The sequence below is a fragment of the Macaca fascicularis genome, chromosome 5 (assembly GCF_037993035.2).
Source record: "Macaca fascicularis isolate 582-1 chromosome 5, T2T-MFA8v1.1".
NCBI lineage: Eukaryota > Metazoa > Chordata > Mammalia > Primates > Cercopithecidae > Macaca > Macaca fascicularis.
Window position 1 is genome coordinate 78,734,532 of NC_088379.1, and position 144,179 is coordinate 78,878,710.

General features: G+C 39.2%; 1 protein-coding gene across 1 annotated transcript; it reads left to right on the top strand.

Annotated features, from left to right (window-relative positions):
- The first annotated feature begins 38,560 nt into the window (after window positions 1-38,560).
- Window positions 38,561-85,671, top strand: KDR (kinase insert domain receptor). Its single transcript, XM_005555270.5, has 30 exons — window positions 38,561-38,926; window positions 43,003-43,096; window positions 45,409-45,605; window positions 48,792-48,922; window positions 49,161-49,329; window positions 49,947-50,086; window positions 50,741-50,918; window positions 53,446-53,560; window positions 53,648-53,811; window positions 56,321-56,477; window positions 57,404-57,527; window positions 58,267-58,375; window positions 59,220-59,561; window positions 61,726-61,872; window positions 62,206-62,337; window positions 65,391-65,497; window positions 65,921-66,056; window positions 66,427-66,531; window positions 67,849-67,962; window positions 68,547-68,635; window positions 69,253-69,406; window positions 71,459-71,556; window positions 74,088-74,210; window positions 74,364-74,475; window positions 74,692-74,791; window positions 75,197-75,302; window positions 76,418-76,569; window positions 81,528-81,627; window positions 82,121-82,206; window positions 83,951-85,671. The coding sequence occupies exons 1-30, from the start codon at window positions 38,860-38,862 to the stop codon at window positions 84,171-84,173; spliced, it is 4,071 nt and encodes a 1,356-aa protein (XP_005555327.3). The 5' UTR covers window positions 38,561-38,859; the 3' UTR covers window positions 84,174-85,671.
- Window positions 85,672-144,179: the final 58,508 nt, after the last annotated feature.

Below are 144,179 nucleotides of genomic sequence, written 5' to 3' on the forward strand. Positions count from 1 at the left end.
GGAGCTCTACAAGGAGAACTACAAACCACTGCTCAACGAAATGAAGAAGGACACAAACAATGGAAGAACATTCCATGCTCATGAATAGGAAGAATCAATATAATGAAAATGGCCATACTGCCCAAGGTAATTTATAGATTCAATGCTTTCCCCATCAGTCTTCTACTGACTTTCCTCACAGAATTGGAAAAAACTACTTTAAAGTTCATATGGAACCAAAATAATCTGCACAGCAAAGACAATCTTAAGCAAAAAGAACAAAGCTGGAGGTATCACACTACCTGACTTCAAACTATACTACAAGGCTACAGTAACCAAAACAGCATGGTACTGCTACCAAAACAGATATATAGACTAATGGAACAGAACAGAACAGAGGCCTCACAAATAACACCACACATCTACAACCATCGTATCTTTGACTAACCTGACAAAAACAAGAAATGGGGAAAGAATTTCCTATTTAATAAATGATGATGGGAAAACTGGCTAGCCATATGTAGAAAGCTGAAACTGGATCCCTTCCTTACACCTTACACAAAAATTAACTCAGGATGGATTAAAGACTTAAATGTAAGACCGAAAACCCTACCATAAAACCCACCATAAAAACCGTAGAAGAAAACCTAGGCAATACCATTCAGGAAATAGGCATGGGCAGAGACGTCATGACTAAAATACCAAAAGCAATGGCAATAAAAGCCAAAATAGAGAAATGGGATCTAATTAAACTAAGGAACTTCTGCACAGCAAAAGAAGCTATCATCAGAGTGAAGAGGCAACCTTCACTCTGGGAGAATAGGAGAAAATCTTTGCAATGTACCCATCTGACAAAGGGCTAATATCCAGACTCTACAAAGAACTTAAACAAATTCACAAGAAAAATACAAACAACCCCATCAAAAAGTGGGCAAAGGATATGAACAAACACTTCTCAAAAGAAGACATTTACGCAGCCAGCAAACATATGAAAAAATGCTCATCACCACTGGTCATCAGAGAAATGCAAATCAAAACCGTAATGGGATACCATCTCACAGCAGTTAGAATGGCGATCATTAAAAAGTCTGGAAACAACAGGTGCTGGAGAGCATGTGGAGAAATAGGAATGCCTTTACACTGTTACTGGGAGTGTAAATTAGTTCAACCATTGTGGAAGACAGTGTGGCGATCCTCAAGGATCTGGAACTAGAAATACCATTTGACCAGAGATCCCATTACTGCATGTGTACCCAAAGGATTATTAATCATGCTTCCATAAAGACACATGCACATGTATGTTTATTGCAGCACTATTCACAATAGCAAAGACTTGGAACCAACCCAAATGTCCATCAATGATAGACTGGATTAAGAAAATGTGGCACATATACACCATGGAATACTATGCAGCCATAAAAAAGATGAGTTCATGTTCTTTCTAGGGACATGGATGAAACTGGAAACCATCATTCTCATCAAACTATCACAAGGACAGAAAACTAAACACCACATATTGTCACTCATAGGTGGGAGTTGAACAATGAGAACACATGGACACAGGGTGGGGAACATCACACACTGTGGCTTGTCAGGGGGTTGGGGGCTGGGGGAGGGATAGCGTTAGGAGAAATACCTAATGTAAATGACAAGTTGATGGGTGCAGCAAACCAACATGGCACATGTACGCCTATGTAACAAACCTGCACGTTGTGCACATGTACCCTGGAACTTAAAGTATAATAAAAAAGAAAAAAAAAGAAAGAAAGAAAAGAAAAGCCAAAACTACAAGCAGATCAATGGTTCCTTGAGAATGGAGGAGGAAATATTCTGCAAAAGGGCACGGATAACTTTTCTTGACCGTGAAAAATTCTTGATCGTGCTGGTTGTAGAATTTACCAAAATTCGTCAAACTCTACACCTAGAGTTGGCGAATATGTAAATTATACCTTGATGAAACAAAAACTTAAGTTAAAAACTTAAGAATTAATATTAAAATGGTTACAAGATTGCTGACATTCAGCAAAGTTTATTATGTACTACTTATTTTTCTAAATACCTTACAAGTATGAACTCATTTTAATCTTCACAATGACCTGTGTGGTAATCACTTTTATCATTTTCTTTTTACAGAGGTAAGAGACTGACACCTTGAGAGGTTAAGTAATTAGCCCAGAATCATACAACATTAATGCAGCCAGGATCCCAACTGAGGTCATTTGGCTCTGTTGTTCACACAGTTTAGCTCCACTGCCCATACAATTGGTTGCCATCACCCACACTCGCAGCCACTGCCATGTGTGGACCACTGTTTAGTCAGCCATTCTAATTTTTCCTTCTTTGCTATTTCAATGCTTAATGAATATCTTTGTACGTGTACCTTTATTTGCTTGGTTTCCTTTCTGAGTAGTTATTTCCTAGAAGTGGGATTGCTAGGTCAAAGAATAGGTGTATTTAAAATTTCAATTAAATTTCCTTTTTTAGTATCTCCTAGGTGTCAGACCTATATTCCTATTTACCATCATATTTAACTTTCATGGCTCCTCAAATATTATCCTAGAAATTAGTTTAACTAAAATTCCTACACATTTATATAGAGAGGATACTCCCGTGAGCATATGTATTGTGATCGTCCTCATAACCTGTGGAGGTTAAGGACCTGTCTTGAATCCCACAGCTAATCAGTACATAAAATCCCAACTCAACCTGACTTCATGTCCTGTGTGAATTCTACTGCATGCTAGCTATTAGTTCTGTAATCACAATGGATTTTCTTTTGTGTGTTTTATTCTTGGGAGTCAGAATTAAGAGTAAACCACCAAGAAAGTCACTACCGTAGAGCTCTCTCTAATCAAAGAGGGATTTATGCTCCTAGGGAAAACAAAACAAAACAAAACCCGAGTATTCCTTGGAGCTCAGTGTTACTAGAATGTCTTGATCCTGAAAAATGATTTCCATAATTTTAATTATTTCTCATGTTTTAGCATGCTTTATGTTAAAGAATACAATCTATATCTTCTCATCAAGCATATGCTTGGTGAATATTCTAAAAAAAGAATCATAGCCTTACTTAAATATAAACACAGTCTGGCCATGTAATAATAGAATAGACAAATGTGTAGATTTCCCAGGTTTCTTCTTTCTTCCCTCCATTTTTTATGACATACTGTTGCTCTGATACTTACTAATGGGTTGACCTTGGGCAAGATACTTTATCATTTTAAGCCAAATTTCCTCATCTGGAAAATGGGGATAATAAAAGTGTCCTATTCTGTGGAATTATTTTTAAAATTAAACCAAATAATTCATGCATGGCGTTTCATACTATACCTGGCACACAGGAGGCCTGGATACACATCAGCAGATAGTGTTGGCAGTGGCACAAGCCACCTTCAAGACTGGACATGTAGCTAGTGATCAAGCTGGGTCCAAGGTGTGGTCCACATGAAGATTTCCAAAGAGCATGGAGCAAGCTTCTAGTGAATAAAAGAAAGTTATTCAGCAGTTGGAGTGGATGGAGTGAGAAGAGTTTAAGATGAAATAAAGCTGACCCCTCAGCAGGATACCACTGGCCAGCTCCTAAGTTGGCATCCATTGTGAAAACCCTCCATGTCTCCCATGGCTTCTCTGATCACTCCTTGTTTTCCTGAGCTGATTCCTTTACCCCTCCTGCCTTCAAGGTTCTATCTTCAACTTTTTCCGTTTCTCATCTACAGTTTCTCCCTGAAGATTTATGCTTAAGTAATTACAGAAACTTGCAGAATAATTAAGAATATAAGAGAAAGAAGAAATTTTATGTTTTGGTGGGGAAGATGGTTGAGGGTCTTCTCTACCTTTTAGATGGGGGTAGGGCAGGAAGGAATTAAGTTGAAAATATCAGCTTTGGATTTGATTTTCACCATTGGCTTTTTGAGTTCTTGGTTAATTAAATCTTCTTGCCAAAATTATAAAAATGCTCCCCTTTTGCATTTGGTATGAGTTGATATGAATTCATTAGACTCTGTGAAGTGAGTTGAGGAGTGTATGACCCACATCCCTATCTGGGTATGTGTGGGAGCCATTTTGCCAGATGTGAAAGTCAAATTAGTCAGTGTTGTTGCTTGCTGCAGCTGGGGTAAAGGTTTATCTGGAAAAGAGTCTGAATCTCTTGGCTAAAACGAGACCTTAGGCTTGATCCATAATTTCCATATTCTGCATCTGCCAATAATTAAGAGTTGGCTCTATGCCAATAATGTGGGAGCCTCAGAATTAATATGTAGGAGTTTGGGTGAATAACATTTTGATGCTTAATATTACCTGGAGATAACTATTGGGTCACTAAGGATAGCCAGGATATTTCATGAAAAGAGTTCCTTTGCTGATATATTGGTTTCTGTTTGATTGTATTTGGTGCAGTGATCCAATGAAAATAATAATTTTTACTCTTCTGGTTTATTTGTGGGTTGGACCCAGAAGTAGAGAAACTCAATACTGAGTCTTTTTCAAAAGGACTAGGAAAAAAATCATTTAATGAAAGCTCCTCCTTCCCTCTGCCTCAAGGTCTGAGTGAAGAATGTTATTGACCATCTGTGGTTTGGCCTGCCCATTGCCCTTCTGCATACAGATTCCCTGCCCCACCCTTTCTCTGTCTTGAAAATCACATCTCTCTGACATTGATATTATGGTTTGGATGAAGATGGCCTTACCCCTTGCCTTTAGTGGGGACTCAGCATCAATCAATGAGAACACCACATCATCACATCCCTCTGGCCACAGTAACGAATTCTGGGGTGAGCCCATGACCAATGCCAGATCAAACAGAGACAGTCCTGGGGATTTTGCTCAAATTCTTCTGAGAGATCATTTCTTTCTGTTGGGATTGATAACCTGGCAGAATGTATATATAGGGCTGCTGGAGGCCATCTTGCCACCACAGGATAGCCTGCCAGAGAATAAAACCAATATATAGGAAAAAAGAGCCAGGAGATGGATACTAACTTGTGGTGACTCCATATTAATATCTGGATGCAGCCACATCTGAAGCTAAATTGGATGTCTCTTGTATTAATAAATAAGCTCATTTTTTTGTTCAAGCCAGTTTGAGCTTTTTAATCTGCAGTAATCTAAAATCTAGTATTCTATACCCAGATGTGTCAGTCCATTCTTATACCGCTTTAAAGAAATATCTGAGTCTGGGTCATTTATAAAGAAAAGAGGTTTAATTAGCTCATGGTTCTGCAGGGTGTACAGGAAGTGTGGTGCCAGTGTCTGCTTCCAGTGAGGCTCAGGAAGCTTAGATTCGTGGTGGAAGGCAAAGGGGAAGTCAGTGCATTGCATGGCAAGAGACAGAGCAAGAGAGCGCGAGAATGGGGATGTCCTAGACCCTTTCAAACAACCAGATCTAGCTTGAGCTAACCGAATGAGAACTCACTTATCACCAAAGAGACAGAGCTAAACCATTCATGAGCAATCCACCCTTATGATCCAATCACCTCCCACCAGGCCCCACCTCCACCACTGGGAATCCCATTTCAACATGAGATGTGGAGGGGACAAAATTCAAACCATATCACCAGAAAAGAAGACTCTATCAATACACAAATTTATAGCCTAGAGAAATAAAATGTTATAATATTTCATTAACTTTCATGGTGTTGAAGAAAGAAAAATATCTCAGCAATGAGACTGTTTCCTTATTGACTGGTCTCCAATATATGTTAGGAAGAGAAATCACATTATTCTTTCTCTTCCTTCCCAAATGTATTTCTGACAACCACGTGGTGTTCAGGTAGCCAGTGTTTCTGTGCAAATCCTCTATCTGTCCAATCTTATTATGTACAGCTGCATCTCTGTTTTGTGAAGACTAGGTGTCCCTTCTGCCTCTTTTGTCGTCATACTACACATCCCATTTCTTATCTGCAGCTCTATGGATGCCAAATTTCTCTTTTCAGAAACTAAAACATGACTCACACTGACTTTGCAGACAGTCCTTAACCCTCCAGGGACCCTCTAGGTCCTGAGGGAAAGAGAAAACTTGAAAGGCTTAGATATGCAGTGGTAATCTACACAGAGAGAAATGAGACTGCTGAGACAGTGAATGGTGAACAGAGGTTGAATTTAGCCCTATGTCAGACAGGTTATTTTCCCCAGCGAGCAGAGCTAGTGTACACATCTGTCACTGGGAGCCATATCATAGACCTTGATGTGGGATTGTAAAATCTAAAGTTGGCCTAAAGCCAGGAGAGCATTAAAATTGGAATCCCCCAACTCCAGATGTCTAGCTTTACACTGTAGGAAACCCCTGCTCAACTGGCATAAATTTATTTCAAAATCTGCACCAGTTTGCAATGATCAGAGGAGATGCAGCACTGGTCTGAACATTTCTGGGACAGGGAGCAAAAACTCAAATGCCTGTGGGGGCCACTGGCACAGTTCGGTGAAGTGGACTGGTTGGGACCTGAGTGCCTGCATGTCTGAAATGGCCCCAGCTGAGGCAATTGTGCCTGCTGGTGCAGCATGGGCCCTGTGCTGCCAGATCTTTAGCGCTTGGCAGAGAGGCTGTAAGCCCAGGAGTAGGAGTCATCAGTTTGCAACCTCTGATTTGATACAGCATCATGATTGTGCCAGGTGACTAAATATGGGGTTGTGTTTAGACCTAATTTAGTTCACTTTGAACAGAACCCAGAGTGTTGTGGTTTAGAGCATAGACTCTGGTGTCAGGTTTACCTGGATTTGTAGCCTAGCTTTGCCATTTACTAATGTCATGACCTTGGCCAAAAAACTTAATGTCTTTAAGTTGCAGTGTTCACATCTGTAAAACGGAGCTGTGGTTTCCATGTCTGCCTCTTGGGTGGGCTGGGAAGGGGTAGAATTTGAGATAAAATGATATAATGCTCTCAAAACTGTTACACAGTGGCGGTATAAAAGGTAATGCTTTAAAAAATGCTGGTAATTCTATGATTGAAATCACAGAAATTTATGTAAGGCATTATTTTCATATTCTCCAGAAACATAAAGTCAGAGAGACAATATTGTGCGGTGGTTAAGAGCACTCATCCTGGAGTCAAATCCTGCTTTGAGAAAACCTGTATAACTCAGTTAACATTCTTACAGCATTTAGAACAGAGCCTGGCACACAGTAAGGACTATGGGGGTGGGTGGAAGGTTATGATACTATTATTGCAATATGTTTTAATAGCTCTTATGACTTTGTCACTTGAGTAGGACTGTATCTAGTAGGGCATGGTGACTCATGCTGGTAATCCCAACACTTTGGGAGGCTGAGGTGGGAGGATCACTTGAGGCCAGGAATTCAAGAATAGCTTGGGCAACATAGTGAGCAAGACCCTATCTCTACAAAAAATTAAAACAACAACAACAACTGTATCCACACCCTGAAACTTGTGGTTTACATTACCTTAACTTTAATAATATCTGATGCAATTAATTTTTACTTTAGAAAGTTGGAAACACTTACCTACTATTTAAAGAACTGCTTTAAATCCATGGTGAAAGGTCTAAAAAATGTAGGATTAAAAAGAGAGATTGCAATTATGTCACATTCTTTAAAAACAGGCTATACAAAACTGACCTAGGTTTACAAGGAAAAAAGCAACAATTTATTGAGAACCTCTTTTGTGCAATGCACATTGCTAGACCAAAAAAAAAAAAAAAAAAAGCTAAAATAATAAATGGCAAAAGTAAGCCCTCTACCTAAGCCAACGTCCATATTCATGTATGCTGCCATATGGTTGTCCTGCAGACACTTTGAGATCTTTTTTTTTTTTTTTTTTTTTTTGTACTCTCAGAGGTTACCCGGGGTGTGCGGGAAATAGACATCAGCACTGGGTTCAAAAGTGATGCAGGTAAGACGTGGAGCCCCAGGGCGGGCCCCAGATATGACACAGATGTCCGCCTGGGTCAAGGACGCAGTGGGGATAGGAAAGGAGATGGGAGGCGAGCGCACTGGCTGGTACTTCTCCCTCAACCAGGGAGTAGTGAATCTTCAGAAGAATGCAGTCTCAGCTTCGCTGGCGTCTGAGAGAAAGCGAGACTGACCTCTTCTGTCCCAGTTGGAGTGTATACTCCAGGAGCTCCAGGAGCGAGCGCAGACCAGAGAGCAGATGGAGGCGGAGTAGCCCCGCCGGCGTGAGGTAGAGAGCCGGGAGCCATCCCAAGCCGGGGTGCAGGAGCGGAGGATCCCAGGCTGCAGGCTCGCTGGGCGTGCAGGAGCCGGGCGGGAGAGGCGCGCGTCCCGGCCTGCAGTGGGACGCTCCGCTGAGGCAAGAGGAGCCGGGGGGCGCTGCGCCTGGGACCCCTCTGTCGAGACCTCCTCCTGGAGGTTACAGCAGCCCGCAGCCCTGACAGCCCAGAGAAGGAGACCGCCACCTGGCCGCCGCGCGCCCCAACTCCAAACCCAGGGCCATCCCAGACTGCTTGTTCTAGGAAGGAAGGGAGCTAACTGAAATTAGATTTTATTAACCAAAAAGTAATGAGAAGTTACAGAATCAGGCTGAGAAGTGATTAAGTGGAGGCTCTTTCTGGATGGAAAGGTGGAGGGAGGCTGTCTACAAAGCAGTTGGTAGCAGTTATTTGAAGGACAAACGTTTCATGTATATGCACTGTGGATCCACTGAGATCCTTCACTCAACCATTACCCATGCAGAATGTGTGAAATCTAAGGGTTGCTTTTGTGACTCACTTAGCCAGAGTTCTTGGTAGTGTCATGACAGCTGGACTCAATTGTTGGGTTACCTCAGATGAGTAGAGTTGTTTAATCTCTTTGGGACACAGTTTCTTCCTCTTTAAAGTGAAGATGCTTATAGAAGAGTACACAGAAAAAAAAAAAAAAAAAAGAAGAAGAAAAGAAAAAAAAATAAAGTAAGGATGACAATAACCCCTTAGCTACCTCCCAGAGGCTTGTTTGGAGGCAAATGAGGCAATTTTTTTTTCTTTCCTTTTTTTTTTTTTTTTTTTTTTGAGACAAGGTCTCACTCTGTCTCCCAGGCTGGAGTGCAATGGTGTGACCTTGGCTCACTGTAATCTCTAATTCCCAGGTTCAAGTGATTCTCCTGCCTCAACTTCCCAAATAGCTGGGTTTACAGGTCTGCACCATCACACCCGGCTAATTTTTGTGTTTTTAGTAGAGATGGAATTTTGCCATATTGGCCAGGGTGGTCTCGAACTCCTGACCTCAGGTGATCCACCCACCTAAGCCTCCCAAAATGTTGGGAATACAGGCGTGAGCCACCTCACCCGGCCAAATGAGGCAATTTTTATGAGTGAAAGTTCTTTATGTATGATCAAATGTGGTATAAACGTTAGCAATTATTAAATGAATTTCAAATTTATTCTTCCACCTGCTCATAATTTATAGTATATCCCAAATGGAGAGTTGAATAATTATTTAGTACAATTTCATTAATAATGTATTGAATGATTCCTATCACAAGGAGTTGTCTATCTGATGTAATCAGTGTAGACAACTGATCTGAATAACATGAACCTCCTATCTAATTTTATCAACAGCTTTGAGAGGTTTGGGGATATATTATTGACACATCTCCAGTGGTTCACTTCGTTTTCTTTGTGATTGCCTGTCAACCTTCCATTTTTTATGATGAAAAAGCCATCTGTGTTACGATGAATTGGCTTTGTTTCCATGTTATGTCCTACACCTAATTCATTATTATTTAGACCTGTAATTAAACATTATTAAACAGTTTAATAGGGTGTCTCATAGTTCAAGGTAAGACTAACTTTATTCAGCAGGGAAAATCTGATTTTATTATTTACTTTATTTGAGGTCAGATTATTTTCAAATAGTTAAAGTTAAATATATTCAATATGTACATAAACTTGAGAACTCTAAAGAGAAAATTCCTCCCCAAACAACTACATCACAGAGCTAAGAGGAGGAAAAAGCCCAGAGTTGTATTTCCAAAAAAACAAAAAAGAAGCATTTAATCAGAGTAATTCATACATTTAAAGAACTGACCCTATAGCTTGAGTTCTACATTATAGTTCATCACAATGAAATTCAAAGAACATTTTCTCACTTACTGGAAATCTAATTGCATGCATGGTCTCTGCATACTTGTAAAAGTGTAATCGTGTATTGCCTCATATTACTTGAATTTATTGCTTGTGTATTATTGTAACCAGAAAGACAGTCATAGAGGGGTGAGGTTGTGGGGCTTATTCTTACACTTCTCCACCCAGTGCCTTTCACAGAACTGAGCCCAAAGTTGTTCGTAATATATGCTTTTGACTTGATGACTTGATTAATTGTTCCATTGCTTTCATTGTAATGTAATTTGCTGCATTTGGGTCAGATACCTAAGTTAGCTAAATACTCCACTGTGGAGTTGTACTTTCTGTGAATTTAAACTTCTTATAAATTACCTTGGGTTGCCAGGCTTCTGTAACAATTTCCAGGGGGTTATCACTTGCCTTTTTTAACCTATGTAAGAGTCAAAGAATAAAGTCTCTTTGAGATCATTCGGTGTGGCATTCATTGTGAGTGACTTTGAAGAAATAAAGATGGACAAATGCCTTGCAATTATGTCTAGCCAATGTATCCACTGTTGTTTGCTTTGGGTTTTGGCTTGAGGCTTCTAGGAAGCTGTATCCTCCAAGGGAGCCATCTTTTGATAATATTTAGCCTCTGATTTCAATCTATGGAAAGGGAGAAAAGTAAGACTGATGCTTCTTTCATCAAGAATCACTTTGGTAACATCAAAAGATTAAGGCAAGTGTTTTTTTTTCTGCGCCTTTCGCCTTCTTTTGTCCCTTCTTCTTCACTCTCCATAAAGCTTATCTTGGAAGCCAGGCACCATCTGCCATGTCACGGTAAGGTGTATGTAATGCATGCTCTGATAGGGTTTGTGTTTATAACACATATATATGGAGTTGTCACTGAGGCAGGAATTGCTTGCTATCAGGAGTAACATCCTGAATAGGATTACCAAGGCTAGCCTGTGGTCAGATTGTCTTCCTGACATAACATTTCTCTCCCCCTTAATATCTATACCTTCATTTATGAGAGCCCCACATTTTTTTTGGTTGCTGTTGTTGTTTGTTTTCTTTTATAATTTCAGTCTTTTGTACATAAACTTGTATTTCATTCTGAGAAAAAAATCTCTTCTAATTTCAAGGGGATAGAGGTGAAAACAAAATGAAACGGAAAGCTGTTCAGATAACCCAGGAGGATTTTAAGACCCCTTTGTTATAACAATCCTTTTATGTTTGAAATATTTATTGGGCTTCTTCCTGGTCACGATCGGAAGGGAAACCTGAATTGGTGCCCTCTAAGCTGCTTGGGCGGACAGAAGAGTACATGTTTACAAGTCAAGATGGTGCTTGATCTTGGAACGACAGGAAATGATTTTGCAAATCCAGATAAACTATTTTATCCTAGAAAGCATATGTGCCAAACACAGTTTAAAGAAAACACACAAGGATCCTTGTGTCGTACCCCATGGGTAGAGTGTAGGAAGAAGCTAACACTTTTCCAGATTAAGAGCAATCTGGTGAAATAGTTGTCTCTAAGTGGCTCGTTTTGCCTGTGTGCCCTCTCACAGTGTAAACTTTTAGATTTTTGTAAGGGAAGAGTGTACTAAGTTTGGCACTTGCTCCCTTTGGACAAGGTGGAGCTGATAATTTATTTCTCTTCCTCCGTCCAAAATTATTTTTCAGTTATTTAAAGTTTATATAGATAAATATTATGGGGTAAGATTATTTTAAAGCTTATATAGATGAGAAATTGCCAAGAAAGTTTTGAAAAAGGATTAGGGAGAGGGATTTCTACCCCTAGATTTTAAAGTGTGCTACAAAGCTAATAATAAAACAGTGTGGTATTCATATATACATCAATGGAACACAATAGAGTCTGGAACAGATCTAGGTACATATGCTAACTTTATATTGCTAAAAGGGACATTACTGATATAAACATTGTTTAATAAATGGTATCAGGATTGGGTTAGCTAACAGCTAGCATTTAATTAGCACTTACTACATGCCAGGTACTATTCTAAGGGCTTTTCATAGAATAGAAGCTTTTCAATCTTCATAGCAGCCCTTTGAGATAGATACTATTATTATTCCTATTTACAAATGAGAACACTGAAACACAGGGAGATTTAGTAACTGGTCCAAAGTTACACAGCTATTAAACAGTAGAGCTAGGATTTGAATCAGGCAATAAAATTAGGTCTTTACCTAGTTTATATGGTATATAAACAAATTCTAGATGAATTAAAAAGTTGCATGCATAAAACAATGTTTTTATAACATCATTACAATATTGGAAGATAATCCAGAAGTACATTTATATAATTTTGAAATCAAAGAAAATTCCTTAAGCAAGACAAGAACCCCAGAAAAATGAAGGTAAATTATTGATCTGACAACATAAATATTCAAAAACTTCTGTTGAGAAGATACCATAACAAAAATAAAAACTTCAATGACCGAAAGGAAATATATTTGGAACTCATTTGTTAGAAGAAGGGTTTGTATCTGTAATGTACAAAAACCTTTTATAAAATGACATAAAAATCAGTCCAATTTAAAGGTGGGAAAAACATACGAACTGGCAATTCACAGGGGATGAAATGCAAATGATCAAGAAATATGTAACAGTGGCAATATGTGCAGTGTTAATAGCGTGTAGAGGAACTTCCAATTTTCCTCAAGACTTCCATCTAAGACCTCAAACTATGAGACTAATAAAAGAAAACACTGGGTAAAACTCTCCAGGACATTGGAATGGGCAAAGATCTCTTGAGCAATGCCCCATGGACACAGACAACCAAAGCAAAAATGAACAAATGGGATCACATCAAGTAAAAAAGCTTCTGCACAGCAAAGGAAACAATCAACAAAGTGATGAGACAACCCATAGAATGGGAGGAAGTATTTGTAAACTACCCATCTGACAAGGAATTAATAACCAGAATATATAAGGAGCTCAAACAACTCTATAGGAAAAAAGTCTAATAATCCAATTTAAAAATGGGCAAAATATCTGAGTAGACATTTCTCAAAAGAAGACATACAAATGGCAGACAGGTATATGAAAAAGTGCTCAACATTACTGATCATCAGAGAAGTGCAAAAGAAAACTACAATGAGATATCATCTCACCCCAATTAAAATGGCTTTTATCCAAAAGACAGGCAATAACAAATGCTGGTAAGGATATGGAGAAAAGGGAATGCTCGTACACTGTTGGTGGGAATGTAAATTAGTACAACTGCTATGGAGAAAAGTTTGGAGGTTCCTCAAAAAAATAGAAAATATAGCTACCATATGATACACCAATTCTACTCCTAGGTATACACCCAAAAGAAAGGAAATCAGTGTATCGAAGAGGTACCTGCACTTCCATGATTATTGCGGTGGTATTCACAATAGCCAAACTTTGGAAGCAACCTAAGTGTCCATCAGCAGTCAAATGAATAAAGGAAATGTGGTACATATACACAATAGAATACTAGTCAGCCATAAAAAAGAATGAGATCTTGTCATTTGCAACAACATGGGTTGATCTAGAGATCATTATGTTAAGTGAAATAAGCCAGGCACAGAAAGACAAACATTGCATGTTTCACTTATCTGTGGGAGCTAAAAATTAAAACAGTTGAAGTCATGGAGATAGAGAGTAGAATGATGATTACCAGAAGCTGGGAAGGGTAGTGTGGTGGGATGGGAGGGAAGGGGGAATGGTTAATGGGTACAAAAAATATTTAGAAAGAATAAATAATGCCCAGTATTTGCTAGCACAACAGGGAAAATATAGTAAAAAATAATTTAATTTTTCATTTAAAAATAACTAAAAGAGTATAATTGGATTGTTTGTAACACAAAAGATAAATGCTTGAAGTGATGGATACTCTACCCTGATATGATTATTATGCTTTGCATACCTGTACCAAAATATTTCATGTAACCCATAAATATATACACCTACTGTGTACCCACAAAAATTAAAAAGAAAAAAGAAATAAGCTAGACACAGAAAAATAAGTAAATAAATGCCAGTGAACATTCTTCACAGAAATAGAATAAAAAATTCTAAAAATTATATGGAACCACACACACACACACAAACAAAATAAGAACAGCCAACGCCAAAACAAAGCATATTAACACAAAACTGGAGGAATTACAATAGCTGACTTCAAATTATACTACAGAGCTATAGTAACCAAAACAGCAATGTAGTGACAAATAAAGCAGATACATAGACCAATGGAAGACAACAAAGAACCCAGAAATAATTTCATATATCTATAGTGAACTCATTTTTGACAAATATGCCAAGAATATACAGAGGGGAAAGGACAGTCTCTTCAGTAAGTGGTGCTGGGAAAATTGGACATCCATAGGTAGAAGAATGAAGCTAAACACCTATCTCCTGCCATATACAAAAATGAAATCAAAATCGTTTGAAGACTTAAGTCTGAGACCAGAAACTATGAAACTACTAAAAACAAACAAACAAACAAACAAACAAACACTGGGCAGACTCTCCAGGATATTGGCCTGGGCAAAGATTTCTTGAGGAATACCCCACAAGCATAGGCAACCAAAGCAAAAATGGACAAATGGGATCACGTCAAGTTAAAAAAGCTCTTGTACAGGAAATGAAACAAACAACAAAGTGAAGAGACAACCCACAGAATGGGAGAAAATATTTGCAAACTACCCTTCTGACAAAGGATTAATAACCAGAAAATACAAGGACCTCAAACAACTTTGTAGGGAAAAAACCTAATAATCTGATTTAAAAATGAGCAAAAGATCTGAATAGACATTTCACAAAAGAAGATGTGCAAAAGGCCAACGGTATGTAAAAAAGTGCTTAACATCCTTCATCAGAGTTAACATCCTTCATCAGTTTTGCACATCAAAACTGCAAAGAAATATCGTCTCACCCCAGTTAAAATGGCTTATATCAAAAAGACAGGCAATAAATGCTGGCAAGGATGTAGAGAAACGGGAACCCTCATACATTGTTGGTGGGAATGTAAATTAGTGTAACCACCATGAAGAACAGTTTGGATGTTCCTCAAAAAGCTAAAAACAGAGCTGCCTTATAATCCAGCAATCCTGCTGCTAGGGATATACCCAAAAGAAAAGAAGTAAGTGTATAGAAGATGTATCTGCACTTCCATGTTTATTGCAACAGTATTCCAAATACCCAAGATTTGGAAGCAAACTAAGTATCCATCAGCAGATGAATGGATTAAAAGAATATTTTAACTCTACAGTCCCTTTTATTTTGTAAAACACAATATGAAGAGCTTCCTGTTAAATATACTTATATTATGTAAGTGGAAAAAAGTATGCAAAGTTATATACAACACTATTATAACATAAGCAAGCATCATAAGCTTCAATGACTGTGGAAACCGGGTAGATATAAATGAAGCAGAGTGGGCATTAATAAAATCTGTGGGAGTAAGAAACAATTATTGTTAGCATTAGGAATCTAAGAAATGGCAGAGAATGGGGCCCAAAGCACAGAAGAGGGGATTATTTTTGGGTCAGAAGAAACAAAAGTAGGACAGAAACAGATGTAGACAGGTTACATGATAGCCCACTGATGGTTGTTCTTTTTTTCCATTGCATTGGGGTACAAGGATAGAGGGAAGTGAAAAAGGCTTGGCGAGGGTTTCCTGGAGAATGGATGAGTGAGACATAGTGTGGTTTCCAGGGTCCAGTTAAGATTGGTGAGCATAAGTTTACAGTGAAAGCATTATATACTTTTTAGATTGGCATGTGCACCAGAAACTATGTCAAAAATGGGTAAAAATTCCTGATAAAGTTGAAGTTAGGATTTTTGCCTTTCGAAGGAGAAAAATTATTATACGGTGAAAACCCGTCTCTACTAAAAATACAAAAAACTAGCCGGGCGAGGTGGCGGGCGCCTGTGGTCCCAGCTACTCGGGAGGCTGAGGCAGGAGAATGGCGGGAACCCGGGAGACGGAGCTTGCAGTGAGCTGAGGTCCGGCCACTGCACTCCAGCCCGGCGACAGAGCGAGACTCCGTCTCAAAAAAAAAAAAAAAAAAAAAAAAAAAAAAAAAAAAAAAATCTCAAGAAATGGAAGGAGTTAGTTGTTCTTTACCATTAGAAAAATTGTTTTCACCCACAGAAGTTTTAAATAGTTTTATGGAGATATAATTCACATATCGTTCAATTCAGCCACCTAAAATGTACAGTTCAGTGGTTTTTAGTATTCACAGATATGTGCAACCATCACCACAATAAATTTTAGAACATTTTCATCTCCCTCAAAAGAAATTCTGCACCTCTTAGCCTCCACCTCATCCCCTAACCTCCTCATCCCTACTCTCGCCTGCCCCAGCCCTAGGCAAGGAACAATCTACTTACTTTATACATAGACTTGCTTAACTTTGGACATTTCATATAAATGGCATCATCCAATTGGTGGTCCTTTGTGACTGGCTTCTTTTACTTAGTAAAATGTTTTCAAGGTTTCCTGTAGCATGGATCAGAACCTAGATTTTGATCTAGTTTAATTTTATCACATTTGTTTTTTTATTTCTTTAACTTTTTTGTATTAAGCATTTAAAATTTGACACATATACTTAATATATATGTTAGTGTCCATTAAATACGATCATAGGCCGGGTGTGGTGGCTCACACCTGTAATCCCAGCACTTTGGGAGGTGGAGGCAGGCGGATCACCTGAGGGCCGGAGCTCGAGACCAGCCTGACCAACATGAAGAAACCCTGTCTCTACTAAAAATACAACATTAGCTGGGTGTGGTGGTGCATGCCTGTAATCCCAGCCACTCGGGAGGCTAAGGCAGGAGAATCACTTGAACCCGGGAGGTGGAGGTTTCAGTGTGCAGAGATTGTGCCACTGCGCTCCAGCGTGGGAAACAAGAGCAATACTCCATCTCAAAAAATATATATATATATATGATTACAACTATGCTATTTTCAGTAAATAAACTTTTGGATTTTTCCCTTCCCTTTTTTTTTTGCTTGTCTTTTTCCTGCTATATTACCTTTATCCCCTCCACAGGTGACTAACAACCTAACTAATATTTTCTCATATTTTCTGTATAATAAAGTCATACACGCAAGCATGCACACACACAAAACTCCCTCCAAATCAACCAATAAACTTTTACTTCATTACCTTAAATCCCTGCATAATACTCAATGATGTGGATATTTGATAATTTCCTGGGCCTCCTGATGAGTATTCACTCATTGTTTTTGTTTTTTAATTTAATTTGTTAATGGACAATACCACAGTTAACAGCCTTGCCAGTCAGGTGTGGTCCATGTACCAGCAGCATTACCATCACCTGGGAGCTTCTTCGATAAGCAGAATCTTAAGTTCTATCCCAGCCTACTGAATTGAATCCCCAGGAAATTCAAACTGACATTGAAGACTGAGTAGTGACCTAGTATATATGCCATTTCATATATTTCATATTAATGTTATCGTTTCTATAGTTAGATTTCAAGGAGTAAAATTCTGGGGCAAAGGGTATTTATACTTTTAATTTTAACAGATGCCTTAACAGGTTGCTTCCGCTAAAGACTGCAGCACAACGGATTTCTACCAGCAGGGTATTAGAATATCCCTTTCTTCATGTTCCCATTAGCACCGAGCGTTGATCATGAGATCGTTAAGGAAATTTGCCATGGTAAGAGCATTTGGATTTTGATTTTCCCCATGTAATTAAGCAAACTGTTCAAACGATAGTATTAGAATAGTTCCAATTTCAAATGTTGGATTTCCAAGTCAAACTATTGAAAGAATGCAAAAGAAATAAATAAAGAGAATAAGGATGTAACTTCTCTAATGGAAAACTTCTCTCTTTTTTTCCAATCTTCTTGGCTCTAACACAAGGAAGGAGATACCCTTCTTCGGCATTGTGCAGTGTCTTGTTCACATTTTTGGCAACATTTTCAGATAAATGTTTGGATTGGGGGAAGGAAAACACAGTAAATGTCTACAAAAAGCCTGGGTCAATTCAATGAATAAATAAATAAATAAATAAATAAATAATTATAAGTTAAAATAAAGTAGCACATTTTGCTCATAAAATTTACAGATTTTAAAATATCAACTGTATTCAATCAGAGTAAAAGTGTGGAAAAACAGACTCATAAATTGTCAATGGGAGTATATAAATTCATAATATCCTTTTAGGAGATAATAGGGCAGGATACATATAAGATATTTCAGTGCACATATGTTATAACTCAGCAAGATAGGAATCAATCTTATAGAAATAGTTACACAGGAGAAAAAAGACATATTAAAGGCTGTCCATTGAAAACTTTGGAAGTACTTAACTGTTCATCAATAGAGGCATGAGTTAGTGTATTTTGGTGTATGAATAATGTCTATACATGACATACAAAGCTCCATACGGCATAGTGCTAAGCAAAATAAAACAATCATCTCAGAACAATATATGATATATAACCCACTTTTGGGAACAGTAACACAAAAAGTGTAAGGGATGTGTGTTTGTGAGTGCATGAGCGTGTGTATATATGTATGTATGTAAGAGAAAACACTAGCAGTGGTTACCTCTGGGTGTGTGTGTGGGGTCGGGGAGATTAGTGGTTGGAGTGATGGTGAAGGGGAGACATATATACTATTTCCTAAATAATAGTAATAACAATAATAATTAATATTTATGGAGTACTTAACTATACATCCAGCACTATGCTGAAAGCTTTACATAAATAATCCTACTTAATCTTGACAACCACCTTATGAGGTAAATATTGTTATCTGAATTTTGTCATTTCCATTAAGGTAACTGAGTCACAAATAGGTGACATAATTTGCTTGAGATGATTCAGTCAGAAAGTTGTAGTACTGTGGTTTGAACTAAGGTAGTCTGACTCTAGAGACCATGCTTAGAAACTTGATTCTGTCTATCTATGTATTCATGTATCCATCCGTCTATTCATCTGTCTATCCATCCATCCATCCATCCATCCATCCATCCATCCATCATCTATTCATCTACCTACCTACCTGTCATTTATGTATTGTCTATCACCTTCCTTCCTTCCTTCCTTCCTTCCTTCCTTCCTTCCTTCCTTCCTTCCTTCCTTCCTTCCTTCCTTCCTTCCTTCTTTCTTTTCCTTTCTCTTCTGCCACACTAAAGTTCTCAGGCTACCATGGGGAAAATTAACCATACAATATAATTTCTGAAAAAAAGCTAAGTTTCTCAGAGAGTAGCAAGCATGACAAGTGATATAATTGGTTCTGATTATTTACTAGAATGAGGGAGTTTGCCTCATTCCAGGACACTTGTGACAGGTGACAAACTGACTGTAGATCTCCAGATGGAGCAGAAAATGCAACTGAGTGTGATTCCTGCCTCCGACTTGCCGCTGATCCACGGAAGCAAAGCATTTCATAACAATAAGACAGCAATCCTCTCCATTATTTTGCTAATGAAGAAACAGGGTCCAGAGTATTTAGTGGCAGAACTGATATAAAAATCAGGTTTTCTAACCCTCAGCTCGGTGCTTTCTCCACTATATCATAATTTGGAGTTGTGTCATTTATGATATACATTTACTTCCTGTAGGGTGTAACCAGAAAACTGGACACACAGAGTTGACCCATTTCTGTCACTAGAGCTCCAAAATTTGTATATATTTTTCTAAAAGGAAAGAAAAGACAGAACAGTTAGTGTTGAGCAGATGTTTTATTATCAGCCTAAAAGATTTGGCCATTATACCCTCCTTAACAGGAATCAGAAAAAAAAAAGAAAAAAAAGGCGGTTCAATTTATTTCTTAAGAGTTGTGTTTTTGTAAATTAGCTAGTTGGTTTTTACTGGGACTCCCTCCAACTTGCCCATTTCAAAGGTCTCCAATCCTATTAAATAAGAAAACCATCTTGGCTGTATGGTTAGGTGATGTTTAGGTCAGACAATGGCTAGACGTAAAGTGAGTTGTCTGCAGAAGACATGGGCAGCCCAATGAACCACAAGGATGGGTACAGGACATAGAGATGGGCAGGATGTCATTGTCAGCTAAGCTCATGTGCAGGTGACTGCCCCTGCACAGAAAAAAAGGTTAAGGGTCAGGAAACATGTGGACCCTGAGGAGGGCAGAGAAAGTACTGAGTCTAAGCCACTTTTCCTGATTTTATTCAAGCCAAGCGGAAGGCAAAGGGCTGCGTCAACTAACTTTCCCTGAACTGGTGCATCAGCAGGATGCTCTGAGCCTCTCCCACTTATCTCCAGATCCCAAACACAGAGTTCATGGTCATCTGGCTGCCTTGCTCAGAGCTCTTCAGGCAAAGGAGAAGAAAGGCCATTTCAGCATCTAGCATTTTTCAATCTTGCTTGAGGCTGGCAGCTGTCACAGAATGCCATCAGCAAACAGATCATCTTAGCAATGTCTTTCCCACTTCTTAAACCATTAGCCTCTCACAATTTATGAGTAGTCCCATGAGCCCTGTTCAGTTTTGAAATTCAAGCTACTGAGGCTTTGAACTACTTATTAATATCAAAAGCCCAAAATGTTTATCATCTATTGCTTGAAGAAAATTTGGTTTTCTGTGAGGCAATGACCCATACCCTTAAATTAAAAAAAACCTGTGCTTACTGGCCATTCCTCTGCTTAATGTTTGACTTTTCTGAACCGTTTGTTGAGTCTGCTTCACGTCTCCAGGTCATTTGTTGGTTAAACAGAAGATCTGAAAATCAAAAATTTAAATATTACATGTATATACATGTATATTAAAGTATTTTTAAAAATTATAAATGTAATATATATTTTAAAATCTTGACCAGCAAAGAAAAAATGAAGTAAAAAAACTAAATGCCAAATGCCAATCCCACAGATATTAGCATTATTAACAATTTCTCATATTGCATCCCAGAATTGGTTTGTGTGTGAGGTACATGCACGGGGTACAGGTATTCTTATTGGTTGTTGTTTTAACGAAATGGAATCATAGACATTGCTGCTTGGCAGCTTGCTTTTTCTCCATGAGCAATATATGTAACTCCTCCCTACTGGTAGGTATTAAGATTGTTTCCATTTTTTTAACCTTTTAATCATCTAATTTTGCAACGAATATCCTCATTACAGGCAACTTGTAGACTTGTGCATGTATATATTCAAGTAATTACATTTGGGTGCATATTACTCAACGCTAGTAAAAGTTTTGAAAACTGGAAATGAAACCTGAAGGCAAAAATAGAGGGTACTATCTATATCCCTAGATTTATTCTTGCCAGTCTCTATCCTCAACTGCAGATAAATTGAATGTTGACTATAGGAAAATAAGAGAAGCAGAAAATAAACATATTTAGCAAACATGGACACAGATTTTCTTGGGTGTTATAGGATTGGGGTCTTAGGACAGTTATGACTTGGTCATTTTCATCCTGGTAATCTTTTAAAAGAAAATGATTTCATTTATCATGACAATGAAATCAGTTACTTTTTTCAAGTTTCATCACCACTGAGGTTCTCCTATCACCCCAGTCCTTGGTTATCGCTCCTTCCAAGGAATGCCTATGATACTTACTGTTTGTCCTGTATATTGGATACACTATCTAGCTTTACATACTTATTTTCTAATGTACCAATTCTGAGTTCCTAATCTTATAAACCTCTTCAAGGCAAGTTTTATGCCTTTCTATATTCTTTGTACCGTCTGTGCAGCAATATGCAATGCCTTAGAAATTATAGTGAATGATTAATCTTTCTATGAATTGGTTTCCCTAGACTTCAAGGTCTAGAGTCCTACCTTATTTTCTAATGAACATGAACAGTTGAATAAGGAAAATATTTTTTTTCCCATAGCCCCTTCTTACGGTAGACCAGTGCTGGGCATTCCAACTGAGTTTCCCAATCTGGGTGGACCAAAACATGACATTTTGATAGACAATAGCCATGAACGTTTGCTTTGTTTCCCTTCACAGGTCAGGTGGCACTATCTGGCACATAAGAAGAAACAGATGTTGAGAAGAGCAAGGAGGTACGTGGTGCCAATGTCTCAGTTCTGGGAAAAGGAAACACTACACAGAAAATAGGTGCCACCTGTAGGGGGTTGCAGTCTGCCAAGTGAAACCAGTTTGGCTAAAGATAGCTAAAAATATTCCCCCAGGGTATAAGGTAATGTTTGTTTATGCATGAGACTGAATGAGGGTGTGTGTGTCTACGTGTGTGAATGTGTGTATACCTTCTGCATCATCCACTCCAACGAAGCCTTTTGACCTATTCATGAATCCGATTGCGGAAAGAACAATTTTTGTTTAATATTTGACCTGTTAAGAAAACTAGAACTGTTAAATAAATTTTTAGTAAGTGCAGAAGAAAGAATTTTAAATTTCCTTATGTTTCAGCTACCTCACTGAGATTTGCTAAGCTACCCAAAAGAGATTTGGTGCTTTGAAGAACTGTACAAAACTCTACACAATGATTCAACATTACTTACACCTCCCTCCTAGCAGAATTTGGTTACATTTGGGGGATTAACTATACCCAAGAAAACTAAATGAAATTGAATTGAAAAGCCATGTCTCTTTGGGCAAATTACTAAACTTCTTGTGCTTCAGTTTCCTCATCTGTAAAATGGATATAATAATTGTACATACTTCAAGAGTTATTGAGAAGAATGAATATTCTAAGAAAGTCACACTATGTAACACATGGAAAGTTATTTATGACTACTATACTACTACTATTATGACTTCTGCCACCCCCACCCCATCCCTTCATCTTTTCCCCCACCTTTTCTTCTTTAATTCACAAAGGTCTTCAACAATTTAATTTAAATGTGAAATTCTACTGAAATTTGTAATATTTTCTAGATATGGGGATCCATAATTTTCTTTGATATTGGAATTTAAGTCATGAGGCCTGATGTCATGGAAAGAGCACAGCATTAGTGATCCTACAACTTGAATTTAGTTCTAGTTCTCTTACTTAGTAGCTCAGTGACCTGGAAAAGTTGCCTTTTCTGAGCCTCTCTTTCCTCAACTGTAAAACGGGAATAAGTGAATGAATGGGATGATTTCTCAGGTCCCTTCTAGGGGACACTTAGGAAGACCTGAATTATGTTATAGAGCAAGACGTAGAAAAAAATCGTAATGTTTTATACTATAAGCTGAAATCAATGGTTAATTTCTTTTAAAGAAGGAAAGTTAAAAATAATCCATTAGAAGTGAAACAGATTAGAATTGAACATAAATATTTTCTAAAATTACTAAACAAGACTGAAGATTAGAACATAAGACTATAAAATCTTTAATGGGAGGGACAGTGCATTAATATGTGGCCTTGAATCTATAGAGATTAACAAGAGCCTTGGTACATAGTCGATGTCAAAGCAAAGTTTGCTAAAATGAATCTAACAGAATTCAGAGTCAATGCAGCTTGTGAACTAAATGCTATTCTATTTGGATTGAAGCCAGAGTTTAAGTTGTGAGAAGGCTTCAAATTTCTGAGATCAGAAGCATTATACTAGAATAGAAGTTCTCAGTGGTTGATGGACCAACATCATAATTATTACCTGGGAACTCATTAGAAAGGCAGAATCGTACACTCCACCTCAAGCTTACTGAATCAGAAACTCTGAAGATGGAGTCCAACAATGTGGTTTTTGTTTTTGTTCTGCTGTTTTAAGTAGACTTTATATTTTGGAGCTGTTTCAGGTTCACAGCAAAATTGAGTGAAAAGTACAGAGTTGGCAGACTCTCCTAGTTCCACACATGCATGGCTTCCCCACTGTCAATATCCTGCACCAAAATGGTGCATTTGTTACAGTCGATAAACCTACATTGACACATCATTATTATCCAAATTCCAAAATTTACACTAGGGTTCACTCTTGGTGTTGTATATGCTATAAGTTTTGATAAGTGTATAATGTGAATCCATTATTGTAATGTCATACAAAAGAGTTTTACTGTCCTAAGCAATGTGTATTTTATTTTATTTTATTTTATTTTATTTTATTTTATTTTTTGAGACAGTCTCGCTCTGTCACCCAGGCTGAAGTGCAGAGGTGCTACCTCAGCTCACTGCAACCTCTTTCTCCTGTGTTCAAGTGATTCTTCTGCCTCAGCCTCCTAAGTAGCTGGGATTGCAGGTGCCCACCACCACATCCAGGTAATTTTTGTATTTTTAATAGAGACAGGGTTTCACCATGTTGACCAGGCTGGTTTTGAACTCCTGACCTCAAGTGATCTGCCCTCCTCGGCCTCCCAATGTGCTGGGATTACAGACGTGAGCTACCGCACCCAGCCAGCAATGTGTAATTCAAAAAGCTCTCCCATGCACCTTAAAGTTTGACAACCATTGCATTATAGGATAGAGTTTTTCAAAACTAAGTTGAAGAAATAGCCAAGAAATTAAGATAGTCTTAAATCCTACTTCTGAATTGAAGCTGTACTCAGTGTATCCTACCCTCCTTTTAATACACATTTGGATGCTAATGTACAGTCATTAAAAGGATTAAGTACAGTCATTAAAAGGATTATGAACTCTGTCTAAATCTCTACTTCTCCCTTTGCTGAACTTTTGAGATGACCTCCTCTACTAGCATACTAATTGGAAAGTAGGATAGAGCTGTGGAAAGGACACTGGTTTATTTTTAAAAGAAAATATTTGGCCAGCCATGGTGGCTTATGCCTGTGCTCCAAATACTTTGGGAGGCCGAGGAGGGTGGATCACTTGAAGTCAGGAGTTTGAGATGAGCCTGGATAACATGGTGAAACCCCATCTCTACTAAAAACATAAAAATTGGCTGAGATCATGCCCACTGTACTCCAGCCTGAGAGACGGGGCAATATTGTGTTTCAAAAAAGGAAAGAAAACATTTTGTTATTGAAAATGTCACATATATACAGAGGTACAGAGAAAAGTGTCATACATCCTTACATAATCATTACTAATCTTCAATAATTATAAACTCCTGATCTATCCTGTATCATGTATATTCACATCCATCCCTCTCTTCGTCCAAAATAATCTGAAGCAAGTCCGAGGGAATATCATTTTACCTGCAAATATATATGGTTCAACAAATAGAAGAGAATACTTCTTACCTAATTTTACGATGCTATCATTGCCAAGATAACAAAACAGAAATAGAAAAAAAAAAACTGAAGACTAATATCCCTCATTAATATAAGTTCAAAAATTTTTAATGAAACATTAGCAAATTGAATCTAGCCATATATTAAAAAAAAGAAAGCACACTATATCTAAGTGGTTATTTTTCCAGGAATGCAAGTTTGGCTCAACATTCAAAAATTGATCAATGCAATTTGACATAGCAGCAGACTAAAAAAGTGCAACCATATTATTATTTCAATAGAGTCAGAAAAAGAATTTAACTAAATTCAACATCTATTCATCATAAATTCTAATAAATTAGAAATAGAAGGGAACTTCCTCAGCCTGAAAAAAAGTATCTATGAAAAACCTATAGCATCATACTTAATGATGTAAAACTATATACTTTCTTCTCAAGCTTGGATATGAGACAAGGATGCACATTCTCATTACCTCTATTTAACATTATATTAGAGATCTTAGTCTATGCGACAAGCCAACAAATAAATAAAAGGCATACAGACTGGAAAGGAAGAACTAAGACTGTCTTTATTAATGGTAACATTATTATCTACATAGAAAATCCCCAAATCTATCAAAACCTACAAGAACTAATATGTGAGATTAGCAAGGGCACAGGTTACAAGGAGAATATAAAAATGAATTGTATTTCTATATAATAGCAAAAAACAATTGGAGATTAAAACTTAAAAATGGTACCATTTACAATGACATCAAAGAATATGAAAGACTTTGGAATACATCTATAAAAATATGGTCAGGATTTGGAGATTGAAAACTATAAAACACTAATGACAGAAATTGTAATAAACTCCAAGAGGGCCCCCAGTGACCCGTGCCCCTGGTATGAAAGTCCTGGAATTACTGTTCTCCCACACTGAAGAGGGCTGAACTGTGAACTAGTAGGTTACTGTGGACATAACGGTATATGTATGACTTCCAGGTCTGGGTCATAGAAGATGTGTGGCTTCCACCTTGCTACCTTGGGTCACTTGCTCTGTGGAAGGCAGCTTCCATGACATAAGGACACTCAAGCAGCCCTGTACAGAGTCCCAATATTCAGTGAAGACCTGAGTCCTCTTGCCAATAGTCGTGGGAGTGAGTTGTACCAGAAATGTATTCTTCAGCCCCAGTCAAGCTTTCATATGACCACATCTCTTACTGACATCTTGACAGCAAGCTCATGAGAGACCCAGAATCAGAACAACCCGGTTTGACTGCCCTCAGTGACCTACAAAAACCGAGATAATAAATTCTCTTTATTTGAAGCCACTAGGTTTTGGAGTCATTTGTTATGCAGTAATGGAAAATGAACACAGGTTTTGGTACCTGGAAGTGAGATGTTGCCATAATAAATATTAAAAACGTGAGAGCACTTCTGTTCACGTTCTCTTACCCACCTGGGCAGATGAGATATTAATAAAGACACTTCCCAATTGGAAAGAATGAGTATGGTCTTTAATGGCTCTTTTAAAATTCAAATTTTTATCATATGTTTATTATTAAACTATCATTTTCAATTACAAATTATTAATAAAAATATTCAATAATATGAAAGAATATAGAGTAATAAATGAGATCCCTTCCATCATTACTACCCCATTCTGTTCCTCAGGAGTAATTAAGTTTCATATGAGCCCTTCAAGACTTTTCTTCTATGCATATACATATAAAAAGTATTATGTGATAGTTGAAGAAAATTTGAGTCTTTCATATTTTTCTCACTGAGGAATAATGGCTGTTAAATTCTGATGGGTATGGTTTTAGTGTGTATTCTGTACACAAGCACACATATACAGATGTTTTAAAACTTTTTGAAACATAAGCTTACAAAGAATTTTTTTTTTTTTTTTTTTTTGGGGGGGGACAAGTCTAGCTCTGTTGCCTAGGCTGGAGTGCAGTGGCGCGATCTCGGCTCACTGCAACCTCCACCTCCCGGGTTCAAGCAATTCTCTACCTCAGCCTCCTGAGTGGCTGGGATTACAGGCGCCTGCCACCATGCCTGGCTAATTTTTTTGTATTTTTAGTAGAGACGGGGTTTCACCATCTTGACCAGGCTGGTCTTGAACTCCTGACCTTGTGATCCACCCACCTCGGCCTCCCAAAATGCTGGGATTACAGGCATGAGCCATGCGCCTGGCCAAGAATTTTAAAGGTGGCTGTACTCTGGGGTCCTTATTCTAGACCCTAAAGAATTCTTTTAACTGGATATGAGTTAGCTCTATATATTTTATTAGCTCTATATATTTTATACTATATAGTTAGCTCTATACAGTTTATTAGAATTTAACTTTTGATTTTAGGAGTCAGGAAGGGCAAAAGATGACACCACGTACTCCATTATGTTCAGCAATGTTTGTAGATCAGATTAACTGATTTAGATGATCTATATTTCTTGAAACTTAATTTTGGTGTTTTCCTCCCACTCAATCCCCCTCAAGCAGTTCTTCTTTCATTCATAGTAGCATTTAACAAAAAGCATAACTCAGAAAAAAAGGAGACAGCTGCCTCAACAAACATAAAAAGCTTATCTTCTGTTTGAAGCTAAGACTTGGAAAGCTGTAATTCTTCCTATCAAAGTGAATTATTAGTACCAGACTGTTGACTTCAGACTTTTTTACTTCTACTTTTTTTCCGAGTGGTAGATAGAAACATTTCATCTAGTCAAATGTTAAATAGCAATTTGAAATACTCAAGAATGCTTTAAGAACTTGTTACAAGTGCCCTTACATGTGGACAACTCACCCTGAATCATGCCAAACACCTTAACATTCATTCACATGAAACAGATATTGTGGGGTAAAATGTATTTAAAAGTATTCTTCATAAGTTTGAGTTTGTTAGGAATAAATTATTTTGCTCTTATGTGTTATGGTTTTCAAATCTCATGTATTTTTGGTGCTCTTTGGAAAGCTCACTGTGGCATTTGTACCCAATGGACGGAATCATCCTGAAGCTATAAAGTTTTTATTTCTAAATTTTGGAAAGATATTTCTGTTCTCATGAACAAGAGTTTAACATGATGTCTCTCTACTTTGGCTGCACAACGGAATCACAGTAGAAAACAAATAAACAACAACAAGAAAATCTATTGATCAAATCTTTCTTCCTAAAGATTTTGATTTATGATGTAGGAAGGTGCCAGGTACCAGGTTTTCAAAACTCCGCAGACTCTGCAGATTCTAATGTGTAGCCAGGGTTGAGAACCACTGATTTAACACTAATAAATCTCAAATAAATAAATAAATAAATAAATAATAAAGTTAAAACTTAAAAATAAAATGATACATATCCATAAATTCTCTAAGAAAAGGAACAACGTATCTAGTGCATGGGTAATACTTTTAAAACATCTAAAATGCTGGTGTTTGCATAGATACGTCATAATTACCTTGCTATTAGAAAGCAAGGTAATGAATTGGTAGAGACTGCTTGAAAATCTGTGATCTGTGCTCAAGGAGCAGGCCTCTGGCACTGCCGCAGGCTACTGGGTACATAGCACTGGGTGAAACCTCATGTCACGCCCCTGTCACAGGCACATGCTAGGGGGAGAAGTTCTGTATTTCCAAGTATGGTTTTGTCTCCACAACCATACTTTTCAATGCCTCTTCAAGATGCTAATAATCAAGATTAATCTTTAATGGTTAATGGATTCCTGACTGAAGAGAAGGCACTGCATTGTATAATCTCTGAAGGGCTCTCACAGTTATATGGGTTCCATCTCAGAGTCAGGACAACATCAAAGAATCAATTACCATGCTGTCCCATAAGACTTGTTGTCACAAGCCACTCTAGATATTTAACTTCGGATGGTCTTATTCTCTTCTGATTATGAGATGAAAGACGTTCCACCTTTATATTGGGGATCAGGTCAGGAAGAAAAGTATTGAGGCTAAGCGTATAGTTTGGGTGGAAATATGAGATGGATTGATTCTTAAATATATTAGTCTAGAATTCTAGCCAAGAGATGGTCAGAATTTGAATGGTCAATTTAATGTAAGAACAAACCATAAAGGACAGATACATTAAAAAAGAATTGGCAAGATTGAGTAGTAGTCTAAATGGGTGGGCTGAAAGATAAATAGCTTTTTAGTGACTGTTTTGCCAACAGGTACATTTTATTGAGATTAATAAATATAACCAGCATAAGAGTCAGCTTCAGAGTGTAGACTTTGTATTCTCATTGCTTTGACTTAAGTCCTGGCTCCCCCATACATAAGCTGCTTAGGATTGGGCAAGTTACTTAACCTCCCTTAGCCATAATTTCTGCATCTATGAAATGTGTAACCTGATGGTGAGAATTAAGGGAGTCAACATACGTAAAATGCTTACAACAGGGCCTGACACATGGTAACTCAATACATGTTAGTCATTATTATGATGATACTGTTGGATGCAGAAAAAACTATTTCAGAAGAAGAATGAAAAGCTTGTCATCAATTATTTGGAAGTTTAGAGAAAATGATTATGTAAACCACATTAAACTTGTCCTTCATCTTACAATATAATGAGAAAGACAGACACACATATTCAAATAAACCTGTTATAAGGCATGATATTCTATATGCTACAACAGATATTCTTGGAGCATGGGGAATATAATGGTCATTGGTTAGTTGTCTCTTTAACATGCATTTCCCCCTGCTTCCTAGAAAAATATTTAGATTTTTTTGAGGAACAGTCCCTTTTCGATTTCAATTATGTAGTTTTGGTGTTATTGAGCCTATTCTTAATTGCAAAGGTGGACTCTGATTGACATAGCCTATTAGATCCTTCCTGCCTCTGGTAATTAGTTTAGGGATAAGGCAATGAGACTTAAGATGTGCTTAGGTCAAAGGATCAAAGGATCTTCCCCTTTATTTCTTAAGAGACACTGTCTTTCTGTGGACAATGTGGAGTGAGAATGTGTAGCCATTTTTTTTTTTTCTATTATGAAGACAGCCTGAAGGCAGAATTGAGAAAATCACAGAGAAAAACAGTAGGATGACACAATGAGACTCTGGACAAAACTGTCTGAAGCCAGACCATAACTTACAACAACATGATCGTATACATTCAAGCCAAATTGAGTTGGTTTTCTTGTTTCTTACAACTTAAGGAATCCTTACTCACGCAGGCATGGAAAGAGTAAGTCAGATGGGGAGATGAGGATGAGTAGGGATTGCAGAGACTTCTTGGGGCCTCTTTTTAAAGAGGGACCAACTGTGTATGGGCAGATATTGGAATAAAGCACATTCAAGGCATAGAGAACACAGTAAGCAAGAGACGTAACACATTTTCTGGAGGTGGCCAGTGAAATCTAGAAAGTTGGACTAATAGTATGTCCATGGCATACTTGGAGGTAAGTTGTATAAATAGGAAGCAGCAAAGAACAGAACCTTTAAACACAGGCTTGGGATGTGGGGCTTTATGCTGTGTACAGTCGTCAACTGTCCAAGGTGAAGGACAGATGAACTTTGTGTTTTAGGAAGATAACTTTGGCAGTAGAGTGATGAGTGGACTGGAATATTCCAAGAAAAAGGCAAACTGGTCATAAGTCAGGGCAGTCTGATGAATGAAAATAGGAGATGGATACAAGGGAAGTAAAGAATGTAGACAAAATTGGATTTGAGAGGAAAATAAAAGGCAGGGGACAGCATGGAATGTAGTATAAGCATCTAGAGGGACTTCGAGCTTGAGAAGGCTGAAGGAGGCAGAATTCGGTTTTGGGCACTTTGAATTTAAGAAATTGGTGGAACATACACAGAGATGTCCAGGAAGAATTAGAGATTAGAAGCTGGGGCTAGGGTAGAAAATCAGAGTTGAAGAGCACAATTTTTCAAGTTTTCTCCATAAGGAAGACAGTCAAAGGCACAGAGGAAATAAAATTCCTGAGAAAGTTATGGAAGAGTACAAGGGATGGTGACCAAGAATGGATTTGGTGATCCTTATGTTTAGGGTTGAGCAAAGGAATGTCAGCCAGTGAAGGGCATTGGCTGGTAGGCAGGAGTATACCTATGAGTATTTCAAGCTTCAGCAAAGACGGAGGTTCAAGAAGAGGGTGGACAATGGGATGGCTGTTGTGGAGATGCTGGGCAGAGTCAAGAGTAAGAAGTTATTGCACGTGAGGAGAGAAGGTGAGGGATGTCATTTTATCTTTCAAGAACTCGTTTGAGGGAAAGGTCAAAGTACTAGACTACTAAGTAGCTTTAGGGAGCAGCAAGGTCAAGTTTTCTTAGGATAACGAAATATAGTGTTTTTGTATATATCCAAAGACCATTTTAATGTGGAATATTTTTGATGTGGTGCTTTGTTACTAGAATCATTTTCTCCACAGCTGGATCTTTTATTTATATTGTGTGATGAGATGCATGAAATGACTCCCTTACAGTCTTTCATCTGCCTATAACCAGCCTGACCAATTATTGGATCATTATCAATTAGATTTTAAGTTGTATTTTTCAGTTTATTTAAAAATTTCTCTCTTTGTGAGGCATTCCTTCGTGAGTTTTCTTTCTTTCTTTCTTTCTTTTTTTTTTTTATTAAGTGAAGCAAGGCAGTGATATATTACAAACGAACATTCAAAAACACTGCTCAAAGAAAAAATTTTTATTTGTGCCTCCAGGAACTTTTCACCAATGTTTTGGAAACTCTGGAGACTACATTTATATACAAAGAACATAAAACTTTTCTGCTGTCGTTATCTTGCTCTCAACACTGGTGAAGTGGCATTACCGGGAAACATTATCTTTAGTCTATAAAAATGTGAACAGTATTGCAAACTAATACAATTAACCTGGAAGTGTACACATTCTTCTTGTAAGGGAATGGTAATCTGTAGCACTTCTCTGGGAACTAAAAGTGTTTTTTTGCACTATTCAGTTCTTCGAAAACTTGATAGGCTTTAAGGAGGAAGATGGTATTAATTCACTGGAAAATGGTTACAAGTCTGCAAATGACACAGATGCAACATTTCAATCACACGTTTCTTGTATAATACATGCAACTCTTATAAATGCTTTATTTCTTTTTCTTCATTGTACTCAAAGTCAAAAACAAAAATCTTCAATCCCTACTGCTTAAAAAATTAAGAACTAACTCTTTCACTCCATTGTGTCTATGTTGACATTGCATAGTTCTCTTTATTCCCACAAATTGCTCTCTGTAAATACATTTGAAATGGATACTCCAGAGGCATGTGATTCTGAAAAAATAAAAAGCAAAGGAGGAACAAAGAGCAGCAGAAATGGAAATGACAAAAATAACTTGGACATCATTAATGTGTCGAGAGGTGAGTATGCACAGGGACTGTGTTAGGCACTGGGAATACAAAATCAATGTGACCTAATTCCTGATTTGAGGGAGAAACATTTGCATAAACATGTGATTATGTTATCAGATGTTGCATAAGTGCTATGTGTGTACAGGAAAAGGAAAATAATTTCTTAGTTCTGTGAATAACAAAATAGTCCACATTAATTTGTCAATGATAAAGTATAAATTCAGTATAACTCTGGATATATTTATTAAATGGATGACTATTATCTAAATGTGAATTTGAGAATAATCATATAAAGTACATTTTACATAGCTAGCACATATAATGTTAACCCCAAAGTATCTTTACAATAGCTTTGCTTAATTAGACATAACACAATAAGTCTATAGGACACAAAATAGATTTTATTAATAGGCACCATCATCATGTCCTTAACCATTTTTATTAGATCTTACCAACTATCCTTCCAAACTTAACTACTTGCTCAAGTAAGATTTGTCTTTGCCTATTTCTCCTAGAAGCGTCTGAATTGAAGCAGACAGCTGAATAAAAAAACAAAACATATCACTTCGGACAGATATTTGCACTGGGTATGGAAGGTATGTCCGGGAGAACAAATGGCAAAAAATTATCGTAGAAAAGAAATGCCCCAAATGCGCAAGTGATTATTTGTATAGAAGCAACTACTCTTTTTTTTGGAAGAGAAGATCTGTGGTTTGGGGGTTGGGTGGAAGGTGAATATTCAATGTGGCTGGGATTCTGCAGGTTGGGAGGGCAAGATCTAATTACCTGCTTTGCATTCTTCCTTGGTCAGCCATCTCAGAGTGCCTCTTCTAAGTCACTTAGCTTTTCATGCATCTAGGAAAATGGAAGCTATTGTTATGGAGAGGCAGAGGAAGTCAGTGGCATCAATTCACTCAGCCTCATGCCTTGAATGAGATTAGTCCTCGAAAAAACAAAAAACCAAAAACAAAAAGCTATTTGTATGTGCTTGGAGGGGTCTGTTTTGGGTGCTTAATACCTCTCTGCTTTTAAGTCCTGATTCCACCACTTACAGTCATGGGACATTGCAAAAGTTACTTAGACTTTCTAAACCTCATTTTCCCATCTCCCTTAAATGGGAATAATTTTAGTATCTTTTCTATTGAGTTATTATGTGCATTAAATAAGATAATCCAAGGAAAATACCTGGCACATAGTAAGTGCTCCACAATCTACCCCTTCTTTTTATTGTTATTGAAAAAAGCAAAGAATGCCCTCCTTTTATCATATTCCTAATTAATGATGAAAAACTTCACTGATTATTTACAAAGAAATATAACAACTTTTTTTTTGGTAAGACTTTTAGGAAGGCAAAGGGACACTTAAATTGAGAATAAATATTTTTTCTCTTTACTTCTTTTCTTTCTAAGGAATACTAATAGTGCTTGCCATCTCATGGGATGTTATAAGGATGAAATGAGAAATAAAGTATTCAGGACAGAGCCTGCTGAAATGATGTGCTCAAAAAGTGTTAGCTCTTATTAGTTTTTAGTACCCTTCTCTGGTGCTGTGTGGGCTTTCAGTTAATTATTTAAATTCTTTGCATCTTTTACACATTTAACAATTACTATATCTATTCTTATGTGACATATTCCAAGAAACTATACGGGAGAGTTTGGGACTGGAACATAGTTATACATATTTATAGTAACTGAGATTTTTTTTCCTTTGCAGGGAGCAAGTAATCAAGTTCTCTTTAATCTCTTTCTCAAAGAAGATGGAGAATTTGCTTTATATTTACTAGAATATAAGGCTTTATAAATAAAATCGAACACTGTTGGACACATTCGAGGCAGGCTTGGCTTTGTGGTGACATGGCCTTTTTTTTCTTGAACATACAAATATATCTTAAGTTAAATGTATAAATCACACAGGAAGTAAAATAAAGTTAGACGTTTAAAGAAGGTAGATAATGAGAAAAAAAGGGTATGCTTATGATCTCCCAAGGCACAATAGTTGTAAGTATGGATGGGCTATGAAACTGAGCCAGCATCTGGTGAGGTAGTCATAGGCTCTGGTAAGTTGAAAATAAATGAACATGGAAAGAAAAATATAGTAAACATGAGAAAGTGTCGATGCAAACATGTAATCAATAAATGGTCATATTTAGAAATACAAAAACCCCTAGAAAAGAGAGCTGATCTCTTTTATAGTATTTTTTATTTGTAAAAGTAATACTTTCTTGGTTTGAAAAAAATTATAGAAATATATGAAGCAAAAAGTACAAGTTCTCATCCCTCTGCCTCTGTGCCTCAACCATTTCCCCGAGGTAGGTATTTTTTTGGTGTGTACCCTTCTAGATATTTTCTGCAAAATTTTCTGTTAATCATGTATGTCTCCATGTATCTCTTCTCTATATTTATATCTTTATCTCAAAGAAATATGGGAAATACTATTTTTTTTTTTTTTTTAGTCAGGGTCTCACTCTGTCACCCAGGGTGGAGTGCAGTGGTGCAATCATAGCTCACTGCAGCCTCAGTCTCCTGGCATCAAGCAGTCCTCCTGCCTCAGCCTCCTAAAGTGCTGGGATTACAGGCATGAGCCACCACACCTGGCCAGAAATATTTTTGAACCGTTGATATTCTTAGGCGATGAAGGTATACATGGAAGACACCTAATTAAAGGCTTTGGTAACAAGTACTTTAAGGAAAAAAAATTAAACATCTATTGAATCCTTATTACCATCATCAGCATTTTACAGTTTATAGAGCACTTTCATGAGATGATCTCATTTGAGTTTCATAGCAGTTCTTAAGGTAGGTAAGAATTATTATTTTCATTGACAAATGATGAAGCCTCTGACTGAAATGATTAAAAGATAATGCTCAAGGACATTCCAAATCCTTATTTTCACCATATCAAGGAAAAGACAATGGAAAATTAGAGGTATATTGGCCTGGGCATCCCTTTGATTACAGTCATTTAAAATCGATTTTTTTTTTTTAAATCATGGAAACGTTCAAACACATAAAAGTAGAGAGAACAGTCAAATGAATCTTTAAGTACCCACTGTTCAACTTCCACAGTTATTAACTTTTGACCAATCTTCATATAACTTGTTAAGACATGGAGTCCAAAATACTGTTGGTAATGTAACCAAATTTGGAGATCATGGAGAGTAATTTATGCAGTGTGCTTTGAATATGAACAATGTATATTCTGTATGTACAAGCCCAGAAAAGTAGCTGGAGACAAGAAGTGCTTAAAGATTAAATTAAATTTGTCTTGGGTGAGGCTGTTACAATGATTCCTCATTGAAGCTCATCTTGCCATTATTTTCACCATCATAACCCCAGTTCCTGGTTCAGAGCCTAACATGTAGTAGGTGCTCAAAAACTGTTGAATGAATGAACCTTCTTTGCAGTTTAGATCTCAGCAGCATGAAGAAGCCCATGCATTGTAGTATAACTAACCTTTGCAGAATGTTTCTTAATGTGTACCTGGTACTTACTATGTCCAAGATCTTGTGCTTACTAGCTGTGTTGGGGCCTATTCCAAGTGCCTTACATGCAGTAACTCCTTTAATTCTTGTAAGAACCCTGTGAAAAAGGTACTATTATAATTTTTTTGTGTGTTTCATAGATAAGTTACCAGTAAGCTGGTAAAGACCACCCAGATAGTAAGTGGTAGATCAGGGAATAAAATCCAGGCAGTGGCCCCAGAGTCTGTGCACTTAGCTACTATTCTGCTGTCGCATCTGAATAGCATCTGTGGAACACTCAACACATTTGGGGCACTTTGCTAGGTGGTTGCAGTACTGTTGGGTTAACTCACAAAAGTCACTCCTTTGCGATGTTGGCTAATGAGAGGGTGCTGCACATATCTTTCTTTTTCCTTTTTTTTTTTTTTTTTTTTTTTAAACACACTTTGCCTTTTGTGTGTGTGTGTGAACCTAAGGCACTTCTAAGTGCTGTGTGGGAGGGAAAGTGGTAGACTGATTTCATTGAGACTCTGCCAAATTCTGGTCTTGCGGCCATCAAAGACGCATCATTTCCTCCAAGACTTCTAAAGGGGGCTATTACCACCGGCCTGCAGGTTCTGGTTTGCATTCAGAGGAGACGCTATCTTCTTAAATGAGACATGGAAGAGGAAGTGTCATGAATTGTAAATAAGGCTGATAGGGAATTGTTTGGTGATGGAGATGGATAAAAACTGCCCTCTCCTTACCAGGTTCCATCTCCCACCACTTTATCCAACACTGCCAGAGTCCATCCTATTTTATTTGCTAAGTTTACTAGCAGGAAGAGAGGAGTTTCTTTAAAGATTCTCTCCCCTCCCCAAATAAATACCTCCCAGATAAATATGAGTACATCTATACAGTAGAGCACCATGCCAACATTGAAAAGATGGAAAGATGAGCTTTGTTCGCAGCCAGCTTGGGCAACATAGTGAGACTCTGCCTCTTTAAAAATAAATAAATAAATAAATAAATGATGGAGCTTTTAAGGTTGACGTAGAATGAATCTCCAATGTATATTATAAAGTGAAGGCTGGGCAGGGTGGCTCATGCCTGTAATCCCAGGACTTTGGGAGGCTGAGGCAGGAGGATGGACTGAGTCCAGGCGTTGGAGACCAGCCTGGGCAACATAATGAGACCTTGTCTCAAATAAATAAATAAAATTTAAAGGGAAAAAAGCAAGGCTCAAACAGCATTTACACCACGCAATTGTGGAAAGAGGAGGGTGACATATCTACATAATTGTGTTTAAGAATCTGCTTGGGAAAAAGAGGAAACATAAAAATTCCTCTGCCGAAAGAAAGTCTTTTCGCTCTAAACCTTTTTGTGTTTTTCCAAAAAAATTTTTTTGCCATATACATTCATTATATTTCAGTGTTAAAATATTTCATCTGTCAACTTGGAAAGGTAGAAGGATGAATACAGTAAATATTTAAAAACAGATGAAGATAAGTGACGGGTTACATTAATTATATACAGTCAATCCAGTTTGAATTAGGTGTAGATATAATAATTCTGTGTGTTTATCTTGGTGAAGAATGGTCCTTTAGGTTGTCATTAAAAAGCTCCTCTGGGAGGTAAGAGACATAGGCATTTGCAAGATTCATATTTAATGAAGTAAAGGGACATTTGATGTCACTCCCCAGGTGTGGGGAGATGTGGACAGAAAACAAGAAGGAACGAATGTGGTCAGGAAGGAATTGGAGTTCCCCTCTGAACAGCTGCCGCAAGAAGTCCACACACGTGGAGACAGTTGTGCAATTTGGTCACAGAGTTTCCTAGGTGCTTTTGCTTCATTGCTCCTCCACTGAAGCCCGCTGGCAGCTGGTCTCCTTCCCCTGGGCCTAAGGATATCTTGGTTGGAAGCTCTGTTCTGAAAAGGGGCCTGGCCAGTTTCACTAGGGCTCTTCGTTGGGGAACACGATGGACAAAACCCTCTCTTACGGAAAGCCTCATGCCAGGGACGGGCCCAGTATACTCCAGTTCCCTGGAGCCCTGCTATAGGTTTTCTGGCGAGAGCCAGGCAGGGGTCCCAAACCAAAATGCCTTCCTGGGGCTAGGCAGGTCACTTCAAACTTGGAGCCCCCAAATATTTTGGGAAATAGCGGGAATGCTGGCGAACAGGGCGAGTGCGTTTTCTGATTAAGAGCAACCAGATTCAGCTTTTTAAACTACAATTATGCTGGCCAAACAAAATACCCTAATATAAAAACCAAAACTACTGACTGGAGCCGCTGCCAGCTTGCGACCCGGCGTATTTGGCTCAGTATCCGCTTCTCCCTTGTGGCTCCAAACTGCTGCAGATTCTCGGCCACTTTAGACGCGCGCGATGGCGAAGAGGGTCCTGCACTTTGACGCGCCTGGTGAGGGCGCGGTGCCTCTCGCTGCGCTCCTGGTGATGCTCCCCAAATTTCCGGGACCCGCAAGCGATTAAGCCTCGGAGTGGCTCAGCGCCTGTTACCGACTACTTTTTATTTACACCAGAAACAAAGCTGTTGCTCCGGGATGTTCTCTCCTGGGCGACTTGAGGCCTGGCGCAGTCCGTGCGTGTGGGGAAATGGGGAGATGTAAACAAGCTTGGGGAGCTCTAGATCGCCGCTGCGCACCCGGGCGAGGGGAGGGGCTGGCCGCATGGGAGAGCCCCTCCTCCGCCCCGGCCCCGCCCCGCATGGCCCCGCCCCCGCGCTCTAGAGTTTCGGCCTCAGCTCCCACCCCGCACTGAGTCCGGGGACCCCGGGAGAGCAGGCGGTGTGTGGTCACTGCGTTTCCTCTGCCTGCGCCGGGCATCACTTGCGCGCCGCAGAGAGCCAGTCTGGCAGCCGGGATATCCTCTCCTACTGGCATCCGCAGACGCCCCTGCAGCCGCGGTCGGCACCCGGGCTCCCAAGCCGTGTGCGCTCAACGGTCCTGCGCTGCGCGGTGGCGCGGATTCCGTCTCCGCGCCTCCTTCTCTAGACAGGCGCTGGGAGAAAGAATCGGCTCCAGAGTTCTGGGCATTTTGCCCAGCTCGAGGTGCAGGATGGCGAGCAAGGTGCTGCTGGCCGTCGCCCTGTGGCTCTGCGTGGAGACCCGGGCCGCCTCTGTGGGTAAGGAGCCCACTCCCGAGGAGGAAGGAGGACAGGTCGGGTGAGGGCGGAGAGGACCTGAAAGCCCGATCTAACTCCAGAATCGTAGAGCTGGAGAGTTGGACGGGACTTGACACTTTGCGATCTTTCATTGACCAGTAGGGAAACTGAGACTCAGAGACTGGCCCGATTATCTAGCGAGTCTGTGGTCTCCTGTGCTCTAGCCCAGTTCCTTTTCCAGGACTCTGGTCTGCGACAGGGACCTCGGCTGGAGCGTGTCCTGAGATGCCGACACACCGTCAGGCTCTTGGCAGGCAGAGGTGGGAAGGTGCCCGGGCTGGCAGGCAGGAGGTGCCTCCGCAGGCGAGAATAGCCGGTGAAAAGTTGTCTGGCTGAGCGCAACATCCTAGTCCGGGCCTAGGGAAGGAAACCTTGCAGGAATCTCAAGCCGGGTCTCCCGGATCGCACCATACACTCGGTTCTGCCTCTTTGCGAGTAGAGCCGCGACCCGGCCCGTTGTTGTCTTTATGCTCGAACACATTTGCACACCCACTGTGTGAAGTGGGGTCTGGAGAGGAGAGAAACCTTTTTTCCTTCTTTGGTGCAGGACGCCACTCTCCTTGCAGAGAGAAGAAGGAGGGGAATAGGGACTTGTCCTGGGGGCTGTGACAGCTTCCCTAAGGGTCTCCAAGTAACAGCCAACTGTCCTGCGTAAAGCATTGCACATCTTCCAAAGCGCCGTGGTCCTTGGAGTAAGCGCATAGTCAGAAGTTCAAGCTCCGAAAACCTTTCCTGTGGTACTTGGTACCTAGCTTTAGTGCCATTCCTTCCTCTCCCTGCCACCTAAAATTTCTGTCTCCTTCAATTAGGAGCACACACGTTCTTGAGGCAATAGCTGTCTGTCTTTTCTTCCTCACTTCCCTTTCTCTCCCCACCTCTTAGATAGTATTTCTTTCCTGCAGCCAGTTTGCTGATGTCCAGATTTCCACCCTTTCCAGGGTGAGAAAGGGGAAAGGGTCACAGAAAGAAAAAACAAGGTCTAATAATTCAGGGAAAAAAATTTCTTACTTCCTAAGACAAGAATCACATGTCTTAAAAGACACTCACACCCACATACAGTACCAAGATCATCTGTCCATGGTTATTGAATTTTCTTTATAATGACTTGGTTCAACGGGGCCAGTCCACCATGGACATTCATTTGTCCCTGACAAACCCTCTCTCTTCCCCTTTATGGAAAGAGAATGAAGGTCTGGAACATGTGGTTTCTCTGTATTCCACAAATAAGTTAGTTGCTTTTAAGCCTGGGGTGTTTCCTAGCGCAGTAGTAACGGCAGTCGGCAGTTGGGTCGCCCTGAATATAATGGTGAACTTGCCCTTTTGGAGTGCATTACTTGCTTAATTGGATTGGGCTGTAATTGGTGCCATCAAATTCTAGAGACAGAGGCACTGTTGTTTTTCCTTCCCGTCTTTGAGCTGGAAGGGTAACAGTGCACAAATTAATTAATATTGGTTATGGGATTTGAACATAGAAGGGCTTTTTATTGAGTAGTAGCATATGTACCTCTTACAGTTATTTCTTTAGAACTTTCTGAAGAGTCCAGCTCAAGCTTGCCAATGAAATGAATGAAGTTAAATGGAGCAAAAAAACCCAAAAAACCCAAACCAAAACCAAACCAAAACAAAACAAAAAAAACTGTTGGTCTACAAATATGAACGTGAAGTTATCGAGAGCCTTGTTGAATAGATTTTTGTCGTAGACTTGTCTCTAGAGTAGTATGGCATTGTCTCAGCTTTCTATGAATGAAGGACATACGTTTTCTTTTTTAAAATATTTGTTACATAGGAAAGTGTGTCTAGAATGTGATTTGTGGCAATAAATGATGAGGGACCTTCAAGAGTTTCTCATTTTGGTAGCCGAGTGGGCACAGCTTATTGAGTTATTTTTACTGCCATTTTTTTCTCACAAGAATGTGCCCAAATAATGGATTCTTTCTCATTTGGATTGTAGTGTGAATTGTACATCACGTTTTCAGCATCTTTCTCAACCTAGTGTTCCCCAGTCAAGTTTGAAATCTGTGTTATCCAAATGAATTGTTTTCATTTTCCTTTTCTTAGACAAAGTGGGATGGTTTCATTTTGCTTTTAAACACTTTGGTTTTTTGTTTGCCTGTGTTGGGGGCAGTCATTCCTTTCATATTAAAAAGTACTGTGCAGGCTGGGTGCAGTGGCTCATTCCTGTAATCCCAGTGCTTAGGGAGGCAGAGGCAGGAGGATCGCTTGAGCCCAGGAGTTCAAGAAGTGCTTGGGCAACATAGTGAGATCCCATTCTCTATTTAAAACATAAATATAACCCCCCTTCCACACACAAAGTACTGTGCAAATTAATTAAACATGACCACCCAGACCAGCAGCAGTCCAAGAGTGGCCCATAGACCATCTGTGCTAGGGTAACTTGAAATGCTTGTTAAAAATGCAGATTTGTAGACCCAGGGATATTCTGACACAGTCTAAAGTCTTAAGAACAAAACTGCCCTAAACATAAGTCAGTACCAACGCCAGTTAATTTCTGAGATATATTGATATAACTTAGTTTCCAGTTATTTTAAAACCACATTATTGATTTAAAGACCATGATATGGACCAGTTATGTCAGTAACTTATTTTGCACATCTGTGCAGTGTGTGAGAACATGTGCAGTCACTTATTCATTTTGCCTGCATTTGTTCACATTGGGGTTCTCAGATTCAATGCATTGGATGTTTGCACTGGATATTTACTTATACTCTCTCTATTTATACCGTCTCATACTTCCTCCTATTTGTTCATACTCTCTTATTTGCCCAGCAAGGTCAATGCCAGTTTAGGCCTAGGGAGTCATTTTTTCTTAGTTGATATGACTTAGAAAGCTTGGGTGCCTGCCCAGCATCAATTACTTTTTTAAAGCTGGTATTTTCTAAGTCTTGATATTTGTTAAGACTCTAGCATAGTGGACAATTTTTCTTTCTCTCATGCTTTTTCAACACCTCATAGCTCTTCACATTTAGTTGACAGAGAATTCAATTATCTTGCTGTAGAGTGACCCGTGGTGAGGAATCTATGCCGTGGTACTTTTCTGGTTCTTATCCCTTTTAGGTAAAGACAAGTTTCTTATGTCTGAAGCTTGATGTCAGGATGAGTTCAGGGCTTTGATGAATAAGTTCAGATCTCTCAATTGTAATTCATTAGCATTACACTTAAAAAAATTTATATGCTTTTTTAAAAAAGGGTAATGCTAATGAATTACAATAGAGAGAAAAGTACATTAGTTTGCACGTATGTGTGAAATTGGGGAAATTTTTCACCAAAAAATCCATATGCTTTTTTAAAAAAGGGTAATGCTAATGAATTACAGTAGAGAGAAAAGTACATTAATTTGCATGTATGTGTGAAATTGGGAAAATTCCACACATATATAAAAGTATATTAACATGCATGTATGTGTGGAATTGGGGAATGTTTTCTCTTCCTCAATTTCTCTCCCATGCTTTTAATGTACAGTCTTTATTGAGCCATTATTTCAGCTGTGGTAGTTTGGTTACCAGAGGAAGCACACTAGAAAATCGATAAAGGAAAATGAGACAAGGTCATAGATTCTCTCACTCCCTTCAGGGTACATAGATGAACTATATAGAAATCCCTCTAAGTGGGATTCATTAATCAGCAATTTAGTCAAATGTGTACATCCTATGTTTTATAAGAAATGTCAGTGGGTCCTTTCCCAAGGGAGTGAGATCATCAGATGAAGGTTCATTTGGTTTCAATGTCCCATATCCTTTTGTAAGACCTTGAAGTTGGCAATGCAGGAAAACAGGAACTCCACCCTAGCTCCATGAATTGCAGAACTGTTGTGTTGGTTTATGACCATCTGCCCATTCTTCCTGTTATGACACAGCTTGTGAACTTTTACTGAGAATGGTAAAAGTAAATTCCCAGTTTTATACAATGAATTGCTGAAGAGGCCTTTTAAAGTATAGAGTATGCATTGTTTATGGAAGGTGTTTCCTATTAGGTCTAACTCAGTGGCAACTACATTCATTTATTTAATTTGTTTCTAGGTTTGCCTAGTGTTTCTCTTGATCTGCCCAGGCTCAGCATACAAAAAGACATACTTACAATTAAGGCTAATACAACTCTTCAAATTACTTGCAGGTAAGGATTCATTCTAGATCTAGATTTCTTGTGTTAAGTAACTGATTGTTTATTGAGTGGAAATAATTTCCAGTAGAGTAGAATTGTAATAGAGCTTGTAGTAATTGTTCATAAGTGGTGAGGTTTCTAAGAACTGATGTAATAATGAAAAATGAGAAGAGTTTTCTCTCAAAAATTCTGTACCATTTTGCTGGTGTTTTTATACTATTCTCTGCTAACATGCATACACACAGACACACATGCACATGAATACACACACACGCCCACATTTCAATAACCAGCACAGCCACCTGGCGTATGTTGGACATACACTCAATAAATGTGAATGAATAAATGAAGTTGAGGGCATACATTTAAGGAACAGAGTTGGAAAAATTGGGGACTATATTTATTATGCTTAGTATGACTCTTGAACATCTTATTATCCCTTTCCAAAAACTTTGCTTTATAATAAATTTATTACTCTAATTTTAATATTTAGGCAGTAATATTTAATAGCAATTTACTATCTAGTGGGTAATATAACTGAGTGCATGATCTGCATAAATAATGGAGCTCAGGCTCTGCCTTGATATTCTGGAATACATCTTTCCCCATTTGCTAGCAAGAAGTCATGCTATTGATTTTTGATAACTGGAGGAATAGACTTCTTTGTCAAGAGGAAGAGGCCTTTACATTTTGCCTTTCAGCCCTTACCCCAGGATGAAAGACAGAAGACCCGTGGGTTTAACATAGTGATCACACATGAAAGGCATGGAGGCTTCTTAGGACCTGTGTGTTTTTGGTAGAGACTGTGAAAAGAGGAGGTGATGTTTCCCTCCTGGAAGAGTGCTGGAGGTCCACAAAGGACCTTGGGTAGCTTACTGCCATTGCTTCATGCTTGTTGAATACTAAGCATTAAACCGAATGACATACATCTATTTTAGACTGCAGTGTAAAGAATACCCTAGCCCCTTACCAATACCCAGCACTTGGGAAAAAATACAGTAGCAGGTGCTGTTTCTCTAGCTTTACTCGTTCAAGACACATTTCCCATTAGATTTTCCTTTTACCAACCCTCGATAACAAAGGCTATTTGAAATCCCCAAGGATCCCACGCTCCCTTTTTAAAACTCTGCATAAACATTTCTTATGTTCTGAAAAAAACCATGGAGTGTGTTAAAAGTAACTTCATTGATTTAGCTGCAACTTCCTGGAAATTTTAAATTCTTTGAATGAAGGGCCAATAATATTACATTCTTCTTGATATTGACTATCGTCTTATCTTCCTTGGGGCCTTGTAGAGAAATGCTGCAGTACAAGCCATCTGTGTTTTAATGTGAGGCCCTGACAAGGTCCTGAGGGACTGTTACTTCCACCGCCTTCCTTCCTAACCTCACTTCTTACTCCACTTTGGCCACTCTTACCTGGCTGGCCTGGCTTCCTGGCTGTTCCCTTAATACTCCAGATATGCACCTGCTCCAGGGCCTTTCCATGTGCTATTTGTGCTCCTGTAATACTGCTCTTCGTGATGTTCCTATGGCTGGCTTTATCAAGACCACCTCCTGCAAAATTCTTTCCCCTTTTCTTTGCATCTTCTATATTTTTCTTCATAGTACTAAACACCATCTTTTATACAATAAATCTTACTTACTTTTTAATTGCCTGTTTTCTCCAGTTAGACTGAGGTTCCATAAAGGCATTGATTTTTGTCTGATTTGTTCACTGTTCTTTCTCTAGTCCTTAACAAGTTTGGCACATAGTAGATGCTTAACAAATATTTGTTGAATGAAAGAATGCATTAATTAGTGGAAAACTCAGGAATGCCAAAAGTGACTTCTGAAGCTGAGTTTATAACTTTTTATCATATGTCAATCTGACTTGTTGGTAGAAGACTTCTTTTTTTTTTTTTTTTTTTTTTTTTTGAGACAGGGTTGCCCTGTTGCCCAGGCTGGAATGCAGTGGCGTGATTTTGGCTCACTGCAACCTCCACCTCCCAGGTTCAAGCAATTCTCATGCCTCAGCCTCCTGAGTAGCTGGGATTACAGGCATGCAACACCACACTGGGCTCATTTTTGTATTTTTAGTAGAGGCAGGGTTTTACCATGTTGCCCAGCCTGGTCTCGAACTCCTGGCCTCAGGTGATCCACCTGCCTCGGCCTCCCAAAGTGCTGGGATTACAGGCATGAGCCACCATGCCTGGCTGGTAGAAGACTTTGACTGTGTCTGTTAAAGAGTTTATTTAAGTTTCAAAACCAAATTTTCTCTTTTCTTAGAAATAGCCTCACAGTCTGGCACTTCATATTAATACCTCCCTGAAATTAATTTTTCAGGGGACAGAGGGACTTGGACTGGCTTTGGCCCAATAATCAGAGTGGCAGTGAGCAAAGGGTGGAGGTGACTGAGTGCAGCGATGGCCTCTTCTGTAAGACGCTCACAATTCCAAAAGTGATCGGAAATGACACTGGAGCCTACAAGTGCTTCTACCGGGAAACTGACTTGGCCTCGGTCATTTATGTCTATGTTCAAGGTAAGTGGTGGAATAAAATTCATTTCCCACGTCTCTTTACCAGTTATAAAAGACAATAGGCTCAAAGAAGAATTGAGTACTACAAAGGGCTTGGTCTAAAGGCTGTTTGCCAAGAGGAATACACAAAATTCTTCTCTCCTGAGGCTTCCTCTGAGAAATAAGACTGATTGATTCTGGAGCTTTGGCTGTGTTATCTCTCTTTTGCCCAATTAGTTTGGGTCTGATCTTTGTTTCTAAGGTAAATCTGTGTTCACTATTGGCCATTGAGACTTATAAAAAGTCTTCTTATGTTTGAGAAGAAAACTGAAAATTCTTGAAATCGAGGAAGATTTTCTGGAGAAATTTCTGTGGAGAGAAAAGTTATCTACAGCAGAGTAGGAGATTTTCCCAAGAATGCATAGGAAAGCATTTTTGCCAAGGGCTCTGGAGTTTTTTGCACACAGGAACTTTTTTCTTACTAATACTTCATAGAAAATAATTCCCATACTCATGTGCAAATAAAGACATTGCTTCAGACTCTTTTCAGGACAATGTTTCTTTCCTTTGCTTGTTTGGTCTGAGATCTTGGATGATATGCTGTATCTTTCTAGGATGTGCAATTTGGGATTGATATTATGAAGGCTGACTTAACGTCCATATAGTATAAAATAAATATCACACATATTCAGCATTTATAATGAGTTATGCATTCTTTTGTTTCAAAAATCTTACACTATCTTATTTTTTCTGTGAAAACCTGACTTAACTAATGAGATCCCTATGATATGAATTTGAGGAATGTAAGGGTTGCATCATAGTTTGCTTGCATGTACCAAATATTTTTCCTTTCAGTGAAGATAAACAGACATTTTATGTTTTATGTATATGCCTCTTTACGTCCCAGAGTATTTGAGACAGGTGAAGATGACTTAGGCTTTTTTCTCAGAAAAAAGCTTTTACAAGGCAAGAATTTCATCAGCTTTGGGAAACACACTTGCATATCTCTGCTTACATTTCAGTAGTGTAATATGGTCAGTGCAATGAAAAAGTGGAGACCATATGAAAATAAACTGTGCCACTGGATTCACGATGTTTGAGAAATATCTTTGCCCAGAGTAAGCATTGTCCAAGATAGAATTCTGTGCCCTCCTCCTTCCCTCCACAGGATTTGAAAGAGACAAGTCTCACATCTTGGAGAATTTCTGGCTCCTTTTGACCTGGCAGTCTTGAGAGATGCAGCTCGGTCAGAAGATTGCAAGGATTTCCTGCTTTCAGCCTGTCTAGAAATACTACAAGCTGAACCTCCCCCATAATATCTCATTATTTACTTCTTCCTAAGTCAGGAAACTTGGAGACATGTGAAAATTCATTTCATGAGTTTCAGTAAATATTTTATTTTGAGAGGCTGAGTGGTTGTTTGGGTTTCTTTTGTTTATTTCCTTTTTTTGAGATACCGAAATAGAACTGATTTACTAAACAGGTTTAGTCTTACGTCAAAGGGTTAATTTAGCTTCCAAAGGCTTGCTCTGTAAGCAAGTTATGTAATATTTCCTAACATGTGGACGAAAGGTAGGCAACATTAAGAAGTGGCAATCCCTAGCACTGTTTATTGGTATACTGCCTGTCTTTGGGTATACCATTAAATTCTGCTTCCTGTCTAAGCCTAAAGTTCTAGGAGTTGGGCTGTCCAAGATTTTGGCCACGAAGTTAAACAATGGGAAAGCAAACACTGAAGTATTCTCTATGGATAGGTGTTTAATGTCCCCTCTGGTCCCCACCTTACTTCCCTAATCTTCTGACCCTATTCTCTTCAGCAATGGATGGAGCCAGGAAGTGAGCCCTGGCCTCATAAGATAATGACTATGGCATGTGGTGGGCTAGATTGGCTGCTTTTCTGTGCTTTCCAGCTGGGAAGGAAATCAAACTTCTGCTGTTGCAGGGAATTAGTTGCCTTTGTCCCCTGTGGTTTAATTAACTCTTTCTTCACTTTGACTGACTATTATGAAGCGCTCTGAAAATGCTTGATCAGATGTGTTGGGCATAGCAATGTGAAATGTTATCTCTCTGAGTTTTCAAGCATGACTCCACACCACATCATCTCTATCTCTGGGGAATGGACTAAGTTTCCAACAGCATATTAACATTGTATGAGTAATGAATGGCTGTGAAATCTTCTTTTTTTTTTTTTTTTTAAGATGGATTTTGCTCTTGTTGCCCAGGCTGAAGTGCAGTGGTGCTATCTCAGCTCACTGCAACTTTTGCCCCCCAGGTTCAAACGAATCTCCTGCCTCAGACTCCAAAATAGCTGGGACTACAGGCGCATGACACCATGCCCTGCTAGTTTTTTGTATTTTTAGTAGAGATGGGGTTTTGCCATGCTGGCCAGGCTGGTCTCAAACTCCTGACCTCAAGTGATCCGCCCGCCTCAGCCTCCCAAAGTGCTGGGATTACAGGCGTGAGCCACTGAATCCAGTCAGAATCTCTTCAGTTTTCTTCTCAGTCTTTGGAACAGTAGCTTTTCAAATGTTTGTCACTGAAGATATCAATGACTGCTAAATGTTAAACTAAATGCAAAAACAATTAAACATGATTTTAGAAAGAATCATATCCCTAGTCTTCGGAATCTTAAAATGCTCCCATAAAAGGTCCTCTTGAATAACCAAATTCAAAAATGTTAGTTGTTTCCTGTTAATCTAAAGATCCTTTGGGATCCATTCATTGATTTTCATGGAATTTACATTATTTACCTAAAGAGAAAGCACATGAGTATTTTAAACATCAGTAAAACTTGTTGGTAAAGTGTATAGATTTAACTTTAAATTTTAAAGTAAATATTATCCTTCTTTTTGAAAAAATATAATGATTAATCTTTTAAAATGTGAAATCTATAAAAATATATTCTACTTGTCAATAAACCTTGTGAAAGGAGTCAATCTCAACTGGGAGTTTTTTTCAAAATTTTTATACACACAAATACATACACGTGCATGTGTGCGCACACACACACACATACACCCCCATCCAAGTGTGGAGCCAGATGTCTTGGAGCCAGATGTCTATCAGTAGAATAAGCTATGGATGCCTTTGCTTGTGTGAGGTGTCACTTCCAGTCATTCACTTGTCTGGTTAGAGTTTAGGAACCTGAAAAATGACCAACTTTTCTAGTAAATACCATTAACTCATTAATAAAACTAAATTTTCTTCTAGATTACAGATCTCCATTTATTGCTTCTGTTAGTGACCAACATGGAGTCGTGTACATTACTGAGAACAAAAACAAAACTGTGGTGATTCCATGTCTCGGGTCCATTTCAAATCTCAACGTGTCACTTTGTGCAGTAAGTTGCATCTCCTCCAATCGTCTCTTAAGTTTTTATATTTTTAAGCGAATAGTAAGACGGGTAGCCTGTTTATAATATTCACAATGAGTTTTCAGGATCCTTTACGAAGGGCGAAATACACTGAATAAAACTAATTAGTATTCTTAAAAATAAGATGAATTCTTCAGTGATCATTGTACATGGCTCTCATTTTTGGTACTGGATTAAATATTTGGTATTTCTTTTTATTACCCAGAGGTACCCAGAAAAGAGATTTGTTCCTGATGGTAACAGAATTTCCTGGGACAGCAAGAAGGGCTTTACTATTCCCAGCTATATGATCAGCTATGCTGGCATGGTCTTCTGTGAAGCAAAAATTAATGATGAAAGTTACCAGTCTATTATGTACATAGTTGTGGTTGTAGGTAAGAGGAAAGTTCCTTTCCATATCATTAATAACAGATAGTAGAGAGTAACTCCTTGTATTAAGATCTTGGAGATAACGATGTACAGTGAAGAAGGATATTGAAAAGTATAGGAACTCAGGATATGGTGTTGGGCAATTCATCTGCTCTTCTCTACCAAATAAACCCATGTGCAATTGAGGTTGTCTCTTTTCTTGCCAAGATCAAGGATGAAAAAGAAATTTTTTTTTAAAAAAGGATGAAAATGAATGGTATTACTGGAGCTCATTTATGCTCAATGTTCGGAGCATTGCTTGCTATCAATTATTTCAATTATACCTATTTTATGGAAACTTCAGCAGTTTGCTAAAGCTGGCCCTACTGGCCTAGGGCTACTGACCACTGAAATTTTGCTACTTTTCTATCCACTGGGTTACAACATCTTTGAGATCTGTGAAGGTAGTGCTTTGTAAATCTCTGTTGGCCATTTTTCTGGGAGCTACCAAGTATTGGTGAGGCCTGCAGGGAAAAACAATGTGGTGTGTTTTAAAGTTGCATTACTTTAAAAAATAAATTTGTGCAAAGTTATAGGCTTATTTTCTCTCTCATGTTCTGTTTTTTCAATTTACTTGCTCTAGGGTATAGGATTTATGATGTGGTTCTGAGTCCGTCTCATGGAGTTGAACTATCTGTTGGAGAGAAGCTTGTCTTAAATTGTACAGCAAGAACTGAACTAAATGTGGGGATTGACTTCAACTGGGAATACCCTTCTTCGAAGGTAACACTAATGATTCAAAGCCAGACCTCCAAATACTTAGATAATAAGACCCAATGAAGTTTGCTTGAGAGATAGGGGCCTCTTTGGCCAGATAAAATTTAAAAGTCTTAGAACACACACACACACACACACACACACACACACACACACACACACACACACACACACAAGTTAAGGGAATTGCAGAACAGATAGCACCCACAAAAAGGTGAAATACCAGGAATTTTGTCCTGTTCTGCAACAGCCAGTCTATGAATATTAGTTTTCTCTAGGTGATTACATCTTTCCACATTATGTCATTTCTCTTTTCTCCAAAGTTTTTGATCTACATTCCTTTTAAGGGAATTTCTCTTTAAGAGGTGGCACGAGATACTCTGCTCCTTAAACAGTGGTCACATTTACTTGTGTTTCTGCAGTTTATATCCATCTCATTTTCGCCATGTGAGGTTTTAAAAATCCTAATTCAGTTGGTTCCATTTATTTCTCCTGAAACCAAATACATCATTGGCTGCATGAGGTTAAAAGTTCTGGTGTCCCTGTTATTAGCATTAAATAATGTTTACCAAAGGCCAAGATTTAATTCTCTGTGTTACTAGAAGTTATTGGGTAATGTTATATGCTGTGCTTTGGAAGTTCAGTCAACTCTTTTTTCAGCATCAGCATAAGAAACTTGTAAACCGAGATCTAAAAACCCAGTCTGGGAGTGAGATGAAGAAATTTTTGAGCACCTTAACTATAGATGGTGTAACCCGGAGTGACCAAGGATTGTACACCTGTGCAGCGTCCAGTGGGCTGATGACCAAGAAGAACAGCACATTTGTCAGGGTCCATGGTAAGTTATGGTCTCCTTGGAAATTATTCTGTGCCTTGACAAGTGAGATAGTTTAAATAAATTTAGGTCACTTAGTGATTCCTAGTTTGTTCATTCAGAAGATACTTCCTAGTTCTTCTTGTTAGGGAGGCCACATGACCTAGAGGTCAAGAGCGTAGCTTTGTAGTCAGGAACTTGAGTTCAAACTTCAACTTTAAAGATGAGATGTGCTGATATATACTAAGAGCTCACTTAGTATTACTTATTATAGTTGTTGCTGCTATTAGGATTATTACTATGATAAATAGTATTAGCTAGGGTAGTTTTTAAATTTTTGTTTTATTATAAGGCTGAGAGGCCTACCTGAATAAGCATGAGCTTTGCAAACTGGGGAAACATTTAGCAATATATAGTTGGACCTGTGAACAATTCAGGGGTTAGGGGAACTGACCCTCCCTCTGCAGTCAAAAATCCATGTATAGGCCTGGCGTGGTGGCTCACACCTGTAATCCCAGAACCCTGGGAGGTGGAGGTGGGTGGATCACCTGAGGTCAGGAGTTCAAAACCGCCTGGTCAAAATGGTGAAACCCCATCTCTACTAAAAATCCAAAAAATTAGCCTGGCGTGGTGGTGGGAGCTTGTAATCCCAGCTACTCAGGAGGCTGAGGCAGAAGAATTGCTTGAACCCAGGAGGCGGAGGTTGCAGTGAGCCGAGATTGTGCCATTGCACCCCAGCCTGGGCAACAAGAGCAAAACGCCTTCTCAAAAAAAAAAAAAAAAAAAAAAAAAATTCAAGGTATAACTTTTGACTTCCACCAAATGTAAATAATGACCTACTGTTGACTGGAAGCCTTACTGCTACATAAACAGTCAATTAACACATATTTCATATGTTATATGTATTATATACCGTATTCTTATAATAAAGCTAGAGAAAAGAAAATGTTATTAAGAAGATCATAAGGAAGAGAAAATATATTTACTGCTCATTAAGTGTAAGTGGATCATCATAAAGGTCTCCATCCTTGTCTTCACATTGAGAAGGCTGAGGAAAAGTGGGAAGAGAAGGGAGTGGTTTTGCTGTCTCAGGGGTGACAGAGGTGGAAGAAAATCTGCTTATAAGTGGACTCATGTAGTTCAAATTTATGTTGTTTAAGGGTCAACTGTAATTGAACTGGAATTAAATTGAACTGGCTTTGAGTAAATCACCTTAATTTTTTGTTAATTCTCTTTCATTTACATAAATGTCTGAGTTTACATGGTAATTTGTGTGGCATCCTACTTATAAGCCTTGGAAAGGATTTTGGATTTTATATCATGAGAATGCATCAATAAAGTGGAATTGTAAAAATACCTTAGATAATACTATTTATTAGAGTTGTAATCACAAAAGTGGCAACAACTACAACAAGTATGATTTAGTGAGCCCTTACTTTATTAGCTCATCTCATCTTAGTAGTTGAGATTGGAACTCAAGTTCCTGACTACAAAGCTATGCTCTTGACCTCTAGGTCATGTGGCATCCCTAGCAAGAACTTGAAAGTTTCTTCTGAATGAACAAAATAGAAATCACTAAGTGTCCTAAATTTATTTAAATTATTTCACTTGCCAAGATGCACTTGCCAAAATACACAGAGAGAGACGTGCTCTGGCTTATGTTTTGATAGAAGTACTCTTGTTCTCCAGGATACTTCAGGGAAATAGGGGCAGAAACAAGGAGGTTAGTTGGGAGGCTAATTACGTTTATCCAGGTGAGAGTTGAGGAGTGGCTTGGACAAGGGTAGTTGAGGTAGAGATAGTGAGAAGTGATCTGCTTCTGGATATATTTCAAAGGTAGAGTCAACAGGGTCTGCTGATCAATTCACTGGTTGTGGAGTATAAGGGAAAAAGAGTGGAAGATGACCCAAGTGTTAGCAGGAGCAACTGAGTAAATGGTGGTGGTATTTACTGAGATGGCAAAGATCGAGGAGGCAGTGAAATTTAGGGAAACAGTGTTAGATATGTTTCTCTGGAGATGCCTATGAAACATCCAAGTGGAAATGTTTAATATATCAACCTGGAACCCAGAGGAGTCAGGGCAGAAGGCACATATTTAGGAGGTATGTGAATGATACTTTAAACTTGAGGCTAGAGGAAGGTGTAAATAAAGAGGACGTCTGAAGACTGAGTCCTCGGGCCTATTAACACATGGTGGAAGAGGTGTGTGGAGTGTGTCTTGGGAGCAGAGGAGAAGGAGCACCCAAGCATCTCTGGGGGACTTAGAGAAAGCTGCACAGAGGAGCAAGTGTTTGAGTTGAGACTTGAGCAATCACTAGGCTTATGGGAGTGCACTAGTGGGGAGAGAAAAGCAAATGCAAGCACAGGAGGTGTGGGAGAAACACGGGAGGTGTGGGAGAAGCTGAAATGTGACCCACTAAAAGGTAGTACATGGAATCTTGGAACTGCAGCTACTCAGACCCTCAATGTTTTTGATGTTTCACTTGAAATGAAAAACTAAACCAAACGACCATTTACAATAAGCTGACATTTAAAAAAAAATTTCTTGCAGAAAAACCTTTTGTTGCTTTTGGAAGTGGCATGGAATCTCTGGTGGAAGCCACGGTGGGGGAGCGTGTCAGAATCCCTGTGAAGTACCTTGGTTACCCGCCCCCAGAAATAAAATGGTAACTACTAGAAATAAACACAAAGCATCATTTCATGTGAGAGCAAATCCTTCGACTGTACTAATTCCTGAGAATTCTTTTTCATAGGTATAAAAATGGAATACCCCTTGAGTCCAATCACACAGTTAAAGTGGGGCATGTACTGACGATCATGGAAGTGAGTGAAAGAGACACAGGAAATTACACTGTCATCCTTACCAATCCCATTTCAAAGGAGAAGCAGAGTCACGTGGTCTCTCTGGTTGTGTATGGTGAGTCCATTCAATTTTCCTCTCTGCCCAAGATTTATTATGATACATTGTCTTCCTAATCAGCCAGGCCACCATTCCTCTGCCTCCAGCTGCTTCACTCACATCATGGCCGGGCCTATGTACAAAAGTCATCTGGGGTGGTGAAGCTGAAGTGAAATGTAGGACTGTGTGCTCTGGCCATGTTTGTTTAAGAGGCCATGTAAATGAGCTTTGTGGTGGTCAAATGCAAGATTAAAGTAGTGATACCCTCCATAGTTTAAATGTTGTGAAAAAATAATGCCCACAGGGACAGTTGTCAAGTTAAGTTATACTACAATGTTCCCCTCTCATGGAATTGCCCACCTGGCACACAGATGTGTAAGACCCTTCTCCTTAGATTTTGTGCAAAGCTTCTAGTTTGATATTATAGTTGATGTATCAGTGAGGTACAGGCAGATTCCAACTCTGAAGGCTTTTGAAGTTGGCATTGTTGGCTTGGTTGGGGGCTTTTTTTTTCCTTTTTGACTGGAGTTCAGGGTCTGATTTTGAGTCTGTAAAGGCAAAATAGTACGTTTTTGATTTAAAGATGATTTGAACTTTGTTTTCTGAAACTGAAAGGTACAAATAAGTGTTTGGAATGGAATGGTGAGAAGGGTGCCATGGTCAAGTGAGTGTGAGAGGTGCTAAGGTGATGTGTAGATGTGTAACAGGTTTCTTTATTACAGGGACTTCTCAGAACCTTTTATATACTAATGTATATTGGTATTCTCTAGGGGGAGAGACATAGAGTATTCAAGGTTTAACAAACCTATTTGACTGGAGCATCGTTTTTCCCCTGAGCAAATTCATTAATCTCTCACTCCAAACAGTTTGAGAAATGCTTCTCTGTTGTAATTCTTTGTTCCCCCTTCTGGTATGGCATATTAAAACTTCAGGATATTTTCCCATGGCATTAAGGTGCTTCCCTATGTGTCCTAATACTCTTCTGTAGGCTGCTGAACTTGGCGTTATTTTTTTTTTTCAGGGAATATTTTAAAGATAGGTTGGGCATGGTGGTTCGCATTCGTAATCCCAGCACTTTGGGAGGCCGAGGCGGATGGATCACCTGAGGTCAGAAGTTCGAGATCAGCCTGGCCAACATGATGAAATCCCGTCTCTACTAAAAATGCAAAAATTAGCCAGGCATGATGGTGGGCGCCTGTAATCCCAGCTACTTGGGAGGCTGAGGCAGGAGAATCACTTGAACCCAGGAGGTGGAGGTTGCAGTGAGCCGAGATTGTACTCCAGCCTGGGTGACAAGACCAAAACTCCGTCTCAAAAAAAAAAAAAAAAACAAGATAACAGGTTCCACAGAGGTTCTTCAGAAGCAGCATAGGTGTAGGGGACTGGGGAGAGGAGAAACTGGAAAGTGTATAAGTAGGATGGGAGGAGAAAATGAACGGGAAATAAAAACAAAACATGGATAGCAAATAGCCCATTTCATCAGTTCATGAAGCCACTAAATCTTCTATTCACTTTAGCATATACTCTGCTATGTGAAATAAACATAAAAAAGAAGTCAAGTCTTGAAAGCATAACCTGAGGCTTTAAGTTGACAGTAGTAACGAAATAGTTTTGACTTTGGAGTCAAAAAAGAAAGAAAGGAAAAAGGGAGAGAAGAAAGAAGGAAGTGAGAGAAGGGAGAAGGAAGAAAGGGGAAGAGGGAAAGGGAGTGGAGAGGGAGGGAGGGAGGAAGAGGGAGAGGGAATGAAAGACTCAGATGGTGGTGGCAGTAATGCATTCTCTAAAGATTTATGCCTTCCTTTAACATGAGGTGGTTTACGTGTTTGGGTTCAGAAGTCAGAGTGTCTAGGTTTGTTCCAGGTTTTGCCGTTTGTTAACGGAGTGACCTTGGGCAAGTCATTTTTTTCTGTATTTCATTTTTTCTCGTGTATAAAGCTGAGGATAGTAATAGTGGTTGTGAGGATTAAGTGAATGAATTCATGCAAAGCACTTCAAACAATGCTTGGCACATAATAAATATATTTACTGTGCTATTTCAGCTATTTTCTGTAGCCTTCCCCTGATCTCGTGAACTTGAGAGGGCAGAGAGAACTATCTCTGTAATGCAGATGAGAGGCACAGGATTCCAACACTTGCATAAAGTCATTCAGCTTGTTAGTTTATTAGCTTATTGCCATTTTTATTTTATTTTGTTATTTTATTCAATTTCTTTTTTTTTTTTTGGTAGAGGTGGGGTCTCACCATGTGGCCCAGGCTGGTCTTGATCTCCTGGGATTAAGTGATCCACCTACCTTGCCCTCCCAAAATACTGAGATTACAGGCATGAGCCCCCATGCCTGGCTAGTTGTTATTTTTATGAGTATCACTAGAACTCAGGTCTCTTGTTTCCACATCTAAGTGTTCTTCAAAAAAGGAAGTGGAAGCAAAATCATATGCTTAAAGAAAGTCAGCTTTAGTTGCTGAAATCCTCTATTTCCCATTCTTCAAAGCTGATTGACAATTCAAAGGTCGTTTTTCCTATCTTCAGTCCCACCCCAGATTGGTGAGAAATCTCTGATCTCTCCTGTGGATTCCTACCAGTACGGCACCACTCAAACGCTGACGTGTACGGTCTACGCTATTCCTCCCCCGCATCACATCCACTGGTATTGGCAGTTGGAGGAAGAGTGCCCCAACGAGCCCAGGTGAGTAAGGCCACACGCTCTTTGCTTTCCTGCCGTCTTGCATTTCTTACAGCTGAACTATGATATGACTCCATCCTAAATGGAGAAGCCTAAACCGAAGAAAGTTTTCTCTCAAGAGGTAGCCTGAATCTCCATCCATCTTTCTCTATGTCTTACATTTTAAGGGATGTCTTTGCTTGGAGTATCCTACTTTGGGATAAGCTAAGCTCAGCCTTGTTAGGTTATCCCTGAGGTACACTTCTCCAAACACAGGCTATTTGCTCAGTTTGCTAATTGCCAGTCTTTGGTTTTTTTCCCAATACCAATCAACTGGTGAATATCACATCGCTCCTTCTTGTCTGTGTGAAGATCCATCTCTCAGAGGAAATGCTGATAGATGAGAGGCAGTGATAGACCCAGCCCCAGTCCTCAGGGTCTCAGGCCCAGCTTATCATGCTCTGACACATGTCCAGACATCCTTAGGGAAAAACACAACAGCAGCAGCCAACCCACTACCACCCTAAGCAGTCCACTTCCTGTTGTTGTTTTTGAAATGGCCACTACGAGCTTCTTCCTCAGCTGCTGATCATTTCCTTCACAGAGACTATGGTCCCAGAGAAATTACTTTAAGGAGCCCAGTGGTTTCTAAGTTTCCTTGCCTTCCTTTGAACTAAATTAACTTGAATTGTCTTGTCGATCCAATTTATGAATGAAGGTTTGTTCCCAGAATAGCTGCTTCCCTCCCGTATCCTGAATGAATCTACCTAGAGCCTTTTCCTTCGTAGTCAATGCCTATTTTTAATTGGCGCCAAGTCTTGTACCGTGGTAGGCTGCATTGGAAGTTATTTCTAAGAACAGAATAACCAAAGTCTGAATCTTTTCCTTACTCTTGACTAGAATTAAAGAAAAATTAAATCATAATATGCTCTGTTATCTCTTTCTTATAGCCAAGCTGTCTCAGTGACAAACCCATACCCTTGTGAAGAATGGAGAAGTGTGGAGGACTTCCAGGGAGGAAATAAAATTGAAGTCAATAAAAATCAATTTGCTCTAATTGAAGGAAAAAACAAAGTGAGTTTGAAGTTTTAAAATTTGAAAATCTCTCTTTAACGGAAGGATGCTACAATAATATGTGAAGTATATTGGAGATTAATAATCAAATAGTCTAGGTGATAAAATAATAGCATATTAAGTCACTTTGAAAATACCATAGACTTTTAGCCATACCATTAACTTATTAATAGCTTATTAGAGAAAAATAAAAAGTCTATGACATTAAATCTATGCATCTGTGTAGGGTGATTCTAATTTTATAAGCATGAGAATGAAAAAATGTGTATCATATATTAAAACACATCAATAGTTTCATGGTTTCCAAAGCCCTTTTTATATAATGTGTAAGCTGCACAGCAGCATAATTATACAAATTGAGTAAGTATCCCAAACCTGAAAACCCCAAATCCAAAATGCTTCAAATTCTGAACCTTTTGAGTGCCGACCTGATGCTCAAAGGAAATGCTTGTTTGGATTTTGGATTTTGGATTTTCAGATTAGAGATGCTCAACTGTTAAGTATACAATGCAAATATTCCAAAATCAAGAAAAATCCAAAATCCAAAACACTTTTGGTCCCAAGCATTTTGAATAAGGGATACTCAACCTGTAATTGCATAAATTCAAAAGTGTCCAATCACTGCGGAAGTGGGAATGGCATAGGCAGGTTGGAGTGATTGTGGAGACTGCTGGACTGAGTACTTGTGCACAAACAAGCTGCACTGTTTATGGCCTGAGATTTGTTTTTCCCCCTACAGACTGTAAGTACCCTTGTTATCCAAGCGGCAAATGTGTCAGCTTTGTACAAATGTGAAGCGGTCAACAAAGTCGGGAGAGGAGAGAGGGTGATCTCCTTCCATGTTACCAGTAAGTACTCTTCTCTGGAGGGTTGGGTTGGATCACTCACACAGTGGGTACTAAGCTGTGTAATTCCTGTTGTTTTTGCCATTCATGTGAGTGGCATGGCATTGAGGAAAGAGGATTTGGATTGATCATTGATGCTTTCATTCATAAATTAAAACTCCTCAGGTATCTCCTGGGCTTAAGTCAGTGCTTCTAACTTCACCGCAGAGAGAATGGTTTCACAGATGCTTTAAACCACAAGCTCTGTGTCATTATTTACATCTCAGTCTTCAGAGTCTAGCACAGTGCATGGCTTATTGAGCTTCAGTACATATTGGTGGGCTTGCTGTGGAGCAGTTGATAAGGGTGGGCTTTCTGGAGGCAATCAGAATGACATCGGAGCAGTGCCCTCCCAATGCTGCTGATTCTGCCTGTGCATCTTAGTTTGATGGATAAGCTTTAGCTGATTGTGCTGAATGGAATATTATAGTCAGGGCTAATTCATTGGCATAAATGTAGCTGTCATATCATTGAGTGTTAGTGTTAATGAAGACCTAATTTTTAAAATTCTGTTAGGATTAGAGATTTTGCTTTGGATTTTTAAAATATTAAACATTGCGTAGAGTTCACAGTGGAGATGTGGTAAATATCTGAGGAATTCATTTACATTTTCAAGTAATATGTTTTAGCCAAATAAGATATTTTGGAACCTGAATTGTCTAGTTTGTTTGTCAAGTTGTAGTACATCACCTGGAACTGATAGAGCTTCATTTCTTTTGGTACTTTGTAGTAGTCTGAAAGCAGCAAGATGATAGTGAGCTATACCAAGTTAAATCACCATTCAGTAACAATGGTCTTTACATTTTAGGGGGTCCTGAAATTACTTTGCAACCTGACTTGCAGCCCACTGAACAGGAGAGCGTGTCTTTGTGGTGCACTGCAGACAAATCTACATTTGAGAACCTCACATGGTACAAGCTTGGCCCACAGCCTCTGCCAGTCCACGTGGGAGAGTTGCCCACACCTGTTTGCAAGAACTTGGATACTCTTTGGAAATTGAATGCCACTATATTCTCTAATAGCACAAATGACATTTTGATCATGGAGCTTAAGAATGCATCCTTGCAGGACCAAGGAGACTATGTCTGCGTTGCTCAAGACAGGAAGACCAAGAAAAGACATTGCGTGGTCAGGCAGCTCACAGTCCTCGGTAGGGAGACAATTCTGGATCATTGTGTAGGGGCAGTTGGAATGCCTTAAATGTAGTGCAATTCAGGTGCTATGCGAAGATTACTGTTCTCTAGGAGATCGTGTTGTAAACTGGTGCGCACTTCTTCACTGAAAGTCCCTGAGGCAGAAAGAAGCTACTAATAATGAAATGATGTATTGAAAAGAGAAAATAACAAAACCTGATGATGGAGTAATTCACTAGTATATGCAAGGGATTAGCTTGAACCAGGGAAACTTCTGCCTTATCTTGGGCATCTATTTATTTAAACAGATGCATATTTGTGGAATGCCTGTTATGAGCTAGGAGAGTGTCAGAAATTCACAGTGGTAAACATGAGGGAAAGGAGGGGAACATAGGCAATCACTGGGAAGTCACAGCACAGTGAGGTCTCTGTGTCCGTGAGGATAGGAATTGTTCTCTGTTTTGCTCCCTGCTGTAGCTCTAGTCATACAGCATAGCAGCATACACTAAGTGCTCAAAAGGGCACCTGCTTCATGAAGAGTGGGATGATGGACTGAGTTTAAGACCTAGAAGATTCCATGGGAAGAAAGCTACATTCTCTCTGTACCTCTGGGTCTGTCTGTACCTCTGGGTGAACCTACATGGTCCAGCATGGTCCAAGGTCAATGGGACGATCACTTCAGTGAGCAGATAGCTCTGTAAATTCCTCCATAGGGGCACTCTCTACCCCTTGTCTAACCTCATGCCTTGTGCAAAAACTGGGCAGCCATGGCTCTGTCTGTGGGAAAATCAGGCAAATTTGGGGAGCGTCTCTTTGCGCCACTTCTCTCTATTTTCTCCTCTTTTGGTGTCTCTTTCAATTCCTAGGATATATGTGCCCTCTGTTTTTTTTTTATCATTAGAAAGGAAATTGCCCAAGTAAATTCATCTATACCACGGTTTGAGGGTAATGTCTTCATCAGAGGCCTTGACGTATTTGAAGAGGCAGCTTCTGACAGACACTAGCATAAAGTTCGCTAGTTTTAAGACTCAGGTGTCATAAGAAGAGATACTTTGGGGTCAAGTCATCCCCAGGACCCTTCAAGTCACACCACATAGTTCACCATGGATTTTCTGTTGGCTGGTCTGGCTTCAAGGTTATGGAAGAATTGAGAAAGAGATGTGAAGTAGGCTCCTGGCCTAGCTTTGCCCAGAAAAATATGTGCTCACAGTTAGCTGGTTTGCTTCCTTAAGGACTCCTAACTTGTTTTCCTAAAATCTATTCTTAGAAATAGGCTAGAATCCAGTACATTTGCTTAGACTTCAATGTAGTACGCTGTTGAGGTAATCTCATTTTGCTAAGTGTTGAAGTGGATTTTTTCAGCATGATTCCTTTTGATGTTCAGTTGGTTGGGACAAGATATTTCCACAGCACTTTGATGATCTGAAGAAAGAATAAATCTAAAGTTTTCTTGTACATTTAAACAAATACTCATGGGCTTCATTTTCTTTAAATCCATGACTTCCCTTAGGGTATTGTTGTTTTGCTTGTGTTTTAGTGGAAATAGCACTGAACTGGTCTTTTAGCCTCACCAGATTCAGTAAACAGTTCAAGTGTTTACTTAGTTGTAGGGACATGGACAAGTAGTTTAATGTCACTGAACATCATTTATTTCATCTGTGAGATAACACTAACAGTCCTATTCTGCTCATTACGTAAGATCAATAGTGAGGAACACAAATTGTATAAACAAACTTTATAAGAATTGCCAAATAAATGTAAGGCATTATTTGTTGAATGATACTAAAATTTGGCACTTCCAAGAGAAATTTGAAGGGATTCTAGGGTGTCATTGACTAGAACCTTCACAGGAGGGAAGTTTTCAGCTGGGGAGGCTGTGCCTGATTACGGGAAAAATCCATAGAGGTGACCCTGAACCTTTCTTTTGTGATGGGATGACCAGCTAGTATCACTAATATGAATGTTAAAAGCCGTTAATCTGTTTGCAGTGTCCTGACTGACTTGTTTCATTTAACTTTACCCAGTGACCAATGGTGCCGTTATTAACTTCTGTGTATGTTCAACCTAATAAATCAACAAGTTTCTTTTTACTAAATTTAAACTGTTTAAAAGTTTGGTGATACTAGAGCCATTTCAAAAGTTTTAATTCCATGTTCTGTGATTTTCTTTGTGTGTGTCTAGAGCGCGTGGCACCCATGATCACAGGAAACCTGGAGAATCAGACGACGAGTATTGGGGAAACCATTGAAGTCTCATGCACGGCATCTGGGAATCCCCCTCCACAGATCATGTGGTTTAAAGATAATGAGACCCTTGTAGAAGACTCAGGTAAATAGAACTTGGCTATTACTCTTGGGTTGCAGAACTTTCCCAGGGATATGACATAAAAAGCTATGTTATTTCTTGATATAATGTAGAAAAAAAGCAGTATTGGTGTCCATGGCCTGGCTGATTTCATACACTTGGAATTGGAGTATGGGGCCTTGCTGAATTTTCATGAAAGCCATATAGGAGATTAGTCAGCAGTAGATCCCATGTGACTCTACGAAGTTAGACAATGGAACAAGATGAAGGGCAGCATTTATAGTTTCTAAATTTCCCTAAAAAACTTCACAGACCACATCATCATAAATGAGAATGATCATTTTCTTCCTCTCTTAGGCATTGTATTGAAGGATGGGAACCGGAACCTCACTATCCGCAGAGTGAGGAAGGAGGACGAAGGCCTCTACACCTGCCAGGCATGCAGTGTTCTTGGCTGTGCAAAAGTGGAGGCATTTTTCATAATAGAAGGTCAGTGGGATAAAAAAAATGTGGTACATATACACCATGGAATGCTATGCAGCTGTAAAAAGGAATCTGATCATGTCCTTTGCAGCTGCATGGATGGAGCTGGAAGCCGTTATCCTCAGCAAACTAACACAGGAACAGAAAACCAAACACCACACATTCTCACTTATAAGTGGGAGCTGAACAATGTGAACACATAGACACAGGGAAGGGAATAACACACACTGGGGCCTATTGTGGGGTGGGGAGAAGGAGAGCATCAGGAAAAATAGCTAATGCATGCTGGGCTTAATACCTAGACGATGGATTAATAGGTACAGCAAATCACGATGGCACATGTTTACCTGTGTAACAAACCTGAGCATTTTGCACATGTATCCCGGAACTTAAAAGAAAAAAAGAAGGTCAGTGGGAAGTCATAGATACATCCTGTGGTTTTTTAAAAGATTAGATTGTATCTTATAGACACACATTCACTTTAAGTAGGGCAACTACAGATGATTTTTAATATTCTTTGAACTTTGTAAATTTTCTCAGTAAGTATGTGTTCTTTTAAACAGTGAACATAATTAATATTGTTATAATTCTGCTTGCATCACATTTCCTATTCCTGCAGTTCTTATTTGGAAAAATTCTTAACCAGGCAGGATGAATAGCCTCCTCTCCCTGATTCTGTCTTTGTTTGAATGGCTTGATTAACTTATAGAAATGATGCCTTTATATTTATTTGGAAAAACTTTAGAATTGCTGCCTAATCATGGCAGTCAATGCTATCCAGATAGTCACAAGGATTCTGAGTTTTAATTGGACTAGAAATAATTAAGATTCCCTTCTGAACAATAGACCATTGCTCTTCTGAAATGGAAAATTTTTGGTTTTTATCTCAATATGTGTGTATGCAGGAGTGATGTGAAATCTGTCATTTTCTTAGCTAGGAAAAGTAATTTGTGGCAGAATATTTTATCTTAAGAAGTACATCCCTATGACTTTTTCTGTAGCCCACAGGGGAAGAATAAAACTGTGTTGTGTGGGTAAAAGTACGGTATGCAAGGGTAAGAAAGAAGTACGGTGATAGAAGGGATCGATAGATTTCTATGAACTCATCCTAACGTGTCTCTCAAAGTCTAGATTTTGGTCCCTTTACTCTGTCAAATCTATGATGCCAAGTATTGCATCGAGATAGGTTGACATATTTTCAAATGTATAAGCTTATTAGTGTTTCATAAACTACACTTGCAAATAAAGACTTCAAAGACCTTGGCAGTTTTGTCATTTCCAAAGTGATTCATGTTTTAGGGCAAATCCACAGAATGACTTCTGGATTGTCTCCGGTGCTCTGCATTACCTCTTGTTGGAGGTCCGCAGCTAGTTACAGATGCCTAACTAGGTAACACCGGCACAGAGATTATAGTTACTTCTTACCTGGAGTGAATGCTAAGAAAGGCAGAGCTAGATATTTAATACTCCTGCTAGTTTCCCAAATGTTATGTGAGAATATTAATATAAAAATACATAGAAAATAGACTCTTTGAACTTTTTATCCTCTATGTACAACTGGACTTTTAAATCTGTGTGTATAAATAGAGAATTACTTCCCTAGGACCACCAGAGAAACAAAATTTACTCCAAGCATAATTGTGCTTGTCTCTCAATGGTTAACTTAACTTTTATTTTGCAAACCAATGTATTACTTATTTTGCAAACCAGTTTATTACTTGTCTTCTGCTCTCTTGAGGCTGTAATGGGCCATCCGCACAGTTTGTGGCCCGGTTTGATTCTCCTTGCACTCTTCTGATGGGAGGCCCCAAGTGATGACTGCTTCCTTATCATCTCTTTGCTAATCACTCTTAGTGGAAAGCCTGCTTCTGCATTTTGTTTCTTCCACTCAGAGCTGTCCTCTGAAGCCCTGGTCATCTGCAGCTTTGCTTGCTGACCTCTAGTTTCCGCTTCTCTTTCCTTTCATGAGTGGTTTGAAACTCCCATTACCAGGCCATGCATGATGTGCTCATCTTGACTCTTCCTTTTCTCCTCACTCAGGCTTCTGCCACAAGGGACGGGGTAGTGCATGTAGTGGTTAGTTCATGTTGGACAGGCCTCTTTATCTCTTGACTGAACCACTGACTAGCTATGTGCCCTCAGTCAAGTAGCTTAAGCTCTTTGATCATCTGTTTCTTCATTTGAAAACTGAGAGTTGTTGAGGAGATTAAGTGGAATGGCATGTTTAAAGTGATAACCACATAGTAGATACGTGGTCATTAGTAGCTCTCAGGTCAAAAAACTTTATTTCCCTACTTGGTTTCTAATATGATCCTTTTGCAAACTCTGCACAGATGAATATATTGACTATCAGTTTAAAAGAAGACTTTTGTTTTCCTCAAATAGAAATATTTTTTTTTCTCTGTAAAGAATGATCTGTTTTCTTTCCATCAAAGACTGCTCTTCCTCTAAACACTTTCTATGTTTGACTTTTAAGGCATTACTATTTCTATGCTTAATTACTTTAGAATTTTATTGTTGGAAGTTTACATGAGCAGTGTTTTGCAAGCTTTACATTTTCCATTAACAATTCTGTAGGCCAGGTATGGTGGCTTATGCCTGTAATCCCTGCACTTTGGGAGGCCAAGGCCAGGGGATGGCTTGAGGCCAGGAGTTCGAGACTAGCCTGGGCAATGTAATGAGACCCTGTCTCTACAGAAAATAAAAGAAAAATTAGCTGGGCTTGGTGGTATGCACCTGTGGTCCCAGCTACTTGGGAGGCTGAGGTGGGAGAATTGCTTGAGCCTAGGAGTTGGAGGCTGCAAGGAGCTATGATTGTGTCATGGGACTCTAGCCTGGAGCATAGAAAGAAACCCTGTCTCTAAAAATAAATAAATAAATAAAAATTAAGTTAAAAAAAAGAATTCTGTAGACTCCATTCAAGTTAGGGGTGTGTGACTACTGTCCTCTAGGCTTTTTCCAAGTTGGTAAGCTTGGGATCTTGCTTTAGTGCTAAAATTTGTCATCTTACAAAAATATAAGTTTCCAACTGTTGATACAATTTAATTGTGTCTTTCCAGGTGCCCAGGAAAAGACGAACTTGGAAATCATTATTCTAGTAGGCACAGCAGTGATTGCCATGTTCTTCTGGCTACTTCTTGTCATCATTCTACGGACCGTTAAGCGGGTAACAAAATAATTTCCCTTCTGCCCATGCACATTGGTTTTCATGATTAATGAAAACTGATTGGGGTTCTTTGAGTTGTTTCTTCCCATTGTTATTGGCTCAATGGGCACATTTTATTTCAATACAATAACATTCTTGCCCACTTTCTTTTGGCTGGCTCTCAGGGATTTAATTGATAGAAGCCACTAGAGAGGAAAAGGGCTTGAACTGTCTAGTGTAATTAAACTTTAAAACCTTAATTCTGAGCTCCTTTGGGGGACAAGGGAAACTAGAAGCAGGGTTATAATAGGACCACTCTCAAACTCCATGAGTTTTGTTGGAAAATGAGACAGGAAAGAGGCTCCAATAAACAGCAATAACAAGCACACAAAACAACAGCCAAGCGACAGTGTGTATATGACTGGAAGGATTGATGCTTTCCAGGCCAATGGAGGGGAACTGAAGACAGGCTACTTGTCCATCGTCATGGATCCTGATGAACTCCCATTGGACGAACACTGTGAACGACTGCCTTATGATGCCAGCAAATGGGAATTCCCCAGAGACCGGCTGAAGCTAGGTGCATTTTCAATTGCTATTAATTTGATATTGTATTTACCAGGCCGTCTCTTCCTCCATTAGAACGATGACAAATGTGGTGTATTCAGATGTTGGATTCTGGTTTAGAAATATTAATTCCATCTCTTGAATTTGGATAGTCATTCATTTAGCCACTTAGAGGTAGGGTCCCTATGTAATCATCCAAAGCAGGACATTTGGAGAGTGAAGGGGGAGTTATTAAATAATTAAGCCAGGACAAAGGAGTAAACTGGACTATCCATGTTAAATTGGGATGTGTGGTCACCCTATCTAGTTGACATCTCTGCATATCACTTTGGTTGTATAGTAATCCAAGTCCGTTTTCTTGTTGCTATTGTTGTTGACTCTAGGTAAGCCGCTTGGCCGTGGTGCCTTTGGCCAAGTGATTGAAGCAGATGCCTTTGGAATTGACAAGACAGCAACTTGCAGGACAGTAGCAGTCAAAATGTTGAAAGGTAAAAGCAAAATTATGTGGTGATCTTTCTGTTTTATCTAGTCTTTAAACATGTTGCAAGGCTTGTATCAGTAGCTTTATGCTTAGGTGGGCCTACTAGCCACACATGCAGCCAGCCTAAATAATGTCCTTGTGCAAATTGGAAAAAGGATCCTCCTTTGTAGCTTTATGCCAGGGTGCACGGTCTGGCAAGTAAAGTTGGGGATGGGTTTCACCTTCTTGCCTGGTTATCCTTGTGCAGGGCTCAGCCAACACAGTTGTACTTAGTGGTTCTGGTTACAGGAAAACAGGACTGTGGTTATATTAAAATTGTTTCTTAATATATTGTGGAATCAGATAATTATAGACCATCTACAGACATGGAAAGGAAAATAGTGGAATGCAAAAATAGCATGTTCTCTAGAATTGGAATATGTAAAAGATGTTCATATGTAAAAGATAATTTGCAAAACAAGAATGGTTGTGTTAGAATAAAATATAATGGGTTATATTTTTTAAATGAAAAGCTTTATAAATAATTGTTATTTCTAATAGTAATGGAATTCTGGTCTGGCCATTTTCATTTCAAGAGGATAGACAATAAAGCTTCTTTCTCCAATTGTGATGTTCTTTCATTGATGAAGGCAGTGCCACTAACCCTTTGCCAATAGGTTTTGTGCGTTTCAAAGCTATCTTTCTCCATTTGCCTTTTTTCTCTGGTGGCCAAGGGAGTATGTAATTTTGAGGTGGCTCATCAGGGCCTTAGATGTGGGCCATGCCTGTGAATTAGAGGGAAATGTAGCCGTCCAAACGGGATCAAACACATAGTCTTAGTGCCATCAGCCTCATGTGTCAACTGGTCTTTCCAGCTGGCCTTAATTTGCCTGCACAGATTGGCACAGATTGGCTGGAACCTTCGGTATAGCCCCTAACACATGAAGATATTTAATACATGGTGTCGCTTCCTTATGAGGAAGCACTGAAATGATCAGACCCTCAGAATCGTAGTGAACCTGAAATGCAAAAATACAGTTTTGTAAAAGAAGAGAATCTGGGCATTATTCCATTGCAGATGTATTCTCCACTTTGCAAAAGATTTCACAGTGGATTCCTTTAAATATCAAACATTCTGGCTCAGTTAAAATATGAATTTTATTTCAGATTAGAAAATAGAATTTACACTTGACTTTTGGGGAAATGCATGTGATCTGTAAACTAGGTCACAGCTGTGTTACCCCTGGAGGGTAAGTTGTATAGTGGCATGCAGGGAAGGAGGGACCCCAGTTATCCGAAGGAAATGTCCACACCTAAGATTTCCCTCCTTGTACTGTATTTTTAGAAGGAGCAACACACAGTGAGCATCGAGCCCTCATGTCTGAACTCAAGATCCTCATTCATATTGGTCACCATCTCAATGTGGTCAACCTTCTAGGTGCCTGTACCAAGCCAGGAGGTGAGTAACTGTGGATGGTTTTGGTCACCCAATTTTAACATGCCTCTCTGATAGTGTTTGAGGGAAAGCAGTCAACTCCCATGGACTTGATTTTCTTAGCTTAAAATACTTTGCGGATTCCTAGGAATAAATATATTTCACTGTGGTTTAATTGGCACTAGAATTAAATTATTATAAAACTTTCTCAGAATTAAGAAATGTCATGCCACTATGATTCAGTTTGCTACTTGTGTAACAGATGTCCAGATGAGAAGAGTAAACTTCCCTAAAACTTGAAAGCTTAAGGGTAGTTACCCCCAAAATGGAATGATATCAAGTGATTGCATTGAAAAGCAAGTAGATGGGTGGGTTTTCTTTTGAAATTTTGGTTAATCTTGTGAAAATGTCTTCTGGAAAAAAGAAAAGCTATATATAATATAAACAAGTTTATATAAGGGGATTGGGACCAGCTGATTTCTACACTCCTGTCCCAATGAAAGGTTGTAGCCTTCTTCTAAGGTGTTTTTGGGTTCATCACTGTATTAAACACTTAGTGAGGAACACGAGTGAATATCCATTTTCCTTCCTGGACATGCTGCCTGCAGGGCCACTCATGGTGATTGTGGAATTCTGCAAGTTTGGAAACCTATCCACTTACCTGAGGAGCAAGAGAAATGAATTTGTCCCCTACAAGGTATGTCATTTCCTAATCCTGCTCTGGCCACATTATAAAATGAAGGGAAACTAGAAATGGTACAGGTTAATTTTTTAGTTGAAATTTTGTGAAGAACTTGTAAGGAGTCTTCTCATATTACCTATTGGCTGTTATAACTTCCTCTTTTACCTTCTGGGGGCCATATGTTTCTGTTCTATTTTTGTGATTTTAATCTACTGACCCATTATAGAGTGTGGACATGGGGGAGAAGGCAGGTATGATCGAGGAAAGGGGAGGGCGGAGGGTAGGACAGCTCTGGGTTATTCTGTCTCTCCCCTAGCTATATTTGGCCCCTGGAGTGTAAATCCCTCTGTGAAGAGCACCCTAATGCTGAGAGTGTGTCTGAATGCAACTCAAAGTGGCATTTGTCTCTTTAAGCTAAAGAAGGAGTTAGGCTTTGTGGAAGAAATCCTATTATGCACAAAACTTGCCCCAAATTTCAGTTCAGAGATTGCATAATCCTGAAATTGATGTCCTCCTTGTCTGCTTTTTAGTAGTTTCTATTATTTCCACCGTTATCACATTTTAAAGGTTCTAAACTTTTAAAGACTTATTTTGTGTTCAAGGAGTTTGTTTTTTCCTTTGCTTTTTTATAGACCAAAGGGGCACGATTCCGTCAAGGGAAAGACTATGTTGGAGCAATCCCTGTGGATCTGAAACGGCGCTTGGACAGCATCACCAGTAGCCAGAGCTCAGCCAGCTCTGGATTTGTGGAGGAGAAGTCCCTCAGTGATGTAGAAGAAGAGGAAGGTACCAGCCAGTGCTTCCTGCAGGCTATGGCATACTCTCGTCGGAGCAGACAGGGTGATAGGGTGTTACAAGGAATTTGATCATGGGAAGAGTCCAATACTACCTCATAATTTGAAAGAGACCTGAATTTCTATAATAGACTGCCTCCATTCTGTCTCCCCAAAAGTGAAGTGTGGAAGCCCTAGACCGGGAGGCAAAGCAAGGCTAGCCTGAGAAATCTAGGTGGTCCAAGTGGGATAAGCAGTCAGTTACAACCACAGCAGTGTTCCTAAAATACTGGTTCGGCATTTATTAGCGGGAGAGGCTACAAGTTTTCTGGTAGTTGAGTAGCTTCTCCATTGCACTGGATGTGCAAAAGTCTTTCTTTTCATTATACCTAACCATCCCAAAGGCAGTTTAGGAGCCATCTGTTGTTTCTACCCTAGGCCAAGTGGCTTATCAAGTCTTCCTTCCAACCATTATTCCTCAGGGGAGTCTTGATAAATATCCTGGCCTTTAAGTTATGTTTCCAGTGATATTTTATTTATTTGCTTTTATTTTTATTTTTTTGAGGTGGAGTCTCATGCTGTTGCCCAGGCTGGAGTGCAACGGTGCAATCTTGGCTCACTGCAACCTTTGCCTTTTGGGTTCAAGTGATTCTTGTGCCCCAGCCTTCTGAGTAGCTGGGATTACAGGTGCCTGCCACCACACCCAGCTAATTTTTTTTTTTTTTTTTTTTTTTGTATTTTTAGTAGAGATGGAGCGTCACCTTGTTGGCCAGGCTAGTCTCGAACTCCTGAACTCAGGTGATCTGCCTGCCTCAGCCTCCCAAAGTGCTGGGATTATAGGCATGAGCCACCGCACCCGGCCTCAGTGATATTTTAGTGCTCTTTATGGGTCGAGCTGTGGTCCCAAGCCTAACTTCCAGGACTTCAGCTGGCTCCAGGACACACTGTATTTCTACCTCCTTCAGAAGGAGCAGAGATAGCGTCGTGGATGTAGAGATGGGTGACAGGCTGGCTCCCCTTGAGGCATAAGTCTAGAGGAATAGTGAAAGAAGCCCACTCTGTTTCCCTTGACATGAGGCTATAGAGAGAATTTGCATTTAACTCCTTTTCCTTAGTAGCTGAGAAGGTAGTGTGAAGCTGGGACTTGGTCTAGAAGCACATGGGGAGGTGATCTAGGCTTCATTTAGCTGGGCCCACATCGAGTGGTGCTGCCTCTACCCTGCTCTTTCTCTTTCAAGAAATAGTGGCCAGTGAGCCAGAAACCTAAGAGATTGAGTTGTTGAGAAAAAGGCTCACAGCCTTTTAAGTACTTATGAGGTTATTACTACAACTGAGTTTTTGTTTACTCTGGTCTTTGTCTCCAGGAAAGAAGCCATAAGTCTTATCTGACCAAAGAGATGATTTTGAAACACCCATTTAATATCTTAGTGTTTATTTGTACCAGTTGCACTGAAGTAAATACACCAATTTACGTAAATGTGTCTTTCCATGTTTCTGTTATCTCTCAGGAAAAAACATCCTCCCAGGCCAGATTTAATGTATTTACAGCACTTTTAAAGTTTGCAAATGAATTAAATATATTTCTAGTATTTTTAGTTATCTATTGCAGATTATAGTTTGACTTTTGGCCTTTGTCCCAGGACAAATCCTGGAGAGAAGCAATTCAATGACCCTGAATATTGTTGTCTTATTTTTAGAGTTCTTGATATTAAACTATTGTTTATCCCTCTGGGTACATGACAAAAAACAGTGTAAGTGGCAAATTTGGAAATGTCCTCTTTCTTTCCCAGATTATCTAGGTCAATATTACCTTATTCTACCTCCTGGATTTACTGGTTCAATTTGCTAAAATGGAAAAACCAGTATTGTTCCTAAAGGATGTGATAGAAGCTAATGATATTGGGATTCAGGAGATTTATAGAAGATAGAAGCATTGACTCTCTGTTTCTATTTCCTGAAAATTTAACTCCCAAGTCTTAAAAAGATTATTACTCTAGCAAACTTAGAAACAAATCACACCAATTCATGAAAATACTAATCTCCAACTTCCTGCCTCTTCGGACAGCTCCTGAAGACCTGTATAAGGACTTCCTGACCTTGGAGCATCTCATCTGTTACAGCTTCCAAGTGGCTAAGGGCATGGAGTTCTTGGCATCACGAAAGGTAAGACAGGTTGAGGGGAAATCAGCTATCTTTTCAGATCACAGGTTTGGAATAGGATGTCCAGTGTCAGCCATTGGTGCTTTTTTGGGATTGTAATTCATTCACCACTTCTGCGGCTCTGTTTCTGCTAAGTAAGAGTGGTTAAGGAGTTCATGAAATTAAGCTGTATAATAAAGGCTTGTCAAGCATCTACTAAGTGTTAGGCAGTCTTCTGAGCACTGAGGATACTGGGGTGAACAATCAGGCAAAGCTCTTCACCTTCCTGGAGTTTATAGTTCTAGTGGGTAGAGCAAACAATAAGCAATATAAACAAGTAAAACATGTTGTAGGTTAGATGGGAGTAAATGTTATGGGGAAATAAAGCAAGAAAGGGTTATAGAATATACAGGAGCAATGCACTTGTGTATGTTTATGCTTCTCTCTGTGTGTGTACATCCATTTTAAACAAGGTAGACGAGGAAGGCTTTACTAAGAACTTGACATTTGAGCAATGACCTGGAAAGGGGAGGGGCTGAGCCCTACAGATATCTTGGCATGAGAATCATTTTTAATTTATTTTACATTCATCAACATCCATCAAAAAGTATTTGTTAGGAGTATAATTAGAAACGAGGAAGGACAGGCTTCAGATGAGAGCGATTAAAAGAGCTAAAATTAGAAAAGTAGGCCAAACAAAGGCTGAGGTGGGGACGTGACAAGTTACAACTATTCCAAAGGTTGTAAACACCAAGCGGGGAGCAAGGCTGGTGGCAGTGACTCCCCTGGAAAGGGTAAAATGTGTAATTTTTTATTAAGTAGTAGTACTTCAAATTAAAGATCAGGAAGAACTATCAGTTGACAGAATGTATTCGTGCAGCTTAATGAAGAAAGAAAGACTTAAAAGTTGTATATATATATTTTGTGTTTCCTAAATTAGAATGAAATCTTCCGCCCATGTTTTCCCCTGAGGTTTAAAGCTTCTCATAGCATTCAAGGCCTCAGGCTCTTTGATGTTTCTGCTAGGTAGCTCTTGTGTTCTCTCTCCCAAGGGGAAGGAGGAGAACTGGGGCCTTATAGGGTTTTCCCAAAGAGAAAGGCCCTTTACACTGCTTGGAGATTATGATTTATTATTACTATTTTTTTATGGCTGGAATTTGCCACTTACTCAGGGTTCCTTTTGGGGACTAGGAAGAGACTGGACATGAATGTGGGAATCCTTTAACTTGTTTTATATCTACCAGATGACTTCTTGAATCTACTTGGTTGTTGGGTTAAAAAAGGAAACTTTTTGTTTGGGGGGAAAAGTAAAAAATACTGTCTGTTTTTTGGAATTCCCAGTGTTGCTCAATTGTGTTAGACAATGTGCTTCTGAATATGCCTTGTTCAGAGGAGACTGCCATACAGATTTGAGGTGTGGGAAGGTCAGCAATGCCTGGCTTACACGATCACTCCTCCAATGAGTTAAGAATTCTCCCCTTGGCCGGGAATGTTGGCTCATGCCTGTAATTCCAGCACTTTGGGAGGCCAAGGTGAGTGGATCACCTGAGGTCAGGAGTTTGAGACCAGCCTGGACACCATGGTGAAACCCTTTCTCTACTAAAAAACCAAAAATTAGCTGGGTGTGGTGGCACACCTGTGGTCCCAGCTACTTGGGAGGCAGAGGCAGGAGAATCACTTGAACCTGGGAGGTGGAGGTTGCTGTGAGCTGAGATTGCACCACCACACTCCAGTCTAGGTGACAGAGCGAGATTCCTTCTCAAAAAGAAAAAAAAGAAAAAAGTTTTCTTCTAAGCCATTGATTCATTTCTTGTGCTCCCCAAGACTCATTTTCTCACCAAATATCACATGGAGCTAAAGCTGCTGAGTAGTAGGAAGTTAGGTGAAGTTTGGAGGATACAGAGAAAGGAGAAACTAAGAAGCTAAAAGGAAGAGAAAGAAAGTCAAGATTAATCTCATTATATTATTAATGCACCAGAGAACTAACCTGACTTGTGATAGGCTGAAATTGCCTTAATAGACATTTATGATAGCCCAGCACTTTGAAATCAGGGGAAGCCCCACTGGGAATTGTTTATCAGAGCCAGTCTGGCTTCAGCCTCATACGCAAGGGGGAAACCAACAAAGAGCACTAAACCAATGAGAGCCCCTTGTTTCTGATTTCCGTGCATTCATTCAAAAAACAAATCCCATTCTGGGACCTCCCTAGAATAACACGTTTTTAACCAAATATGGGGCCAGGCAAAAGGGATGTGTGGATGTGACCAGAAACACACTTTCAATTGTGTCCTAGAGGAGCCTATTTATGATTCCATCATCATATTATAACTTAATTATTTAACTCCAAAGGCTGGGGCTGTTTATGGAATGAGCAGATGTGTGTCTCAGCAAAGCTCACAGAGTTTTTTCCTGAAGTGTTGTTAAAAGATACTAACCCAGTCCTTATTAATCAGTTGGCTTTCTGATGTGGGATTTTTTTTGATGCATGAGGTCACAACAGATGTGAAAGAGATCAGCTGTGCCGAGACCTAATGCACACACGATTCTCTTTGCAGTGTATCCACAGGGACCTGGCGGCACGAAATATCCTCTTATCGGAGAAGAACGTGGTTAAAATCTGTGACTTTGGCTTGGCCCGGGATATTTATAAAGATCCAGATTATGTCAGAAAAGGAGATGTAAGTTTCAAACATGAATCCAGTGCTTGGTTAAGTAACAGAATTAAAACTCCTCATAGAGAGCTTCAGGACCTGTGTTCAGGAACAAAGGAAGTTTTTTTCTTCAGATATTTGCTAATTTGGGTTCTGAATCCTTGTCTTCTACCCATGTAGGCTCGCCTCCCTTTGAAATGGATGGCCCCAGAAACAATTTTTGACAGAGTGTACACAATCCAGAGTGACGTCTGGTCTTTTGGCGTGTTGCTGTGGGAAATATTTTCCTTGGGTAAGTCATTTCTCTTTGTCCTTCCATCCAGACTCCAAAGAGGAAGACAAAAGTTGTCTTTTCCTCTCTTGTACTTCACGTCTATCAGGCGAAACTTCTAGGAAGCTTTGGAAAAAAAAAAGATACGTAGGTGATGAGGATATGCAAGATTCAGGCGCAGGGTTTTCTATAAGAGAAAATCAAATTAAAGAATGTCTCCTCCCTGTTTTATTCTAGGTGCTTCTCCATATCCTGGGGTAAAGATTGATGAAGAATTTTGTAGGCGATTGAAAGAAGGAACTAGAATGAGGGCCCCCGATTATACTACACCAGAAATGTAAGACTTTAAGAAGTGTTCCTCTGTTCTCTTTCTTTGCTCGCAAATTCTCCTTGCCTGGAAGACTTTCCATTATATAGACTTTCTTCATTGCCCAGTTAGTGTCCTGCTTTTACTTTGGGGCCTTTCTTGATAATTTCAAGCATGGAGTTACCACTTTTTGAAAAGATAGTACTTTATTATTCAAAGCAACCAGTTAGTTTTTATTAGATGTTGCTTTAAGTGTTTTGTTTTTTATACACATTGAGCCTCGGGAGTATGGGACTCTGTGTCTTACACAGTTTTGTATCCCTATTTAGCATCTCGACTCGTGGGCTCTTTATAAATGTGTACTCATTTAAGTGCTTATTTTCATCATTCAGGAAGAAAGAGGCATTTAATGAAATCAGTGTTTTGCCTCTCTAGGTACCAGACCATGCTGGACTGCTGGCACGGGGAGCCCAGTCAGAGACCCACGTTTTCAGAGTTGGTGGAACATTTGGGAAATCTCTTGCAAGCTAATGCTCAGCAGGTTTGTCACCTCCATCCAAGAAGCGCCTACAAAGAGTACTTAGATGTCAAGGACTTCCCTACTGCCTGAACTGTCTCATGGCTACCATGCCATCCTCTCAGCCATTGAATAATCTACTGTATTCTTCTACATCTGAGCAATAATGCTTTTCTAAAAGCTGCAATTACCCTTTTAGGCAGATAAGATTCTAATTTATGACCTGGGAGCAGACACTCTGATTTCTACCTACTTATCTTTTTGTTATATCTTCAAATGCTCTTCTAAAGCTAAAACAAACAAACAAAAAATCTGGTTGATCCACAGAAGATCAACAATGGAAGAAATTTCAAGAAATTTTTAGTAAATTCTGCAGGCAAAAATACATCTAAGCTATGCAAAAGAGATGGTTTCTGTCTTGGTATCATCCCAGGTTCTTATAACTTCCACTGGAAGATTTTAGAGTTGTAGTCTTTACTGTTAGAATGTTATTTAATCTCCAGTCAATGCTTCTTACTACAATGGAAGCGAATTTCCTCTTTCTTTTCTTTTGAACAGCTGGGGGACAATAGGTCAGCTCTATTTTTATCAATAAACCTTCCAAACATTTACAGATATCAAATAGTCATTTATTTCTTTTTCTTGATGCAATAATATTAAGTTGTGCAACCTTTTCTCAAAAGACCCATTTTCGTATCCATTTATTGCTTTTCTTTAGACTGTCATCAGTTTTTCCATTGCCTTGAAATGTGGTAGCTAAAACGGGATGCCATGCCCTTTGAAGGGCTTGGCTCGTGCGGTTAGGGCTCTGTGAAGGAGTGATTTTTTTTTGTTCTATGTAGCTCCGTGTGTTCTGTTGTTACCTCTCTGACCACAGCCTGCTTTCTCTTCTTTGTAACTGCACTTCCCTGTGGGCTCCTTACCCATCTCGTTTTTAGTTCTCTCCTTTAATATACCTTCCATTTCAACGGCTTTTTGTTTCTGACACATGATTTGTAATGTTGTCTTAAAGTTCTGTGTTCAGATATGAAAGCCACATGCCCTAGGTAGCCAAGAAGCCCCTGTGCCCTTTGTTTTTAATGAAAAGGCACTTGAAGAACTGAAGCCATAACAACAGTCTTCTGTGTTTATTGTTTCAGGACGGCAAAGACTATATTGTTCTTCCGATATCAGAGACTTTGAGCATGGAAGAGGATTCTGGACTCTCTCTGCCTACCTCACCTGTTTCCTGTATGGAGGAGGAGGAAGTATGTGACCCCAAATTCCATTATGACAACACAGCAGGAATCAGGTACAGTATATGGCCTAACATCCCCTGGGGGAGGGTAACTTCAAGGCCATCTCGGGGAGGGGGATTGGAAGTGGAAGGAAGACCATGTCTAAGGCTGCTGCATCCTACTTCCACATAACCTTAGCCCTGAGGTTAACATCATGGGGAATGCTCCTAGAAGAGGGCCTGGGTAGGTGTGCTTCCTCCCATCTGTAGCCCACGCTGCTGCCACAGCATTGCCTTTAAGAATTCCAAGCCCTGCAGCTGCAATAGCTGGAATGCCACAGTTTGCTAATCTCCGGAATAAAGAGACCAGTTTTACAAAGACATCTGCATTTAAATTATCCCCATGTATGCTTTTATTAATGTGAATTAAATGGCTTAGGAGAGATTCAGAAAGGAAGAGTTCTGTGCATGCATGAGAACACACTTATGGCTCTCTGGCAAGGATACAGAATGCCATGGGTCTGTGTCCTGAATTAGACTGGATGCTGCATCTCAGGAGCCCCTCCCACGTCTGATTTTCAGTATTTTATTTGCATAGCGGGAAGTCTGGGCTTATGTAAAACACATGCACTGCGGTCCTTTCCTGGTTTGCAGAGGGGTTCTGAAGGCAGCTTTCTTTTTTCTCTCTCCCAGCACCTGTGCATAAGGAAAGAGTTGGTGTGGTTCTCTACAATATGATATTAAAATTGCCCTTTACCAAGGCTGGGACTACTTCACTTTGCTTTGTTTCTTTCCCAACCCCTTTGGATGTTTTCCTGCTTTAATGGAATCCCTGACAGCATGGGTCCAGCCTGCCAGCCAGAGTGTGCCCGGGCTGCAGGGAGGGGCAGGGAGCTCTCTCATGTCCAGAGCATGGCCAGGTTGCCACATGGCGGGGATGCTAAGGAGAAACTGGTGGACAGTTTGCCTCCTAGAGTTGTGCAGGGCAGCAGAAACACTGATTGGAAGGAAGAAAGCTTAGAAGCCAGCAAGTGAGCTGACTGTTCCACCGAAGTCAAAAGCGTTAGGCATATTTTTAAAGAACTTTGCCGTATATTATCAGATGTTGCCAACATCATAACACTCAGAGTCAGGCAAGGTAGAAACAATAATCTTTTTTTTTTTATGTATTATTGAATGCAAGGCTCAGTTCTGTTACCTGAGGGCAGTACAAACTTGTGGTTAAAGATCAGGTATTAGAGTCAGATAAAACTGAGTGGGACCCCCAAGTCTGCCTTGTAGCAACTGTGAAACTTGGGGCAAATCATCTACCCTCTGCCTCAGTTTCTTTATCTGTGAAATGAGACAAGGTCAGTGGTGCTGTTGGAAAATGGCTGTTTTGAGAGTTGTAAGATATAATCTATTTCCAAGCACCTGACCCTTGAAAGCACTCAGTAAAAGATACCTATTAAGTGAGCTGCTTAAAATCACATCCTTGAGATGAATCCAGTTCCTCTGACACCTGAGTCCATGTTGTTTCCTCCCATGCCAAGGAGGGCCCTCAGAGAGAAACAGTAATGAAATGAGACTACAGTTCCACTCCTGTGTTTACACATTTCCAGTTCAAGTTCAGCCAGCCTTTTAGTGTGACAATTGTTCCCCACACACCATTATTGCCTCCCCCTTTATCGGAAAGCCATTTGATCATGAACTATATTCCCTGTGTTTTCTGTGACCAAGTAGAGTGATGATCCGAGTTAGCAGCCTCCTGGCTCACCGGGTGCTTTGCATATGGTGCTGAGAAGGAGAAGAAATCATGTTTGTGTAATGGAAGCACCAAATACGATGTTGGATATATAAAAGGGCTGCTAACATTTATCCCCAGAAGCGTGGACAAATGTGACACCACTCTCCCAGCACAGGCCTGGCTCCTATTTTCTGTCTGTGATTTTTGAATTGGTTTTTCCAGTCCAGTTTCTCTTTTATCCTACCATAATTTAAAAAATAAAATGAAAATTGGAGTCTTTTGTCTGCATCTCCTCTCAACCTCCTCCACCTTTTTTCCTTTTTATAAAATAAAACTCATGGTCACATTTTAGTCATCTGGTTTCGAAGAGAAGCAGATAGAGGCATTTGCACATGGCATGCTTCATTCTGTTGCTCTCCTGGGGTTCTGTTTCTCTGGGGAGAATGAGTTGAGGCTGGGGTACTTCTCAGGGGGCTTGTTCCATCCTCTTATGCATTTCTGGCCAAGTACAAAAGCTGAGCAGTCTTTCTCCTTCTAATTTTCAATCCTATTGCATTATAAATAGAGCTGGACAGAGACGTCACTGTGGGAGCTAGCCTCATGATTTGTGGCCCCTTTAAACCATTTGAAAAATATTTACTTAGCATTTATTTAGAGAGGGACCACTCATGTCTAGACTTAGCTTTGTCTCTAATTTCCCCTGTGGGTCAGTTCTGGCCTCAAGTTTGCATGCTTCCTGCAAGAAAGCACATACTCACTGGACTCATCTTTCTTTGAGGGCAGTTTTGGGACCATCTGCAATCGCTGTCATTTTCTCTGGGAGTTTCACCTCCCACATCAAGCAGCTTATCAAAAAATTTCTTTGTAGTACTTTCTTAGAGAAAGGTTTTGGTGCATACTATTTTCTTCATTTTGGTTAATTGTTAGTGATGATTAAATGGCTCTTGTAGATTGATGCTTGGGATAGCCTGCTAGCTAGGTATTCCTGAATTTGGCTCCACCATTAGGCTGCTTGAAGTGGGACTGTCCTTTCTGCACTTTTTGTCTGTTTCATATCCCATACTTACACCCCTGACCCTGCTACTGCGTGATCAGTGCATGCATGACAGGAGAACAGCGCCGTTCACATACTGGGTGCCTAATAACGGCTTGAACAATTGTGTCTGCTGTTTTCTTATTTCTTTTCCCTCCTGATACTCTTCCAAGGGAGTCTGTATGGAGTAGAGTAAAACAAAAACAAAAACTTCACATGGGCTTTGGTGTCTGAAGGCCTAAGTTTGAGTCCCAGTTCTACCCTTTATTAGCCATTTTCTCCCTAATCCTTGGCTCCCTCATCTCTAAAGGGGAAATAATTAAAAGACCTATTTCTCCGTTTTAGGAGGAACAGATGCACCATGGTCTGTGGAAATGCTTTGTCAATCATGAAAGGATCATGCCATTTAAAAAATTACTGGATTAAGAATTTAAGGAGCTGTCCTTTCTAAGGCAGCTAAATTATTTTCCAAACTTGCCAACCCTAGTTGATTCTATCCCCTAGATATCTCTAGAATGAACCCATGTCTCCAAACCTCATGGGCATTCCATTTTTCTAGCCAAGCTGCCTTTCTTTCTCCTGAAGAAGTGCAGTATTTTTCTCATGGTTCTTATGCCTCTAGTCTTATTCTTTTCAATCCACAGTCAGTTCTCTAAAGGGCATATCTGATCTTGTCAATTCCATGCTTAAAATCCTTCAGTGGCTCCCCATTGCCCTCAAAATAATAATCCAAACATTCCAGTTATGTGATTTTGGATAAGTTCCTTGACCTTCCTATACCTTGGTTTCCTTATCTGAAAAGCTGGGATAGTAATACTCACTCCTAGAGTGGTACCGTGGTGAACACGTCATGAAATGCTGCTTAGACAGCATCTGGCACAGTGCCAGGCATGTGGCAGATTATCAGTGAGGGCTTCCTGAACAAGTGAATGCAGGAATGATTGACTATGGTACCAGTAGCTTTTGACAACCATTACTTTTAGGGGTTGGACTTACAAGAAAGTAGCCTTCGATCGCACCCTGTGTATCATATCCTCTAACTTGTGGAGTTTCCTGAGTGAGGGTGTCACCTGTAAATCTCATTCTCTCCTCTCTGTACAGGGAGGAACCAGCCTCTTGGGGTAGGGGAGAGAGATTTAATTTCCATTCTTCTCCTGTGGCCCAAGGTCTATGCAGCATGTTCCAGAAGGCTGCTTGTAGCGGGAAGTAGGCTGGTATAGGAATGAAGAGTGTATTTTCTGTCTCGTTGGGTCCTCCCAGTGAGTAGGACTTCCCTTCCCTCACTTGGGCTGTAAGTGATTTTGATAGCATCAACTAGACTCACCCAAAGCCACATGGCCGGGAAGGAGCCTTCCCAAGAAGGAGAGGATCTGTTGTTCGAAAAGTCTTATTATTTGGACTCCTGAAGGAAGCTTTGGAAGTCAAAGGAGAAAAATGAGCTTTGTTTGAGAGAGCATTATTCTTCCTAAGAACAATAAGCCCAACATTCTCCATGTCATTCATTTTTCCAACATCTCCGTGAGCTAGGGAGGGAGTGCTACTGCCAACACATCTTTCAGATGGGAAAAGAGGGTCACGGAAATATTCATGACTTTCTCAAGTTTCTGCAGTCAGTGGTAGATTCTGAAATAGGCAAAATATCTTGTTACTCTCAAACCACTGCTCTTTCCTGAGACAGCAACTCTGGGGGCAAAAATGAGGGGACAGTGAGACTCAGTCCACCTTCCCTTTGCACACTAAGCCTCTGTTACACAGAAAAGGAAGAGGTTGTCTTCAAATCACTGCTGGGTTCAGTATCCTTTAAGGAGACCTTCAGATGATTCCTCTGCCTATCTTTCATTGAATGGTTGCTCTGTGAGCATTATCCAGAAAAAATTTCCCGGGAGATGGCCAGACAGATGTGAAACACTCAGTAATATATCCAGAGCTCGATGGAGGAATCCCATGCAATCAGGAAGCCAAGTAGAAGGCACTTGATAACTCCCTCTGCTATTGTTGTCTTTAGTCCAGGACTGGACCTCAGAAGTAGGGTTCAAAAGAACAGGCTCATCGAGACTCCTCAGTTATATTATACTTTTAAATGGACTTTCTCAGGAAATTAAGCCTTCCATGTGTGCTAGCAGAGAAAGATTTTTATTTTGTTTTGTTTTTCTAAAGGATGTTTTGAAGGTTGCTATTAAGTTTGTGGTTGAAAGATAATGAACTTAGGTATCACTTGTGGTATCTGCAGTCAAATATACCACCAATAAAATATAAATATTTGTTCTTTTGCAGTCAGTATCTGCAGAACAGTAAGCGAAAGAGCCGGCCTGTGAGTGTAAAAACATTTGAAGACATCCCATTAGAAGAACCAGAAGTAAAAGTAATCCCAGATGTAAGTACATCTTTTAAAAATAGTCTTAGAAATAATACAAAGGATGAAACACTAGTTAGATAAATATTAGCCTAAGCATTAAAGTCTTGGAGCCTCATTAGAAGGCTGCCCTCGAGTGTGTGTATCATGGGGTCATTATGGAGATGGAACTCTGTGTTTTACATAAGTAAAGTCCTTGGTCCAAGGTTCAAGACAGTGTAGCTTTCTGACCAATTTCACTAAAGTGCAAGTAGTGTCATGGTGAAGAAAGCAATGGTAACAGGCATTCTCAGCTGCTGATGTGAAAATTTTCTCTTCTCCCTGGCCTGTGTCTACTCATAGGAAGCAGTTGCTTCCTTTTGTAGCTTGGACAATTTGTGGCTATTATACCTTTATGTTCTTCCACAGGACCTTATTTGATAGTCATGATAGATGGGTGAGAAATCACCTTAATTAAATAGTTGGTCATTTTATATGCTCAATTAACTGTGCCATCTCATTGTCTCTGAAAAAGGACAACCAGACGGACAGTGGTATGGTTCTTGCCTCAGAAGAGCTGAAAACTTTGGAAGACAGAACCAAATTAGCTCCATCTTTTAGGTAAGACTCAGCCACATTAAAAAGACAAATTTCAATAGGAATTTTTGGAAGCAACTTAGGACTTTCAATATAAGTGCAGACTTTTCCCTATGGGGTCTTTGTTGTTTGGAGAAATTAACATCAATTTAACAAATAAAGAAGGAAACAAACCACATGATAAAATTAAGTGACAAATCTAAAAATAATCTGAAATAAATTAGAGAATTTGGTCAATTTTTATGAGAATTCATGAATACTAGGGAATTTCTGAGTATAGTTACTGTAGTCAGTAATGGCTAAATGAAAAAGTGATTGGATGTGATCCCTAAAGCTGTCAATATGATTGCAATCTTTGTGGACTCTGAAGAATTTTTAAGTCTGTATACAAATGGGTGCCTTTGTGCTTAAGAAGTATGATATATAAATAAGCCAATATCTATTTGTTTGAGACATTTAAATATTATTGTCTGAATTCGTAAGTATTTCGTTGTGGGAAAAGTATTAAAATGAGTTTTAAATATGATCTCCACTCTGTGGTTCAGTAGGAATTTGTAGTTGTCTTGAATACGTGTATGTTCTCTTAACATAACAAATAAATGAAAATCTATATTTATAAGAATAATAGGATAAGTGTAGTTACGTATTTGCTGGAGTTTATTTGCTAGAGTATTCTTACCTAAAGGTAAGAATAGAGGAGGTTTTGATCTGCTTATTATCTAACTTTTATATAAAATGGGAATACTCATGGGTTTTTGAATAATGCTCATACCAAAAAGAAAACAAACAAAAGAAACCCCACCACATTAAAAGGTGTCATTGTGCTATTTTATTGTTTTCTTTAAGGCCCAAGGTAAAAAGTTGTGAAAGTCAATGGTATGTTTCATTCATTAATTAAAAAAATGTTTATTTGGCAAGTATCATGTGCAGCACGCCATGCCATTGCTTAAGACACCTACATTAGTTTTGTTGGGGTTGAATTGAAAGAAAAAATTGTATTTCTCATTATTTGAAGTAACTTTTAAACTATGTATAAACATGAGTTACTAAAATTCCTTTTTGCAGTTTTAACATGAAGAAATTGGGTAAAACACCTATTACCGGGAAAAAACACCTTAGAATGGTTTGTGAAAATGTAAATCCTGAAATTTTAGATCAACACAGCCTACATTTCTAGGCTTTGACATGATTACCATCTGTCAGGATTCCATGCCATTGAAAACATTTTCTAGTTGCTGCTGAGTGACTGGGGTCCTCAGTCCTTCCAAGGAATGTGGTTTTGATGAGTAAAAAGCAGCGTTTGACATATCTGGCTTGACTGCACACACGCTTCAAGTTAATAAAGTTTAAAGTTGCTCAAGAACTTTATTACCACCATACACATGCCCCGTAGTTCCCAAATTGCCACTTGGAAAAAGCACAAGTGAAATTTCAGAACATCCCAGTTTCCTTGAATATCATGCAAGTGGCCCTTTGCGCCTGTCATTGTATACAAACTTGTCAATCTGCAAGGCCATAAACATGTTCCATCGGTTGGGGCCTTTGCATAACTCAGGAGAACTGCCTTTCATCTCATTTGAGGCTTGAAAGACTTGGACCTGAATAAGAGGATTTATCTGCAACTACTAATTCATGCGAGTACCTGAAAATAGACCTTGTCCCTGTAAACCTGATATGCTGATTAACAACTGGGAGAGACAGGGGGCTGGGGTCAGCAAAAGAACTGTTTTCTCTCTGCCAACTCATTTGCTTGCCATTTCTTCCACAGTGGAATGGTGTCCAGCAAAAGCAGGGAGTCTGTGGCATCTGAGGGCTCAAACCAGACAAGTGGCTACCAGTCCGGATATCACTCCGACGACACAGACACCACTGTGTACTCCAGTGAGGAAGCAGAACTTTTAAAGCTGATAGAGATCGGAGTGCAAACCGGCAGCACAGCCCAGATTCTCCAGCCTGACTCGGGGACCACATTGAGCTCCCCTCCTGTTTAAAAGGAAGCACCCACGCCCCCAACTCCTGGACATCACATAAGAGGTGCTGCTCAGATTTTCAAGTGTTGTTCTTTCCACCAGCAGGAAGTAGCCGCATTTGATTTTCATTTCAACAACAAAAAAAGGACCTCGGACTGCAGGGAGCTAGTCTTCTACGCATATCCTGGAAGAGGCTTGTGACCCAAGAATGTGTCCGTGTATTCTCCCAGTGTTAACCTGATCCTCTTTTTCATTCATTTAAAAAGCATTTATCATGCTGCCTACTGCGGGTCTCACCATGGGTTAGAACAAAGACATTCAAGAAATGGCCCCATCCTCAAAGAAGTAGCAGTACCTGGGGAGTTGACACTTCTGTAAAACTAGAAGATAAACCAGGCAATGTAAGTGTTTGGGGTGTTGCAGATGGGAAGGATTTGCAGGGCTCAGTCTATCCAAGAGGCTTTGTTTAGGACGTCGGTCCCAAGCCAAGCCTTAAGTGTGGAATTCAGATTGACAGAAAGGAAGACTAACATTAGCTTGCTCTGAGAGAGTACTGGAGCCTGCAAATGCATTGTGTTGGCTCCGGTGGAGGTGGGCATGGGGTCTGTTCTGAAATGTAAAGGCTTCAGATGGGGTTTCTGGTTTTAGAAGGTTGCGTGTTCTTCGCAGTTGGGCTGAAGGAGAGTTCCTTGTGCTGTTTCCGACTCCTAATGAGAGTTCCTTCCAGACCCTTACGTGTCTCCTGGCCAAGCCCCAGGAAGGAAATTATGCAGCTCTGGCTCCTTGTCTCTCAGGCTGATCCTTTATTCAGAACACCACAAAGTAAGGACATTCAGCTCGAGGCTCCCTGCCGTGTTGAAGAGTTCTGACTGCACAAACCAGCTTCTGGTTTCTTCTGGATGAATACCCTCATCTCTATCCTGATGTGATATGTCTGAGACTGAAGGCGGGAGGTTCAATGTCAAGCTGTGTGTAGTGTCAAAGCTTCAGGAAGGATTTTACCCTTTTGTTCTTCCCCCCGTCCCCAACCCACTCTCACCCCACAACCCATCAGGATTTTAGTTATTTGGCCTCTACACTCCAGTAAACCTCTACACTCCAGTAAACAAACTCCAGAGAGTTTGTTCACTCTCTGAATGATTATTAGCCAGACTTCAAAATTACTTTATAGCCCAAATTATAACATCTATTGTATTGTTTAGACTTTTAACATATAGAGCTATTTCTACTGATTTTTGCCCTTCTTCTGTCCTTTTTTTCAAAAAAGAAAATGTGTTTTTTGTTTGGTACCATAGTGTGAAATGCTGGGAACAATGACTATAAGACATGCTATGGCACATATATTTATAGTCTGTTTATGTAGAAACAAATGTAATATATTAAAGCCTTATATTATATATAATGAACTTTGTACTATTCACATTTTGTATCAGTATTATGTAGCATAACAAAGGTCATAATGCTTTCAGCAATCGATGTCATTTTATTAAAAAACATTGAAAAACTTGAAGGTTGAACATTGAAACCCTTTGCAAGGTTGCATTACCGTACCCATCATTTCTAAACTGGAGGAGGGGTGGCCGGGCACAGTGGCTCATACCTAAAAACCCAACACTTTGGGAGGCCAAGGTGGGAGGATCGCTTGAGCCCAGGAGTTCAAGACCAGTCTGGTCAACATGGTCAGATTCCATCTTAAAGAAAAAAGGTAAAAATAAAATAAAATGGAGAAGAAGCAATCAGACATATTTTCCATGCGGTTGTTTTACATTTTTACTGGTTTTCTTACTCTTCTTATAAGGGATATTTTCATAACCTGGTTATATATTTTACAAACCAGTAAATGTATTTGTAGTACAAAGTATGAGGGTATAATATCACCACAACTATTTTGAGGATAAGTATGTCTGGTTTAAAGTTTAACTGCTCCTTCCTTCTTCTTCATCACAAATAATTCACACACATGCACACACACACAGACACACCCACCGCCCAAGCATACACCCCCCAACACCCACACCTCTCCCCAGGACCCTCACACACCCACACATCTAACTCCCCCATACTCACACCCACACCCCCCTCACACTCACCCCCATCCCCACACACCTACACACCCACCAACACACACATACCCACACACACCAACACACACACCCACATACACCCTCCACACACATACCCATACACACCCACCAACACACACCCACACCCACCCACATACACACACCCCCTACACACATACCCCCCCACATACCCACCCACCCACACCCTCCATACATACACCCACACATCCAACCCCCCACACTCACACCCACACCCCACACACTCACACCCACACCCCACACCCCACACACACACCCACACAATCCACCCTCCCACAGTCACACCCCCCCACACGCATTGCCACACACACACCCCACACACCCACCCCACAGACATTCCCACACACATCCACCACACTCCACCCCCACACACTCACACACCACCCCCACACACCCCCACACCCACACTCCCACACACACCCCTACACACACACACTCCCACACTTTTTCATTTTATATTCTGAGCACTTTTGAGATTGTTAAAACAGAGATATGTGCACTTCATATCTGTTAGAATAGCCAGTCATGAAACTCAGGGTGAAAGACCCAGAGACAGGTGATCAGACCCATGGCAGTGCAGGGAGGCATGGACCAGATTTACAGTCTCTAACAATATTCTACACTGCACTCACAGAGTTAGAACATAAGATCCATTATTGCCATTTTGAATGAATGACTATTACCCGAATTCAGTAGGAGGAGTTATTTAATAAATTATTGGCCCAAATAAGTGACCTTATTTTTGTGATTCTTTTTTTTTTTTTTTTTTAGACGGAGTCTCACTCTGTCATCCAGGCTGGAGTGCAGTGGCGCTATCGCGGCTCATTGCAAGCTCCACCTCCCGATTCACGCCATTCTCCTGCCTCAGCCTCTGGAGTAGCTGGGACTACAGGCATTTGCCACCGTGCCCGGCTAATATTTTGTATTTTTAGTAGAGACGGGGTTTCCCTATATTGGCCAGGATGGTCTCGATCTCCTGACCTCGTGATCCTCCTGCCTTGGCCTCTCAAAGTGCTGGGATTACAGGCGTGAGCCACCGCGCCTGACCGAATTTTTGTGATTTTTTTAATACAAGATTTTGAAATGTTTGTCTAATCAAATATGCCTCTCTCTCTTTTTAAAAAATGGCTCCTAGGTTTAAAAAAATTTTATTAAGGAAGGTCTTCCCAATTCCAAAATAACCTCCAATTCTAAATTTTCTTCTTTTATTGCATTTAAATCCATTTGGGATTATTTTCATATATGGAGCAAAGGGAAATAGCAGTCTAACTTTATTCTTTTTTTCAAGCAGATTTTCAATCATGGCAGCACCGTTTATTAAATATCTCTGTTTTCCCCATGGTTGGCAACAACTCTATTGTATCATGGTTCAAAACGATCATGTTACTGAGATGTTCTGCACAGCTATGTTACGAAGGGTGGAGCTGTTGCTGTTGTGTGTTCTTGGGGATGGCACTTCCAGATCGAGGATGAGAACATTAGGGTCTCCTGAAGGACATCGGTAAACTGTGGGTCAGGCTGTCCTTGCAGAGAGTTCCTCATCTGTTACTGTTGTTACAGTCTCTTTCAGTAAATGAGTGGAAGAGTCTAGGTTATTTGGGATGGAGAAGATCTTGTACGAAAACACAGGATTTTCTTCACTTTAAGAAAAAGAGAAGATTTTCTTTTTCATAAGTGGCTCCTGGCATTGCTTCCAATGCCAGAAATTTGGATTTAGCTGAAACTTCACACTTTATTAAGAAATGCTTTCAGCACCTCAGGCAGAATGATTAGGAGGTGAGGTTTGGCCTTCTTCCTCTCTTTTCTGTCTTCCATGCCTCTTGTTCTTAGCATTTTTTTTTCTCCTCATTTGCCCCTGTATTGAAGAAAAAATCTGTGGTTTCTGAAAGTGCTTCCTGCAGGGTCTTATTTTCAAAGCTTTCCCTGGAGGCTTTTGATGTGTTTTAGGTGAGGCTACTGTTTCTCCCTCTGGCTCCTGCCCTCTCTCCTTCACTCCCTTGATCCACTTCTGTCCTTCTCCCTCCCTTCAAACCCTCTTGTCTCCTCACCTTCCATTTCTCTCTCCACTCACCTTCTTCTCTGCACCCCCAACCCCAGCAGGAGAGGTGAGAGCTAAACCCCAGATTAGGTTTTCCTATCAATGAACATTCCTTTGCCCTCTTCAGTAAAAGGAAGGAAGAAAAGCAAAAAACCACAACCCACAACTTTCTAGTTGCTGACTTAACCCAATTTTCCTGTACCCCCAGCATGTCTGTCTTTCTACCTTTGACTCAGATATTTATTAGCAGATGATAAAATGCAGGCAAACCCAGAAAGCTAAAATCTTTGAAAAAAATAGCTGTTCATATACATCTTTCCTCATTTGCATGGGCCTTTGCCTTAAGGGCACTGGGCAAGTCCATGTATTCTTGGGTATGCAGTGAACACAGCTCAGAGGGGTTCTAACACATTTTTATAAGATTGCATTTTCTAAATGAATCTCTTCCATTTAAGGGTTTAGGCATAAGTAAAAATCTGTAGTGTTTTTGTCAAAGCAAATTTAAGTTTAACTCTCGGAAAAGTTACAGACTGCTCTTAGGTGTTAAAGAAATTAAAATGGTAAAATACGGTTTACTCTGTCTTTTGATTGAAATGGAGAAAAGTGGCAGAATCTGGGAGGAGTAACCCAGAGAGAAATTAACAGTCAAGTTGACCTGAAGTTCTGGTAGTAGAACACACTGGCTCCAGGAGAGGTCTAACTCAGAGATAAGGAGGGAATTATCTGAGTTAGGAAAAAGTATTCTAATGAAGACTACTGATAAGACAAGGTTTACAGTAAACTGTGGTTGATATCAAGTGAATGTTACTGAGAAGACACCAAATTGCACCGTAGATTTTATTTGCTTTATAACACACATATGACTTTCCTGTAATTACTTAATGCCTCCAAGATATTAAATTCAGCACTTTATTGAATTTTTTTTGTTTAAAAATAAAAAAATGAAAAGAAAATATGTGGCTTAATTTTTTACTTTATACTCACCTGTTGTTCACGCCAAGCACTTTAGAACATATAATCAGTGTACTTACCAAAAACTGGTGATGGAGGACCCTCATACCTTAATTGTTTGAAGCTGTCAACTTTTAGACATTGCAGTAGAAAAACAATAAGAAAATGGTTTTTGCTCCAACTTTGTTTCCTTTATTGCTCTGTTTATCTTTTCCTTTCTTCACAAAATAATATTTTGAGGGAATAAATTCAGGAAAGACAGCGATTCAAAAAAAATTTCATTATATATTTACTGTTCAGTGTAAATGTATACAAAAGCTTTGATTATCTCTAAAGAAAATTAATGGGCAGGGACATGAACAGCTAGACACTTGTGGCCACATTTCCTTTTAGCTATATCTCTGGAAATCAACCCGTCATTTTCCTTTAGCACAATAAGAACAAAGAAATGCACGCCATCAAGGCTCACTGACTCATAAAATTATCCTTTCTTAATCACATGATGCAGGACCTATACTTGCAATAATGCCAAACTAGCTTGTTTCCTACATTTTTCATGATTTCAGATTTTAGTTAGAAAACACATGTATTTGTAGAAAGATCATTTTGTGGGTTGAGTTCTTCCAGTTAAAGATACTTTCACAATGTCTGACTCTGGGTCTATGTGCGGCTCACAGGATCCAGGCATGGAATGACTCACCAGGAGCCCTCTGAACAAACGTTACCAGGAGAGGTTTAACGCGATTCTGGTGCTTTGCGTGGGAGATCTCTTTAAGCTGAAATAACTTATCCTGACAAAGGGGATTGAAAACATTCCATTCATTGCCACAGAGAGAACATAACTGGAATGAAAACCCAGATAGAAGGCAGAGAACTCAAGCCAGACAGAAGTGAACAGCAATATCTCACAGTCACTCCCCAGGTTAACAAGAAAACTGGCAGACATCCCAAAACGCATAGTGGGGAAAAGCAAGGCCTTCCATAGAAACCAAGTGTCACGTCCAGATTCAGCCCTTAATACTAAACTTTAAGTGAGTAATATTTAATGTATATATATTTATTCGCTTATATTTAATTGCATCTATAACATGATTAAATGTGTCAGACATTCTTTTACAAAACTGGTTAATATGAACTCATTTAAGTAATTGAGACCCCAAGCAAGATGTAGGTATCACAGTGCAGACCAGGTGGGTAGGCCAGAGTAGGATGCACAAAAAGAGTCTCATTAATGATTTCCACAAGTGTTTGTCAAGGATTTACTATGTGCCAGACAACCTATTAGGCAGTGGTCAAACTTATTTCCTTAGGTTCATGGGTTAAGGGTTATCAGCAAAACCACAGAGAGGAGGAGGGCCACTCTTATTCCAGAACAGTCTACGTATCTTTATGGTCTTACTTTGATGAATCGAGCATAGTTCTCACTATTGGCTCAGTTATTCTTTATTTAGTCATTCTTACGTAAAGATCTGAGTTCAGGAACCTCTTTAGGTATTGGAATGCATAGATTTACCATGGAGGCACCTAAGCTGACTTTAGAGTCAGAGAGCTCATGGGAAAAACCCAGGTAAGAACCCTCTTACAGAAGGCTGAGGAAATTAAGCTTATTGTCTGGTTCACCTCATGTTGCAAAATTTGCATTTCACTTGTAAAGCAAGATGAGATTGTGTTGTTGCTCTGGAAGAACTCTATGTTGGCAGGGACTGAATGGAAACATGGAAGGAATCTTTGGTGTAATCGTTAAGTAGTGCTGCATTGTCCTTTATACTACTGTTCTGCATTTTAATTTACTTTTTTTTTTTTCTCTGAGACAGGGTCTCACTGTGTTACCTGGGCTGGAGTGCAGCAGTGTGATCTCAGCTCACTGCAACCTCCGCCCCCCAGATTCAAGCAATTCTCCTGCCTCAGCCTCCTGAGTAGTTGGGATTATAGGTGTGTGCCACTACACCCAGCTAATTTTTGTATTTTTAGTAGAAGCAGGGTTTCGTCAATTTGGCTAGGCTGGTCTTGAACTCCTGACCTCTAGTGATCCGTCCGCCTTGCCCTCCAAAGTGCTGGGATTACTGACTTGAGCCACCGTGCTCGTGCTGCATTTTACTTTTCTAATGGATGAACATACAGAGTACAGAAAGAATACATTCTATCATCTCATTAGTTTTACCAGGAATTATTCAGTAGGGATTGTTTCATATAATGATTTTTTTCCTGGGGATTTCAAAAACATTATCAAGGAACACACAACACTTCACAAATACACCTGTTTCACCAAGCAAATTGTACTCCTGTATAAATCACCTTCAGAATCTTTTCAACAGCCTGTACTTGGGTCAACAGAAATGAATTTTCTCTCAATTCAATCATTGTGGATAGACCATGATGTATTGCTCTGCCATTCCCCTGTTCCTCTGTCTAATATGGTTGGCAAATTACCTTGAGGATCTGTCATGAAAAGAGAAAAAAGCATCCTCATTCTTCTCTTATCATCTTATTCATCAGTGAATTTCAGAGTTTGGTCCAGCTTTTTTTCCTGTGACCTTTTGTACTAGAGGAAGGCTTATTGCTTCTTTGACAAACGAGCAAGATGTTATGCCAGAATCCATTCCTAAGTTGGCTCTTACAAAATTAGTTAATTAGTTAATAATGCTCACTTAAAAAAATACCAGTGAGCATTAATTTTGGACAACAGATATGCTGGAGCAAGTTTAATCACAGCATAATAGAATTTAAAAACAAATATATATAATGAACTTAATTTGCATTATTTTTCTCTATTTCATGGTGATAGGCATCTAAGTAGCTCTGCAGTCACTCAGGCGTGAGCAGCTGGAAGTGTGGAGAACTGCTATTGATCATCTGCCACACGCTAAGCATTGAGCCTCATATATTTTCTCATTAAATCCTTGCAAAGGCCCTTGCATTAGGTGCCGTTATCACCATGTTACAAGTGAAGATGGGCAGTTAAGGCTTGAAGCCTCAGTATGAAAGGTCACACATACCAGGATTGAATCCAGTCTACTGCAGACATGGGGCACATGTTCTTACTTGAGATAAAAGCCAGGATGAGATCTCTCTTGATGGCATGCAGTGAGCAGATGCATCCTGTAATAAATCAACCAGCCAAATGACAGGTACGTATTAAGGTGACCCGGACCTTAAACTGTCTTAGTCAATATGTCTTGGCTTCAATATTCCCATCTTTAGGGTAGCTTTACCTATGAGATAATTCCACTAAAAAATGACTGAACACAAAAGCTCAGCGTTGTAATAAACATCTAACTTCTAGAGGAAAAAGTGTGTTACTCACTAGCTGTGTGGTTTTGGGCAAGTTACTTAACCTATGTGTGCCTTATGTTCCTCATCTGGATGAAGATTAAATGAGATGTGTGTAAAGCAGGTAGTACACTACTTCATATGTGGCAAGCATTCAAGAAAGCTTAGCTACTTTTATATTCTTGTGATGATGCTAGCAGTAGCGAAGTGTGGTAGACATATCCTGTTGAACAACAGTTTTCAAAGATTGTCAGTTAACCTACCCTCAACAAACTGCATGGAGGCCTTCAAAGAAATATACTGCTCTTCTTGCTTCCTTTGGTTAAAAGACCTGCACAAAGACTTTCATAGCATGAAGAACAAATTGCTGGGTGACAGGTGCCAGGGGAGGCTGAAGTATAATAGTCAAGACTCAGAAAGAGCTCACTAGTCAAGATTCAAAGGCTGCATCAAATAAATTTATTTGATATTTCTGCAACAATTTTGGAGTGGGACACAAGGCATAGAAACAGATTTAAGTTGATTAGTTTGCTGATTAGTTATGTCAGTTTGCCAAAAATCAATTAGCCAATGATCAATTTACTAAAGATCAGGTTGTCAAATGAACAATTTGCCTAATGACTAACTCAACAAATTAAACTGATCAATAAACCAAAATTCTTCAAAATTATTTATAAAGTTTATAGCAACTTGAATTGAAGAGTTCTATGAAGTTTTTATGGACTGATTTTCACTCTGCCTTCATAGCAGGATTTATGGAAGTTTCATTTTCCAAAAGTTGAGGAATGTAGGCTTAAACCTTTCATAAATATATTTTATCATTTTCAATGACTCATTCAAATTTATCAATTTTCATATAAAATTATGTTACATATTTTCCATTAATATGAAAATTCCATAGAAGGACTCAAACTGATCACATCAATTGAAGTGCTGAATTTTTCTCACATTGGTAGAGATGCAAAATTAAGTCTTATTTGCCAGTTGAGGCATCATTGAAAGAATGGTAAAAACGTGCAAATATTGAAAAAATTTAAAATGATATTCCAAAGGAGTCAGAAAAACTCAAAAGTGGCTAGAGAAATTCTAGAAAGTTTTGTCTAATGTGTTGACTGCTTTATGCCCAGGACCTAGAACAGTGCCTAACAATAGTAGGCCCTCAATAAATAGCTGTGGAATGCAATGATAAAATTGGTCATTTGGTGAACTGAATTTTAGCTAGTTGACCCTCAGCAAATTGATTTTTAGTACCTTTAAGCTGCTCTCCTTGACACCAGCAAGAACAAAAATACTTATGGACTTTTGGTGAATGTGTTTTCAGAATATGATTGGGTTTCCAAAGAAGCAAAGGAAATTTTCAACTGTATAACTAGATAAACAAGTAGAGACAAGAAAGTGAATTATCCTATTTGTCTACAAGCTGGTCAGACCCCCTTGGATTCTGATACTCAATGCTCGCACTCACATTTAAGAAGTTAACTTGACAAGCTGCAGCATACCCGGTAGAGGTTGACCGGGGTGGTCTTACAGAAAGAATGGTTGGGAAGCTGGAAGTAGAAAGGGGAAGATTTGAGGGCAAGGGCTCTCTTTCAATATATGAAGAGGTTTTCAAGGAAAGCATTCCGGCTTTTTTTGGTCTTCCCAAAGGGCAAAGTTAGACAATGGATAGAAACCATGAGAATGGTAGACCCTGGATCATGTGATTCCCAATCACATGCCCTTTCCTTTATGTCTCTCAGGTTCTTCCCCTCCTGGAGTAAGAGGAGGTTGCTCTGCAAGGCTGCTGGAAAGGAGTTAAGAAGTTGCCAGGAGTTAAGGAGTCAGGGAGGCATTTGGACCAAGGGGCCTCCAAGTTCAAGTTCCCTTTTACATTAGCATATTGGACACCAAGCAACTGGGCTCTCAAGTGAGACAGACCTGTGTTTGAATGCACCATTTAGTGGCTATGTGGTCATGTGCAACTTACTCAACCTCTCAGAGCATCAGTTTCCTCATTAATAAAGTGGAGATAATAATATACACACCTTATAAGGCTGTTGTGAGGATTCAATAAAATACTATATGTAAAGCACTTAGGACAGTGCCTGGCACATAACAAGCAATAAATGCCTTACCTTTTTTTTTTTTTGTAGAGATGGGATCATGCTATGTTGCCCAGGCCTCAAGTGATCCTCCTTGGCCTCTCAAAGTGCCGGGATTATAGGCGTGAGCCAATTTTTGCCCAGCCAAAATCACTGTGGTGAAGATGTCAATTCTGCTATAATTCTATGAGGAAAATGTGTTCTCTCCACTTTGCTGATGAGAGAACTAGGGCACACAAGTAGGGAATCAAATCCAGGGCCATTTGGCTCTAGAGTGGAGCAATTATCCACCAGGCCAACCCGAGAGGCCGCCTTACCTATTATTACAGATCAATGAAAATGAATGCAGGGTGTCTACCTCTCTTTTTCCAATGAGTGATAACCAAAGTTTCTGTCTCAAATGGTTAAATGAAACACTTCTAAGAGCTCACCAAATTCTTCTGAGGGCAGGAAAGTTATTTTTTGTTTTCAAAATAGCTGCTTCCACAGATGACGCCCAAATATATACACAACACTTCAGTCTTTGCTGTGGACTCCAGACTTCTGCTTTGTTCAGGGGTCTGGGCGGAATGGAGACAGGAAGAGGAGCTGAGACACAGTGGCCGAGGAGCCGAGTCCAGGATGGGGGAAGCAGGGAAGTGACTCTGTGAGTCACAGGCTGGAAAGCGACAGCCTGCCCCTCTGCTCCAGGCTCTTCACACAGGGAGACATTTCCTGCCCTTTGCACTCCGCATCACCTCCCGGCATGAGTTTCTTAAGACAAGGTCTTTAGCTGAATTGTTATAAGCCAAGGGAAGGAGTGTTTTTAGTGTCTGCCAAGCCTGGGAATCTCCCAAGCCTTGAGAAAATAGTATGTGAGGCAAATTTGCTTCCCTGTGGGGACCTCCCTTGCCATGATGGCAAAAGGAAGCCAGCAGCATTGACTTGTTTCCTTGGGGGTTGGAAGGGTTTAGCTAGCTTGTGTTAAAAAGCCAAAGACTTTTATCCTTTAAACACAAGTGTTACTATTGTAATAGTCCTCCCACAGCATTTTTGGGAAAGAGAAATACTTCACTTTGACTTTGGCTAAAGATGTCCCATGATCCCCTGGGACTTGAGCACCCAAGCTCCACATTGCATGAAGGTTGACGTCGGACGTGCTGGTCACTTTGTGAGTAGAACTGACGTGTGGTCATCTGGGCCTGGACCCTCGACCTTTGACTGGTTTATGGAGGATAGAAGGCAGGAAGGAATCTTCCCCCTTGGCTTTGGCCTGCTGGTTTCTAGTTCAGGATAGGACCCTGTTCAGGCCTGTCCTTCGGCCTGTAGACTAATTAGACCCCAGAAGACTTTCCTGGGATCATTTGGAAACTGCACAGGCCCTCAAACATATGGCACTGATAAGGATCACAGCCTTAGAGATAAGGAACTATTTAAGGGAATCTGAGGAAGCCCAGGGTTTGTTTTCATAACGCTGGACAATGTAAAGTGTAATCCCTACACAGATATAATTAGCTGTTAAGCGTATTAAGTCCGTGAGGAGAGGGCACTCTGGCTGGTTCATAAATTACTGTGAGAACACCCCAGGGAAATCGAGTCAATGGCAGGTATCTTTTCCTGATAGATCATTAGAATGGCAGCTAGTGATGGATCAGGAGGGTGAATTTACGGGGTCCTAAGGAAACAGGACATGGAGGAGCCACAGACATGAATGACCAAGGGCCCTCAGGACTTTTATTTCCATAATAAAGTCAGCTTTGAAGAAGTCACAGTATGGCAGCCATTCAGTGTTTTCTGCTAATTCCAGGGTTTGGCACTGTGATGTTAGGTTGCATGGAAGTGCTAGGGGATCCTGGTGAAGGTTGCTTCCCCTGCAGAACAGCCAATGGATGCCGGGCAAGCCCATTAAAGCTGTAGCTTTGCATGGGGTTAACAGTCTGGAGGCTCTAGGTCTCATTTCTAGCCAAGCAGTTACTAAATGGCTTTCACCTCATGAGCCAATGTCATTTCCACTGATTTAATATTAATAATAATACCAGAAATGATAATAACCTAAGATTATTGAGCTAATTCCACTAGGCAGAGTAATACACAGTTACATACCTGTTATCTAATATATTTCTCACAACAACCCTATGAGCTAGCCACTGATATTATCACCACTTTTCAGATGAAGAAACTGAGGTTTAGACACGTTAACTTAATGTGTCCGAACTTACATAGTTAGTAAGTAGTAGATCTGGGTTTTAACTCTAGAAACTGATTTCAGAATTTATGATGGTAACAAATAATTTGGGGCTCATTAGTAACATTTCTCAGTGCCTTGTGGAAAAATCTGCCATTCTTCAGATTCCAATTGATATCAAGACTAACCAAAAATAAGTGACAAAGATGTATTGACAGAGCTTATAACAATATGTTCTTTTATATATTCTCTCTTTGCCTGGTCTAGTCTGATCTTTGGAAATTCACTGGGGCTTTTACGTCATAATTAACTTTACATTGTTTGGGAAACTTTTTGAGATGGTGAAAGCACAGAGCAGTTGTGAAAAGCACTTGCTATCACATCTTTGGATTTCTTCAATATTTTATAGAAATGAGACTTCTCAAACAAATAACCAACAGTTGGGATGGGATGCTGGGGAGATTATCACAAGTTAAAATTCAGGATTTTAAAGTAAAATCTGGCTGGGAACAGTGGCTCACACCTGTAATCCCAGCAGTTTGGGAGGCTGAGGCGGGCAGATCACGTGAGGTCAGTAGTTTGAGACCAGCCTGGCCAACATCATGAAACCCTATCTCTACTGATACAAATATTAGCCAGTTATGGTGGTGGGCACCTGCAATCCCAGCTGCTCAGGAGGTTGAGGCAGGAGAATCACTTGCAGCTGGGAGGCAGAGGTTGCAGTGAGCCGAGATCATGATATTACACTCCAGCCTGGGCGACAAGAGTGAAACTCCATCTCAGAAAAAATAAAAGAAAGAAAGAAAAAGAAAAAAGAAGTAAAATCTTGAGAAAGGTTCTTTCCTTTGAATTGGCCAGTTAGCCCTCCAGTAGAAGGCTCTCTGGAGAGTGTGGGAGCCTGGGCAGCAGCAGTTGCTTCTGGGGAGATGGTTGTTACACAGATACGAACTTTTCGCAAGTTGACATTCTCTTTCTCTTCTGGTCTTCTCCATGCATCTTTCATTCAGAAATATTTGACTACTGAAAATATCTGCTTTGCAAATACAATTTACATTCACGCGAGGCAAACTGTGATGTCACTGCTTTCTTTAAGATGCTATCTGAATTTTCAATCCACTGACATGTGATGAAAAAAAATGCCTAGGGGCAGAATCACTTTAAGTGGAAGCTTAAATGATTTCTCTTAAACAACAAAAGATTCTCCCACCAGACACTCAATTAAAAGTTAGTCCCAGGCTACTCCTGGCCTCTACAACCTGCTGGGTTCTTAGTCTGCAAGAACTAAGCTCTGTATTGTAAAACACTGAGTCCATACGTGGAGACAGTATGACAGTCCTGAACATTTTACACACCAGGTGAGAGATACACATAGGATGGCAAGACAGTAAGTGGCCTTTGCGGCTAAGCAAGGACCAGGTAGGTCTGGAGCAGGGAGTGCCCAGGTCAGCCAGGCTCTGCTGGGAAGAAAATATAGCTTACTCTATATCTTATCAATTGCCATTTTCTGTGATTTAAGACAGCACCGTATTCAATTTTTTAAAAGTGTGTTGGGGGTGGGGTGGGGCAGGCATGGATGGAAATCTTCTAAATGCCATGGTGCTCATTTCCAGAGCCTTCAGGAGATAACGTCCCACCAGGAGCTGTGTGGGGACACTTAAGGATAGCTTTGCCCTAAGGCAAAATAATAATCACAAAGCAATCTTTACTTTTTCTGATAAAGCTCTCCCTCTTGCCTACTGGCAGAAGCTGGTGAACATTACATTTGAGTTAAGCACTAAAAGCAGCAGGGAGCATTGAGATAAATTGCTGCAATTATTAACTTACTTGCTGTTTAATGGCACAAACACCATCCGTAGTGTGGTGGGCTTGACCGGGTTCCCACAGTAATCGTGAGGTTTTTGGATCTGGCTTATTATGTTTTATTGGTAGCACACAGCTTGTGCTGATGGTACAGCCGTGACTGGGAAGTGTCAGTGCCTGAAAGGTGCATGGTTGTCTCCTCAGGCAAGTGTACTCCCGGGGCCAGGGCAGAGAGAGTGGCGGACCAGTTTGGAGTTGTCATTCTCATTTGGGATTCTCTGCTTTTTTTCACTATTTATCTCAAGAGACAGCTTTGTTACGCCGTTGCACCCACCAACTGTTTAGATATGGTACTTTCAATGGTGTGTAATAAGCAGTGATGCTGCAGTAGATATCCGAGAGCTTGTTGAATCCTCTTTTAAACAGGTACTATTTATAATAGCCTTCTGCTAAACATGATTTTAAGGATGTACTTGCATAAAAAAAAACTTTTTGAAGCTTGTTGGAAATTTATAGAAACCCAAGGTATGAAGATTGTAAAGGCCTGTACTTTTCACAATGTACCAACCAAAACCATGAGATATTTAAATACTGTATTCATTTGACAGTCCTACCCAAACTCAATATTTGCTAAAAATACAGTAAAAAGGTAACTCTTTACAAAGTATTTCTGGAAAACATAAAATATATACTTTTATTAAATGACTGAGCAGGTTCTTTCACATCTTTAATCCTTAATGTGTCACAAATATCCAAAGTCACCTGGAATTGGCTTTGGATGGGTTTTGTTATAAAGGCCCGGGAAACAGAAGAAATCAATAATGCTGCATTTTAGAAGCCAAGGTCTCAGTTCCAGGAGGAACCTAGGTGTGAAAATCTCAAAGCAAATCTCTGCTTTGAAGGTTTAAAAAAAAAAAACAAACCCAAAACAACAATAATAACAACAACAAAAATGGTGGAGATATCCTCAAAGGTGTCTATATCAGTCAAGATGCTTTCTGATGTCACTAACAGAAAACCCTGATTCAGAGTGCTTGGCCTCTGAAGACCCTGACTTTACATTAGGAAAACTTGGGGATCAGTGTTATTTAAATCCCCGTAGGGATTCTGAGTCATAGCAAAAGTTGGGAAACACTGGTTTTAACAATAAGAAAACTTATCACCTCACAAAGCAGGAAGTCTGGAGGTAGAGCGGGCTTCAGTCTTACTGAAATCAGCAGCTCTGTGAAACCTTCAAGGACCCAGGCTTTCTGATCTCTTGTTTTTCTGCCTTCAGTGGCAGTTTCAGCATCACACAGGGAGCAAAATGGCTGCATTTGGTCAAAACACATAAATTTGGAGGAAGAAGAGATACCATCTCATCCTGAGCCTTCTCTCAGAAGCAAGCAAATGATCCCCAGAAGCTCTCACCCCTACCTCAGACCTCACCTCACAGTTCACTGGTCAGAGGTGGTCCATTGCTAACTCTGCCACTAGCAAGGAGAATGGGATTATCCTTAGACCAATCAGGGTTTCTCTTGGAACTTGGGGTGGGATGGCCAAAGCCTAAAGCTTCACCATGAAGCCCTTGACTGTGTGCCTAAACAAATTGGGGTTCCTTGTGAAGGAAAAGGAAGTACAGATGAGATTAGGCAACCCAGTGCTCACCAGGGTATCGTTTCTATGAGGATGAGTTGAACTAGAGTGAAATGTTCGGTTTCATTTTTCTTTTCACTGCTTTGTTTTCGGGCCACAAAAGTACTATATGTGAGAAAAAAAAATCAAGATATTATAATCGCTTACTACTTTTTACCTTGAGATAACATTATTAATATTTGGCATCTAACCATATATATCATTATACTATGCATATAGCTATTTAATATTTATATGTTTATATATGATTATATATATCTTTATATAAATACACACGTAGATATACATATACACACATACATACATATATACACATATATGTATAAATATCATGAGATAATAATATATATGATGTTTTATAAATCTACTTTCTCACTAAAGATACAATGTAAACATTAAATACTCTTCTAAATTCTGATTTTTTTTTTTTTAAAGAGATGGAGGTCTCACTATGCTGCCCAGGCTGGAGTGCAGTGGCTATTCACAGGTGTGATCCTACTACTGATCAGCATGAGAATTTTGACCTGCTTGGTTTGTGACCTGGGTTGGTTCACCCCTTCTTAGGCAACCTGGTGGTCCTTGCTCCATATTAATGCTGAACTTGGTGCAGATAGATGATCATACGGTGTATTACAGCCCAGAGCTCCCGGGCTCAAGTAACCCTCCCAGCTCAAGTCTGCCTCACCAGTAGCTGGGACTACAGGCACATGCCACTGTGCAATGGTCACACAGGATTCCATTGTGAAATGTGCAGTAATAACCTATCTTTTGTTGTTTGACATTTATTTCTTGTCTAGGTTTTCTTTATTATAAATAGTGATTTGATAAACATTCACTGTGTCAATTTTTTTTCTTTTGGAGATCTATTCCTGGAGGCAGAATTAAGGTTAAGAACATTTCTAAATCCTTAACAACTATTGCTAATTTATCAGCAAGTGGTACAATACCTTAGGAAAGCCCCTTAGGTGGAGCATGGATTTGTCCAGCTGTATTGAAAACCTTAAAAATATTTATGTGTACGAATTCCTATTCCTAGGAATTTATACTGAGGAATTAAACTGAATTAAACAAAAGTAGGGAGAAGGCTGTCTGTATGAAAATTTTATTAGTAGCATTATTAAAATAGTAAACATTTGGAAACAATCTAAATGTATTTCTCTCTCTCTTTTTTTTTTTTTTTTTTTTGAGGCAGGGTCCTGCTCTGTCACCCAGGCTGGAGTGCAGTGGCATTATCATAGCTCACTGTAGCCTCAAACTCCTGGGCTCAAGCAATCCTCCTGCCCTCCTGCCTCAGGCTTCCAAGTAACTGCGACCACAGGTGCATGCCACCATGCTTGGCTAATTTTTAAATTACATTTTGTAGACATGGGGTCTTGCTGTGTTGCCAGGGCTGGCCTTGAACTCCTGGCCTCAAGCAATTCTCCCTCCTTGGCCTCCCAAAGTACTGGGGTTACAGACATGAGCCACTGTGCCTGGCCCCAGAATAAGTTAACATTAAACTATCTCCTTATCCATTTTCCATGTGTATTAGTCCATTCTCACACTGCCGGTAAAGACATACCCAAGACTGGGTAATTTATAAAGGAAAAAGGTTTAATTGACTCACAGCTCAGCATGGCTGAGGAGGCCTCAGGAAACTTACGATCATAGCGGAAGGGGAAACAAACCTGTCTTTCTTCACATGGGGGCAGGAAGGAGAAATGCCAAGCAAAACGGGGAAAAGCCCTTTATAAAACCATCAGATGTCATGAGAACTTACTACTATCACGAGAACAGCATGAAGGTAACCAACTCCATGATTCAATTACTCCCCACCAGGTCCCTCCCATGACATGTGAGAATTATGGGAACTACAATTCGAGATAAGATTTGGATGGAAACACAGCCAAACCATATCCCCTTTTTAACTAGAATTTAAATTATCTAGGCTGGGCATGGTGGCTCATGCTTGTAATCACAGCACTTTGGGAGGCAAAGGTGGGTGGATCACTTGAGGTCAGGAGTTTGAGACCAGCCTGGCCAACATTGTGAAACCCCAGGTCTACTAAAAATACAAAAATTAGCTGGGTGTGGTGGCACGTGCCTGCAGTCCCAGCTACCCAGAAGGTTGAGGCAGGAGAATTACTTGAACCTGAAAGACAGAGGTTTCAGTGAGCCGAGATCAAGCCAGTGCACTCCAGACTGGTCAACAGAGTGAGACTCTGTCTAAAAAAAAAAAAAAAAAAAATCTAAAATTAGTTTTGTTTTTGAAAAATTAATTTTTATTTAAACTTAACAACAATTACCATGTTTTCTTTGTTCCCCATTACTTATACATTACATTTCTTCTGGTTTCAATTTCTTTTTGGATACATTCTTTTCTATGAGGATTTACACATAAAAAAATTCCTTAACCTTTGTTAATCTAATAATGTTTTTATTTCACTTTTACTCTTAAGTGATAGTCTAGCCTGTTACACAATTCTTTGTTAAAAATTTTCTTTCATAATGTAAACTATCATTCCATTGTCTTCTGGTACCTATTATTGCTAATGAAGAGTTTGCTGCCTATCTAATTGCTCTTTCTTTGGAGATAGTTGGTTTTCCTTTAACTGTTAACTGCAACTTCATGATTTTTCTTTTTGAGTTTAATATTTATAATTCTACTGCAATGAACCTAGTTGTAAATTTGTTTTTATTTATGTTATTTAGGACATAGTGTTCTCCTTCAACCTGAGGTCTTATTTCTTTATTTTCAGAAAAAATTTCGCCTGTAATCTCTTTGAATATTGCCTCTCTTCTATTCTCTCTGGAATTTCTATTAGATGTATGGGATGCTGGAGATTTTCATTTTATTTTTGAGGTTTTCTTGATTTAATTTCCTCATCTGTGACTTGTAGATCAAATAGTTCTCACATACCAAGGGTTTATGGAAAAGTTAAATGGGTTGTGGTAGGCAGCCTACAAGATGGCCTCCAGTAACCTACCTCTTGGTGTTCATACCCTTGTGTATTCCCCTTCCCTTGAGTGTGGTCTGGACCTAGTGACTTGCTTCTAATAAATAGAATATGATAGGAGGGATGGGATGTCACTTCTTAAATTAGGTTACAAATTGACTGTGATTTCCATTTTGCTTGCTGTCCTTAATTCTCTTGCTTACTTGCTCTGAGGGAGGCCTGCTGTTATGTTGTGAGCTGCCCTATGGATGGGCCCAAAATGTGTTAAGGAACTGAGAAAATCCTCTGGCCAATATCTAGCAAGATACTGAGGCTCTCTGTCCAATAGCCCACAAGAGACTGAATCTGCCAATAACCATGAGTAAGCCTGGAAATGTATTCTTTCCCAATTGAGCCTTTAGATGAGACTGCAGCCCCAGCCAACATCTTAATTGTAGACTTGTGAGAGACTTGAAGCAGAGGCACCCAGTTAAGCCACACTGAATTTCTGACTCAAAGAAACTGTGGGATAATTATAGTTGTTGCTTTAAGTATTTAAGTTATGAGGTGATTTTTTTATGCAGCAATAGGTAACTAATACATGAATTGTTGTACATAAATCACTTAGAATAATGACTGAATCTTCCAAAAAGCTAGTTATTAATATTCTTACTAGTAGTAATTCTAATGCTATTACATTCTACTTTGATACATCTTCTAAATCATAAATTCTGTCTTCAGCTGATTGCTACCTAACCCAATCATTAAGCTTTTGACTATGTTTCTAGAATTCCTATCTCATTCCTATTCAAATCTGTTATTTTTCCTTAGCAGTCTCCTTATACTTATCTTGTTGTATAATATAGATAAGTAGATATCAATGTGTTTATTTTGGAAGAGGTCTCCGTCTTAGTCTGTTTGGGCTGCTATAACTACTATAGACTGTGTGACTTACAAACAACAAAGCTTTATTTCTTATAGTTACAGAGGCTGGGAAGTTCAAGATCGAGATGAGCAGATTCAGTGTCTGGCGAGGGCTCTCTTCTTGATTCAGAGATGGCACTTTCTCATTGGCCTCTTTTATAAGGGCACTAAAACTATTCATGAGGTCTCCACCCCATGACCTAATTACCTTCCAAAGGCCCCACCTCCTGATATCATCACCTCAGGGGTTAGGATTTCAACATATGAATTTAGGGAGATCACATCAGACTGTGGCAGTCTTATTCAGATTATTCTTCAGATTATTCCATTATTTTTTTTCTGTTTTTTAGGTGTGATTTCTCCCATTTGCTCCATTTGCTGAATTATTCTTGTATAAGTAATTTTATTTTCTGTGAACCTATCTTCACTAGTGGTTTGTTTGTCTTGTGGTTTTTGTTCAAGTCTAAGATTGCTGTAGAGGAGTCTTATATGATGGTTTCACATATGCCTCTGACAGCTTTTTATAGATATTCTAGACCAGGACCATTTTTATCAGTTTCTTAGCTTGAAATTCCTGTAGTACTCATAGCAGATTTAGGTTCTAATTTCTCACAAGTGATTTCTTTCTTTTCACTTCTTTTCACTCATAACTAGATGACCAGCTTACTCTATTGGTGTTCCCAAGCACCAAGATAACCTTTCCTGTCCCCTAACTTCATGAGGGAGCCCAGGTCTTCCTCCTTGACATGTGAGTACTTTATCTCCTATGCTTGTTAGGCATTCACATTCCAGGCTCTAAAGACCTTCAGGTCAGAAATACCTGTGATCTATTAAGCTTTAGTTACTTGTCAGGGTACTGGCACTTAAAGATTTTCTTGCTTTCTTTGAGATATCTTCTGTGGATCCCATATTTTCTAACTCATCATTTCCATGTGTTTGAGAGGTGGAGGAGGCTATCTATATCTACGTGGCATATTACATTGACCTACAACTGTGTCTTATTGCAGAAAAATGTTTCCATCTTTGAGGGAAACTTGAATGTTAAATAGAAAGGATTGTTTTAAGATTACATATTTTTCACTATGGAAAAGACTGAAACTGAAATACCTGTGACAGGTTTCAGGTGAGGTGTATCCAGTCAATCCCCAAACCTCTTGATGGCTGCCTGAAAGTGGAAATGAAATAACTATTGATAAGTCTGTTGGCATTAAATTAATGCGGTCAACAGAGATGAGAATGCATGGCCTTGTCTGTGAGATGTACAACTTTGATTGTTTCTATGCATGATCACAACAGTGAATTCAAACAGTTTCATACTAAGAGAAGATTAAGTAAAGGTATTATTTCTCTTTTACCAGTGGCAAAGTATCAAAGGAAGAAGTTATCATCCTGAGCAAAATGCATTAAGGAACTGACACATGTGGTTTGATAAGTTCAGGGAGGCAAACTTAGGCATTGTATAGTCTGCTTGGGCCACCATAACAGAAACTTATTATTTTCACTTCTCTGGAGGACAGAAGTCCAAGATTAAGGTTCTGGACACTTCAATTGCTTGTGAGGGCTCTCTTCTTAGCTTGTAGATGTCTGTCTTCTTGTTGTATCTTCACACAGAATTTCCTCATTGCATTCATGAGCAAAGATGGAGAGAGAGAGAGCGAGCTCTGATGTCTCTTCTTACAAGGACACTAGTCCCATTGAATCAGAATCCCACTCTTATGACCTCATTTCACCTCAATTACTTCCTTACTCCAAGTACAGCCACACTGGAGGTTAAGGCTTTAATATATAGTTCTTTTTTTGAGATAGAGTCTGGCTTTGTCACCCAGGCTGGATAAAATAAAAATAAAATAAAATAAAATGAACCAAGAGTGTCTACTTGTAATAGCTTGGCATTTTGACAGTGGCCTCATAATGCTTGTCCTAATTCAGGCCCATGTATTAATAGACTCTAGCTGGATAGGAAAGTTTCCAACATGGAGAAGAGGGGCACTAGTGAAAGAGTGGTAGATTGCACTGAAGACATATTTTAAGTACTTCTCAATTCCGTGCAGGATGAGTTTCTTCCCCAGGTCTATGGTCTCTTGTCCCCACATGGGTGCTATTCTTGTGCTCTTGTTTAGGAATGGTCATGATCAGGACAGGAGCATTCATACACATTCAGTGCTTAGATAGAGTTTCTGTGAGAAGGGGAACTACGTTCTGGGGTGTCCATTAAGGGCACGGAGAAACAACAAACCCCAGGAGGAGTCCTCTCCTGAGAACAAGTATCCAAAAAATACACAACTGTGCTGGGTGGAGAATAATAACTCTGGAGCCACTAATTCTACTAGAGACAGAAAGAGCTTTCTGGTTTAGATGGGCTTGTGTTGACCAGGGAGTGAGGAAAAGAGAGGCTAAAGGCCAGGAAGGATGTGCTTCCTTCCTCCTTCTAATTGTTTAGGCAGTTACTACACACACACACACCATGGTCTACAGTAGGTGTTTGCCAAGACTGAACTGTCCACATATGCACATGGGGAAAAGCAATGTAGATATAGTAGCCTTTCTACATTTATTTATGTATTATATTGTACAGAACACGCATACCATATGCTATGCTAGATGTTTGTAGCAAATAAGATTTAGAGATAGGCAGCTTATATTTGAATGCTTTGAGTCTTACTAGCAGTATATCATTCGGTGAATTAATATCTTGGCTAAGCGCTGCTTTTCTCATCTCATATGTACCTTTCAGCATTATTGTAAGAACTGGCAACAAGGTAAGCAGCTTAACACAGTTACTAGTTTTAGAGTACTTGCTCAATATATGGTAATAGCAGTAAGAATTGTTGTTTTGGTTGTTCTCTCATTGGGAAGACATACTAACCATTTAGACAAAGATATAAAATTCTGTATTTGATCAAGACCCTGCTGGCTGGGAAGTTGTTTCTACTGGTTCAGAGTAGAGAACAGTTGAAATGTGATCACTTATTTTAAAAGTTACCACACGATTTCCAATAGGAGGGATCATCATTCATTTATTATTTTGGCAAATATTTAATAGTTTTCTTTGTGCTAGACACTGTACTAAGTATGGGGATAAAATGGTGAGCAAGGTAGATATGTTTCTGCCTTCATGGAGTTTATATTACAGGAGACTTCCCCCACCCCACATCTTGTATCCTTTTTAGGGCTATATAGGAAACATTCTTTGGATTATATTAGAACAACAAGATCCTTTGAGATGTCCATTTATAGACCTTATACTCCAAACAGGTCTCTCGATCTGAGTGTTTTTGGAAGCAAATGCTTGTTGCATTTGGGAATTCTAGTTAATCCCAAACAGACCACAGGCCATGAACACACCATGGCAAATTCAGGCAAGGAAATCTCCTACAACTTCAGGAACCTGGGCATTTCCGACATATTCTGGAAGGATTTGAAAACCACTTAATATAGATATCCTGTAAAATTCCACTCTACTGGGTTCTTTGTTTACTCAGTTTTTATAGAAGCATTTTCTTCTATCTATAAAGCAAGAGTCACAGCCAAGAAAAAGGAGCAGCTCCCTAGCTACTCACCCCCTGTCCTCTACTCCTTTCCTAAATAATTTTTGGCTTTTTTTTTTTTTTTAAGTTTTTAGCATTTTACTATGAAAAAGCTGAAGCTACAGCATAGGTGAAAGAATTGTAAACACCTGTATACCCTCCCCCTCAAGTCTACTAACATTGAACTGTGTTTGCTTTATCATTAATCTATCTATCTATTTATCCCTCTATTAATTCATCTTTTCTTTATTGTATTGCAAAGTAAATTGCAGACATCAGTATGCTTTCTTTTAAATATTTCAGCATGCATAACATTGAGTTTTGTATTTACTGTAGTTTCTTCTTTTAATGTAAAATTTAGTAACAAGAATATGCATAAATCTTAAGTGTATATTTGCTGATTTTGACAACTCATTCAGCCTTATAACCCAATCCACTTTAAGAGTATAAGATAGTACCATCAAGACCAGCAAGTTATTTTATGCCCTTCACAATCAGTCATTGCCAACTCCCTCCCTCACCAAAGGCAACCACAGTTCTGATTTTTTTCTACCTTATATTAGCTTTCCCAGTTTTTGAACTGTGTATAAATGAAACCATATAGCATATACTGTTTGTATGTGAGGCTTTAAAAAACTCAGCATAATGTTTTTAAGATTCATCTGTACTGTATATGTCAATAATTTGTTTTTATTACTGAGTAGTATTCCACCTTACAAATATGCCACAGTTTGTTTCTCCGTTTTCTTCTTGGTTGATAATGCTAGTCAAATATCCTGTATCTTTACTTATATTGATTTGTTCTATCAAGTACTAAGGAATAACTGTTAAAATTTCCACCTATAATTGTGATTTTATTTCTTCCTTTAATTTTACCAATTTTTGCTGTATTGTAAAACTGTTACTAGACACATAGGCATTTAAGATTTCTCTTGTCTTCTTGATGGAGTGACCATTTTATTGTTATGAAGTATCTTTCTTTACATCTAATAATACTCCTTATCTTGAAGTGTACTTTGCCTCATATTAATATATTCACACTATCTTTATGATTAATGTTTATACATTTTTCTTTTTCATTAACTTATGAATATTATTTTATTCAAAGAGTTTCTCTTGTAAAGAGTATATAGTTGGGCCTAATTTAAATCCATCTGATAGTCTCTGCCTTTATTTGAAGGGTTTAGTTAATTCATGTTTAATATAATTATTGATATGGTTAGTGTTCTGGTTATCTATTTCTTCATAAAAAATTATTCCAAAGGCTAATGGTGTATCAGGAATAGATCAGGAATTCAGACAGGGCACAGTGGCAATGGCTGCTCTTTGCTCCATGGTTGCTTCCAAGTGTTGGCATTCTGAAAAAAATTAGGTAAATATCTGTGTGCAGACTTTTGTGTGGATATAAAATTTCAATACATTTGGATAAATACAAATAAATGCAATTGCTGGATCATATGGTTAGAGTATGTTTACCTATGTAAGAAAGTGCCAAACTGTCTTCCAAAGTGTCTGTACCATTTTACATTTCCACCAGCAATAAATGAGAGTTCCTGTTGCTCTACATTCTCACTAGTATTTGGTGGTGTTAGTAGATTTTGGCCAGTCTCATAGGTATGTAATAATATCTCATTGGTGTTCCTAGTGACATATGATGTTGAACATCTTTTTATTTGCCTTCTTGTCATCTGTATATCTTCTTTGGTGAGGTGTTTGTTCGGGCCTTTTGTCCATTTTAAAATAGGTTTCTTTTTCTTTTTGTTAAGTCTTAAGAGTTCTTTGTGTATTTTGGATAACAATCCTTTATCCGATGTGTCTTTTGCAAAGATTTTCTTCCATTCTATGGATTGTCTGTTCACTTTCTTAACAGTGTCTTTTGTAGAACAAAAGCTTTACATTTTATAGAAGTCCAACTTATCAATTATTTCTTTCATAGATAATGCCTTTGGTGTTGAATTTAAAAAGTCATCACTGTACCCAAGGACATACAGATTTTCTCTTGTGTAATCTTCTAGGAGTTTTATAGCTTTGCATTTTATATTTAAGTCTGTGATCCATTTTGAATTTTTTTATGATAAAGGTTATCTTTGCTCCATTTGCCTTTGTTCCTTTGTCAAAGATCAGTTGACTATATTTATGTGGATCTCTTTATGAGCTTTCTATTCTGTTCCATTGTTCTACTTGTCTATTCTTTCACCGATACCACACTGCCTTGACTATTGCAGCTTTATAGTAAATCTTGATGTCAGGTAATGTCAGTCCTCCAACATAGTTTTCTCCTGTAATATTGAGTTGGTTTTTCTGGGTCTTCTGCTCCTCCACATACACTTTACAATCAGTTTGTCAATATCTACAAAATAACTTGCTGGGATTTTGATTGTGACTATATTAGATTTACAGATCAAGTTGGAAATAACTGACATCATGGTAATATTGAGTATTCCTATTCATTTGCATGGAATAGCTCTCCATTTATTTAGTTTTTTGATATATTTCATTAGAGTTTTCCTCATATAAATGTTGAACACATTTTATAATATTTGTACCTAAGTATATTTTTTAATGATAATGTAAATGGTGATGTGTTCTTAATTTCAAATTCCACATGTTTATTGCTGATATATATTGAATTTTTGTATATTAGCTTTGTATCCTACAACTTCTTCTAATTGCCTACTAATTCTAAGATTTTGCTGATTCTTCTGGATTTTGTGTATACACAATCATGTCATTTGTGAATAAAGACAATTTTATTTCTTCCTTCCCATGCTATATAAGTTTTATTTCTTTTCTTGTTTTATTGCATTAGCTAGGAGTTCCAGTATAATGTTGAAAAGCAGAGATGGAGGGGAGAGGACATCCTTGGCTTGTTCCTGATCTTAGCAGGAAAGCTACAAGTTTCTTACCATTAAGTATAATGTTAGCTGTAGGTTTTTTAAGATGTTCTTTATCAAGTTAAGAAAAGAAAATTTTCCTCCATTATTGGTTTGCTGAGAATACTTTATCATGAATGGGAATTGGATTTTTCAAATGCTTTTTTTCTGTATCTATTTATATGATCAATCATGCAACTTTTCTTCTTTGGCTGGTTGATGTGATGGATTACATTAATTAATTTTCAAATGTTAAGCCAGCCTTGCATTCCTGGGACAAATCCCACTTGATCATGATGTATACTTCTTTTTATACCTGATTGGATTTGACTTGCTAATATTTTGTTGAGGATTTTTGCATTTATGTTCATGAGCAATATTGGTCTGCAGAGTTTTTTTTTCTTGTAATGTCTTTGTCTGGTTTTGGTATTACGGTAATGATAAAACCTCAGCAAGTTAGTCTCTGGTAAAATAATTTCTCCTGAGGGCAAGCCTTGTTATGAAGAATAGAATGTTCTGACATCTTACAAAATAACTCCTTTTCCCCTCCCTGCTGCCAGAGCACAGGGGATTTTTTTCCCCAATATTCATTGTTTTTCCCCAATATTCAATATTCACTTGTATGAGTTTGACTTCCAGGAGATCTACTTAGGAGGAGTAGATCCCCTCTCTATTCAAGTAGATCTCCTGGAGATCAAACTCACAAAAGTGTGGGAGCCTTCCTGTGACTGGTTTTAAACTCTCAGAGTTGTTTTGCACTGAGTTTCCAGCAATTGATTGATTACAGTTTAGGTTTTTCTACTTCAGTACTTGTACCCAAGGTGGTTTCTGCTCAAGAATTTTTGCTTTAATAAGCTGTGGTTCTCTGTATTTGCCTGTTTCTTCAATTTTGAGGGCATTGATTTGCCTTGTGACTTCATTTCTCTGATGGATCTAAGAAAGGTTGTTTACTTAACAGTTTGTCCAGCTTTTTACTTGTTAGGACAGAATGGTGACGTCAAAGTTCCTCACATAATTCACAGGAAACTGGAAGTTCATTAATCATTTTTCTCTTTTTTTTTTTCTTTCTGTATGCCCAAGTTTCTATCTGGTATTATTTATTTTTAGTCTAAACATTTTTCTTAAACATTTGTGGCAGTGTAGGTCAGTTCGTAGTAAATTCTCTCAGCCTTTCATTTGAAAATGTTTTTATTTTACCTCGATTTTTGAAGAATTTTTCTTAGGTGGATATAGAATTTTATGGCAACAGTTTTATTTCCTTTAAATACTATTCCACTGTCTTCCGATATGTTTTCTGTCTTGCATGGATTCTAATAAGAAATTAGCCATCACTGGACTGGGAGTGGTGGCTCATGCCTATAATCTCAGCACTTCGGGAGGCCAAGGCAGGTGGGTCATTTGAAGTCAGGAGCTTGAGACCAGCCTGACCAACATGGTGAAACCCCATCTCTACTAAAAATACACAAAATTAGCAGGGTGTGGTGGTGCAGGACTGTAATCTCAGCTACTCTGGAGGTTTAGCAAGAGAATCGCTTGAACCCGTGATTGCACCATTGCACTCCAGCCTGGGTGACAGAGTGGGACTCCAAAAAAAAAAAAAAAAAAAAAAAAAAGAAAGAAAGAAAGAAAGAAATAAATAAAAAGAAATTAGCCACCATTCGTATCATTGTTCTTGCTATATATGTTTTTATTTTTTTGGCTGCTTTTAAGATGTTCTCTTTCTGTTTATGTTTGATCAATTTGGCTGTCATTTGTCTAGGAGTGGCTTTCTCTGTATTTATCTTGCATGAGACTTGTTGAACTTCTTAGAGCCATGTGTTCATGTTTTCATCCAATTTGTAAAGTTCCAGTCATTATTTTTTGAAGCATTGTTTTTGCCCGATTCTCTCTCTCTCTTTCCCTTCTAAGACTGTAATTACATGTATGTTACAAACTTGATATTAAAAGAAAGAAGAAAACTATATTGTAGTAAGGTTGGTTTCTTTCAGCTGGATCCAATCTGCTTTGCAAAATTCCTGCAAGCAAGAACAGCATCTTGCTCACACTGATCTATAGGACACCTCAAGGTATACTCCTTGTGAAAGAAAACTGCTTTCTGGAGGTGTCCTCTATGCTGGTGGAGGGTAGAGCCTGGGAAACATGGAAAAAGCAAAGAAGTTGACAACGTCAAGGATAAAACAGTGCCTCAGACATTTTCTCAGGTCAGTAGCAGCCACTTTCCATATTCAGCCTAGAAGAGCGGCTATGTGAGGAAGGTGAATTTGGAATATAAATGCAAAGAAGTTATATATATATACACACACACACACGATATATATATATATACACACACACACACAAGTTATATATATATACACACACACATACATTTTTTTCAGAGGGTCACACGAAAATTCAAGAACGACATTGTTCTTCTGAAAGTGATTTCAGGGTTCCATGCATCTTATTGGCATTTGGATACGCAGTTAAGCAGTAGTGTGCTGGTAAGAGGGTCCTTTGGGGGAAAATTTGTGGCACTTGCTGACTTTCATGATGCAAATAGTGCCACCATGGCCAATTACAAGCTCCACCATGACATCACTGAGCATGGCTGGAAACAGCCATGAAGAGTCAGTTCTCTTGAGCCAGTGCAAGCTGACTGCAGCACACACTGAGCTGCAGGATTGTGTTTAGGGCTAATAGCTATTGGCAAATTCAACACTTGTTGAAAATAGACATCATCGAGTTCTAGAATCCACTGCCTGTTGCTCTATGGCCTTCATTTTGGTCATTGTTTCTCCAGCTTTTTGAAGCGGCTCAGTACATCTCACCACTGTGGACCCCAGACCCTTTGACTTAATGAAGACTGATGTCTTCATTAGATTTTGAAAAGGAATGCTTGAACATTTTATTACCTGGTTGCTGGTGTCTAGTACTCTCTGTTCCATTGCCTATCTCCCCCACCTCCTGTGACACATTCCTGAAAGTGCTCCAGGAAAAAAAATGTTACAGACTTGGCAGATCAGCCTTTTTCTGATTGTGCAATGTCCTTCCTGAGAAACCCCATTCTCCAAAGACAGTCATTCTGAAACTACAGCTATAAATGGGGGTCCAGGCCACCCCCTGGGATGGCAGAATAAGAAGCCAGGTGGTAGTGGACTGGGACAGACCAAATCTGTAGGAAATGGCATCCATGTGTGTCTCACCAGTTTTATGGATGCAGAATAACTGTCAAAGAGTTCATTGGAAGGAAGAAAGGGACAAAATACTTCACTTTCATTTAGATTATATTTTGCCCCTTACAAAGCGACTTCATAAACATTATCTTATTTGCTCATCACAAGATACTGATGAGACACACTAATATTGTGAATATAATAAATCTAATAATGTAACATATGATTATTGTGTATTAAGAATTATAAGTATTTAATATATTGTATAAAATAATATATATTAATATGTGATTATACATGTGACTATATATATGTAAATATATGTGATATATAGTATATGTAAGATAACACAATAAATGTTAACAATATAATAAATATTAATATTTATTTTCTGTCTACAGATGAAGACACTGAGACTTGGGGAAAATAAGTGATTTGGTTAGGGTAACATGTGTTAATGGCAGGGGAGGAACTTGAAGTCTATCTGATTCTAGTCTAAAGCCCTCTCCATATCAGACTGATGCATGTGTGGGTGTATGTGGGGATTCAAGAGGGTTTCAATCAGTCCTGATTATTTAATTACACTAGGTGGATTAAAAACTACCAAAACTTTCGAACAAGGTGGAAATTATGCTACTCTTAAGAAGCTTCAGGGGGGTGTGCCCAAATTGACCGAATAGGAACAGCACCAGCCTCCAGCTCCCAGCGTGAGTGACACAGAAATTGGGTGCTTTCTGCATTTTCAACTGAGGTACTGGGTTCATCTCACTGGGGCATGTCAGACAGTTGATGCTGGTCCACAGGTGCAGCCCAACCAGCGAGAGCTGAAGTAGGGCGAGGCATCACCTCACCTGCGAAGTGCAAGGGGGAAGGGAATTCCTTTTCCTAGCCAAAGGAAATTGAGACACACAACACCTGGAAAATAAGGTAACTCCCACCCTAATACTGTGCTTTACCAAGGGTCTTGGCAAACAGCACATATTCCACACCTGGCCCAGAGGGTTCCATGCCCATGGAGCCTTCTTCATTGCTAGCACAGCAGTCTGAGATCTAACTGCAAGGCGGCAGTGAGGCTTGGGGAGGGGTGCCCACCATTGCTGAGGCTTAAGTAGGTAAACAAAGCTGCCTGGAAGCTTGAATTGGGTGGATCCCACCACAGCTCAAGGAGGCTGGCCTGCCTCTGTAGACTGCTCCTCTGAGGACAGGGCATAGCTAAACAAAAAGCAGCAGAAACCTCGGCAGAGGTAAATGCCCCCATCTGACAGCTTTGAAGAGAGCAGTGGATCTCCCAGCACAGAGGTTGAGATCTGAGAACGGACAGACTGCCTGCTCAGTGGGTCCCTGACCCCTGAGTAGCCTAACTGGGAGACATCTCCCACTAGGTGTAGACCGACACCTCACACCTCACATGGCAGGGTACACCCCTGAGATGAAGCTTCCAGAGCAAGAATCAGACAGCAACACTCGCTGTGCAACAATATTCTATCTTCTGCAGCCTCCGTTGCTGATACCCAGGCAAACAGGGTCTGGAGTGGAGCTCAAGAAAACTCCAACAGACCTACAGCTGAGGGTCCTGACTGTTAGAAGGAAAACTAACAAACAGAAAGGACACCCACACCAAAACCCCATCAGTATGTCACCATCATCAAAGATCAAAAGTAGATAAAACCACAAAGATGGGGAAAAAGCAGTGCAGAAAATCTGGAAATTAAAAAAATCAGAGCACATCTCACCCTCCAAAGGAATGCAGCTCAAGGCCAGAAACAGAACAAAGCTGGACAGAGAATGACTTTGATGAGTTGAGAGAAGAAGGCATCAGTCAATCAAACTTCTCAGAGCTAAAGGAGGAACTACGTACCCAGCGCAAAGAAACTAAAAACCTTGAAAAAAAGAATAGATGAATGGATAATTAGAATAATCAATGCAGAGAAGACCTTAAAAGAACTGATAGAGATGAAAACCATAACACGAGAACTATGTGACAAATGCACAAGCTTCAGTAACCAACTCGATCAACTGGAAGAAAGAGTATCAGCGATTGAAGATCAAATGAATGAAAAGAAGTGAGAAGAGAAGTGTAGAGAAAAAAGAGTGAAAAGAAATGAACAAAGCCTCCAAGAAATACAGGATTATGTGAAAAGACCAAATCTACGTCTGATTGGTGTGCCTGAAAGTGACAGGGAAAATGGAACCAAGTTGGAAAACACTCTGAAGGATATCATCCAGGAGAACTTCCCCAACCTAGTAAGGCAGGCCAACATTCAAATTCAGGAAATACAGAGAACACCACAAAGATACTCCTCAAGAAGAGCAACTCCAAGACAAATAACTGTCAGATTCACCAAAGTTGAAATGAAGGAAAAAATGTTAAGGGCAGCCAGTGAGAAAGGTCAGGTTACCCACAAAGGGAAGCCCATTAGACTAATAGCAGATCTCTCAGCAGAAACTCTCTAGCCAGAAGAGAGTGGGGGCCAATATTCAACATTCTTAAAGAAAAGAATTTTCATCCCAGAATTTCATATCCAGCCAAACTAAGTTTCATAAGTGAAGGAGAAATAAAATCCTTTACAGACAAGCAAATGCTTAGAGATTTTGTCACCACCAGGCCTGCCCTACAAGAGATCATGAAGGAAGCACTAAACATGGAAAGGAACAACAGGTACCAGCCATTGCAAAAACATGTCAAAATGTATGGACCATCGATGCTAGGAAGAAATTGCATCAACTAGCAAGCAAAATAATGAGCTAATATAATGACAGAATCAAGTTCACACATAACAATATTAACCTTAAATGTAAATGGACTAAATGGTCCAATTAAAAGACACAGACTGGCAAATTGGATAAAGAGTCAAGACCCATCAGTTTGCTGTATTCAGGAGACCCATCTCACATGCAGAGACACACATAGGCTCAAAATAAAGGGATGGAGGAAGAGCTACCAAGCAAATGGAAAGCAAAAAAAAGCAGGGGCTGCAATCCTAGTCTCTGATAAAACAGACTTTAAACCATCAAAGATCAAAAGAGACAAAGAAGGCCATTACATAATGGTAAAGGGATCGATTCATCAGGAAGAGCTAACTATCCTAAATATATATGCACCCAATCCAGGAGCACCCAGATTCATAAAACAAGTCCTTAGAGACTTACAAAGAGACTTAGACTACCACATAATAATAATGGGAGACTTTAACACCCCACTGTCAACATTATACAGATCAACGAGACAGAAAATTAACAAGGATATCCAGGAATTGAACTCAACTCTGCACCAAGCAGACCTACTAGACATCTACAGAACTCTCCACCCCAAATCAATAGAATACACATTCTTCTCAGCACCACATCACACTTATTCCAAAATTGACCACATAGTTGGAAGTAAAGCACACCTCAGCAAATGTACAAGAACAGAAATTATAACAAACTGTCTCTCAGACCACAGTGCAATCAAACTAGAACTTGGGATGAAGAAACTCAATCAAAACCACTCAACTACATGGAAACTGAACAACCTGCTCCTGAATGACTACTGGGTACATAACGAAATGAAGGCAGAAATAAAGATGTTCTCTGAAACCAATGAGAACAAAGACACAACACACCAGAATCTCTGGGACACATTTTAAGCAGTGTGTAGAGGGAAATTTATAGCACTAAATGCCCACAAGAGAAAGCAGGAAAGATCTAAAATTGACACCCTAACATCACAATTAAAATAACTAGAGAAGCAAGAGTAAACACATTCAAAAGCTAGCAGAAGGCAAGAAATAACTAAGATCAGAGTAGAACTGAAGGAGATAGAGGCATAAAAAACCCTCCAAAAAATAAATGAATTCAGGAGCATGTTTTCTGAAAAGAGCAAGAAAATTGATAGACCGCTAGCAAGACTAATAAAAAATGAAAGAGAGAAGAATCAAATAGATGCAATAAAAATTGATAAAGGGGATATCACCACCGACCCCACAGAAATACAAACTACCATCAGAGAATACTATAAACACCTCTATGCAGATAAACTAGAAAACTTAGAAGAAATGGATAATTTCCTGGACACTTACACTCTCCCAAGACTAAACCAGGAAGAAGTTGAATCCCTGAATAGACCAATAGTAGGCTCTGAAATTGAGGCAATAATTAATAGCTTACCAACCAAAAAAAGTCCAGGACCAGACAGATTCACAGCCGAATTCTACCACAGGTACAAGGAGGAGTTGGTACCATTCCTTCTGAAACTATTCCAATCAATAGAAAAAAAGGGAATCCTCCCTAACTCATTTTATGAGGCCAACATCATCCTGATACCAAAGCCTGGCAGAGACACAACAAAAAAAGAGAATTTTAGACCAATATCCCTGATGAACATTGACACAAAAATCCTCAATAAAATACTGGCAAACCGAATCTAGCAGCACATCAAAAAGCTTATCCACCATGATCAAGTATCAAGGGGGCTTCATCCCTGGGATGCAAGGCTCGTTCAACATATGCAAATCAATAAATGTAATCCAGCATATAAACAGAACCAAAGACAATAACCACTTGATTATCTCAATAGATGCAGAAAAGACCTTTGACAAAATTCAACAGCCCTTCATGCTAAAAACTCTCAATAAATTCGGTATTGATGGAACGTATCTCAAAATCATAAGAGCTATTTATGACAAACCCACAGCCAATATCATACTGAATGGGCAAAAACTGGAAGCATTCCCTTTGAAAACTGGCACAAGACAGGGATGCCCTCTCTCACCACTCCTATTCAACATAGTGTTGGAAGTTCTGGCTAGGGCAGTCAAGCAAGAGAAAGAAATAAGGGATATTCAGTTAGGAAAAGAAGAAGTCAAATTGTCCCTGTTTGCAGATGGCATGATTGTATATTTAGAAAACCTCATCGTTTCAGCCCCAAATCTCCTTAAGCTGATAAGCAACTTCAGCAAAGTCTCAGGATACAAAATCAATGTGCAAAAATCACAAGCATTCTTATACACCAGTAACAGACAAACAGAGAGCCAAATCATGAATGAACTCCCATTCACAATAGCTTCGAAGAGAATAAAATACCTAGGAATCCAACTTACAAGGGATGTAAAGGACCTCTTCAAGGAAAACTACAAACCACTGCTCAGTGAAATAAAAGAAGACACAAACAAGTGGAAGAACATACCACGCTCATGGATAGGAAGAATCAATATTGTGAAAATGGCCATACTGCCCAAAGTAATTTATAGATTCAATGCCATCCCCATTAAGTTACCAATGACTTGCTTCGCAGAATTGGAAAAAACTGCTTTAAAGTTCATATGGAACCAAAAAAGAGCCCGCATTGCCAAGACAATCCTAAGCCAAAAGAACAAAGCTGGAGGCATCAAGCTACCTGACTTCAGACTATACTACAAAGCTACAGTAACCAAAACAGCATGGTACTGGTACCAAAACAGAGATATAGACCAATGGAACAGAACAGAGCCCTCAGAAATAATACCACACATCTACAGCCTTCTGATCTTTGACAAACTTGAGAGAAACAAGAAATGGGGAAAGGATTCCCTATTTAATAAATGGTGCTGGGAAAATTGGCTAGCCATAAGTAGAAAGCTGAAACTGGATCCTTTCCTTACTCCTTATACAAAAATTATTTCAAGATGGATTAGAGACTTAAATGTTAGACCTAAAACCATAAAAACCCTAGAAGAAAACCTAAGTAATACCATTCAGGACATAGGCATGGGAAAGGACTTCATGTCTAAAACACCAAAAGCAACAGCAACAAAAGCCAAAATTGACAAATGGGATCTAATTAAACTAAAGAGCTTCTATACAGCAAAAGAAACTACCATCAGAGTGAACAGGCAACCTACAGAATGGGAGACAATTTTTGCAATCTACTCATCTGACAAAGGGCTCATATCCAGAACTTACAAAGAACTCAATCAAATTTACAAGAAAAAAACAATCCCATCAAAAAGTGGGCAAAGGATATGAACAGACACTTCTCAAAAGAAGACATTCATACAGCCAACAGACACATGAAAAAATGCTCATCATCACTCGCCATCAGAGATATGCAAATCAAAACCACAATGAGAAACCATCTCACACCTGTTAGCATGGCAATCATTAAAAAATCAGGAAAAAACAGGTGCTGGAGAAGATGTAAAGAAGTAGGAACACTTTTACACTGTTGGAGGGACTGTAAACTAGTTCAACCATTGTGGAAAACAGTGTGGCAATTCTTCAAGGATCTAGAACTAGAAATACCATTTGACCCAGCCATCCCATTACTGGGTATATACCCAAAGGATTGTAAGTCATGCTGCTATAAAGACACATGCACATGTATGTTTATTGCGGCACTATTCACAATAGCAAAGACTTGGAGTCAACCCAAATGTCCATCAATGACAGACTGGATTAAGAAAATGTGGCACATATATACCATGGAATACTATGCAGCCATAAAAAAGGATGAGTTTGTGTCCTTTGTAGGGACATGGATGCAGCTGGAAACCATCATTCTCAGCAAACTATTGCAAGAACAGAAAACCAAATACCACATGTTCTCACTCATAGGTCGATATTGAACAATGAGATCACTTGGACACAGGAAGGGGATCATCACACACTGGGTCCTATTGTGGTGGAGGGGAGGGATGGCATTAGGAGATATACTTAATGTAAATGACGATTTAATGGGTGCAGCACACAAACATGGCACATGTATACATATGTAACAAACCTGCACGTTGTGCACATGTACCCTAGAACTTAAGGTATAATAATAAGAAAAAAAAAAGAGAGAAGCTTCAGTGGGATCCTGGGTCTCAGAAGTTCTCAAAGATATAGATCAGTAATGCCTCATTTATCCAGGCTGGCAGAGAAGGAGATATACTGCAACAATAAAATGTCTATGTGATTGTTTGCATACCTAAAACTTCCAAAGTTTTTATTTTTATTTTTTGTGGAGACAGAGTCTCACTATGTTGTTCAAACTGGTCTTGAACTCCTGTCCTCAAGCAAACCTCCAGCCTTGGCCTCCCACAGTGCTGGAATTACAAACATGAGCCACTGAGCCTGGCTAAAGTTTCTGACTTTTAAATGACATCACTTAAAATTATGTTGCACATCACCTTGTATTCTTAAGCATAGAATGCCAAATCTAGCTTATTTAACATTTTCTTCTTAGTGCATCATTGTAAATCTCAATTTTTTTAGTCTTTTCTTAATTCACAACCCTCTGGAGCTCTACACTACAAGGTTCCAGTCTGCTGTGCTTTTTGGAGTTCCTGTTTCTTAGTTGCTTCTATTGGTGCACTTACCTTTAAGAATTTCTGCTCCCTCTTCTATCTTGTTGGTTCGAATTTGTTAAAAAGTGAGGAACCAGCTCAGATAACCCAGGTTGGTTAGACATGTTGATCAAGCAGGAGCAGACAGGTTTTAAATAAAGGCTGGATGACCTTCTGGAGTAAACACTTTCTATCATCTTCGTTAGTTTTAGGGGTTGATAGGGGCTGTTGCAGTGCTGCTCATATCTGTTTACCAGATGAGCTCTCTTGTCACTCAACTCTGTGGGTGTTGGTGATCAATGGCTTGCAGCTGCACCTTTCACCGAAGCCTTGCCCTTAGCCTACAGGAGCTGATCCACCCAGAAATACCTGAGAGGTTGTTCCCTAACCTCTGGGTATGGCTTGCAGTCAATCACTAATACAGGGGTATAAAACCCCAGCCCCCTTGCCTCAAGTTGGGACAATTCTGTGAAGCCATCCTTGTTCCAGTGCTATATGTGGGACCAGACAGAGACTGAACTGCAGCTCAACACATATCCTCACTTTGCTTCTTCCCTGCCCTCTCTTGCTTCCCTCACTGCCTTACAAGCACTTGCATGTGCTTGCAGAAGACCCCCAACTCTGCCATTGCAGCGTCTGATGTTAGGGATCTTAACCTAAGACAGGAGACTTCCTGTCCCTGCCTGTTTTATATTTTCACCTATATTCTGGAGAGGTACGATAACAAAAATCCCTAGTCTCCTCCCTCTCTTCCAACTCAGCATTAAGAGACAAGAGAAGCCTAGTCATGAAAGAATGTAGAATGAGAAAAAAATCATTTTGCAAAAGATACCTTAGAATTTCATTCATTTGTCAAATTTTGCTTTAAAGTCTATGATATGAGTCACTGTACTAGTTCTGAGGAAACAAAAATAACAGACACAATCTCCCCTCCCCTCACCCTTTTGAGAACCTCACAGTCTGATGAGGAAACCAGTAAGAAAATAGGACAATTCCCATACCTCTCGATAAATGCTATTATTGAAGTTAGAACTTCCTCATTTAAGAAGTATTTCTAAGCATCCACTATGTGCTAAATATTTGAGGTATAAACTGCAGAATCCAAAGGCTGGAGAAGACATGAAAACTTTTACTTTGGAAATGATACCGGAGGAGGTTCTAGTAGAGGAGGAGGAGTTTATCAGTGAAGAATGTTACAGATAGTGTTCAGATTGAAGGACAATGTTTTGAAAAGATACAGTGTTCGGCGGGGGGACTGGAACTGAGGAGGAGTTTATCGTTTCAGGAGATGAGGAGAGGAAGGCAGGGATGGATAGGAAGAGCTTTCTCTGCCAGGCTAGAAAATTGGGGTTTTATCCTGTAGGTAACTTGGAGCCAAGATAGCCTTATGAAACTAAAAATGTGGGCAAGACCATTTCAGTGGGACCATGACTGTCACCCATAGGACAAATTGGGAATGAAGCAGGGTGGATGCCCATAGCCCCATCAGTACACAGCTTGACAAGCAGATGTCTACATCAGGCCTTTGTGTGCAGTGCACAAACAATGCAACAGTATGTAACAGCCCTAATGACCTGTGATATCATGGCTTACTTATGACATTTGTTTTCTTCTATTAGAAAAATGAAGAATTCCTTAAGTTCTCACTTGAAAATTTGATTTGTAAGGGAACTGGAAGTTTTCCTGCTGAGTGCTCCATCTATAAGAGGTGAGCAACTACCCATAGATCAAGAAATAACCAAGGGAATCTCTGCCCTTGACCCCATATGCTATCACCATCACCTGAGAGGCCTCCATGGCAGTCCTGTTTCCCCTGACTCACCAGGCTGTCAATCCAGCCTGGGAGATGAGATTTTAACTTTGGGTGGAAGGGTGGAAAGGGAGTGGGGAGGGGAGAACTGAGAAGAGACAATGTGAGGTCACTGTGGCACCATGGGGAAACGGAAGTAGTGGGGATGGGGAGGAGTGTGGAAAGAAGGCAAGAGGCAAGAAATCAGAGCTGGAAGGAGGTCATTAATATACACATTCTTTCCTTCACAATACTGCAGTGGGCAGGCTCTTTCTGCTCAAATTCCATGTTATGTTCCCTGCAACAGTTCCTATGAGCCCTAATGACCTGTGGCATCATGGCTTATAGCATCTCATCTAGCCTAGGAGATGGGGTTTTAAATAATAGTACCAAGTATTTTGGTTATTTTATTATTGTAAGGAAAATAGATTTTCCCATGCACAGACTAAGTAATTCCTGCCTTTGTTCATGTTTTCCCTAATAATAATATAAACAACAATAATATACAACATTGTTTGAACAGTTACTCCACGCTTGGCATTGTGCTAAGAGCTTTGCCTGTATTTATCTCACTCAATTATCCCCCTGAGCCTATGATGGAGTTATTGTTGTTAGTTATTTATTATGAAAGAGGAAAGTGAAGCTTGGAGAGGTAACACAGCTTGCTCAGAATCACACAGTTGGTGAGTGGCATACTCAGGCCAATCTGTCTTGTTTCACAATCAACACTTAAACTACTGTGCTCCATACCTTCTGCAGCTGCTGGCTCCTTCCTCCACCATTTCAAATGCTTTTCATCCACTTCAAGTTTCCTTCATTGACTTAACTAATATTATTGAGAACCTTCTACATGTATTGGTGCTTTTGTATGGACCTTTCCTACACTGATTTCTACACTCTTTAAACACTTTCAAGCCTTCAAGGTAGACAGTAAATTTTATTACAGGTTTGTATAGTTCTCTAAATGTTTTCAGTGGCTTTATTTTGTTTTCTTTCCCAAAATATTTTTCAGTCATTGTCGGGTCAGGGTCAAGTCTTCAAGGTCCTGATCTCCTCACCAGCACCCAACACTGTGTTGGGCTGAAAGCAGGAAGCCCCTGGCTCTTAGCCCCTGACATCAGTGAGGTGAGCCCTGTCCAGTGGCTGCATTTTAAGGAAGAAGAAATGCATGTGTGGATCTGATAAGGTCTGGGTGATATCTGGAGAAGAAGATGCCCTATTAGTGAGGATCAGTTATGTTTACCATTTAAATCCACAGAAGCAAGCCAAGATAACAGTCAGAGTCTGTGAACAGAAGTTCATGAAGATCATTGCTTGACAGGGCAGGGTAAAGGTCTCTTTCTTTCAAAATATGTGAAGAGGCAGGAAACGTGTGCACCAGGTGTTTCGTCTTCATGGCTGCCTGGGAAAGATAATTCTGTCTACTCGATAAGAACATTGTGCTCCACACATCAGGTTGTTTTTCCAACAGCTATTTTCTGCTTACAAAAATGAGCATTGCTGGCTCCTGACTTCTTTTTGGAAATCCCTTGGGCCACACACAATAACAAAAGGTATCTTATATTTATACAAAGCTGTCCTCAGAAAAGCTCAAGGACCCGAACAAAGCTTGTTTTCATGTATAAGTGTTCTTATATAATCCCCGAGGGGAAAAGAGCGGAGGGTGACAATTGAGTTAGGAATGTTTTCGCTCCCAGCTAACAAAACAGAAAAGTGAGGCCTCAAGGTGTGACACACTGATGGTCATGACCTGGACAGGAAGTCCATCTTCCCTACTTCCTGTCCAGAGCGCTGCACCCCGGGAACACTGCCTTGTCAGAAACCCTGGAGGATTTGAAAACCTAGAGGAGATGACTGGATGGGGAGAGACTGGGAGAGAAAACCCAGCCACGTGGGAAGGTACACTGCAGTCTCACTGCCTTCAGTGACTGGTCCTCACTGGTAAGATTTTGCAACTGTGAAGTGAGAGCTCCTTTTGTCCTCCGTGGAACTGATCCTGGGGAGAATTTTAAAAAAAACCTACCCGAGATAGTACTTCGATAGGGAGAATTGAATCACCCTCTTTAGGAGTTACAGCTAAATCATAGGAGAGTTGAAAAGCCTGAATGACTTGGAAAAGAAGAGCCATCTGAGCAAAGGGCATACTGTAAATATTTATTCCACACTGGATACAACAGTGAGTAAGGCATAAGCCCGGCATCATGTAGCAGGGGAGATAAGCACCGGATAGAGGGACCTGTGAATGCTGGAGAGATACAAGAGAAGGGCAGTTACTTTTGTCTGTTGCTTTAAGTCAGGACTCCCTGGGGTCCAGAAGGCAGCCTTGCAGCTGAGGCTTGAAAGTTTGGTGAGAACAGTTTTATGAGGTGTCTTCTACACTGCACTGAGATGGTAGCTCTGCTTTAAAATCAGCTGGGGATCCTTAGAAAACACTCCACCTCTAAATAATCCAATTAAATTGATGAATGTAGCTCAGGCATTGGTATTGTTGATGAGTTCCTAGGTGGTTTTACGGAGCAACCGGGCTAGACAACCACAAAAAGAGTGGGCTTTGGAATTAGACAGTTCTGTGGTAGTATCCTGTGCCCTTGGGCAAGGCCCATGGTGGGCACTGTGAGTCTTCCATGACGTCACTGTTTCTTCCCACTTCTGCCCACCCCTGTGAAGAAACTCTTCCACGAGAGAATCCCTCCTCTTTGACAAACTTTCCTTGATTGAGAAACCCTAAATTGGGAATTGGGAAACCTGGATTCCATCCCAGCTCTGCCAGTGAGGTACTACACAGGCTTGCTGTGTCACACAGGGAGATAAAGCAAAGACACTCAGGATTGTTATGTGCCAGGCACTGCTCCAGGTATCCAACACATCCTGGAGCCTCCATTTCCCCATCCATTGATGTTTAGAGATCAGTATTTGCAAGCTGTAAAGTCCACTTAATAGGCTATGGCCAGATTTTTTTTTTTTTAAAAACAGAAAATGTAATAGAAAAATGTAGTGTACTGCATGGAAGAAGTGCAAGGATTATAAAGTAGAACTTCATTTTGGTTATAGATGGATGTGTCTATGGAGTCATGATGTAAAATGTGTTTCATGTTGGGAGTTGCAAGTTAAAAAGTTTGGGAGCGCTCATTTTGGCAGCATATATCCTAAAACTGCAACAATATAGGGAAGATTCCATGGCCCCTGTGCAAAGATGCACAGTTGTCTTGCTGTATCTTCACAAACTTGTGAAGCATCCCATCTTTTGTTTTATATTATGTTTTTCTTAACCAGAATAAGAAAAAAAAGTTTGAGAACTATGGGATTATGTGCTTTCTAGGACTCCTTTCCTTCTACTCTATAGCCCAGGGCTATCCAGCCTACATGAACTTCCCTTTCTGTGACCTCCTTTTAGTTAATGCCATGTAATTCTGACCAATCATTTATGTTTTCAAGAGGGAGGCAGGACGCTGTACTGGTTGAAAGCACCATTTCGAGTTAGCTAAGTCAATGCTTGATTGAATTTTTTCACTTATTAATTGAATGACCCAGAAAATATACATAACCTCCATCAGTTTTAGGTTTCTTGCATGAGATGATAACACCCAGGACACATGATGGCTATAAGGTTAAATGAAATACTGTAGGAAAAACTCTTAGCACAAACCACCTTGCTCATAGAAGTGCTCAGTGTGTGGTAGCAATTATTACCTGACTTCCCACCTCACCCGGATTTTAAGGTACAGTCTGTAATTTAGTGCCTGGCATATTTGAAGTAATAAATTGTAAAAAAGGATTCCAGCCTGAAGTAGACTCTCATGTTGAAGAAAAGCTGTTCTCTGTTGGCAGGCTCCGTTGACATAAAGGTCTTGGGAGGGAGAGTCAGAGCACTCTGCAAGTGTCCTCTACCTACACATCCCCTCCAGGCTTTTCCTCTGGCATGGCCAGTGAGCCCTGGGAAGTCAAAGGCAGAAGGAGGTGGGTCCTGGCTACAGTTCGCTCCAAGGATCAAAATGACCCTATTTCAGCGCTATCAAAATCAACAGACAGATAGATACTGGGGATCAGCTGTGTCACAAACTGGGCAACTGGCTGAAAAGGTTTCAGAAAGAAGCACAAACAAAGAAATGAGAAAGAGCTGGTGGCCAGAACATTAAGAAACTGGGTGTGAGATTCAGACATTAGACCAGAAATAAATGGCTGTCATCAAACTGTAAACAAATAAGCAACTCAGTAGGTCCTAATTGCCTCAGAAATAGGCTGAGAACCAAGGCATCACCTTATAAATGATTCATTTCAGGAAATACCCACTAATCAATTACTAGGGCTTCTGTGTAATAGTTTCCCCAGATTTATAGGTGGTGAACGTGTGAGTTGGATCATTGATTCTAGAATGAGATAAGCAGCAGTACTGGTAACCTAATCTACTTAATCCAACTAGCTACAGAGACATTAGCTGCCCTTAGTGGAAGCCAGCCAATTACCGAAGAGTGAAAAGAAATCCATTCATCATGGCAGAGCCTCACCAACCCAATCTCCCTAGGGCATTCAGTTATGCTGAGAAGATGTTGATGGAGAAGAGGATAATGACCCATAAACAGATATATGGGAAAGGGGGGAGGGGGTGGCGGGGGAGGGGGAGGAAGCCTCCTGAAGTTGCACTGGAAAAAAATGGGCCTTAAAATGATAAAAACAATTAAAAGAAACATACAAATAGTATTACAAAGAGGACTGTTGAAAGTAGCATTAGCTGCAAGTGTATATGCATATTTCTAAAAAGAAAACTTGGTTTGAAATGATATAGTAAAAAACAAAATGTATGTGAATAGTGTTGCCACACCTAGAACTATGTTGCTAACACAATGGTTTTTCAGGAAAGAAAAGGCAAGGATGCCTGGAAATAGCTGCATCTACTCAGCCCCCATCCCAAGCAATCAGATGAAGTCCAGGAAATTCCATATATAACTAGAAGAATAGACATCCTGGAGCATTTTTGCCACAGTTAAGATTAGCGGAAACAGACCCCCATGGAAGCTAGTAACAAAGAAGAACTAAAGGTGAACGAACTGTGGTGGGTCCCTCTGCCTCTCTCCTGAAAAGGTGGTAGCCACGCAGGCCGGATGGATGCAACTAGGGCATGGGCAGTTGCCTTGGCTGTGCTAACAGTCTTTTGTTGTGAGCCCACCCCATTCAACAGCAACACAGGGCAACCTACTTCTCCAAGGAAATAATGAAAATAAAGGTGGCCAGAGCTCAGCGTATCCTCCTGATTCATCCTCACAATCCTTAGAAGTGTTTGTTAAATAGCAAAGGTTTATGATGAGTACTTTTGGGATCTGGTTTGAGAAATCCTTCCCTCTCCAGAGTTCATAAAGATATTCCCCTATATTTTTTTCTAAAGTAAAATTCTTCCTTCTCTATGGAATTAAAAGACACAAAGAGCACAAACCAAGAGGAAGAGATTAGTACATTTCATGCCATTAAAATACAGAACTTCTGTTTACCAAAAATACCACAAGGAGAGGAAAATGGTCAGCCTCAAAGTGCAAGAAAACCTTTACACTACATCTAACTGACAAAGAAGGGACTAGGACCTGGAATATATAAAGAATGACTATAACCCATTGAAAGTGCGCCCAAAACATGATTAGGTAATTCACAAAAGAAATATAAATGACTATTCAGCATATTTAAAGTCCCTCAACTTCATTAGTAAGCAGAGAAATGCAGATTTGCAAATTAAAATTTTAATAAGATATCATTTTATACCCACTAGATGTACAAAAAATTATGAAGTCTGACAATATTAAGTATTAATGAGGATGTGGAAAAACAGAATCTTATGTACTGCTGTTGAGACTGTAAATTAGTACATTTTCTTTGGAAAACAATTTGGCATTATCAATCACAGGTAAAGATGACATTCCTATGACCCAGCAATTTCACTCCTAGGTATGTACCCTAGAGAAACTCTTGCACATGTGCACCGGGAGATACATATCAGACTGTTAATGGGAGTGTATTAGCTACAAAAATTAGCCAGGCATCATGGTCATGGCGCTTGCCTGTACTCCCAGCTACTCAGGAGCCTGAGGCAGGAGAATTGCTTGAACCTGGGAGGCAGAGGTTGCAGTGAGCCGAGATCGCACCACTGCACTTGAGCCTGGGGGACAGAGCAAGACTCCATCTCAAAAAAAAAAAGAAAAAAAAAGTGTATTAACAAACACACAAGCAAAGCTAAACAAATGCTGTCAGGGAATACTTACATTGTAGTCAACTAATTTTTAAAAGCAAGGGTATGATGAACACAAAATTCAGGGTGGCAGTTATGTCTGAGGGGAGGAGGATGGGAGTTGGGTGAGCTTCAATTGTATGGTTAATGTGGGACTTCTTTAGTCGGCTGGCGGGTCAGAGTGAGTTCATACTTTTGCACATATTCTGTTGTAGGCACAGACTGTTTCATAATAAATTATTCTCGAACTCCTGGCCTCAAGCAATCCTCCTGCCTCAGCCTTCCAAAGTACTGGGAATACAGGCGTGAGCAACTAAGCCCAGCAAACACTTTGAATTTTAAATTGTTATTAAAAGACCCAGTGCTTGGAGTCTTGGCATCTTTAGATTTTATAATCACTCATATAGCTACAACTCCTTTTAAAATGGCTATTTCTATCTTTTGTATCTTTGGGTTTTACCCATCCTCCCAAAAGGATTTTATAGTTAACCAGATGGCAGGACTTTGAAGGCAGTAACTCTGTTTTATTCATCTCTGTGTGCCTAAGACTTGGAAAAAAGATGTGCTTTATAAGTTTTTAAAAATCTTTTCATTTTGAAATAATTATAAATTCACAGAAAGTTGTAAAAATAATACAGAGAGGTTCCACTTACATTTCGCTCAGTTTCTCTCAATGATTATAGCTTATACAACTATAAAGCAATATTAAAACCAGGAATCTACCATTGGTACAATGCCTGTGCATAGTTCATACTGTTTTATCGTTTTATCTGTATGTAGATTCACATAAGCATCACTGAAGTCAAGACACAGAACTGTTCCATCACCACAAATATCCTCTTAGACTATCCCTTTGTAATCATATCCAGCCCCCTCCCCCATCATCCCTAGCCCCTGGCAGCCACTACTCCGCTTTCCACTTCTGTAATTTTGTCATTTTGACAATGTAATGCAAATGGAATTATATGGTATATGACTTCTTTTTTATTTTTGATACAGGGTCTCATTCTGTCACCCAAGCATGCACCCAGTGCATGATCATGGCTCACTGCAGCCTTGACCTCCTGGGCTTAAGTGATCCTCTCACCTCAGCCTCTAGCTGGGACTATACATGCACACGCCACCGCACTATTTTTTTTTTTTTTTTTTTTAATTTGTAGAGATAGTAATCTCACTATGTTGCTCAGGCTGTTCTTGAACTCCTGGCCTGAAGTAATCCTTCTACCTCAGCCTCCCAAAGCACTGGGATTACAGGTATGAGACACTGCGCCTGGCTGGTATATGACTTTTTGAGGTTGGCTTTTTTCACTGACAAAAATGCCCTTGAGCACTGAGTTGGGTCATTAAAAAAAAAAAAAAAAAAAAAACTGTTCTGCCAACCTCTGCCTTTTAATTGGTGCATTCAGATCATTTATGATAATGTAATTAATAATGTTAGGGCTTAAGTATGTGATTTTATGTTTTCAGTTTATTTTCTCTTTGTTCTTCAGATTGGGTAATTTCTATTGTTCTACTTTCCTGTTCATTGATTCTTCCCTCTCACCTCTCTATTGTGTTGTTGAACCCATCCAATGAATATTTTATTTCAGTTATTGTGGTTTTTAGTTCAGGTTTCAATTTGGTTCTTTGTTGTATCTTTTATTTCTTTGCTGAGACATTCTGTTTTTTTCATTTATCTTAAGTATGCTTGTAATTACACATTAAAATATTTTTATGATAGCTGCTTTAAAATCTTTGTCAGATAAATTCAACATTTATGTCATATCTTTTTTAACATTTTTAATGTTTTTATTGCATGTAGTTTTTTATGATTTCAAAAAATTACTGTAACATATAGCCTTATAGATCATAGCAATAATTTTCTTTTTCCTTTTTTTTTTTTTAATGTTCAGGGGGTACATGTGCAAGATGTGTAGGTTTGTTGCATAGGTAAATGTGTGCCATGATGGTTTGCTGCACAGATCATCCCATCACCCCGATATTAAGCCCAGCATCCATTAGCTATTTTTCCTGATACTCTCCCTCCTGATGCTCCTCCCCCACCACCCTCCCACAGGCCCCACTGTGTGCTGTATCCCATCATGTGTCCACGTGAACTCATCATTCAGTTCCTATTTGTAAGTGAGATCATGCGATATTTGGACTTCTACTCCTGCATTAGTTTGCTGAGGATAACAGCCTTCAACTCCATCCATGTCCTTGCAAAGGACATGATCTCATACTGTTCATGGCTGCATAGTATTCCATGGTATATATGTACCACATTTCTTTATCCAGTCTATCATTGATGGGAATTTAGGTTGATTCCATGCCTTTGTTATTGTGAATAGTGCTGCAATGAACATACTTTTCTCCAACCAGAGATTAAAATAGCTACATCTTACTTGTTTTGTTTGTTTCTTTAAACCATCTACTACAAGGAAAGGATCAACAGAAGCTGGGTCTCTGCGAGAAATCCCATGTCATTATAATTCCTGATCCTGTATATTAAAATGATACACTTCACAAAAAGCTCGATATTTGTTATTGTCATTGGGGATATAGCATTAAGCATAGCTTGGTGTTTTGATGTTTGCAATAATGCAATGTGGTGGGGTCTTCATTTATATATTCATTCATTATAATGAATATTCAGTGGGCTTTTTCAATTTGGAAACTTGTTTCTGTGGTTCTAGGAAATTTCCTTATTTTATTTCTTTCATAATATTTTCCCCACCATTCTTGGTGTTTGCTGTTTTGGAACTTCTATCTGTAGGATATAGTAGACTGTTTCTTTCAATTCTCTAGTAATAACTTTTATATTCTCTTTGGTTTTCTGATTGAAATGCTTGTTCCCTGGTGTCGTAAAGAAAAAGCACTTGAACATTAATTTACTCAGCAAGGCCATTTTTACTTCCTGCAGAAAGGGTACACTTGCCAGCAATTTTGCCATGAGAGTATACCACCGAATAAAGGAGACAGGGTCATTTATAACCTGACACGTCCACCCTACTGCTGTGTCCAGTTTCCATTGGCTGGAACGGAACCTAACATTCTGTATTTGTCTTGATTGGCTAGCAACTTAGAACTTTTTAAAAGAGGCAAAGGTAGAGGAGAATAAAGGAAGGAGGAAGTAACTTGTGGAATGCTGAGAAAGGCAGAAACACCTTTAAATAAGGAAGAGGAACAGGTTATGACCTAATGCTTGCTTGGACCAGTATAAGCATGAATATGTAGGCTAAATTGTGGGAGCTAAGAACATAAAGACATTGATTTCTTTATTACAGCTAGCAGATATTTAGGAATGTTAGCACGGGTCTTTGAATACATTTTGCTTCTAAGAGAAGTTATTATTTATTTCTAATTAAATGGAGAGGAAAGTCTTTGAAGAGGAACCTCTACTTTACTATTTACATTCTCTAATCTTTTCTAACATTATTTTTCACATTTTATACCTTTATGTCTTTTGAAAATTTTTCTTAATTTTATTTTTCAAACATTTTATTAAATTTTCATTCCTGCTTTCCTACTTTTAATATTTAAGATTTATTTCCTGACTGCTTTTGGTATGAAGGTTATACTAGCCTCATGAAACCTCATGAAATGAGGTGGGTGGATTTTTTCTTTTCTTTTTTTTCTCTTCCTGAGAGAGTTGTGTAAGATTAGCATCACAAGTTCAGTATTCCTAATATGATGCTGGACAGTGAGGGATTGCCCTAGTATTCAAAATCCAAAATCTGAGAATCTCCAAATCCAAACTTTTTAGTGTTGACATGATATGCAAAGGAAATGCTCATTGGAGAATTTCAGATTTAGGATTTTCAGATTTGGGATGCTCAACTGGTATAATGCAAATATTCTGAAACTCCCCCCACCTCCACCTCAAAAAATCAAAATTTGAAACTTTTCTGGCCCCAAACATTGTATTTAAAAAATATATATATTTATTTATTTATTTTGAGACAGAGTCTCACTCTGTTGCCCAGGCTGGAGTACAGTGGTGTGATCTCGGCTCACTGCAATCTCTGCCTCCCGGGTTCAAGCGATTCTCCTGCCTCAGCTTCCTGAGTAGCTGGGATTACAGGCATGCACCACCACATTTTTTTTAAGTAGAGATGGAGTTTCAGCATGTTGGCCAGGCTGATCTCGAACTTCTGACCTCAGGTGATGCAACCACCTCCGCCTCCCAAAGTGCTGGGATTATAGGTGTAAGGCACTGCCCCCAGCCACCAAACATTTTAAATAAGGGATACTCAACCGGTATCTGTTCTCTGAGTGTTTGGTAGAACTCACTGGTAAAATGTTCAAGAATTAGTTTCACTTTGCAAAAATATTTAAAATTATTGATTTTATTTATTTAGTAAATGTAGGATTATTCAGATTTTCTGTCTTCCTGAATTAGTTTTCTCATTTTTTCCCTGAGATGTGTTTATATATCTTCGTTTTCAAATTTACTTGTTACTAATGTTCACTTGTTATCCTGTCACTCTTCTGCATTGGTAATTCAGTTCGATTAATTCTTTCAAATATTGTTTATTTTTTCCTTTTCATTTCTTCACAATATCTTCAGAGGTTTGTTAATTTATTAGTTTTTTCAAAGAACTCACATTTGCTTTGATGATATCTCTAGTTAATCTGTTTACTATTTCATTAGCTTTAGCTTTATATTTACTACTTTTTCCACTTTAGTTTTTATATTTATTATTTTTCTACTGTATATATATATTCTGTTACTAACTTCTTAAGTTATATATTTGGCTTGCTGATTTGTTAGTCTTTCTTTCTAGAAAAGTATTTTCCCCCAAATTTTGCCCTAAGCATTGGTTTTGCTGTATCACGTATGTTTTTATTCTCTTTTCATACTAAAAATTAAAAATAATTGTTAAATGATTTATTTTTTGACTGGAGTTATTCAGAAGCATGTGCTTAATTTTTTTAAAAAAATAGTCTGGTTGTTTCATTATTGATTTCTGATATAATTGCATTTTAGTCAGATAACTTTTGTGTAAATTCTGATTTCTTGAAATTCTTTGAGATTTATTTAATGGCCTTACACATATTCAATTTTCATATATGTTCTGTGTAAGTTTGAAAAAAATGCCAATTTACCAAATTTTAGATACATTCTTTCATATATCGTCATTATATCAAATCTGTTAATTAATTATATTAGTCAAGTTCATATTCTTGCTGGTTTCTTTGTCTACCTGATCACTCAGTTACCAGTGGAGATATATTAAAATCTCTTACTATAATGATGGATGTATCAATTTTATATTTGTTACACCTTGTTAGCAACTTTAACTTTTAAAAAACTGTGTAGTGATTTATTACCTTAAACAATGTTTTGCTCCTTTAAGTTGATTTTGTCTGATGTCAATTTAGAAATTATTTAGTATATGCATGATAATATTCATCCTTTTAGTCTCAGTCTATTTATGTCCCTAGTTTTTAATTGGCAGTCTTGTAAGTAACATACTGGTGAATGTTTTTTCAAATCCGGTCTGACAGCCTTTGGTTTTTAACTGGAGCATTTAAGAATTTACATTTATTGTGATTACAGCTATATTTAGATTTATTTTACTTTTTATATTGTGTTTTCTATTTGTCTTTATTTCTATTTATATTTCATATGTCTTTTCCTCTTCTTAAATACTTTTTTTGAATTGAGTTTGTTTTTCCATTTCATTTTTCTCTTCAATTAATTAAAAACTGTATCTTTATTTTCATTGTTTAAATGATTCGCTAGAAATTTAGAATGTATTTTAATTTAGCAAAGGCTAAAGTTGATTCATTCGCTTATTCTTTTCCCAAATAATATAAACAACTTACGACACCCTTAATTCTGTTCACTCCATCCTAACTTATGAGTAACTGCTATTATTATCCAGAATTTTAGTTCTTGTAGTCTTTAAGCCCCCAAATTACAAGGTTGCTTTAGATTAATCCACTCACTTAACATTTTGTTTGCTCACTATTTCTTCTTACATCTCAGGCTTCCCTGGGGGCTCATTTTCCCTCTTTCTGGAGTAACTCTTTTAGACATTCCTTTAAAAAGAATCTCTCAATTTTTATTTTCTAAAAAATATTTTTATTTTGCTATTGTTCTTGAAAGATCATTTCTGTAACAATACCATTCTAGGTTGATGGTTTTTTCCTCTCTGCTTAAGAAAAATCCATTATTTTCTGATTTTTCTTGTGACTATTGCGAATAGGCCCTACTTTCTCTATTGAGCAGTTAGATGTCAATCAAATTTGTACCTCTACCGGCAATCTGACTTGTTCTGCGGCTGCTTCTGTGATTTTCTTTCTTTTTTTCATTAAAAAAATTATATTCCCTTCTCTTTTCCTCCCTCCCTATTTGCCTCCCTTTTTCTTTGTTTCTTTGTTTTGATATTCTGCAGTATCTTACAATGTATCTAGTGTCTAGCCTTGAATCTCTTTTTATTTATTCTGCTTTATTTGGTTTTCTATGTCTTAGGATTTCTTCCTCATAAATTTGGGAAAATTCTTGGTCACCATCTCTTTGAATATTGCCTTCTTCTACATTTTCTCTACTACCTCTTTCTTATACTCTGATACGATAGATGGTACATCTCTTAATTGTAGTCTCCATGTCTGTTTTCCCCCAAATATACATGTTCATTTTTATTTTATTTTATTTTATTTAAAAAAAATCAGCACCTGGAAATCACATTTTATTTTTTTTAAAAGGATTGATAGCTTAAAACTTGCAGGGTTCTGTTAGTTTTATAAAAATGTATGTTCAAAATATTTTAATTAAGAACATTTTAATCACAAGGCCAGCATATGTTACTGTGAATCCAGTTGAAATCTAGACCAGTAAAGACTTGGTTATCCAGCTTGTGATCTTTTCTAGAATTGAAACATCCATCACACAGGAAAAAGTCTTGTCTGGTACAGTTGCTTATAATTGCACTTTCCTCTCCATTGCTCAAGTCCTTATTTCAGGAGCTCTAATCCAATTTTCTCAGACCCCATCTCCCTACTGACCAACAAAGGTTTCATGCTGGGTCTTGCAAAATTAAGCTATAAGCTTTTCTTCCACCAAAAGTTTGAATCTGAGCACAGATGTCAGAGTTAATCCAGTCACCCCAGGCCTTCTTAAACCCATAGAAAACTAGATTTGTCTTACTGCCTTTTTAATGGTGTGGAATTTTCCTCTTCTCAGCAGCCCTCCTCACTTTGTTGGTTATACCTAATTGGGTTTATCTTTTTGTGAACCAACATCACGGGAAGACCTTTCGGCAAGTGGACTGTATTTCTTTCTAGGGCTTAAAATGTGGGTCATAGACATCTCTAGAGACTAAATATCCCCTGGGAATCCTTATCCCACTCTACTTGTTTGTTCTGAAAACAAAACTGTCATCAGTCTCCCTGGAAAACAGAACCTGGGGTCTTAAGGATGTTGTAGCAGTTACATGATATTACAGCTAAACTGAGTATGCCCAGTGGTGTTAATTGGGGTCAACTTCCGACATGCTTTTGAGGTCTATGATGCTACCACTACAACCCAAGTCTCTTAAAGGGTGCAAAGTTATCAACAGTTCAATTAGATCCATGGTCTTTTAGATAAGTCACTTACTATCATAAGTGAACATCTAATTTGAGGTCAGGTTTCCTAACTAAGTTTTTGGCTTTCAGAGAAATCTCTAGTAAATTTCTTCTATCCCTGGTTCTTGGCAGTCGAGTTTAAGTAATATAGAAATACTTATTTCAAATCCTGACTGTAACACTTTTAATTGTGTGACCTTGGGTGAGTTATTCAAACTCCATTAATTTTTTCATATGCAAAATTGAGACAGTGTTGCTCACCTCAAAGGTTTGTTGTGAAGACTAAGGAAAATGATGTATGTAAAACACCTAGTATATACATGCTCAATAGATAGTAGTTCTAATTGCCTTATTGACAAGATCATGTCCTTAGTTCTGCCAAGAATAGGTTGCTGACTTATTGCCAAGAAATACGGGCTACAGATTTAAGTTCAAAATTGTATGGAGAGCAAGAACCGCCAGCCAAGCTGGAGAATTGCCGACTGATTTCCTATACTCATCTTGGCCCAGTCTTTGGTAGACATGTTGCAATACTGCAGAAAATGTGAAACCAAGGGGAGGGCTGGCAGAACATGAGACAGGTTGGAGTTGTGCAATTGTTTTGCAGCCTTGGTTCTCTCTGTTACCACAGCTCGAGTCCACAGTTCTTCATGGTGTACCAAGTCTCTGCTGCCTACAGCTCCTCTTTCTTCTCACACTATGACTTATGAGGTCATTTTGTCTTGTGTATCAGATGGGGCCTAAGGCACTGAAAAGAGCTATATTGAGTGCCATGGTGGTGACAGAGGTGTGCTAAAAAATGACCATAAGAGACCAGCTAGATTATGTGCTAGATGCTGCATTAGGAGCCTAAGCAACAATGGCCCATGAGACATGGTCTCTGTCCTCAAGGAGCCCACCACAATCGAATGGATGGGACAGGCAAACGTACAGACAGGGTCACTGGGTGACTCTTCTTGGAGGTCAGAGAAAGGGACATTAGTGCTGAGCAGTAAAGGTGTATATAAGGAGGTAGCCAGAAAGAGCAGACATTTGTGTTCATGCATGTACTGTGTGTTTAGGTAGGAGCAGGAGATTCGGGAAGAGACAAGACAAGATGCATTTGAAAACTGCACCTGCTGTGAGGATATACCTGTTGTGGGCTGGGAGGTGAGAAGGAGCAAGGGATATTTGAGAAGCTGTTTGCTCAACTGCGATTGGCGCCACTGGTGTCATATAAGGGGCTCTGTCATCTACAGAGGATTCCCTAGTGACCTGCACAGGAACGAGGAAGAGTCTTCTGCCATGAAGACCCTACTATTAGAGGGAAATCCTTTTTTCGCTACTTCTGCTTGGTATTCCTTTCTTTTTGTCTCACATCCTCTTCCACCACCTCCCAAATGTTTGTTTGTTTTCGCATCCCCTGTGCTTTGTTGAAAGGTTTTGCTGCGATGTGGGAAGTCCTGGGGAACAAACCCACAGTGGTCAGGTCTAGGGTGAGGTCCTAGACCTTCCTTTCAAGGGGCACCTATTCACCGGGCATAAACACTTGCTCAGCTCCATGTGGCATTGAGCCCCTCCTTTCGCATTCAACCCTGATCCCTGAGGGCCTCTTTACCAGCTTCCCTCTAGGAGAAGGTTGTTCTTTTAGTCCCTACTCAGAAAAAGAACGATAGTGCCTCTTCTGGCATCTCAGTTCTCTCTCTCAACTCCTGATTGAAGCTGTTTCACAGTCACCTGATCCAGACTGGGAAAAGCATCTCTGTCTCTGAAACAATAGTTGGTTTCTCTCCCTCCCCACCTGCTTTCTTTCTCTGTCTCCTCTCTCTGTCTCTCCCTTCCATCTTCCCCTACCCCAACCCTACACAAAAAAGTCTCTTGGCTATCCCTCTCTCCGACTTTTACAACTTTTATCATGACCACTCCCACTCCCAGATTCCCAGTCTCAGTCTTTTTTGTGCAATCCCAAATTCATATGCTTTTCTAAAAGTGTAATTAACTAATATTTATTGAGAACATAATATGTACTAGAGGCTTTATATATATCAACTCATATAATCATTGAAAAAATCATGTAGAGTAGGTGCTATTAGCTGTATCTTTTAAATGAGAACATGGAAGTACAAAGGTATATGGTAATTTGCTCAAGATCACAAACTAGTGATTTTGGCAGAGCTAAAATTCAAATCATGTCTGACTCAAAAGCTCATGAGTTTCACTTTGCATTTTATACATTTTTTCTGATTATGAAATGTTTTCATAGAAAATGTGAATAACTCAGAAAAACAAAGATGCACTCTCCTATATTTCTATATCCTGATTATTACTATTTATGATTTCTGTTCTGTCCTTATCTTCTGCAGTTTTAAATACATAGTTATGAAATTGGCACATATATATGAGTATATATTAACATATTATGCATATATACCCATAATATCCTGTACTATTTTTACCTAGCATTATGTTTTATTTTTCATATCACTAGATAGTTCTCAAAAATGAAATTTTAAAAGAAAAAACAAAATGAGATTTTAAAAGAAAAAATAAAACAATAACAGAAACATGGTTGAATATAATATGCTGTATTAATGTTTTATTTTTCATTTTAAAAACTTCATAAGTAATGCTGGGATAATAATACTTATAAAAAAAGTTCTGGAGCTCCTATCTGATTATTTTTTAAATATCGGAAGTAAACATTTTAGGTGTGTAGATTCTTGACCTATGTCCACAAATTAAATTCAAGAAAAACTCTACTTACTCCATTGTTATCAGAAATATATAAAGTCATGTCACAGAAACCTTCTAACAATAAATTCTTAAAAAAATTGTCAGTTGTTTGCTGATGACAATTACGTCACTGTTTAGATTTGTAAATTCCTGGATTCCTATTAAATAGAGTATTTTTCAAATGTTTACTGATCATTTATATTTCTTCTCAGTTTCCTTCTTTTAGAGCAGGGGTTGGCAAACTACAGCCCATGGGCCAAATCTGTTTTTGTAAATAAAATTTCATAGGGTCTCAGCCATACCCTTTCATTTATGGAAATGTTCTTTTGCAGTTCTGCAGAGTCGGGTAGTCATGATAGAAACTGTAGGGTTCCATAAATCCTAACATATTTCCTAGACGGACCTTTATAGGAATGTTTACCCACCCCTGCTCTAGAGAACAGACTCCTGTATTTGTCAGTCTCTTATTCCCTTTATCTCGAGTTTTCAGTACTTTCCCCATATGTCTCAGGCTGAACTTTTTTTTTTTTTTTTTTTTTTTTAACCCTCTTACTGTCAGTAAGAGAGACATGTCTGGACTAGGTGCGTGCCAATAGGTAGGATGCAGGGATTTCCCTCGGTCGCCCTTGTTGACCACCAGCCTGCTTGTTCAATCCCTTCTCAGGTCTACAGAAAAGTGATTGAGTATTTTGTTGTCTAATTACCAGCGTCCAGCTGGTGCTCATAAGCAAGGCTCTGGGTTCCAAGGGAGGATTTTCTGTCTTCATCCATAGATTGTTTCTCTAATATAAATCATTAATAAAGTCATTGGTAATTCTATTGTGTTTGAAAGACAATACAATTTTTAAAAGCATGGATTCTAGAACCAGATTGTTTGGTTGAAAGATCAGGTCTGCCACTTACTAGCACTGTGAATCTGGATACATTATTTTTCCCTTGTGCCACTTTCTCATCATCTGTAAAAGTCATGGGGCTCATGCTATTACATTCCTCACAAGGGGCATGGAGGAGACAGTGCTCGCTGAGATATTCATGAGCTTCCCAACTTTTCCCAACCTCCCTTGGTGTGACTGGGACCATTTGACTAGTTCTAACTGGTGGACTGGGGGTAGGAGTACCATGTGTCATTGCAAGGCTGAGGCAGTTAAGAGCTGATTTGCCTTCTACCACAGAGCACTTGGGTGGTATCACAAGATGGGGAGAGCCTGAATCCTTGAGTTACCAGGTAGAAGAGAGTCTCTGCTTGCCTAAATCAAACTTGGCATGAGCAAGAAATAAACCTGTGTTGTGCTAACTTAATTACTGAGATTTTCGAGTTTTAAATTTCTTTTTCCCACAACATAGTTTATGCTATTCTAATATAGGATTGTCCTCAGAACTAATTAATACATAAAATGCACATTAAGTTCTGTAAAAATGTTTTCTTTCCTTACTCCTCTTCTTCTTATTAAAAGGACCACAATTCTTAGAATGAACTCTTTTGTTTTCCACTCACATCTTTATTACTTTATTTATTACTTATGAGGAGCCAGCCTTATATAATGCATTTGCTACACACACACACACAGACACATACACACACACACACACACACACACACACACACACCCCATGTTGTTTTAGGGAGGTTGTAGTCTCCAAATAAATCTAGAAATTTGGGTTGGGGTGGAGTAAGAAAGAGTTCTATGTCCACCTCAAAAGACAGCACTCTCATATTCAATTCTTCTTAGATAGACTCTGTGTCTCTGAGCAAGACAAATTAATGTATGTGTCTTTCTGCCTTCTCTCAGGCTGCTGGAGTTGCTCTGCTTCATGAGAAAAGCATAGGCCAATCACCATTTTGTTTTCTCAATACACGTCCTTGCAGATGAACACCTCAAACCACATGCTTTACAGTTAGTAGAAATTTCTCCTACATCCTGCAGCAGGTGTTTTATCTTTCAGTGTTAGCATTTTCATCTTTTTTCTTGGTCTTCATTGGTTCTTTATTAAACCATCAGTCTTGTTTCTTAGGGTCACACATCTCAGGCCTTCATGAACATTCATTTAGCCATGCCTTTTATGTGGACTACATTCAATGCATACATTCTCAATAAAGTTATTTGCCTTCTAAACTTGCTTGTTTTGAATATTCTTTCATTTGTTGGAACACAGAACACAGATACAATTTAGAGAGTTGCTGATGTTCAGTATTCTCTGTCCCTCATATTGCTCATTCCAAATAGCAAACCATCTTATGTTTCTTCTTTAAGATATCCAGGTTATTATCTAACTTTATTATTCTTGGATAACATAACTTGATCATTCACTGTCTACATCTTGAGCCCCAGTGTACATCATCTCTTCTTGCTGTTTTGGAGTCAGTAAATTTAAGAAAGTATAATTGTGCCATTGATTCAACTTTGGTAGAAAAATGAGGAGAGGCAAATCATAAAGAGCCTTCAATGCCAAACCAAAGGTCATTAGAACTTTGTACCATAGGGAACCTGGTAATTTGGTGCAATATGCATTATGGAAAGGTGACCCTGGTAAGAAACATGGAAGTCAGTAAGAGGAGAAAGTTGATGAGACCTTGGACAAAGGGAGAGGGAATGCGGATAGAACCCCAGAGCATTTGGTTTACCCATTCAGCCTTCAGGAAATAGAGAGGAAAGAGATCATAGTTGAGAAGAAGGTAGAATTGATAGGACTTGGTGTCGGGTTGAAAAAGCCAGAGTATATGTGGCTCCAGGTTTTTTATTTGAGTCACTGTGAGTACCGGTGTCGTTTATTTATCAAAACTCAGCTCATGAAAAGAGAGTATTTTTAGAGAAGATAATGTATTTATTGGATGTGTTGTATTTGACATATCTTTGGGACATTCTGTTGAGAAGTGTGAAAGACATTTGTGTATATAGGCCCAGAACTCAGAGAAGGGAACCGAAGTAGAGAGGAACAGAGAAGCAGCTCAGGTAATCAATCATCAGCTTTGAACAAATAGCTGGGGGGTGGCAGCGCTGCAGGGAGAGCCCTGAGGGGTGTGAAGGAGGAGCAGCTGGGCCAACCTGCTGGATGGGATGGCTGCAGTGTCACCAAAGGATGACATTAGTCTGCTGTGCAGTGTGAAACTTAGGGACTCCCTGAAATTCTAAAGGAAAGAGAATATTGAATAGGAGGGAGTAGGTTTCCTGCAGTTTAGTTGCTGAGCTTTGGAGCCAGCAAAAGCTGACGTATTAATGTGATCTCATTAGCATCCACATGCAGAAGAGCTTCCCCATTTAACCTTCAGGTATTATCTTACTATTCAGGACAGGAAAGCTTCCTACTTACCTCTTCAGAGCATTCCCTTGGCCCTTCTCTCCTTTCATCCACGCAGAGACCATTGCCTCAAATGGTGGCAGCATATTGTGGAAATAGCTGGGGCTATGGATACTTCTAATTCTGAACTGAAATGCTGGCTAGAAACTTATTAGCTATGGAAAGGTCCTTAAACTACTTTGCTTCTCTGAGCCTCCACTTCCTTTTTTGTAACCTCACATGTTGAGAAGATGAAATGATACAAATGTCTGGTGCAGATTGATTTCTTTCTTTTAATTGATTAGTACTTTTTTGCTTTAATGTTAACATCTCACCCAGAGACATTTGTTTTCTTTTCCACAAAAGAGTACTTTCAGAAATGCAAATCGAAACTATAATGAGATATCATCTTACCTCAGTTAAAGTGGTTATTAATATGTGCTATTAATATGTACCCACAAAAATTAAAAGTATGTACCCACAAAAATTAAAAATAAAAAATTTTTAAATAAAAGTAATGTGATTTTTTTAAAAAGAGCATTTTCATACACCTTCTGGCAAAGGTTGTAGTACCTTTCACTGTGGCACAAGAACCTCACCCTCACTTTAACGAGTGTTGGTTTTCGCTTCCAGTCGATATGTATCTGATAGAGTCTGATTAATTAACTGGATTACCCTTTCAATTTGATGAAGTTTCAGAAAACCATTGTTCAGCAGAACAAATGGGTCCTCTCCTCCTTTTTATTATGTAAGCTTGCAAAGTGCAGTCAAATCCTCTGATAACTCAATCTTATCTGACACAATTTGTTTTTCTGAACACCATGGCTGAAGATCACTGTTGCTTCGGCTGCTTTTTCTGCCCAGGAGGGCCTCATCTACCTCATTCACCTCCTTAAGGTTTGTAATCTCAAATTTCTGTTTTATTTACTCGCTGTGATCATTAACTGAATTTCATATCCTATCAGTAGAACTTGGTCTGGGAAACCATGTGAATTCCTTTATCTTTTGTAAGTGGTATAGTCATTTTATTGGGATGTTCACATGCCTGATAAAGGGTAGGGCTCTGTCCATCAAAACTCTTGTGGTCATAGCGTGGTTACAGCTGCGATGGGAAAAGTAGTTTCCAAACTACCCAATATGAATTTTAGTGCTTCCTGTAGTCTTCCATCCAGCTTCTTCAGGTCAGATTCTTAAACAACGTTGGGTCTTATCTTCATTGTTGTTAACCTAGGTCGAAGGACACTGAGAGTATTTGGGAGAGTTCATTCATAATCCCTGATCTTGCTTTCCAAAGATACCTGGAAGGTAAAACTTATGTATTTCCAAAGCGAAAGTGATTCTCTCTTGGCCAGCCTTGTGGGCTTGCTAGGAAAATGAATCACTGCCATAACCTTTAGCATCCATGTTATCATCTGACATTTCTTTGTACCTTTTAAGTGTTAAATACTCAGAGCTTTATATTTCAAAGTGGCCTGTATCATACTATGAAGAGCACTTTGTTTCATCTTAATCACCTTGAGAAAAATGACCCAAGGTACTACCCTTAGATGCTCATAGGCACTTTCCTCATAAGTCCTGTTATTCTAAATACTTAAAATTATGAACTAGTAAAAGATTATTTTACAACTTCTGTGAATAGCATCTCAGTTTACTGAAAGGCTTTTTTACATAACCATGGATTCTTTTTTTTTTTTTTGTCTTTAGAGTTGACCTTCTGTTTTCTGAAGTTACTTTAAGGATCATGTTTCAGAAGGAAAACAAATC

Bases quoted from the DNA above. Each gene is read 5' to 3' on its own strand.
- KDR (XM_005555270.5), top strand. From the start codon at position 38,860: ATGGCGAGCAAGGTGCTGCTGGCCGTCGCCCTGTGGCTCTGCGTGGAG. The intron at 50,919-53,445 runs GTAAGTTATGGT...AATTTCTTGCAG, and splicing joins CACATTTGTCAGGGTCCATG to AAAAACCTTTTGTTGCTTTT. The intron at 53,561-53,647 runs GTAACTACTAGA...TCTTTTTCATAG, and splicing joins CCGCCCCCAGAAATAAAATG to GTATAAAAATGGAATACCCC.